The 139980-nt window shown below is 37.2% G+C and overlaps 8 protein-coding genes, 1 long non-coding RNA gene, 3 other non-coding genes and 1 pseudogene across 17 annotated transcripts; 5 read left to right on the forward strand and 8 right to left on the reverse strand.

The window, feature by feature from the left end:
• Positions 1–14117: 14117 nt before the first annotated feature.
• Positions 14118–18401, reverse strand: LOC120358113 (uncharacterized protein K02A2.6-like). The gene has a single exon (XM_039450838.1). The coding sequence runs from the start codon at positions 18399–18401 to the stop codon at positions 14118–14120; it is 4284 nt and encodes a 1427-aa protein (XP_039306772.1).
• A 2814-nt stretch (positions 18402–21215) lies between these two features.
• LOC120358025 lies at positions 21216–21717 on the reverse strand. The gene is made up of 3 exons (XR_005574994.1): positions 21655–21717; positions 21386–21554; positions 21216–21277 (listed from the first exon to the last, which is right to left on the reverse strand). It is a non-coding gene; the product is annotated as an uncharacterized LOC120358025 (long non-coding RNA).
• A 3917-nt stretch (positions 21718–25634) lies between these two features.
• On the forward strand, positions 25635–29722 carry LOC105204114 (annotated as a pseudogene).
• Positions 29723–30013: 291 nt separating this feature from the next.
• On the reverse strand, positions 30014–30376 carry LOC120358114 (glucose dehydrogenase [FAD, quinone]-like). Its single transcript, XM_039450839.1, has one exon. It carries the CDS (start codon positions 30374–30376, stop codon positions 30014–30016), a length of 363 nt encoding a protein of 120 aa, XP_039306773.1.
• A 2741-nt stretch (positions 30377–33117) lies between these two features.
• Positions 33118–36549, forward strand: LOC105203992 (mitochondrial chaperone BCS1). Of its 4 annotated transcripts, none has more exons than XM_011172964.3 (9): positions 33118–33337; positions 33692–33886; positions 34029–34287; positions 34504–34695; positions 35002–35141; positions 35215–35409; positions 35697–35930; positions 36014–36184; positions 36280–36549. In XM_011172964.3, the coding sequence occupies exons 3-9, from the start codon at positions 34157–34159 to the stop codon at positions 36492–36494; spliced, it is 1278 nt and encodes a 425-aa protein (XP_011171266.1). In that variant the 5' UTR covers positions 33118–33337; positions 33692–33886; positions 34029–34156; the 3' UTR covers positions 36495–36549. The 4 variants fall into 4 exon arrangements, with proteins under 4 accessions (XP_011171266.1, XP_011171263.1, XP_011171265.1 ...); XM_011172961.3 differs by having other exon boundaries at positions 33160–33581; XM_011172963.3 differs by having other exon boundaries at positions 33160–33385.
• On the reverse strand, positions 36544–41979 carry LOC105203993 (mediator of RNA polymerase II transcription subunit 15). The gene is made up of 7 exons (XM_011172965.3): positions 41440–41979; positions 40899–41167; positions 39919–40378; positions 39328–39840; positions 38913–39163; positions 38472–38719; positions 36544–38393 (listed from the first exon to the last, which is right to left on the reverse strand). The coding sequence occupies exons 1-7, from the start codon at positions 41551–41553 to the stop codon at positions 38092–38094; spliced, it is 2157 nt and encodes a 718-aa protein (XP_011171267.2). The 5' UTR covers positions 41554–41979; the 3' UTR covers positions 36544–38091.
• A 3875-nt stretch (positions 41980–45854) lies between these two features.
• Positions 45855–49238, forward strand: LOC105203994 (general odorant-binding protein 69a-like). 3 transcript variants are annotated; one of them, XM_026134775.2, is made up of 6 exons: positions 45855–46107; positions 46945–47035; positions 48113–48165; positions 48312–48468; positions 48909–48973; positions 49047–49238. In XM_026134775.2, the coding sequence occupies exons 1-6, from the start codon at positions 46048–46050 to the stop codon at positions 49062–49064; spliced, it is 444 nt and encodes a 147-aa protein (XP_025990560.1). In that variant the 5' UTR covers positions 45855–46047; the 3' UTR covers positions 49065–49238.
• Positions 49239–51039: 1801 nt separating this feature from the next.
• Positions 51040–52338, forward strand: LOC105203995 (pheromone-binding protein-related protein 6). The gene is made up of 6 exons (XM_011172969.3): positions 51040–51228; positions 51299–51389; positions 51589–51677; positions 51766–51868; positions 52052–52116; positions 52184–52338. Exons 1-6 carry the CDS (start codon positions 51145–51147, stop codon positions 52199–52201), a joined length of 450 nt encoding a protein of 149 aa, XP_011171271.1. The 5' UTR covers positions 51040–51144; the 3' UTR covers positions 52202–52338.
• Positions 52339–52864: 526 nt separating this feature from the next.
• Positions 52865–121556, reverse strand: LOC105203997. The gene is made up of 25 exons (XM_039450840.1): positions 121326–121556; positions 72521–72833; positions 70680–71165; positions 68181–68572; positions 66477–66965; positions 66016–66364; positions 65035–65861; positions 64524–64693; positions 63989–64227; positions 59532–59927; positions 59207–59443; positions 58545–58816; positions 58341–58440; positions 57580–57708; positions 57208–57374; positions 56978–57131; positions 56458–56860; positions 56109–56385; positions 55835–56016; positions 55133–55598; positions 54527–54719; positions 54312–54457; positions 54126–54249; positions 53669–54031; positions 52865–53575 (listed from the first exon to the last, which is right to left on the reverse strand). The coding sequence occupies exons 2-25, from the start codon at positions 72668–72670 to the stop codon at positions 52865–52867; spliced, it is 7422 nt and encodes a 2473-aa protein (XP_039306774.1). The 5' UTR covers positions 72671–72833; positions 121326–121556.
• LOC105203996 (CXXC motif containing zinc binding protein) lies at positions 59023–60544 on the forward strand. The gene is made up of 2 exons (XM_011172970.3): positions 59023–59227; positions 59317–60544. The coding sequence occupies exon 2, from the start codon at positions 59346–59348 to the stop codon at positions 59829–59831; it is 486 nt and encodes a 161-aa protein (XP_011171272.1). The 5' UTR covers positions 59023–59227; positions 59317–59345; the 3' UTR covers positions 59832–60544.
• A 12343-nt stretch (positions 121557–133899) lies between the features above and the next one.
• Positions 133900–133972, reverse strand: Trnak-cuu. The gene has a single exon. It is a non-coding gene; the product is annotated as a tRNA-Lys (tRNA).
• A 2179-nt stretch (positions 133973–136151) lies between these two features.
• Trnad-guc lies at positions 136152–136223 on the reverse strand. The gene has a single exon. It is a non-coding gene; the product is annotated as a tRNA-Asp (tRNA).
• Positions 136224–136850: 627 nt separating this feature from the next.
• Trnas-gcu lies at positions 136851–136932 on the reverse strand. Its single transcript has one exon. It is a non-coding gene; the product is annotated as a tRNA-Ser (tRNA).
• Positions 136933–139980: the final 3048 nt, after the last annotated feature.

The raw sequence follows: 139980 nt of genomic DNA on the forward strand, positions 1-139980 counted from the left end.
AAAAACGTGAAGAGATTTTTTTTTTTTTTGTTGACTATTCGGATACCTGCCTACGAAGAATTTGAGCGGGAAATTTATCCATTCGAATACTGCATTGTAGAACACGTTCCACGTTCTATTTTGAAGTTGAAATTCCGTCGTTTGTATACTTTACTTCATACCAAGATAGGAGACGGTAGAATATAATAGAAGAGGGACGCGGGAGTAGACGAAGAGGGGGAGGGGAGTAGATTGCCATCAAAAAAGGTTTTTAAAGAACCGAGGCGCACACCAAGAGAAAATAAATTCTTCGCCAGGTAAGCTTATCAGAGAAATCGGAGAAGATCGAGACGCCGGCAATGAAGTCAACCGACGATGAAGATGTCGATTAACTAAGCAAAAAAAATAAAACGGTAGATTAATCAGTTCATGAGAAGATCAAGAAAAAAGTTTGCAACATTTTTTAACTAAATGGCTCATGTTAATTTACTCGTCACAGTATAAAAACTTCAGAGTGAAAGAAAGTAATGTGAATTTAAGGAATTTGGCTGCTTTTTCAAGTTTGTTCTAAAGTTTATAATTTTTTTTTTGGATTATTTTTTTTCAATAATTTAAGGTAAATAATTAAAAAGATTTAAGATCCAACTTTGCTCGAAAGATTTATTCAGCGATTGCTATATTATTTGAATAGTTGATTGCTAGAAAATACTTGTTACATACGAATCAGCATTTCTCTTGCATATATTATATACACATAGTTGGGTAATAAATTTTTTCAACTAAATTAAGTTAGGGTTGATGATACATAAAATTAATTTAGTTACGTCAAAAGTTATATAAATAAAAAATTAACTCGGTTAAAGCTACATTATGATTAAATTAACTTAAGTTAAATTAAAAGTTAATTTTAAAAATTATTATTTATATAAAATTAGAATACCGTAATTTTTTAAAATTGCATTATTCTAAATAACAAAACAATTATATAAATTATCAAATAAATTTTTTGTTTTATTTATAATTTTAGTTTATAAGAAATAAAAAAAGAAGTATTGTTTTTTATATAGTCATGTATTCTTTTACAATTTTTACATTTTATGATTAAATTATTAAAAATATGATTTTACGTATATAATGTAAAATATAACCTTACACATGATATATTGATTAAATATAATCGTATTAAAAAAAATTTATCATTATTAAAGTAATTACTAAATTTTAATAAGAGCATTATTTCAAAATAATCGGTTAACTTAAAATTCCTCGTAAGTCATCAAGCAATATTCGTATCAATAATAAACCATCTGCACTAAACATTCGTTCTACATGTGCTGAGAATAGTACTGATGTATTATACTGTCATTTATACAGATAAAAAAATTGACGTAAAAGAAGTTAATAAGTTAATGTATAAAAATAATTAGTTAAAGTTAAAAATTAATGCATTTAAAATTAACTAAATTAAGTTGAAAGTTATTAATTTTTTAACTTTTTGTTTAACTTTTAACTTTTTAACTAATTACTACCCAAGCCTGACTATATATGTAATGATCTGGAGAAGAGTTTGAGATTTTCAGGAAACATTTTCCCTTCCTTCGTGAAACTATCTCCTTTAAAGTGAGGAAAGAAACTGGTATTTCTCAGTGGTATCGACTTCAACGATGTCAAACGTGCGATAAAAATATTCATTTTGAAGAAATTGCAGTGTACAAAAAATTACATTTTGCGAGAAAATACTAAAATCTTTAAAATCTAATCCTTTTTATTTTTGTCATAGTCTTCACAAGTCGTCAATTAAAAAAAAACCAAATAACAAAATTTATTACTTTCTCACTTTCCGCGGAAACTTGCACAAACCCTTTAATTATAAGTCTCTAAGAGACTTTTGTCTCATTACGTTTTGATCAATGTTTTCGTTATCTTTCTATTACTCATGTCAAGATAGCGCTGACGAGATGCTGTCGATAAATCGCGAAAGGACGGGTGATAAGTCGACGTCGAAAACGGAAACTCAGTGATTCTCGTCGAACGTATTTATGTATATCGGATTCCGGTATCTCGCAGCGCAGAAAAGAATTTATGGCAAGTATCTAATGGTATTTTTATTTTCCCGGGAATCTCTCGGCCGTTTTACTATGTGTATACACAGCAGTACAGCGTGCATGTGTAGATCCCTGAGGGAGAAAGCGATAAATGAAACGAGAGTGAAACTTGCACCATTGTTACCAGCTTACCTTTTTAAATACGTATAAGTTATTTGAAAATGGAGTTGGCCATCCCTCCACCTTGTCGTCCAGGTCTCTGTCAGCTGTGCACAGGAATGTTAGCTGATTATTGTGGAAAAAGGGCGCGACGAAAAGTAACTTCGTTCCAACGACAGATATATCGTTCCCATCATTGCTCTTTTATCTGGAAAAAAATTGTCTCGACGATTAAAGTCTGATTAATTAATCTTGTCACGTCCACTAAATTAATCTTGATTAATTACTATCGCCGTTCATGGGTAGTTTACATAATGCTGTAATTAACTATTTATTTGCGTTATCTTTCGTCGTCGTAGCTAACAACAAGCGACTTCTTACTTGTCTTATTCAGTTATATTTGCTCGTTTTGCTTAAAAATTTTATAAAATAATACTTAAAGATTTTATAACATAATACGCAATGGATTCTTTCTATGTTTCATTGATCCATACAAGCAGTATTTGTCGGTAAATAATCTAGATTATCTAGAATCTAGATCATCATTTATTTTTACTATATTTAAAATATTAGAATACACACACAACACACACACACACACGCGCGCGCGCGCGCGCGCGCGCACACATACATATTACTAATAAAAACATAATCTGCTTACATAACACTGTCAGACAAAATTCGATTTTTTCGTCTTTGGATTTTGGAGTGTCATTTGTTCGAGATTTTTGATCAATGAATTAAATTCCATGCTTAGAAAAAATCTATCACGTTTTTGAGAAAAATGTGATAATATGGCCAAAAATGATAATTTCAAATGTATTTAGAACGGCATTGAATTTAATTCAATTTTATCTACGCTATCTTAGAGTGCTATTTTTCATCTTTAAAATAAATTTTTTTATAAATTTTTTACAGAATGTTCAAAATTTAAAAAATGGTAATCTAAAGTCAAGATATGTATATGCAGACGAAGGTCTCTAATACTGATATACCATTTTACTTTTGGATCTTAAAACTGGTATAGTATACACTGTAATGGTAGAATTGACACGCATTTATGCTTTTGTACGAATTTTTACTACCAAGTTATGGGGATTTAAAGTTAGGCATATTATGCATATTATTAGAAGACAATTTTTGTAATACTGTTTCATATTTTGTAATTGATGTTTTTGCAAAACATAAATATCTGAGAAATTAGGTCCCGAAACTGACGTAGTAGGCATCAATCATAAAATAATAGAATTGATACATGGTTCCGTGAAGGAGTTAACTTTGCTAGAATGGTATCATGAAAACCGATTGAAGTATGTTGGTCTTAAGATTAAAAAAGTTTTGGTGGCATTTTTGATTATGATGAGTAATAGCAAAAATTATTTAGTTGCATAAGCAAATCGATGTGGACATAGATTAAAAAATCAAGCTTAAAATATACGAAAATGACAAAAACAAGTAAAAATGTGATATATTTTAAGTTATTGGTTAATGATGCTTGATGATAGACTCTGTTTCCAAGAAGAATATAGAAAAGTTATCGGACAGAGCCACAAAATAGTCTTTACAAGCAAAATTAATCACGAAAATTTGCCAAAAAAGATAAAAAAGCAGTTTTTTGTTATTTAAGGATGTTTTCACGGAAAAAAATTTTTTTTTAAATCAAGCAGGTAGTTTGCATGAAAATGCAACTATAATTAAAATACAGAGGTATCAAGTCTTATAAAAGACAAGATATTACAATTTGAAATATTTTTTTCGGCTTGTAAAATTAGAATTTTCCGTCAAAATGAAAAACAAAAATTAGTAGTTATGGATCTGAATAATATTTACCACCAGTTAAAATTTCAAATTGATTCATTAAAAACTTGCAGAGAAAAAAATTATTTACTAAAAAACATTTTTTTAAGGTTATGGATGATAGAAAGAAGTTCGATCGGGACTTGAAAATTTGGAAAACTTAGTTTTCTTTAATGACAAAAAGATGGGTCAAATTTCAGACAAAACCGCCAAGGGGGGATTTCGATTTGTTTATTCGGCTAATAGAGCCTTTATTAATTTTTCTAGCTTTCCTCCCCCCCCCCCTTCCTCCAACAGATAGCAGAACTCCACACTTGAAATTCTACTAAGTTGCCGGCTATGTTGTGTACTACTATACAAGGTCCGTGGATTGGCGTTGGAGGGGAAGGAAGGTCGTTGCATCCACTTCAACGATGTGGAACGAAAATGGCGGCGGCCATACTTTTACTGCACACTCGCTCACTCACACAACTAATAGCTGTAGTACCTTACTATCTACGTACATACACTAACACTGACTCGCTGTCTCGAAAATGGCGGCTATGCAACGACCTTCCTTCCCCTCCAACGCCAATCCACGGACCTTGCTACTATACACAGAGAAAAAAGTACATGATATATAGTAATTCAGTCATACATAGGGTTGAAAGAAATAACCGTAGATGTTTGTTGTTTTTTTAAACACGTGTTTTGTGTTAAAATTTCTATAATAAAGTCAATTTTAACACATACGTAGTTAAGAATAACTAAATACTATTTAACTCAAGAAACTGGTTCAAATTTAATCCATTAACATTATATATAAATAAAGCCAAAAATCTGGCTTTATTGAGATAGCTAATAGTTGTGTACAAAACGAGCACTTATTACTTTGCTATCAGACATTACATGGATGCTTCAACCAGAGAATTGATAAAATGTTGCATTGCTCCTAATGGATATGCTTCTTGTGAAAAATGTGCTTTTTAGGCAGAACAATTAGATCATATGCAGACGTATGTTAAACTAGATGCTCCTTTAAGAACGGATGAGAAAGTTTTAAATAAAATTGTTAAAGTAAATAATTTTTTAATGAAAAGAAGGAAAATTATCTCATTAATTTTAACATTTTCAAAAAACATTCCTTTTTTATCATAAAAAATGTTTTTTAAAATGTTAAAAAAATATTGCTTTGTTCATTGTGTCGTTGCGAAAGGAGGCGTGGCTTTGCAGTTCTCCACCATTTCTACTTCCATCACGATTCGCTCCTTTCACGTGATTCATGCTGCTATTTTTACACATCAGATACACTGTATTTATTTTATCTGCGTTATAATTAAACTTTCTAGTGTGATCTCAATTCTCTTCTGGTGATCCTTAGCCCTATCTACTGAGGCTCATTAATTTTCTAAAAATTTTATATTTATGTATTATACAGGGTGTCAGGTAACGATCGCCCGTGGTTTCGTGGATTGATAGATCAAGTAAAACTGAGCAGAAAAGTCCTGTACCATTTTTTAATATTTGCCATAGTTAACGAAAAAAAAATTAATAAAGTCTGCGAATAAGCGCGTATCACCGCGCGCAAGGACCGCCCGCCGATCGCCGAGACGTAAGCAGCCGCGGCTGTAGGCGCGGCGCTGTGCGGTGAGAAAGGAAAAGCAGCAGCTGTTTTCCCTCCTCACCGCACAGCGCCGCGCCTACAGCCGCGGCTGCCTACGTCTCGGCGACCGGCGGGCGATCCTTGCGCGCGGTGATACGCGCTTATTCGCAGACTTTATTAATTTTTATTTCGTTAACTATGGCAAATATTAAAAAGTGGTAAAGGACTTTTCTGCTCAGTTTTACTTGATTTATCAATCCACGAAACCACGGGCGATCGTTACCTGACACCCTGTATAGGGTAAAGTCGTCTATTATGGGATAGGGTCCTAATATAAAGTAGCGAGGTTTCTGCTACATTGATAAACGCATGTGATTGGTACTATCATAAACTTATTATTTTTAGGGTGAAATCTATTTAGTATAAAATTCATTATTACAACATGCGTGCAGTCGTTGAAAAAAAAATTTTTGAAATTGAATGTTGTCAAGATTTTTTGAGATGAGTCTTTAAATCTTATTTATTATAAAATAAACAAATATTTGATAATAAATTCTGCATGCAGTGATAGAGTAAAGTCGTAAATAGAAAAATACGGGATGTGATGATTTGCTTAATTACAAATATTAGATTTGCTGATCGTGAAACCGCATAGCATGAAACTTATAATATGAGATATTCAAAAATCACCATTTATTATTGCATATTCTGACTTCAAGAACTATTCAGAATCCTATAATAAAGTTTTTCATTGAGGACTGTCAAATTATGTGGCTTGAAAGTTATGGCTTTTAGCATTAGCACTGAGACTTTAACATATCTCGAAGAGAATATATTTTAAAGAAAAATGTTATACGTACAAAAGTTTTTGAGTATTAAAAGAGCTATTTGATTGGTCAACTGGATTTTAAATTTTAAGCCTAATTTGAATTGAGTAAGGTCCAAGTCGATAAAAACCATTTCCTATAAAAAAAAACCTTTGTGTCTCATATTAGGAACCCTTTTTTGAATTAGCAAAATCGGCAAATTTAATAAAAAAGTTTATATACAACAAAGTATAACTATTATCAATTGCTAACTTTTGGCGATACAACTTAAATATATTTACTATAATTTGGATATATAAATAGGAGTTAAGGCTCCTAACTCCTCAGCCGAGAACTCCACATTGACGGTAGCGACATTCCGTTGCGGAAAAAATTAGAACTAATACACGTGAAACATGACAGATTGACGATGAAATGTTATCATGCATGTCATTTTGTTATTATGTGTTTCATTGTGAAAATATGACTTGTCTCGTATTTACCAAATTTGTAAAAATGGACCGCGAGTAAAGTTTCTTTGAATTTTATACATAAAAGTACATTTTTTACTCCTTTCAATAGCTATCCGTGTGTTTTCTTGTCTGAATAGACGTCACTGTACATGATTTTTATGACTATTTACTGACTGCTAGGCGAAAAAAGGATAGTCGTGACCGATATTTAAAAGTGTTTTAAAGCCATCTGATTAGTCTGTTTTATCCAAATTGGTATTATTTAGAAATAGCACGTCGGACAAAATTACGTGTCATTTCACGCAATTTCTCGCTTCTGACGTCATGACTTCAATATGGCCGCGGCGAGTACTCAGGAGCCTTAATAGTATAAAATACATAAATTATAAGCCATTAAAAAAAGGTATCTCATAATAGGCAACATTACCCTATGTTTCAAACGTATATTATGTACAACTACGTATGACATTAATTATTTATAATTATTCATTGACTATTCTGACTAATTTTATTAACCCACATACTTTTTTTGTATGCGTCTAGCGTTGTAAACAAAATGTTTGTGGTTTTTGACCTGGAAATTCTAATTTTTAAATTTAGATGGCAATTCTAACTGGGTACAAAAATTATTATCGGAATGTAAATATCATTTAGTAATGATTTTATAACAGTTTTCTCTCACAAATCAGTCAGAGAATTCATGTGCAGATGCGAGCATGCCTGTTTTGCAAGGGCAGATCTACAAAGTAATTTCTTGCTATAGCACGCACTATAGAATGGTAATGGCTTACGTCTTGAGTAAACATTATATAATTTTTCTATGTCGTAAAAAACTGTAAATTTATTGCGAAAATTAACACCTCACCCAAGGATCAACATGGGTCATCGCGATTTTATATGGGATCTTAACCAACTCAATATGTGGTAATATTTTTCGCATTAATGTTTACAAATGTAATAAAGGTAAAACTTTGGAAAAACTATTCTTGACGACCTTGACCTTTATATATGTTATAGGCATGGATACTGAATAACTTTTTCTTATAAATTAATCGGCGGTCTCGTACAGTTTTCGAGATATACTTAGAGAAAAAAAAAACAGTTTTTCCTAATTATTTCAAAAAATATTTATTTTACAAAAATATGTGTCAAACAAAAAATGAAGCTCCTAATAAGCTCTATAAAAAAGGTTATATACTTATTTTACCTAACTTCAATACTGTAGTTGTTATAGAAGAAAAACTGTTTTAAAATAATTTTTCTTTTATTTTGAGTAGTTTTGCGTGAAATATAGATGATTGGGCAGGGGAGGGACTCCGGACGGAGCCTCTCCCCTGCACCCTTTCCTCATATTTTTTCTAACCTAACCTAACCTATTATTATTTTAGTTGTAATTTGGCCAAGAATATCTAATTGATCATGTTGCAATATTAGATTTAAAATTACAGCCCACCCTCTTCCGCACTCACCACGTCATTAGTAAACCGACTGAGACGGTCCCACGAGGTGAGTTAGGTTAAAAAAAATACGGGGGGCTGCAGGGGGAGAGGCGGAGTTCCTCCTCCACTCACGCGTTTTCTGTACGACATGTAAAAATTTGAATTTGTCAGGGTTTTTTTAAAATGATTTTTTGATTATAACTCCTAAAGTATTGGAGTTGGGTAAAATATGTATAGAACCTTATTTGTAAAGCTTATCACAAGCTTCCTTTTTTATTTGACATATTTTTTTGCAAAATGAATATTTTCTCGAATAATTAAGAAAAACTGTTTTTTCTTTCTCTAAGTATATCTCGAAAACTATATAAGACCGCCGATTAATTTATAAGGAAAAGTTGTTCAGTATTCATGCCTCTATAACATATATAAAGGTCAAGGTTGTCGAAGGTGGTGTAGTTTTTCTGAAGTTTTACCGTAATAAAAACATTTACTAAACATGTGTGTTTATTTTGCCCGCAATTTTGTGAACTTGCTTCAAGACTTACTTCAAGGTGAAGAAGAGGGTCTACAACGACAGGTATGATAGGGCTGGGAAGTAACTCGTTACTTGTACCAAAGTTACATTTAGAGTTAGTTTTTTTGGTAACTGTAACTTAACTTCGTTACTTTTTTTCATCTGTAACTATTAATTTAACATAGTTATATTTTTTGTATAACTAATAACTATATAACTTAATAGTTACTGTTGTACACTCGGGAGCAAAATTAAGGGATCACCTATTCTGACTCCGAAAAATAGGCGTAATTCAAGGGAGTGTAACTTTGTCAAAAATAACCGTAAAAAATTTTTTTTTTTAATATTTTAAAGCTTGAAATCTCTAGTTTTGAGATTGGTAAGTCATTGAACGATTACAGATTGTTTACAAAGTTACGCGAATTCAAATGGGGATGCATCAAATCTTAAAATTTTTTACAAAATTTGCAAAGCTGCACGATGCAAAATAAAAATTGCACGCAAATGCGGTCTACAGCATTCAAAAGCGTGAATCTTTACCTTTAATTTACGTTTTTGTTGAGCGTTGTACAATTTTTTTTCACTGAGTTAGGCAACACTGAAGCAAAAATGGCCTTTATTTCTTCAATGTTGAATAATTCAGTGAATAAAAATCGTACAACGCTCAACAAAAACGCAAATTAAAGGTAAAGATTCACGCTTTCAAATACTGTAAATTGCACGCATTTGCGTGCAATTTTTATTTTGCGTTGTACAGTTTTACAAAATTTTTTAAAAATTTTGATATTTGACACATAACCATTTGAATCCACGTAACTTCGTAAACAATCTGTAAATCGTTTAATGATTTTTCAATCTCAAAACTAGAGATTTCAAGCTTTAAAATGCGTTAAAAAAATTTTTTTACAATTATTTTTGACAAAATTACATTTTCTTGAATGACGCCCATTTTTTGGAATCAGAATAAGTGATCCCTTAATTTTGCTCCTGAGTGTAGTTAATTTATATATATTTCACTCATTTGTCAATATAGGCTGCACTCGGAAACATCACCCGAGTGCCATTGTGCATGTATCATTTTATTATATCTTTGTTTAACATTCAGTGAACAAGTATAAAGTGATATATGAGGTTACTCAAGTTATGTTTCCAAATGTAGTTTTAATGTGATTATTTAGTTCTAAAGGTAAGAATGAATCATAATATAGAACCATATTCATATTATATTGGCCTTTCCTTTTGCTGTTGTATTTATTTTACTTCATATATTGCCTATCATTGCGTGCTGCACCTTTTTCTATTTTTTTCAAATAAAATTGTATAATATATAAATACTAATCATTTTCTTCACTAATTTTTCTGATCATTAAAGAAAAATATTAGTTTACGTTTCGATCGATATTACTCTATCAAAATGCCTTTGGATTTAAGTTCTATATAAATTCGAATGTAGAATGCAGTTTTCACATACCTTTTATGTGTACATACATATAAGTAATTAATAAAGATGTATCACATACATCTTACACAATTAATGATATAATACGTGAGATGCTTTCCAGCAAATAATACAAATCAACACAGAAATAATTTTTATCTTTGTCCTCACTGAATTTCAAGCAAGCGTTTCTAAATTTGACACTATGTTCTAATATAAATAAAATAATTGAGTAATGTTAGAAATGTAAAAGTTTAGTATTTAAATTATCAATACTTTGAAGTATTACAAGAAAAAACAGAATAGTAACTGAACAGTAACTTCTCCTTACGTTTTGAATAACTTTAACTATAACGAATTATTTTTTAAAATTAGTAACTTGTAACTGTAACTAGTTATTTTTTACAAAGTAACTTTCCCAACCATGATATTCCATGTTATGTGTTATACTCATTTTTACATACAATACGTCTGTTTATATACGCGTTTATATACATGTTTTACTTAATGCTCGCAACCTTAGAACATATACTACTGGAAGGAACGTAGGCTTAAAAAGTTAACGCAGAGAAGATTGACAAGGATGGATATGTAATGCGCATGCTCAAGACAAATCAAACCAATGTTACTGCTGTTTTTTATCACCCCGCAGTCCTCACGCGTATCTATGCTTTCATTTGTCGGAGCATGGGCGTTATCGACTAGGCGCATTTTATATCTACTAGAACGGTGTTGTCAGCTACTTGCAACTTTCGGCCGGATTTCTTGACGCTAAGGATATTCGATTCTCTTATAAAAATCGATTCTTAAATTGATTCTGCATCGAATCATAAAAATCGATTCTGCAAAAAAATTGGAATCAAAGAAATGATCTTGCCAGAATCGATCTAAAAAATCATAAAAATTTATATATATAATTAAAACGTACATTAATATTTAATTAATTATTAACGTTTTATTAATTTTAAATTAACTATTATTAGTTCTAAGATTTTAATTTTGAAAACTTTAACCAATAAATAAAACAGGTAGTTATGTAATTAAGCATTAAGTTTTTGAAAAAATAAAAAATATTTGTTAAAAAATATAGGTTGCTTTCACATCATTTTTTATTTACATACGTTCCTTTTATGTGCTTTTATATGTTTTATTTATAATATAAAATTACACAATATTTTTATAATTACTAATCTTTAATAGACACTGAATTCAGAAATAACAGCACGGCCGCGTCCAAATTATCATACGTAACCTCAATTTTAGTTTCTATTGTAGACAACGCTTTAAGGGCAATAGGTAAAGAAAAAAAATAATTTTTAAAAATAAGAATCGATTTTTCGATTCTTAGGGTAAATAATCGATTTGCAAAAAAATCGAATACCAGAAATCCAATTAAAAAAATCGATTTTTAAACCAAAAAAATCGATCTTGTAAAGAATCGAATCGGAATCGAATATCCCTACTTGACGCACGCCTATTGCTCCCCTCCCGCCACTCGCGCCTTAGCAATGCGCCGCCGGACATTCGTAACTAAGGAGCGCATCACTTCGTCTCAGGACCGTGCGTAATACAAACATTTAAAAGATCATAGGTCATCAGATATAATCTAATTGTCTAATGTCTAATGTCTAATAATACTGCAAAAGTTACTAAAATTTTTTCTCAATTTTAATAATTGCATTTAAGTAATATTTTATTACTATGTAATAATAATTGTTATAACATTATTACGTATATTACTTATGTGTATTGTACAATTAAAAATTTGTATAATTTATTTATTATTCAAAGCTTTTAATGCGTTTTTTTAATTACATTGATTTATTTAAAAATATTATATGTATATAAAACTAATTATAATATATAATTATACTAAACTAAATAATAGGTTTCCGTATCACTCAAGAGATATTATTATTGAAACATTTTTAAAAAATAGTTTTTCTAGTAAGCTTATTTTATCATCAAAGAATAAGGAAATAATTTGCGTAGAAAAAATAAATATTTACAGAAATTAAAGCAAAGAGGAAAGAAAAGAATATTTGCAGAATTAATAAATTAATTAATTCAATTTTCTAAACTGTTCATGTGAATTTATGAGAGATAAAATATCTAATATTAAAAAAGAAGATGTTTGCATCAGCGAAGATAATGAAATATTATTTAAGCAAGAACGCTTATCTATTTTTGTATATTTAAATTTTGAAAAGGGACATTCGAAATATGTGGATCTAAACATTGAAAAATTCAAAGACAGAAATTAACTAATTTTGGTTAATTTTATGTATCTTAAATCTTTAAAAAGACTTTACTTTCGGTCGTGCTTTAAGAAACAAATTATTTTGCAAATTGCATAATACTTTCGAAAATTATACATATTTTTGTAAATTGTTTTTCAGTTGTCTTTAATCATTAGCAAATTTTTAAAACAAGTTAAATTTTTTCTTACTTAAAAATCATTAAAACGTATATTAAATTGAATTATTAAAGATTTAATTAAATGGAAATATTGAATTGTTTTTCCACATAAGTTTCTTGGTGAATGATATAATTCATAACTTTAAATCTCAAGAATTTTGAATCTTGGACCTGTACATCTCGCGGTCTTTAATGTTCGCTGCGCGATGTTTGTTTTGATGCTTTTTTGTTTCTAACAACCGATTGTTAAAAACTGCCACTCGTTAGTTTATTGTGAAATCAGAGAGATCATTCTCGTGCGTATCAGAGTGAGTGTCTCTTGTGCATTAACTTCCTTTTAATTATTTATTATATTAAACATTATGAAACGTGAAGGATGACTGGTGAACAAACGTATGAACAACAATATAATAAAATATGAGAAAATAGCTTCTTTGCGTGTATTAATAATAAAACGGTTTGTCTTTCGTGCAATTATATACCTTGTGTTGTAAAAAAATTTGTAAATTTGTAAATTTGTTGATAAACATTATAAAAGTAAACATTTCAAGGACTATTCAGAATATGTAGATCCAGATAAATTTAATATAATAGAAGCGTTAAAATTAGTATATAAAGAAAGTCGTAATGAAAATTTTAATTCAGATAATGATACTTTGTCGTCTAAAAAAGCAACTATTGCGTCATATGCCATTTCACATCTTATTGTTAAACATTCTAAGTCATTTACTGAAGGTAAATTTGTAAAAGAATGTCTTAGTGAAGCGGTTAAATCTTTCGGGAATTCATTAACTCTTTCAGAAGCTATTAATATTCCATTGAGTAAAAATACGGTAGCATCAAGAATTAATCATATCGCGTTTTCTATAGAAAAAAAATTAAAATATTTGTTGGAAACGTGCTCATATTTTTCTTTATGTTTCGATGATAGCACCGATAATTGACACGTGAGTCAATTGAGCATTTTTGCTTGAATCGTACAAAACAATTTTTCATGTGTTGAGGAGCTTTTAGATTTTGTGCCCTTGCATGATACAACAACCAATTTAGATATTTTTAAAGCCGTTGAACAAGTTCTGAAAAAATTTAACACCGATTTTTCCAAATGTTTGACTATCGTTATCGTTGGCACAAGAGCAATGACAGGTTTGAAATTAGGATTTTTTGGCTGTTGTATCTCTTACTTTGTGGGTGTGGGTGATTCACAATTAAGCAAGAGGGATATTTATAATGCAATGCCGAGTTTATTGTTACGGGATACAGACAGACTAAAAGAAAAGACTGAATACATAGATTGACTCTCTGGGAAGGCCCGGAAGGTTACCGGATAATATAGATGGGTCAGTGATCATGAAAAGAAAGGCGGCTTCTTATTGGTCGAGAGAGGTACACGGGTGTAGTGTGCGAAATGCATATGGCGGTAATTCCAAACATAACATTTCCTCCCCTCAACGGAAATTCTCCCGATTAGCGACTTGGAGAGAATCTGTTCGGAAGACGACGATCCCTTGTCGATCTCCGAGGAAGAACTGGAGGTGAGGCGTGCCCGTTTCTTATAACGCCTCTATCGGATGCTGTTGATGGGATCTGTTCTGAAACCGTTGTTGTACGAGTCGAAGTCCTTGGTTGTGGCACTGGAGACGACTGTATTTTTGCGTTCGTAGGTGCCACCGGTGTGTGTGCTTCCGAAGTATCCGGATAGAATCGTACTCGCCGGGGTTGACGGCTTTCCCAATTGTTACTCACATCGGGTGCTGGAGTAACATTGGATTGCTCTGCCGTCTTACCTTCTTCATGTCCTCGAATTTGATCTATATGGCGTTTGAATCTTCGACCGTTGTAATCAATCTCGTAATGAAGGTCTCCCAGACGAGTCGTGATAATTCCTCGGATCCATTTATCCATCCTAGGATTTCCCGAAAGGAAATATACGACTTGAGTTGGCTTCAGTGAGCGAAACGTTGGAACAAACTGTGAGTTCCACTTTTGAGTAACTTTTGTGAAGACGTCATCAGGTCGAACCAAATCCAAGCGTGTTCGTAATGTTCGACCGAGGAATAGCTGTGATGGTGATTGTTCCGTAGTTGAGTGTGGTGCGATGCGATAATGACGAAGGAATCTGTTTAGATCCTCTTGAAGTGTACTACGAGTAGTCCCCATGGCACGAAGGGCAGCTTTGACTGTCTGCACACTTCGTTCGGCTTGTCCATTGGTGGAGGGATGATAAGGCGCTGTTAACTTGTGGTATTTAACGCCACTGGTTTGTAAGAACGATTTGAATTCAGATGACGTAAACTGCGTTCCATTGTCTGAAACTACAGTGGTAGGAACACCGTGAGCTGTGAATAAGTTATCAAGAATGGCAATTGTTGCAGCCGTCGTCATCGAGTTGGTCGCCTTGACTTCAAGCCATTTGCTAAATGCGTCGGAGACAATCAAGAGCATCATTCCAGCGACGGGACCGGCGTAATCGATGTGGATACGTTCCCACGGTCCTTTGGGGTAGTCCCAGTGATGCTGACGAAACTTTGGGGGAGCATGTGCATGTTTAGCACATTCAACGCATGATTTCGCAGTACGTTCAATTTCCGGATCGATGCCAGGCCAATAAATAAATGATCGTGCCATTCCCTTCATTTTAACGATACCTAAATGTGCCGCATGTAGATCATCCAGCATTGCTTTCCGTAGCACGAGTGGTATCACGACACGATGTTCGAACACCAAACAATTAGAGGCCAGTTTATAGGCTGACTCCGGAGCTTTGTAACCTGCACGTTCGAGGTTTTGTCCTGTTTCTAGTAATTTGATAATTTTTCCGAGTGCAGGGTCCTTTCTTGTTTCTCGAGCGATTTGTTCCGCGTCGATTGGTAATTGCTTAATTTGCTTAATGATGAAGTGATCGAATTCATCTCCATCGAACTCTTCCTTCTCTCGTGGCGAAGAATCCTGTATGGCGTTAATCGTTGATGATAGTGATGCTCTGGAACAATAATCAGCGTTAGTATTCTCTTTCGTGGATTTGAAAATCACATCAAAGTCGAAATGAGCTAAATAGTCTGCATAATTAGCCATTCTGCTAATACATAGCACCGGTAGCGATTTTTCTGGATGAAGGATTTGAGTTAGTGGCTTGTGATCAGTGATCAAGGTCCAATGACGAGCGTAGAGATAATGGAAGAACTTCTGTACAGCCCAGACGATGGCAAGCGCTTCTTTGTCGATCTGTGGGTATTTCTGTTCTGTAGTAGTCATCGTACGACTGGCATAAGCTATTGGTCGCTCCCGACCATTGCTGAGACGATGTGAGAGTACCGCGCCCAAGCCTGTTTTGCTGGCATCGGTTGCCAAAAGTAGAGGTAGCGACGGGTCGTATGGCATAAGGACTTGAGGTGATATCAATGCTGTTTTGATTTCCTTAAATGCCTTTTCTGCAGCAGGCGTCCATTTGAAAGTCTCCTGACGAAGTATATCTCGCAGCGGACGGTCTCTCGTCGAAAGATCCGGGATGTATGCATTGTAGTATGTGGCTTTCCCCAGAAATAATTGGAGTTCTTCATGCGTTGACGGTTTCGGCGCATCTCGGATTGCCTCAATGTGTTTATCCGATTTGTGGATGCCCTGAGCGTCGATCTTATGTCCTAGAAATTCCACAGAGGGTGATGCGAAGACGCATTTCGTGCGATTGAGTCGTAAACCATGAGAGCGCATTCTTTCCAGCGTTTTTTCCAAGGTTATCATTAGATCGGCAAAGTTATCGGCGAAAAGTAGTACATCATCGAAAAAATTGCGTACTTTAGGAAGATCTTGGAGGACAGACTCCATCCGTCGTTGCCAGATAGCTGGAATATTTGCGGCGCCGTACACTGCGCGTGTCGGTCGAATCAAGCCATGTGTAGGTGTGTTAAGCGTAAGCGCGTGACTGAATTCCTCATCCACAGGAAGATGTGAATACGCATCTGTAATATCGAGATGACAAAAGGTTGTTGCGCCTCTCATTTGATTGAATATTGACTCAGCCCTCGGGATCGGATGTTCATCTATAATGATACGCGGATTAAGTGTTGGCTTGTAATTACCCGTGATGCGGATTTTGCCATTTTTCTTCGTTACAACGTGCGTAGTCGACGCCCATTCTGAATAATCGACTTTTTTGTAGAGTCCTGACTTGATTTTCGCATCGATTTCCCTCGCGTAAGCATCACGGAGTGCGTAAGGTATTTCACGTGCTTTGGCGAAGACTGGTGTCGCTTCTGGTTTCAAATGTATCTTGACAGGCGGGCCCGATAGCTTCCCTGCTACGTCGTCGAATACATCTTGAAATCGATTCAGGAGTTGATCTAGCTGACCTTTTTGCTCTGCGGTAAGACAGGGCGGTACCGTTGACACCGCGTGAATCCCGTCTGGCGATGAGAATAGTTTTGCGAAATCTATTTCGTGGGTGAAGTGTGAGATCCATTCTCGACCCATGAGCGTATCGAAATTACCATCCACCACGTATAAATTAAGCCTCTTGGTAGTTCGGCCAATTGTGACATTGACTGGCAGTCGTCCAATACAATTGATTTTGTGAGACGTATAACTGGCGAACTGTCTATCGGTTTTCTGCAACAAACATGTAGGCTTAATGGTATGTAACATTTTTTTACTTACGATACCGCAGGGTGCTCCAGTATCCAGCTCCATCTCTAGATTATGGCCATCGATCGAGACATTGATCATTCGTTTCCGTGCTAGGTTGGAAGTGTTGATGTCATTGACCTTGTTGAAGTATTGAATAGAATCGACGTGATCTGCTGGTACGAGTGCGTCAGAAACTTGATCGGATTTTTCTTTCTTCTTGGATCGACACACTGTAGCGATGTGTCCCTTAATACCGCAATTATGACATTCGGCATCTCGGAATTGACATTGACTCCGTGGATGGTCTCTACCACATCCTTGGCATCGCTGGTCCTGCTTCTTTTTTGAGAAATCTTTCTGCTTGTGTTGGTATTGCTGCTGTCGATTGCGTGATGATGATCTCTGGCGTCCTTGTTTGTTGCCGTACTTTTTTTTCGGTTGTGTATAACCTAGTTTATGCGTAGCTTCGGGAGCTGGTGTCATCGTAGTTTTAACCTCATTAGCGGTAAGTCGAGTTGCTTCAAGAGTGTGTGCGATATCAAATGCCGCGTCAAAAGTTGCCGGTTTCTTTGCTATAATTTCGTCGCACGTGTCACTAGATTCGAGCCCATGCAATAATTGTTCTATTAGCATTCTGTCGAGAAATTCTCCGTACTCGCAGTGAACTGCACCTTGCCGTAAACGAAGAGCAAAACTTGCTACCGTTTCGTCTTTTTGTTGGCAGATTTTCCGAAATCGGATGCTTTCCGCAAATTTATTTTTAGCGCGATCTATATGGTTCTTAAGGGTATCCCGTATTTGCTCAAATGTGAGATCTTCAGGTGATCGTGGGCTTACCAAGAATTTGAGTGCCTGGTTGAGCTCTGTTCCCATGTGAACGCGAGCGAAGTTGGCCCAATGTTCTTCGGCGATTTTACTTAATTTGAGTGCCCACTCGAACCGTTTAAAATAATCTTCGACGGTGGCCCCATCAGAGGATCGATATTCACTTATTTTAAACGATGGTGGCTTTGAGTGCGTGGAGGTTGTGGTCCCCGTTGTCGATTCCGCGGCCATTCGTGTTGCTTCTCGAATCGCTTCCGTGAAGGCGGTCGACAATGCCATCAACGCTTCGGGTGTTAACGACATTTTGCACGCTTGCTGTTTTGCTGATTGATCTCATTCCACTGCTGACACCACTGTTGTATCTCTTACTTTGTGGGTGTGGGTGATTCACAATTAAGCAAGAGGGATATTTATAATGCAATGCCGAGTTTATTGTTACGGGATACAGACAGACTAAAAGAAAAGACTGAATACATAGATTGACTCTCTGGGAAGGCCCGGAAGGTTACCGGATAATATAGATGGGTCAGTGATCATGAAAAGAAAGGCGGCTTCTTATTGGTCGAGAGAGGTACACGGGTGTAGTGTGCGAAATGCATATGGCGGTAATTCCAAACATAACATTGGCCAAATAAAACAGCAAAATTTAAATTTCCCCCTTATTCACTGTATTATTCACCAAGAAGCATTATGTGGAAAAGTAATTAAACTGTGCTCCACAATGCAAATTAATACAAAAATTATAAATATAATTAAAGGCGGTAATAATCATAGAAAATTTAAATCTTTTCTTGAAGAACATAATGCAATTTATAAGGATATACCTTTATATTGCGAAGTTCGATGGCTAAGTGCCGGGCAATATTTACAAAAATTCTTTACGAAAAGAAATTCTTACGAAAAGAAATGTATCTCTTTTTGCAAAAAATATCTGTAGCAAACGATTTTAAATCATTTTTCGAAGATGTTAACTTTCTTACTGAACTTGCTTTTATTACCGATTTAACTTTTTATTTTAATATTTTAAATTTGAACCTGCAAAAGACCAACTAAACAATTTCTCAATTAATTAGTCATATTAATTCTTTTCGCGAGAAAGAAAATTAATATTATTAAAAAATTATTTGGAAAACGATATTCTAGAGTTTTATCCATCAAGCAAAATTCTTCTAACAGAACATAGCAGCGAATATAATTTTAAAAAACATCTTTATTTAATAGAATCTTTAGTAACTCAGATTGATACGCGTTTTAGTGATTTTGAATCACTTAGAAAAGATATAATTCTTTTTGAGAATCCTTTAACAGTTAAAATTGAGGAACAAAATTTAGAATTTCAAGAAGAGCTATGCAATTTGCAAACTGATTTGTCTCTTAAAGCGCGACCAGAAAAAGGAATAAAATTTTTTAAGATTTTAAATAGATCAAATTATCCTAAACTTGTAAATTTTAGTCTTCGAATTTTTTCAATGTTTGGATTCACATATTTATGCAAGTCCTCTTTTTCAAAATTAAAATATACAAAAACGGACAAGCATTCTTACTTAAACGATATTTCATTACCTTCGCTGATGCGAACCTCGACTTCTATTATTTCCGTTGATGTTTCATCTCTCGTAAATTCATGTAAATAATTTAGAAAATCAAATGAATTAATTCTTTATTTTTGCGAATATTTTTTGTTTAATTAATATCTAAATTTTTACTTTCTTTACGCAAATTATTTTCCTATTTCTTATTAGTGGAATAGGCCTACTGGGAAAACCACTTAAAAAAAAACGCATCTATAATAGTACCTCATGGGTGATGCGGAAACCTATTATTTACTATAATTATATAATTATAATTTTATATACATATAATGATTTGAAATATAATTAAAAAGGTTTAAAGCTTTAAATTTTAAATAATAAATAAATTAAACAAATTTTTAATTTTACAGTACACATACGTAATAAGATACATAATAATAAAATAATAATAATTATTTAATTATTATATAGTAATAAAATATTACTTAAATAAAATTATTAAAATATTAAGAAAAAATTTCAATAACTTTTGCAGTATTATTAGACATTAAACAATTAGACTGTCTTATGACTTATCTTTTAATTTTTGTATTACGCACGGTCCTGAGATGAAGTGACGCGCTTCTTATTGTTAGTTACAAATGTCCAGCGGCGCGTTGCTAAGGCGCGAGTGGCGGGAGGGGAGCAATAGGCGTGCGTCAAGAAATCGGGCCGAAAGTTGCAAGTAGCTGACAGCACCATGGTGGAAGGGATAGCATGGTGTGCTCAATTTGCAGCCTTCTTTCTCTAAAATCTGCGCTCTCCGTCGTTTTTCTGCTTCTTATTCCAGAGGGCTGCCAACTGTGAAAAGTTGAAGTATTTCACTTTCTAAAGTCTGTACACCTGATATAACTGTCTTTGTCGGACGTTTTCTATTTTCACTCTATCTCTTTTCTTGCAGATAGTTACCGCTGTAAATAAATGTTATTAAATACAACACGACACAAAAGACTAATTGCGCTCATTGTAAAAAATTAATAAAAATTAAACAGTTTGTGTAAAATATAAAGATTAATAGTATTGAATAATAAAATAATATTTGAAATAACACTACAAATATAAATATCGTAATAAATTTTACTGTAATTTTAATAATAAAAAATAAAGTTCTTAAAAATTTTAAAAACAACTATTGATATACAAGAATTTTTTCCAAAACAAGAAATAAATAGAATTATTAAGTCCACAAATCATTACAGAATATTAATTTTTTGTAAATAAAAAATTATTGAAATTTGAAGATATTTTTTCATTAAAAATGAAAAGAAAAAAATAGTTAAGATAGTTAAATTGAATTAAATAATATTCATTGATTTTATGCTTGAGCCACGTGTTGGTGTTTTTGAATGAACTGACTAAGACAATCTCTACCGACAAAATGTGAAGAAATAAGTCATTATTTTTTATGCAAGTTTCATGATAAATATAATAATTTATTATACACAATTCTTATATTATACAGTTTTTAGATACACATAATTATTTATTATTTTATACATTTCAAAGTTAAAAAACTAAGAGCTAAAAATTCTATTTGATTTTTTTCGTTTTTTTCTTGTTTTTGGTGGCGTTCAACACATTGTATATGTTTCCTCCAGCCTTCGATTACTGTAATAATAAAACAAAACATCATTGTTTATTGTATATACCAAGAATTTTGTGGCAAATTAAGATAGCAAATTACTATCATCAGTAATCGTTCAATGTTGTTCTTACCTTCTAAATCGACCCTTCGGTGATTCTGCATCTATCATACATTCCTGTATATTCGATGGATCATCAGGGCTGACGAGTAACTCAGAAGACTACATGTACATTTTCGTGGATGACGGGAAGCGGAAAATTTTCGGCTATGACTTTGAAGTCCATATTACTTTCATTGTTACTAAAATAGAAAATATAAATGTTACTTTGATAATGTTATGCAAAAAAAGGAATGTATTTTTCAGTAATTAATACATCAATTATTATTTATTCATTTTTACCTATTTTCCGTTTTTGGTAACAATAATGTTGGAACTGCACTCGGCAAAAGCGACTGTCTTCGAATGTCCATAGGAGGTCGAATCTTTTTACTTCTCACAAACAAATCTTCTGTGAAGTGTGCTAAGCATATATTTGCTGAAAATTCAAATGACAGAATAATAGTTAAGTTAACTAACAATTAATAAGTTAACAATTGTCTTAGTTTACATCAAGCACTTGATGTGTGCTATGTAACTTCCTATTAAATTATTTTAATTTCGACAATACGTATAAATGTATACATGATACGTACATTTAATTATCTTGAAACATATTGTATCAGTTTAATATACTATTCTTTAAATTTATTGCAAAAGTTAAGACAATTAAATAGAAAGTTGTTGGTTAGTATATATATCAAGTAATTGGTGTTAGGTTAGGTTGCTCTATTAAGATACGAATATTTACAATATTTTCTTTTGGAACAGTATTGGAATGTTGTGTGTGTGCCTGTATGTGTAATACAAATTGCAATGGAAATAATGTCATTACAAAAAATTGGCTAATAATATTTAATAAGACTTACCATTCTTAATATTTTTGGGCATAAAACTCTCTCCGATTCTCTGAATTCAGCCTTCACGCATTACTGCATTTTCCGGAAATCGGAAAAAGCTTACTTGCGCCGGCAAGTACGTTTCGTTGCAATTTTTACACGATTTCACTACACAATGTACCATTTTCACTTTATTTTACAATAAAGTTTAAAAAATAACCTCAAAGCACGTGTTGTTATTATGGACGCTATGAAGCAAAGACACTGAAATTGGAGCAATGACGCTGGCGGCGCTGGTATGACAGAAAAAGACGCAATGCACGCACTCGTACGTGTGACAAAGATGCGACCATCTAGGTTCAGCAACTTTCCGACATTAAATATTTCATTTCTTCACAGTTGGCAGCCTTCAGGAATAAGAGACACTTTGCCGTGAAAAGGGGCGTGGTTTAGCCAAATTGAGCACACCATGTTATACTTCCACCATGTTATACTTCCACCATGGACAGCACTGACATATAGACATGGTGTGTTGTGCAAAACCACGCCCCCCTTTTTACGTCGACACAATGAGCAAAGTAATATTTTATTAACACTTTAAAAAACATTTTTTGTTATAAAAAAAAATGTTTTTAATAACGTTACGGTTACAAAAATTATAAATAATTCAATATTTTTCAGAAAAACCAACATATTAAATTTACTTTCAAAATTTGATTAAGTTTTTATATACATATTATAGCCAATAAATGACATGGACAATCGGGTGTTACCCACAGCAACATGTTTGTTTGTTACTGGCATGTTATTTGCACTTATTTCAACGTTGCTATCAGAATTTCAAATCTAAAAACAATCTAATAAAGAAAACAATATAATACATTGATAAATTAGTAAAATACAGAGTTATATAATAAGGAAAAAAAAAGAAAATTGCAAAAAAAAAATATATTTAATTTTTAATCTAAGGTAATTTAATAAATACTAGAATGCTCATGCAATTTTATGCAGTTTAATAATTGGATATTAGTTGTATCAATAAATTTACGTGTATTCTTAATGTTGAAAATAACATCATGTATTACGAATGCTACGCATCAAATTTTTCAAGTGTTATAACACATGATTGACAAAATGCACATGAATATGGTAACCAAACTAAGCTAATTAGACCGATTGCGCGTTATCAAATCTATTTTTGTATTCCTACTTTTCTATAATGTGTATTTTTCACTTTTCTTAAGAAAAATGTGCTTTGCTCTGTCAGATCTGCGTCCAAGGTATTAATGTAATAAATATTTTGATAAATTTGTCATTTGAAACAAGTATCAAATAATTGAATAAAAATATATACACTTAAATTTTTTTATTTATTATGTATTTATCTTACTTATTAATTAATCCGGTTACAAGAAAAAATACAAAATACAATACATTTTATAGTTTATAAAATATTATTTATTTAACTGAAATACATATTTTTTGTTTTACAAATAAAATTATCTTAATTTAAAGAAATCATTTTTCTGTATTAATCAATATTTTTTTACAAAATTAAAAAGTTTTAAAATAAACATACAATTTTGCAAATATACAAAACAATAATTTTTTAAATTCAAATTTAATTTTTTTTAATTGAATACTTTTTTACTGCAGTCTTAGTTTTAATTCTCAAATTTACGATTATCATCCCTACCGTAAATTTGGTATGTGAATCATATATCAATAGTATACGAATGATATATGAATCATATCTGATCGTATAAGAATTATATGCGAATCTTATACGAATCGTATGCGATCACATGCTAATCGCATGATTAGATATATGATGGTATACGAATTACATATCACCGTTGGACATTTGTTTCGGAATCACATGTGACATGTTTGACGTATGTTCCGAATCATATAAGATTGCGCATAAGGTATACATACGATTTTTATATGACTCGTATGCGACTACATGGCAATCGCATTATTAGACATAAGATCGTTATGCGATCACATACAAATTACATATCACGGGCGGAAATTATATAGAATCACGTGTTTAACATGCGGATTTATCGTATAAGAATCATACATGATTCTATACGATAGCACATCCATCATATACGATATACATCTCATACGAAATACATGCATATTTTGCCAAGCGTAACTTTAATTAAATCATTGAAGTCGTCATTGAAAAAGTCTTCTGAAACCGAGTTTTTTCTCACATAACAACAATAAATGTTAACTCAATTTATAAATTATTTTACATTTGTTTATTTATTTGCAATAATTATAATTATATACATTCTAAATAAATAATTATTTTATTTTGGCTGTTACATATTAGATAATATACATATATTTTCGATGTATTCAAAATCAGTTTATTTTTTGTAATCTATGCAGTATTTGAATCTTTTTACAGATTATTAATGATATTAATAATAAAAAATATATAATCATATATATATACTTTTAGACGAAATAAGTTTATAAATGAATAAAACTCGATTTATATCCTAATGAGCAGACAATATTTGTTAAAAGGTTTTTTAATAAAAATTTTTTTATATTTAATTTAATTATTGTATTATATTAACATATATTTTTTAAAGTAGTAGATAGATATTTTGACCGTTACTGTATCAATACAAATTGAACAAGAATGCCTTCAACGGTTGCAGCTAGATCTTCATGTTTGTATTGTTTGTGTGATTTTTATATACTTTACTCAAATCTTGTTCAATTTAGAACTGTGTTATGACTAAAAATTAATTCGGCACGCCGTTCATTGAATTTGAGTATTTTGTATATATTTTTTAGTTGCATTCTTATTTAAACAAATAACAAAAGTTATTTTAGATGCTATTTTGCATTTGTGAAAATAGTAAAAAAACTATTTTATTAACTAATAAAATTAATAATAATTTTATATATTGTATGTTAAATATAAATATTATGCTTTAATTATACATATTTCATTTTTTTGATAACGTATATTGCCCTGATTTATCAGTTATATACGCATATCAGCATAAAGTAGCACAAGTCATTATGAGGGATCAGTTCACAACGATCTTGGAAATCAAGCAACGTTCGTCGGGGTTACGATTTGGATGGGTGACCGCTCGGGAATTTCCGAAAAAAATTCTTAAGAATAGATTTTTTGCAAAAATTGTTTTTTAAAATATTATAAAAATATTATGTTGCTCATTAGGATTATGTGGTATAATATAATACATATTTATGTAGATATTTCAAAGAAATTTTGCGCTTTTTTTCGTATGCGATAGATATATGAATCGTATATTATGCACATACGATCGCATCCCAAAAACACATGTGACAATATCATATACGATTGTATATGATTTCATCACATACGACTTTCACAGTAGGAATGCACCTTGCGAAAGGGGGAAAGGTAGTAAGGTAGTGGTAAATCTTCATGATTTATATGGCCAACATAATGCTTAAAGTCTCAGTCTCTCGCTTTCTCTGCCACGTGAAGTTACTCGATCGTGCAACAGCATTTCGATACCACATGCATGTGTGGTTCTGTTTTATCTTTACGCTTTTACATCAGTGTCATGATGCAGAGTGATACTTCTATAAAGGAATACTTCTAAAAAAGGAAATGTTATTGTACTGCGATGCTTTCATAGTTGTACGTATATAGACATAAATATTGTTTATAAGATATACAAGAAACGTTCTAATTGTATTATACAGTATCACATTATTGTCAATTATCAAGGGTCATGCGTATGTACATGGCATGCTATCAAAGTTAGCGTGAAAGTAATTCTTTGTTTCATTGCTCGATAGATAAAACATTTACTTTTGTTTTATAAATCTATAATGTCTATGGGTGCGGTCCACTTAACGCTACAAATGCTTCAAAACATTTGATTGACCAATCAGAACAAAGAATTTTAGTACAGAAAATAACGGCGAATACAAATCGAGCGCGAATTATTGCGTCGTCTATTGATAGCCCGTCACATTCTTTGGCTAGTTTTTTTAAACACAATTATATCAAATAGCATTTCAGAAGCAAACAACAATAATAAAAATAGTTTTCAATTAATTAAAAAACTCAGTGAAATGCAACTCAAATAGAAATATTCTCGTTTCTCTTTGTCTTTTTATTTGCCAACAATCTCATAAACATCAGGAGCATATCTAACAGATGGGAACACATTTCTTAAAAAATGCAATATTTCCAAAGTGAATTTTCTAAATGCAGTTCGGTTTGTTCTGGAATCTACTAATTCTACCTTTTTCAAATTTGACAACACTATACAGATAGAACTTTGATATTCGCATAAGCTTTCCTGTCATTACTGACTTGGTACTGCAGAATCTGGAGACAGAGGTGCTAGAAACTTTCGATTTTCACGTATCCTTTCCACATATACCCAGATAGCAAAACGTGATAACTCAATCTAAAGCAAATCATCGCGCAGATTAAATTGCTTGTTAATTGCTATTACGTTGCCTTTTATTTAATGCGACAAAAATGTTTTAGTCAATTTAGTATCAATATGCTGAGTTTTATTGTCGAGCAAATGTAGAAAAATTATTGAAGTCAATCTGTGTTATTATATTGTGGTAAGTTGTGTTTAGAACTTGCCATTACTATATTTTAAAAATTGTTTATAGCAATCTGCGAGCAACATGACAGCAACATGTGAGCAACAATTCCCATTTATAACTTGTAATAAGTATAATGCTGATAAGTTGTTGGAAACTTACTGGTATTATATTTTAAAAACTATTGCTGGCAAGAACGTAATGGTAAGAGGATACCCCTTTCTGTTGCTTTGCTGACAACTAATATGAATATTTGTGACAAGTTGTCGACAACTTGCAATTATTTGGCTATCTGGGTAAATACTATACGTGGATGATATTGCCATGGCGATATCTTCCAATATGGTGAATTATTTTAGAATCTTTTCATTCGGCCCATTCACGATTACAGTTCACCATATTGGAAGGAATCGTCATTGACGATGAAAATTGGGAATAATAAACTTAATTTTTTAGACACTACCATCATTCTCAATGATAGTTACATAGAATTTGATTGGTATCACAAGCCGACGTTCTCAGAGCGTTAACTAAACTTTCATTCTTGGCACCTTGTTTCACAAAAGCGTGGAGTCTTTGGACCTTGTCAATTAAGCCTTTCTTTTATCTCAAAATTCCACAAGAAGAATTTAGAACTGATTATTAGCATCTTTTTGGATAATCACTATCCTCTGGGTTTTATCTTTAACATCATTTGTAAAAGACTTAGATGCCTTTTCTCGAAGAGATCTATACCACGTGTACTTGTCGATCGTCCATAAGTTATGATATGTTCTGTTTATTTTATTTGTCTTTCTGTACATGTATATTTATATTATCTTATTACCGGTTTAATTTGCAGCATCTATCAGTTTAGTGTATCTTTGACCGTCGCATACACAAGACGTGTTTACTGCTTGTGTCGACTGTGCTAATTACATTTTCATTTTTATTCAATTTACATATCTGCGACGATTTAGTAAAATAAAAAATATTACAAGCCCTTTTTTGATGCATGGATTACATATTGTGCATATTTTTGTCTACATCATTTATAAAAAGACAATTGCTGATTTTGAGATGAGTTTTTTTTCTCCAAGTGTTCACTACATCTATTCTTTATTCTATGACTCACACTATTTCCTTTCACAGTTTGAACAATGTGCATCATATTCGAGCTCAATAACTCGTTGTATTTTGTTATGAGTCTTTTGTTACGAGAAACCTCTCTATCGCAATATCGGCAGCTACGCTTATTACAACACCAATGTTATTATAAGTTATTGTTATATTGAAGATGGCTCGAAGCAAGAGCCGAAACGTCTAGATTTCAATAAATTACTTATGTGATTATACTATTGATTTGAGATTGTCTTACATTGCGCACAGTTTATCGTGCTCGACTCATATTTGTCACGTTATTTTCTGCGACATTTTCACGAGTCTCAATTCTTTAAAGAATTTTAGGTAATCGATCAATGTAAAAAATGTTTCATAACATTTGTAGTATCAAGTAGACCGTAACCTGTAACATCGATTACTACATACTGCGACAATTCGTTTAATTTCTGAATACAAAGATTCATTGAAAAAATGAAATACGTATGCTGGAGACCCTACTAAAATATTAAGTTAAATGATTTATTCACTTATTTTTAGTCGCTATTGCTTTATTTGCGCCATCTTCATAATCGATTAAATGATACTTTAGGTTCTCGGAGGCTTCAGCGTTTTAAACACAATGCTTTATATTCGCGGAAATCGACGTGATTTTGACCAATGGAAGAGTTTTGGTAATCCTGGCTGGGGATATGAAGATGTATTGCCGTATTTTAAAAAGTCTCAAGATCAAAGAAATCCATATTTGGCACGCAATATAAGATATCACGGTACAGGTACGTATATTTTCTCACATTTATCATGCGTCTTTGCATTTACATGTATTATGTATAAAAATAAATTTAAAAAATTATCTCTTTGTGTCTCTACGCGCGTATATTAAAGCAGAATAAATATTTTGTATTCTTTTCGAAAGTGGATACTTAACATCTTTCTTCTCAGGTGGATACTTGACCATACAAGATAGTCCATATCACATCGTTGGGCGTAGCCTTTTTACAAGCTGGAGAAGAAATGGGATACGATATTTGTGATGTCAACGGCCAGCAGCAAACAGGTTTTGCCTTCTTTCAGTTCACAATGAGACGGGACGCTAGATCCAGCACCGCTAAGGCATTTGTACGACCCATTCAACTTAGAAAAAATTTTCATCTCTCTTTGTGGAGCCATGTAACTCGAGTGCTGATAGATCCGGATAGTAGAAGAGTGTATGAAGTAGAATTTATTATAGATGGTCATAAGGAGGTGGTGCTTGCCAGAAAAGAAGTAATTCTCTCAGCCGGTGCCATTAATAGCCCACAATTATTAATGCTTTCCGGAATAAGACCGCGTATACACCTAGAGCAATTAGAAATTTCCGTGATTGAAGATTCACCCGGAGTTGGGCAGAATCTGCAGGATCATATAGCTGTTGGTGGACTTATTTTCCCAATCGATTACAAAGTCAGCATAGTGTGGAATCAAATAGCGAATATTAATTCGGTTTTAAGATATGCTATCACCGAGGATGGCCCGTTAACGTCTAGCATTGGCCTTGAGGCGGTTGGCTTTATCTTCACCAAGTATGCCAATTTTAGTCTTATGTAACCGCGGGCCTGAGTATCATTGGAAATACTCCAAAGACGTCTTGATGACGATTTATCATATGAGCTGCACCGCCAAGATGGGTCCGTCCGATGATCCAATGGCGGTTGTAAATCCAGAGTTGAAAGTTTACGGAGTCGACGGCTTACGGGTGATTGACGCATCTATCATGCCGACCATCACGAGTGGTAATATAAACGCGCCTGTCATTATGATCGGTGAGAAGGGCGCTGATATGATAAAGGCAAGGTGGATGCAACCATCTTATTTCAGGAGCGACAATATTACCGCCCCTGTCTCTTGACACATCAATCAATTGCGTAATTGTATAATGTAATACGCTATATAATATAAATACACAATTTTAACGTGACATACTTGTCACGTTAAATACGTTAAGATTTAAGTATATGAATATTTTAAAACAGTTATGGATTAGTGTTTTTAATTAACACAATTTTAACGTGACAAGTATGTCACGTTAAAATTGTGTATTTATATTATATAGCGTATTACATTATACAATTACGCAATTGATTGATGTGTCAAGAGGCAGGGGCGGTAATATTGTCGCTCCTGAAATAAGATGGTTGCATCCACCTTGCCTTTATCATATCAGCGCCCTTCTCACCGATCATAATGACAGGCGCGTTTATATTACCACTCGTGATGGTCGGCATGATAGATGCGTCAATCACCCGTAAGCCGTCGACTCCGTAAACTTTCAACTCTGGATTTACAACCGCCATTGGATCATCGGACGGACCCATCTTGGCGGTGCAGCTCATATGATAAATGGTCATGGTGTATTGCCTTATTGCACAATTCCAATATTCGTCCGTATAGAGACGAATGTGCTTACAATTGGATAATGGTTTGTCATAAAATTTTGAACCAAATCTTCTCATACTACTAGTAGTACTAATACTAGTAGTACTAATAGTAGTATGAGAAGATTTGGTTCAAAATTTTATGACAAACCATTATCCAATTGTAAGCATATTCGTCTCTATACGGACCAATACTGGAATTGTGCGATAAGGCAATACACCATGACGATTTATCATATGAGCTGCACCGCCAAGATGGGTCCGTCCGATGATCCAATGGCGGTTGTAAATCCAGAGTTGAAAGTTTACGGAGTCGACGGCTTACGGGTGATTGACGCATCTATCATGCCGACCATCACGAGTGGTAATATAAACGCGCCTGTCATTATGATCGGTGAGAAGGGCGCTGATGTAATAAAGGCCAGGTGGATGCAACCATCTTATTTCAAGCGCGACAATATTACCGCCCCTCTTGACACATCAATCAATTGCGTAATTGTATAATGTAATACGCTATATAATATAAATACACAATTTTAACGTGACGTACTTGTCACGTTAAAATTGTGTTAATTAAAAACACTAATCCATAACTGTTTTAAAATATTCATATACTTAAATCTTAGATACTCGCGCGAAGACTATCAAAAATATGTATAATTACAATGTAAATACTGAGTATGACATTTGCCATAATTGCGTCAGAAATCATACTGGCGATTTCGCTATGTTTCATAATGTATAATAGAGGTGTTAACTAAAATAAAAGTCCAGTAACCTATTTTTTCAAAAGACAGATTTTATTATAAATAAAATAACCTTACTAATAATCTTTTCTATTAATTTTATTTAATTTCTTGAAACTTATTCCGATTTCCAAATATTAAGTCATCAGTACTTATATTAATATATTTAATTACTTTAGTATTCACTTAAGAGATCTCTGTAAAAAAATAGAAATAATTGTGATGAGTAAAACTAAAATTTCTTATTTATATAAAACAGTTTGTTTCAATAAGCAAGCAACTAATATAAAAGTTGTCACACCTGGCACAATCATTTCAATAGAATCAAATGTGACTTAAAAGAAAAAAAAATGTTTTTTTTAATTAATTAATTTCCAACTTTTGCGATAATTGATTCGTTGAAAACAATAATTATGTTAACTTAAAATTAATGTTAGCACAGCCATAAAGAGAAAGTACGAAATTAAACAAATAAGTATTTTTTGTAGTGTTATTAATTATTTAATATATCATATTGTTGTACAGCAATCGGTTAACCAGATTTTAACAAAAAAATAGTAATTAATTTTTATGTAAATCGCATTTGATTATTGAAATGGCTCTGTTTTTAATAAACAAAAATGTCTACAAAATATAGAGAAATCCAGATTCAAATCTTGCCTAATTTTTTAAAAAAACGTTATCGCTCTCCTGTAGTTTGTTGTCCCTTTCAGAATTCCGGTACTAGATAGCACTAGCTTAGTCTATTGTAATACTCGATATTAGGGATGTTCGATCTTGTCAAAAGAATCGATTTTTTTAATCAAACTGAATCGTAACTAAAAGTATTGATCCGTCCAAAAATCGAATGCCAAAGAATCGATTTTGCAAAAATCGATCTTTCTTTATTCTTTTAATTTTATACAAAATTATGCCGTACATTTCAAGATTACATCTGTACTTATTATTTACGTATTGTTCAAACAAAATTTTTTTTATGTAGACAATACAAACAATGTAAATTATTGGATAACATAATACTAAAAAATTAAAAAAGATAAATAAATTATCAAATTGTTAATATATCTGATTTTAATATTGACAAAATAAAAATATTAAAAATTCAAAAATAAAATATAATTTACGTTATTTCTGTATATTGGTGAAAATAAAAGCAGTACGCCTTAAATAAAATATTTTATATTTCTTTTATATTTATCATTATACATACTATTTACATAATTATATACGCGTTAAGGATTGTTGTAAGATAATTGTGTCTTACAGCGTGAGTATTAGTATTTGAGTAGAAGTTCATACACGGGAAGACTAATTTCAGTGTCCGGATAATTACGAAAGGTGGAAAATTATTGTCTCTCTCATTAATTTGTATGTATAACAAAATATTTATTATTTGTTCTCGATTTTAATAATAACGTAGTTTTTCTATTTACATTATAAGCTTCTCTTACTTTCTAATTATAATTAGTATTACTATAGTAATGCATATAAAAAATTAATTTGTACTTTAATAACTTATACATACACTCATGTGCTCGTATTGATTAGCAATTATTAGATAACACTTGTAGCACTACTCGCATTCGTTATCTTATTCTTTTAATGTATTTATTAATACCAACGCTAATTTCTTTTAGCGACTTTTAATCGATTTACAGAAGAATAATCGACTATGATTGGTCAATTTCTTACAGATTCCAGCATAAGTTAGCGGTTATGACCTGCATAAACCAACCTTTATAGGCTTTCTACAATAAGCTTTTAGTCGGTATCATAAATCATAAACCATAAAAATTGATCACAGTCAAATGTGAAGAGAATATTCGATGTGATTGATCAATTCTTATAGCTTTTGACTTATGATATCGACTAAAGGGCCTCGCACATGAAATGCATAACAGAGCATAAACATAGCATAAGGTCTCTGGACCAATGAGAATGTTATGTAAATCAATATGGCGACTTTATGCTGGATGCTCATTGGTCCATCGGTCTTATGTGTTTTTATGTTATGTTATGCATTTCATGTGCGAGGCCCTTTAAACGTTTACTTTGAGTGTTTTCCAGCTACGACACAAGTCGACACTGTGTAACACAGTGTCCATTAGTGTAAGAGAGAAAATTTTAGTTGTCTCACTCACACTAATGGACACTGTTACACAGTGTCGACTTCTGTCGTAGCTGGAAAGCTCCCATAGCTACTTCCGTCCCCAATCGTTACGCCAAATGCTCCCTCCTGTGTCTTTTTACTCATTGATGATCAGACTGGATCAGACTATCATCCGGTTGCAAAGTGCGCGACACGTGCTGTGTGCATGTAGAAACCTAACCTCCGTTCGCGGTCTGTTCCGTATTTTTGAAAAATAACGTATATGAAAATACTATAGTATACGTCACATATATTATAAAGTTTCCTAGTATTTTTGTATACGTTATTTTTCAAGAATACGGCCGCCGAGCGACTATATACATATACAGGCACCTTACATCAGTTACATCACTGCTTTGCATCAAATAACCTCAAAGCCATTGGGCAGGTTGATGACACAAAACATATACTATGACAATGTGTATCCCAAGTGTGACACAAATTAAAAACAAAAAATCTGTTTCGAGCATATATTTTTAAAATTCCTTTAAAAAACAGATAATGCCAATAGTCCAGACGACATCGGACTTAAGAACAAACGACCAAAGCCATTCCGACATATCAATTGTGCGCCTTGTTTAACAGTGAAATCTGTTATTTGGCTTATAAAAGTGTTAAAAAAAGGGGAACGAAATAGTGCTATTTTGTTGTTTATGTAAAAAAAAGTATATATAATAAGATTATTTTACACAAGTAAGTTTACTGACAAATGATATGTATTGACAGTATTTTTGCCTCACTGATGCATGCTGGGGACATTCATAATCTCTGCTCACTTTTAAGTCAAACTTAAAAATTACTTTATACTAATTTACATAATTCTCTATAATTATAGGACTCAATGATGACAGTGAATAAATTCTCAATGGAGAAAGATACTTAATTACTATTACTTCATCTGTAATATATGTTAAGTTTGTATGTTACTGTTTGTATGCAAATTGTGCAACGTCAATTTGCATTATGACGCTTATTGAATACGTGCAAACTCTATCTGATAATCCTTACTTCGGCGCTGGTTTTGGTCTATTTGGCCTTGGAGCTGGAGCTGCCTTGTTAAGGAAAGGCGTTCAGGTTGGAGCTGTATTATTCAGGTACAATGCTTAATCTCATATCTATTTTGTACAAGCTTTTCCTGGTGATTATTTTTCTCAGAATTTTTATAATTTTATAACTTACAAATTTTTTTATGTGAATTGGAACACTTCATATGCCAAAAATTCTTTTCTCATAATTTTTCATATATGTTAAGCATGAAATTTCCTAAGATTTTTAAGATTTTTTAAAATAACATGTTATTTCTTTATTAGACGACATTATATGATCACTTTAGAAGTGCCATGCCGTGATAAGAGTTATCAGTGGCTGCTGCAATGGATCACACTTAAGGGTGCAGGAAAAACACAACATCTCTCTGTAGAGACTAGTTTCGAGCAGAGGGAGACTGGTCATGTAAAAACCAAATACAACTTTATTCCCAGTATAGGAACTCATTTTTTCAGGTCAGGATACTGCCAGATTTTTTAAACGTTTAATGTTTTACTATAAATTTTAAAATTATATTTAGTTTATTTACGTATTGTTTATGTTATATCAACAAATCTTTTTCATGTAGATAATACATGCAATAAAAATTATAAATTAGATAATAATACAGAAAAAATGTAATTAAGTTATATGATTGTAAATATATCTGACTTTAGCATTAAAGTAATAAAATATAATATTGAAAATACAACGTGGAATATAATTTTCATTATTTTTAATAAAATTTTAATCTTCTCAGACATTTTTCTTAATTTCTACAGATATAAGGGAAACTGGATAAAAGTAGAAAGAACTAGGGAGCAACAGACTTTAGATCTACATGCTGGCGTACCATGGGAAACTGTAGTGTTGACGGCGTTCGGCAAAAACAAAAGCATATACTTCAATATTCTCGAAGAAGGTTTGTACAAATATTTATAGAATCGCATTATATAATATTGAGAAATCAGCGGCAATACTCTTGATTCGTATAGCCAGAGAAATGGCTCTAAAGGAACACGAGGGCAAGACTATAATGTACGTTGCGATGGGAAGCGAGTGGCGGCAGTTCGGGCACGCCAGGAAGAGGAGACCGCTGAAATCAGTAGTCCTTGATACCGGTATTTCCGAGAGGATAATAAAGGATTGTAAGGAATTCATCAATAACCCATCATGGTACAACGAAAGAGGTATTGAGTCGTAAATCAAAGATTTTTACTTTCTGTTCTAGGTAATGATTAATGTGTAAAAGAAATTTTTCGTAAAAAAAATAAATTTTTAAAATTTTCTTAGAACAGAAAAGCGAAAATTTTTACCATTGAAGTTAATAATAGAAACTTTTTTTTTACAATTCCGTCCTAAGAAAAGAGTTCATGATCGCTGTCTTGATTACAAGTGCTTGATGTCGTTTGCCAGTGGATTGAGAAACCTATGCTGTACATGTATATTTCTCTAAGAATCAATATTATCTTTCTAGGAATACCGTATCGTAGAGGCTACTTGCTACACGGGCCACCAGGATGCGGCAAGTCCTCATACATTACTGCGTTAGCTGGAGAATTGGAATATGGTATCTGCGTTTTGAATTTATCCGAGAGAGGTCTGACGGACGACAGACTGAATCACCTGTTAGCGGTAGCACCGCAGCAGACCATCATTCTGCTCGAGGATATCGACGCTGCTTTCACTAGTAGGAAGGATTCTAAGGAAGGTAAATATACAATTTCTAAAGCATAAATAAGCTATCAGAGCAATGAATAAATTACTCATCAATCATTGTAACTTTGCCTTCAGTTAAAGCAGCGTATGATGGTCTAAACAGAGTAACGTTCAGCGGTTTATTAAACTGTTTGGATGGCGTTGCGTCTACAGAAGGCAGAATATTATTTATGACAACCAATTATTTGGACAGATTAGATCCCGCGCTCGTTAGACCGGGCAGAGTTGACGTCAAGGAATACATTGGTACGTATGGAAAAATGAGAAACTAGAAATGTTATTGAAGAAAATAAATAACTCAAAAATAATAAATATTATAATAAATGTTTCAATTCTCTTAGGATGGTGCAGTGCGAGTCAAGTTGAGCAAATGTTTCTGAGATTTTACAAGGAACCGAACAAAGATTCTGGTACGCTTGCAACAGAATTCGCGAAAAGCGTTGTGTCTTTTAAGAAAGATGTTAGTCCGGCGCAGATTCAGGGATACTTCATGTTTCATAAAAATAATCCGGACGCGGTTATAAATAACGTTGGGCAAATCTGGGAAATCACATGATAAGAAGTAAAACTGTAGTTGTAATTCAAAATAAAACCACATGTAATCAATGCAATCGACTAGTGTCTCTTTTATGTATAAAAAGATACATTGTTATTCTCAAAGAAGAGCCCAGCCTACAACAATGGAGAATGAGTAATTATTTTTATTTTCCTTTATAAAACAAATACAAAACGAGATGGATGTAGTTGAAAATATTTCTATTAATGTGATATATACAATACGTAACATTATATAGTTGATATAATGTTACGTATTGTAAAATACAATGGGACACATTCTCACTTGTAACGATATGAGTACGTAATACTCTCTACTATTTAATATTAATGCATGAATGAAAATTTTGAACATCAGACGAAAATTTATCTATAATATCTCACACTTTTCATGTAACTAGTGCACTACTTTGCATTTGTACCACCGGCAATTGTATGCGGACGAACTATATGAATACTGCTTTGTTTAAAACAATTTTTGGAACAAAATTTTGTGTAATACCAAATCTTTAATCGAATGCTGCATTTAAAAACATTGATTTTTTTCAAACTTTTATGATAAAATAATTATTATAACTTATGTTTGTATATAAATATTATATAGAAAAGGCAGTTTATACTCTGGATGTATTTTGGCAGCCTGTTTCTGAAACTCATTTGCACTTTTCTAATTGGAACATACCAATTTGTACTGTAGTTTTTAAAGCAGATTCATGTATGTTAATTAAATGTATAGAATATATGCTATCTAAAATCATCTATGAATATATATATAAAATTTTCACAAAAAAGGAATAGGAGTTATATCGAAAATAGATCTATCACTGGATTCATTAAGAAGCTTGGATTCTCTATTCTATATAACTATTAAAGTAGTTTATATACCGAATTATCAGATATTTGTGTTGAAATTCATTTGTTATTTAGATCTTTTTTGTCAGCTGTTAAAAATATTTACAACATAAATGCTAATTAATCTTAATTTAATAATGTTTGATCGCATTGTATAAAAATCAATTTTTAATATATGACTTCTAATTATGACTGCACATTATTTGAAGAGACGACATATAGCAAAATAAACGTGATATACGTCTTTGCTCTACTTTATACGATTCTATATGTACATACTGTAGTCTCTTCAGTAGTTGATTTAAATTGGTCTAAACGCTATATGTTACTATAAAAGTCTCTCATTAAAGTTAATAATGATAAAGTCAATAACTTTTCTTACATATAACAATAAAAATCAGTAAGAGCTTTCTTCTTTTACAAATGCACATATACAGAAGTACCTTCTAATATTGCAATTTATGTATATAATTTAAATCGTACACAATATTAAAATACTTATCTTAATCGTATTGACACGAACTCTGTTCGAATTCTCAAACGTTGTGGAGCCCTTTTCATGTAAATATAAATTTTGAGGAGTTCTGACGAATAGCCAAATTTGTCCAAATGCAATTAGGGCCACTTCGACCAACCCCGGTTAACTTTCGACGATTAATTTAATTATGATTGAATTAATCGAAGTGACTTTAAAATTTTTTCATTTTCAGTTTTACTATGCGGTTCAGCTAGTCGTTCCAATGTATTTAAAAACTCCAAATATATGGTTCGTAATTTAGTGGATCTGTTTGCTCCATGTGACTCGCGTGACTACTGCCGCCGACCATACATGATGGATAAGTAACGCCAGAATTGCCCGGGCCCGACACGGGCGGGATTATCGGTGCCAATCTGCAATCCGGTCGCTGTTGCATTATTGGGCCCATCGGTTGCATCGGTTGCGGTGCCGGTGGTGGTAAAGGTGGCTGCGGCTGCGGCAGTGCTGGAGGTGGCGCGGTAATATTATGCACCGGCTGCATTATAGTAGGGCCTGAAACATAACTTGCCACTGGAAAGTGGTTTTAAGATCAGTGTTTTTTCCCAAATAAATGTACACATATATTAAGAGATATTACTCAATACTTACTGTTTCCAGGATTATGAAACGATAATGCAGACTGTTCCGGTATTATATTTGCCGGAGGCGGAGTCGTTTTTGGCGGTGGCGGTTCGTTGCTCTTCTTCTTCCGTGCGATACGTTTTTGATTGTTGTTTGCTGTCTGATTACGCTTTTTATCGTTACTTTTCTTCTTCTTTTCGCCAGGCATTTTTGGTTTGTTAGGGCGATTGCCACTCGGTTGCCATAAATGAACTGTGTGAACTGCATTGCCTTCCCTAAAAAAAAAATTTTATTTATATATATCGCGTTAATTATACGTTTTTTATGTTACAAAAGGTATTTTACAGTTAAAGAACATTTTAATTAGTAATAGATCAAGAAATTCGTAGCTTATCTTTTTTAGAGAAAAATTTTGGAGTTTCTAAAGAACATTTAAAAAAGGAAATATATAAAAATAATTTATCTAACCCTTGTTTTTTGCCCAACTTCCAGCTATGTATCCCAGCTTTATGCAGCCTCTCTCTAATTGTATCTACACTGCACTTAAGACCTAGTGCAGGTGCTACGTATTTAGCAGCAGTGAGAGGATGCTGAGTAGCCATCGCGACGATCTGTTCGTCTTGTTCCTTGGTAGTGATTCGACGTCGACCCTTTCGTTCCTTCGTTTGCACATTGCCTTCCTTATGCCATCTTTCTAACCATCTTTTAACAGTACGTTCCTGATTAATTCAAAATCATGTCCATGTAAATCTTTTGCGTTAACTTTCTCTCGAGTTCATAATAAAACTTTCATAACTATTTACATATGATTCACAGATCTACAATATACAGTCTAATTTAATTAAAACACTTAGCGAACAAGAACACAATATTTTCGACATACCGATCTATCGATCGCCAAAGCGATGGAGAGAGTGGACAATCCGGCCTCGGACATTCCGATCATGCGATTTCTGATCTCCACGCTAGTTTCTAACGTTCCTTTCGCTTTGCCACCTTTCTTCTTTTTCCTTTGTCGTTCCGATTTCTCGCTGCCTTTCCGCAACGGCTCCGTATTCTGGTGTTCGCAGGACGACTGGCTATTCTCGTTAGAACTACAGGTATTCGAACTATCCGATCCTATGATTATACACGTCTGCTCGGGACTAGGTATACCGGACTGTAGACGCTGATGCTGAATCTGATGTTCCACCGACAGTCGCTGCTGGTCGAGATTATGATGATGAGATTGAGTATTCTGCTGATGTGACTGATCCTGTAGTCGTGTCTGTACTTGTGCCTGCACATGCTGCTGGGCCTGTTGCGTGTGATGCTGTTGCTGTTCCTGCTGTGTGTGCAACTCTTGCAGTTGCGATTGCGGTGGTGGGTGCTCGTGAGGCAGAGGATTTGGTTGCCCCTGTGAGAAACACAAATGTAATTCATGCATTGTATATGAATGTTACATTTATGCTTTAGAAACAGAAAAAAAACAAACCTGTGGATAATGATGACTGCCTTGCACTAAATCTAACGGCCAATTTTGCACCATGTTCAATCCCGGATGCTGATAGATAGGCTGCGGTTGATGCACCAGGCTCAATGCGTTACCAAACTCCGTCTGAGTCGTGGATATAGGCTGCGTAGAGGGTTGGATTTCAGTTACTTGAGGACCGGAAGATAGTGGAGGAAGATTTTGCTGAGAAAACACAAATTCTTGCTGTTGCTGCTGCTGCTGCTGTTGCTGATCAGAGTTCTGATTCTGCTTCAAACTTTCCGACGGTGCGCCGTCGTTAGTGTACACCTCTCGAGATCTTGCCTTCTTCGATGGATTCTTCTTTTTAACCATGACATTACTCTTCTCGGATTTACTTGAATCCTTGGAAGTTTTCTTCTTGCCCAACTGGGTACCAGTCGGACGCCATACCGCCTGTTGAATCGCCGCGCCATCCGCATCACTGAAAAATAAATCACATAATTAGAGATAAAGTACTAGAAATAAAATTGAACTATTCTCAGATGCTTTCATTTACGAGATTGCACTTAAATAATTTCGAATTGAAATAAATTTATATTATTACTTATATCTATATTTCCTTTTACGTAATATAAATGTGCAAGTGCTACATATTATCTACATAACAAATATGTGATGCTCCAATATATAAAATTTAATCATTAAAACTACAGAGACATTATACCAAAAAGTATTTCATTATATAAATATACTACCATTACTTTTGAAAAAGGGTGATTATAATGTAACATTGCAGCAAATTTTCACAATTTTCGTGATTCTAAATCTTATGCTATTTTATAGAACATACATATAACTATGTCAGCTCAAGTATTTCTATATATGCACTATACATTTTATAATTATAAGATAATCTGAAAAAATCAAAGATTGAGACCCACTTAACGTTACAAATGCTTTGAAGGCCCAACCGAAATTTAAATGTACTTAAAAATATTAACCCCAATGGAATCCTTTGCATGTATTTGCGCGAAGGGCTCCAGTTATGAATTCCAGCCTTGTGCAACCTCTCTCTCACAGTATCCACTGAGCAGGTAAGACCCAGTGCAGGAAGCACCGCCTTCGCCGCTGTTATAGGCGTCTGACTAGCCAGACGAACAATCGCCTCATCCTGCTCCACAGTAGTGGCTCTTTTGCGCCCGCAACGCTCCCGAGTTTCGACTGTACCCTCCTTATCAAATCTGTTCAGCCATCTCTTCACCGTACGTTGCTGAAAGCGGTCAAGACACAGTTTAGCAAATGCATTCTTACTGGGCAAGATGGCAGAAAGTACATAAATACTTTTGAATTTTATGTACTCAGCAAAGTACATAAAATTCAAAAAACTAGAATTTTAAATGTAAAAAATTGAAATTTAGAAAATTAATTTCAGAAAATTACAAATTTAATTTAATTACAGGAAAATCGAGTCACGCTTAACTAGCAATTATTTCAATTGTCAATAAAAAATGTAACATAAGACAATGATCGAAATTTATTTACTGAGCAATTGACTGCGGCGGCGATTTCCCGTAGGCCTAGACCGGCTTCGTACATTCCCACCATCCGATTCCTCAGCTCTGGAGTCGTCTCGTGGACGCCTCTCGTCTTGCCCATCCTTCCTGGTTTTCGGAGACGACGGGGATTTAAATCGCACGCGACGTGTGACGTACGCGAAAGAATCACGTGACGAGAGGCGACCACCGCTCGTCACCTTCGAATTTCTTTCTCTTTCTCTTTCTTTCCTTCTCACTCAAAATTCAGCTTCGCGGCCACTCGCGAGCATCTTGAAAGGATCCGAACCACGCGGAATCTAGGATTAACTCAACGGTGAGCGTCGTCGTTCCCGAGTCGCCGACATCGTCGGAGAGCGTCTCGGCGTCCTCGGCGGGAGCTGCCGTTTTGCCTCACCCGGACGCGGGCGCGTCGCATCGGCGATCAGCACCGCTCGGTTCGCTCGCCTACGTCGCCGACGGGATCCTCTTCCTCGCCGAAACGCGCGACTCACCGCTTCGCTCCGTTCCGCGCCGCGTCGAAGAAACGAGGGCGAGGGATCCAGCGGGAGGGACACGCGTCCGCGGTCAATACAACTGCCGCCGAGTACAGTCCGTCGAGATTCTTTTGTCCCGCGACCAAGCGCGCGCCGCTGAACGCGACGCTGACCCGACGCGGTCGGCCGCCGCGGCGTCGCGACGGCGTCGCGGGGCGTCGGGATGCGCGCGAGAGGAGCGGCCCGTAAATCCCACTTGCCGAGTTTCACTCCGCGAATCGTCGGAGATCGTCACCAGGAGATTGTTGAAGCGCGTTGTTGATCGCAATCCCGCGGACTGTACCGCGCCACCGTCGGTACAGTCCGCGGTGATCGACGCGAGCGACAGGTGCGTCGTCCCCGAAATTCCTGGGAAACTGCCCGACGTTTGGCCCGCCAGAACATAATCAGACTCGCGAATGACCCGTGGCCCTCGACGCGTCTCTCGTCGGGGTTCCTCAGTCACGTGGATCCCCACGTGGCGGCGAGGATCCACGGCGGCACGGACTCAAACGTCAATACTTGTCCCGGCCTGGATCAGTCAATACTTGTTCCGTGGACTGTACGCGGGAAAAGTACAATTCAGTGGGAACAGCCGCGTCGCGGAGCCGAGACCTTTCTCGCCTGGAATACCGAAATACATTCATTTCTACCAATGTAGATTGACTTTGATCTTCTTTCAATTAGTTGTAAGAACGACTATTAATGTTTCACCGATTCAAACTACGTACGGAAATGGCTACCATATGATCGGGAATCATTGTTTTTAGCCAACGGGAACAATCAACTCATGACCGAACAATCGTCTTGCTGATTCGAACGACGGGAATCCTGAGGATCAAACCTCCGCTGATTTGCGAAATACAACACCCGTACAGCACAAAAGCTTGCAGCAACATTACTGCAATGTTGCAATGTTGCACGTTGCAATGCAATGTCGCAGAAACATTGCAAAGATATTTTTTTTGCAATGTTACTTCAGCAATATTGCAGCATTATTTAAAAAATATTATGAAAAATATAATGACCTATTTTATTGTATTATAAATGCATGGTCATTTAATAAGAATTACTTCTATAATTTTTAACTTTTAAGAATTCTTAAATGAAATACGTTATATTATTATACATACAAATTGGCATATTAGTCTTAATATATCAGTAATACTAAAACTTCCCATAATAGATCGATGCGTTTTTTTTTAGAACAATTTTAATTACTTTGTGTATTAAGAATATTATGTCAACTTGTATATAATCCACGAGTAAGGTCTTGCGTACAATGGAGGTATAGAAATGATTATTAAATATTAGAAACAAAAAAATTAGAAATACAGATTAACGAGGAAAGATCAAGAAAAAATAGAAAAAAGTTGATTTTTATAAATTTTTTTGCAACATAAAACTTCCAATGAACTGTCCATAACTTTTCTCACATATTTCTTATAACTCGTAAATATAGAATTATAAGAAATATGTGAGAAAAATTATGGACAGTTCATTAAAAGTCTTGTGTCGCAAAGAAATTTATGAAAATCAGCTTTTTTCCGCCGATTACATGGCCTTCCCCTCTTAAATATAAAATGCACAGTGAATATATATTTTATGCCTTATTTGTATCTATTGTGCGTTTCGTTTAATATTTATTTTTAATTTTTTGTATGTCTGATATTTAATTCATACAATACATAAGTTTGCAGCAATTAACATTCCAACGTTACAACAATGTTGCTGCAATATTGCTGAAATATTGCAGTAATATTTCGCAACATTTCTGCAATATTACATTCTTGCGATGAAATATTTCTGCAATGTTACTGCAATATTTTTGTGCTGTACGGGCAGTGGCTCAAGAAATGACAGATTTATGGCTTATGTTTTTACCGGGAAATGTAGTACCCGAGAAGGAATGATAGGTCGCATCGACGTCAAACTGACGTCATTTTGACGGTCGAAAGAATTGACGTCGACATCGAGAATTGACAAATTTGACGTCGACATCGATATTAAAATGTTCAAATTTCGATGCCATTTGGATGTCAATATTAACGTGTATAAAACATTTAATAAATGATATTAACATCCTTTCGGTACTATAACTCAACAAGAAATGACCTACATCGAATCAATATATCGAAATGATTTCGACGTCAAATTGATGTCAATTTGACGTCAAAATAATTTCAACGTCAAATTATTATGTTCCCTACTTTGATGACCTTTTGGTATATTATATTCGCACATCTTTACATCTGACAAATTAGGGCCTAAGTAGAATGATGGACTTATAATAAATAAGTTTTAAGTCTTTGTCTTTAATAACAATAATAACTGCTTTCTGCCTCAAGTCTTAAACTAAAAAGAGATTCTGTTTGTAACTTTTAAGACTTAAGACACAATTAAGACAGTTACACTATGTGTTATTAAAAACAAAGACTTAAGTCTTAAAACTTATTTTAAAATTATTACTCAACCACTTTACTTAGGCCTTAATTGCCAGTTAACTTTAAGCAAAGTTTTATCAAAATCATTTTACAATTATTTCATTTCTTCCAAGGCAGATTAACTTTCATCCAAGGTTCTAAAGAATTAAAGATACCATCAGAGATGGTTCATTATGCAGCATTTGTTAAACATAAATCATATTATAACTCACAAATTATATAATTCTTTTAATTGAAATGATTTTTCAAATCTCAACTTCCGTATTAATCAGTATTAATCAGAACATTAAATGAATTGATTAAGAGGATTGTTAAAAATGTTTCGAGAAAATTTTCCTAGTCTTTTCCATCTATTCACATTTTTTTAATAATTTATACATAACATTCGTAGTTAAAGGTGTGTAATTATTTCAGATGTTTCGTAACGAGGGCAAAAAAATAATGATGAATCTCAACAAGAATAATTTAGTACATAAAACTGCGTGCGCGAAGAGATGACATCTGATAAGTCATGAGACAGAGTAGGACAGAGGAATCGTATTTGTGTCGACATCGCATAGGATAGACGAGATATTACATAGGGTCGGATCGTATAAACTGGTAACATCCGCCAATCAAATCTGTCTGTCTATGTATCTGACCTGGCCTAGAATCGAAAGCTCTTCTGTACCGAGGAGACGATAATTTATCTTCTCGTGTATGATAAAGAGTGCCGGTATTATGCGGCCATTTCGACCGTATTGTGCAGAAATTTAGTATTTATAAAAATCCAAAAGTTTACCAATACAAGAAATACCCTTAATATATTAAATGCAAAAATTAAATCAATTTATTTTTACATCTTTGTTATTTTATTTATTAAATATTATTTATTAATTATTAAATATTTGATCTTTTTTCGATAAAAAATTATTAGTAAAATAAGTATATTAATTAATGATTCCTTATATTTTTAACTATTATAATTTATATATTCGATTTTCAAAGGCGAAATAATACTTATTTACTAAACTCATAGATATAATTAGCCGACTGTGATTGTCTGCACAAAGATTTGTAATAAATAAATTATTAATTTGTTGCCGATGAAAGTTAATCATTGCAATAATAAGTACCTAAAACGTCGAGCTACAATTTCTAACATTTATATAAATTAGTATCAAATAAGAAATATAATAAAAATCATCTTGAGTCGTATGTAACCCGACAATTCTCCCCTACACGCGTAGCGTTGCATAAAATTAATAAACTTTTAATTAAATTCTGATGACAAGTGTCGTATCGAACACTATTTTGCAGCGGCGAACAAGAACAAAGGAGAGAGCAAGAGAGAACGAGAGAGGGAATAACAGCTCGCGACCTGGTCTCGAATCAGCTTACAGCGCGGCAGGGCTCGCAGCTACCACCTCTGTCTCTCCCTCGGCCTCTGGAACCAATACCTCATCTCTCGTACCGACCCCCGTTCGGCTACCCGCGCGCGCCACTCTCTCACCCGTCTCCGACGTTCAGTCGCACCCTCGCTTCGCGCACGGCGCGCACTCCGTACGCTTTCGCACCGTCTTCGCACGCGCACCGGAAACGGGATTGTCGCCGAGGTTTCGCGAAAGTGATAAGAGACAGGAAGCTCGAGACACCAGGATGAGGCTCCTCACGGTCGCCTTGGGTTTCCTCCTTCAGGCGTGGATCGTGTACTGCGGGGTACGTGCCAAAACGGGGCGGTGGCGAAGCTGTAAGATGTAAGCGAACCCGGGGGAGGAAGGGCTCGGGCGAAAAATTATACTCCCTCGAAAATCAAATAAAAATTATACATGAGGAGGATCAATAGAAAAATTTATTGCATTTTTTATTTTTATAATTTCTCCAAAATCAAAGAGAATCCGATTGTATTTTTCGAAGCTTCAACAAAACTTGATAGAAGTATGAAATAAAAATGGAGGTTGGGGATACTATTTTTCTCTTGATAACTGTCGATTTCGGGTGAACGGGGATGAACCCGCGTTCAATAACGCGTGCAGTGTTTTTTTTTTGAGAATTTTCTAAATATTTTCTGTAAATCTCCCTCTCACAATCGCGATTTGCTTGATTTTTAATCAGCGTTAAAAAATGTAAAAGAAATTAAAATTCTCCGTGTAAAGTGCAGATGTTTTAAATCAAGTAGTGATAATATCTTTTCTGCCTCTTCATAGCAAAACGTCACGACAGTCATGTGGAAATGAATAAATGATATTGAAATAATTACGAAACTAATCGGAAGGAGTATCAATGAGGGGAAATAATTGCGTTACAATATCTCTCTGTTAAATTTCTATAGATTTTTGTGAGGCTGCAGCCTCATCTACTGCGTGCTTTGGAATAATCGCTAACATTTTTATATTATGTCTTTATATATGTCATCTATTATGTTCAATAAAGTTATTATTATTATTATAAATATATCATGGTCCGCCAATACAGCTTCCGCGAGAGCAATCATCTCTCTCGCTATCTATTTCAACTACTATCTATTAGTCTCAATGACACTGATCTATTTTGCAGACGAAGAGACCCAGCTTCGTTTCCGAGCAGATGATCGCGACCGCAGCGAGTGTCGTAAACGCCTGCCAAACGCAAACGGGAGTCGCCACAGGTATATTATTCGACGGACGAGTTCGTTCACCCCTTCGATATGAATAAAATTATCGATCGCAATTTTAATTATCGCGACGACGCATAAAGTTGCAGTATACACAATATGATCAGGTCCCTTTTTGAGATGATTGTCTCGTTCGTCCACGAAACATGTTAAATGTCACAATTTTAGCAAAAAATAAACATTTTTTTAGCAAATTCGTGTTTTTTTTTTATAAATGTTATCAAATTGTGATGATAAATCTACATACACAAAAATATCAATTTTACCATCAAAATAAGCGATTGCTCAATTTATTTTTTTCTTCTAGTAAATAATGGTTTTCTTTAAGAAAGAATATTGTCTTAATAATTTTAAAATATATTCATCACAAATTTTAGAAAAACTCATATATTAAAAAAATTAGAATAATAATAAGCAAATTGAATTTTTGTTTTAATCTAATATTCTTGATTGCACTTTAATAAACTATTAGGATTCGGAATATATTTTAAATTAGTTTTTGGTGAACTTGAATTGATGTATAATAAACTTGTAACAGATTTGTAGATATATGAACTAATGAAATATTTGAAAATGCTTAATAAATTTCATTTTATAATGTTTAACTCAAGTATATATTTTTCTGTGTGTACACAGAAATTTAATTTAAATAAATATTATTCTTGCATGAGGTAAATGGTAGATACATCTTAAGGTTATCAAAAATATCTTCCTTATAAACACAATCGTTAAGCAAAAGCTAAAAATTAAAATCACTTTTCTTAACACGAGAATATTTTTATGTTGTAGTATGTTTAAAAGACGACAATGTTATTTCATTTTGGATTAAAAATTATCTGGTCGCATTAAGAATAGAGTTGATGATCGCGAAACCGACTGTCTTCTAATTAAGTCGATAGAACAATTTCCCAATCCAAATATAAGAGATCAATCTACCTCATAATTTTACCTCATTTATGCGTTCGAAGTATATCCAATTCGAGTTTCAAGAAACCTATTTGGATGAAAATTATTTGTAAAATATATTAATGGATATATTAGTTACATATAGAATACGTCTCTTTTTTTTAGCTGACATAGAAGCAGTAAGAAACGGACAGTGGCCGGAAACACGTCAATTGAAGGTGAGTACCGATGCACGAGGCACGAGGCACGAGAATTGCCAATTATGTCCAGCGAAAAAGGATCGTCACCACGCGCGGTTGACGAAATACAAAGATACGTAAGACTCACGGTGCATCAAAGGCTGATACGATTTGAATTCTTGCAGTGCTATATGTATTGCCTCTGGGAGCAATTTGGTCTGGTCGACGACAAGAGAGAGCTAAGTCTGAACGGGATGCTGACGTTCTTCCAGAGAATACCCGCTTACAGAGCCGAGGTTGAGAAAGCAATCGGCGAGTGCAAGGGGCTCGGTAACTATTTGGGTATCTACTGTCCTTTTCTTTTTCGTTCGTCCCGTCGATCGATTGCGTGTGCTCGAAACTCACAAAATGGAAGTATTTCTTTAAAAAAAAAAATTAATTATTCGCTTCGAAAGTAAGAGGCTTGAAAAATAATAACAGTGAAATTGTTGGTCCAATTGATTGATCCACGTATTAAATGGCACATTTCGATCACAATTAAGTCGGCAATTAAAAAAAAATCGAAAGGTTTCTTTTTAAAAATAACTTTGTATCTGTGATTATTATATTCACACGAATCAACAAGCCTCTTATGAAAAACTTTGAATCTAATTTATGTTTATTTATTTTTTTCATTCCGCAATATTTTATTCTAATTGTTTCATTTTATTTTCGATTACACACGATCCTTCGTGTCACGTCACGTGGAGCAACTAATAAATCAACTGTCTCTCTGTTTGCAGCAAAGGGTGATAACTGCGAGTACGCGTACGCGTTTAACAAGTGTTACGCGCAGCTATCTCCGAGGGTAAGTGATCCATATCGTTTAATAGCAATGTATTAGCCTCGTCTCACGTTACGATTGCAATGTTTTATTTCAGACTTACTATCTATTCTAACGAGCTACGGAAGGACAACAGTAAAAAGACCAAAGACAAAATGCTCAAGATACAAATTCGCCGAATGCGTTATGTTGCTCTTACGTTTAAACCACTCTCCACTTTATCATGTATGCCGTATTGTCGTAAACCGTATACGAATTTGGCGATGAAATAAAGGATTCAGCGATCTAATCGATCGTATCTTCAATTGTCCTGCTTCCTGTACCTTTGCTGCAACGCGTACAAATATTGGAAATTCGATTTTAAATTGTTTTTTTAATTAAAAGAGTGAGATTTTATGTTTTAATAAAATGTTATAATAATGAGTAGATTTCTTAAGAATTCAAATAAACTTGAATACAATTAATAATTATATATATATATATATATATATATATATATATATATATATATATATATATAATTCAAAAAAGCATTTAAGATCGAATTTCTAATATTTGAGATACTGTCAGTAATGAGACCTCTATCTCATTTTTCAGAGAAACGCAAATGATTCAAGGCTCTTTTATTCAAATTATGATGCCGGAGCTTTTTCTTCGAAGTAGATTTACGATTTATTGTATAAACTGTCTCTATATCAGATTGATTGCCTGATAAATTGATGGCGCTTTCGTTTGATAAAACCGAGTTTGATATCATAGATTGCGGCGGTACAATGTTCCAATTGCTGGTTGAGGTCACGCTTGATGGTCAAACGCGATGGAAGGAGATATCTGTAACTATAACACGCTTGAAATGTTCATTCACAAACGAGTACTTTGTGATGATCGCTGCAGAAATAGCGCTGCGGCTCGTGCAGCAAGTGGAAAAGCATTGCGATATGACGCAACGCGAGCTTTCCGATAAATATGAAGAGCAATGCAAAAATCACGATTAGATTTAGATTTTAATTTTAAACAAAAAAAAGCGACAAATTCCACGAATGATTTATGTCCATTTCTATCAACGATTAACTTTAATCTCGGTTTAATTTACTCTTTATTTTTTTCTAATTCTTAGAACTAGAAAAAGGTAAAGAATAAGGTAATCAAAGTTAATCAATATATTGATAGAAATGGGCTACAATATAGCTTTTGTTGTAAATCTTTAGCAATAAGATGATTTAATTGTGCAAGATGGGTTACGTATGATCTCATAATACAAAAGTTATATAACGCAAACACTTTATAATTAGAGTAAAAGATTTAAATTGTCGGGCGGTACGCGATATTGTAGTGTTTAATTTGGACATAGGATAATTTTCGAAATACTAAGTTTGCAAGAAAGAGGAAGAGATTATTGTGTCATTATTAATTACCTAGGAAACAGATAGTATACATCATATGATTTCTAAGTTATTAAATCTTTGTTTATGCTCCGTCATGCTCCTTGCTTCTAACCGCATGATACACAAAGTTAAATATTGCAAATCTTTTCCTAATTTCAAGTAATTTTCATTTCTCTAAAATATGTCTAGTTCAAATTTTCTTTAAATAGTTTTTGTGTGCAAGATACTAATTATATTACATACAGAAACTTAGATAAATAAACAAAAATCATTTCGAAATACTTTAAAAAAGTATTTTTAGAAACATGCGTAATTATATAGTTCATAAAATTGGCGTTTTGAATCTGATACTTAATTAATTTCTTAATTGTGATGCAATATAACGCATCTTTGCTTCAAAAGTGCTACAACTCAAAAAATCAAGTTTTCCAGAAAAAGAGGAAATCTATGTTTTATTTTATTGAAAAATTATTGATTAATCAAATAATATTGACGAAAGAATATTACTCTCAAAAAAATATTTTTTTGCCAATATTATTTGATTAGTCATTTTGTCACATTGAAAAATATTTTCTTTGTTTTCTCGGAAATTTGTTTTGTTAAGTTGTACCACTTCTAAAGCAAAGATATTTATGTAATTTGCTAAGAACAGATTTTGTCTTTACTAGCTAATTATTATCTCCCACCTCTTCTTCAGAACTTGCATAAATTCTGGCTGATTCAGCGCGACCGTGCACTTAGTAATCCTAAATGAACGAGTAAACATTTTTCGGCTAAAATTATAACGATTACGCATATGAAATACGAGTAATGGCAAGAAAAAGCCTAATTCTCGTCTGTGTCTCTGTGGTTCTCACGCAGCTCGTCGTTGTGAGTTTTAGTGCCAAAACAGATGTAAGTACGTAAATGTATAAGTTTAAATCTACAAAATCTTCATGATTGACAATTTAATAATTTTATATAGGAAATAGATTGGACTACTGTTCATGATGATCTAAGAAAACTGGGTGCTACTTTTCGAAAAAAATGTTTAGCAGAGACTGGCGTGACGATTGGTATGTTCTCAAATTATCACATTAAATTAACGGCGAAAGGACCCTTTCGATCTTATTTAATCAAAGTTATCCATTAGAAAAATAATCGAAGTACATCTAATCGTTTGATTTGGTCAAAAATAATTTGCCAAAAATTATTTTCCTATATCCTTATTTACTATTATTAAATCATCTAATGTTGACGATTTTAATGGTGCAGATAAGTTAGAAGGAGCAGAAATGGGTCAATTTCCGGATGACAGAAAATTGGCATGTTATTTCAAATGCGTGATGGAAAAAGGCGGAGTGGTAAAATCACCTAAAAGAAGTTTTTTACAAAACATAGATGTAATAACGATTAAATCGAATCGCTGAAGCTTTAACTTCTTTTGATTAGATGAAAAAGGATGGCACTATAAACTACAAAGTATTGGCCAAACTGCTTCCGCAAGCATATAAACAAATTGGAATAGACATGATGGATGAGTGTCGCGATATAGGCAAGTATCAGTTTGTTGAGATAAATTACACTGTCAAGTGTAACAATATTAAAAAAATAAAAATGCAATTATCGATACCAACCTGTTTTATCATTAATAAAACTGCATTCTAAATAATAATCTTCGCTACATTGATTAAAAAATGAATGTTTTACGTATTATATTGTCTTGTGACTTTTTCAGAGGGTAGCGACAGTTGTGAGAAAGGCATGAAATTTCATCAATGCATGTACAACGCAAATCCTGTGGTAAGTAACAATTAATATACCCGATCCTAAAGCAGCAAATTATATATCTTATTGAATTTCTTTCCAGGCGTTCTTCGTTATCTAGATATTAAACATCTGTTAAGATCCCAAAGATTATATATAAATTTGACAAAGTAAAATTCCTAATAATCATCCTAATAATAATCCTCTGTTTTTCATTTCAATGCTAATTTAAAATAAAGTAAAATCCAAAAAAATAAATGTTGAATACATTATTTACAAGTAAAAACATTTATAATAACAATATTCCATGAATACAACAACAGCAGTTTTTGTATGTACATCTTACTTCATATAACTTAACGGTTATATCACGATTTATTGGCTGCAGTTGGTGCAGTACACGTATTAGTGTATCACTTTACGTATCTGCATGCCTTACATTGTTAATTATTACATTGATAAAGTTTCTCACGATATACATACAAAACAATTCACGTACGTTATATACACCTCTGATCAAACACCTATAATTTTCCCGTTAATAGTATTATTATCCGTATATATAAATATTAATAAATCTAAATACATATCAAGTGTATCGAGACAGTCCTTTTTTTCGTTTCCGTGATATACGACTGTCGTGATAAATATTGTGAACAAACTATAGATAATCAGGCGTATAAAACAATGAATTACATCATTCGATAATTTCTCGAGATCATTATAAATGAATAAATGACTCATTGTGTAAATGACAAAGATGTTAACGTGATAACAACGCGGCCTATGTCTTTCGCGGCTTTGTCTTTCTCTTATTAATGTTCATTATTTGTTCGACTATGATATCGTCCGCTCTAGGATCGATGGGAATGGCCTGGACCGGTGCTCTGGAGCTCGGCACGGGCTTGGAGCGTCTCTCCAGTAGCGCGTTCAACCAGACCCACAGTTTCTCGCGATTCAGAAACGCCAGCGCGACTAGCATGATGAACGGTAACGCGATCACCGACGTTTGATTCATCTCACCCTGATCGACTTTCCGCTCCGCGTTGAATGCTAGCTTGACGTACTTGAACGACGAATTCGCCTCGAAATAGACAGGGACAGTGCGATATTTGTGCACAGCCTGGGACAATGAGGACTCCAATTGCACAAAGTACTTTCTGCCGTCGGCTTGCAATGGTGGGAAATGTACCAGGAAACCGGCATTGTAATTGCCGGAATTTTTATTGGTGGTCTGCTGCACATCCAACTTAGAAATGTGCACCGGCGAGTCGGGAGAGTCCTCACGACATAGCTTCACTTTGATCGTGCGATAATGTTCCGGTTGGGCGGATGTGACGTGCACCGAGACATCCGTGCGCGAGATTGGATGAAAAGCGATTAGCCGCAGGCCGTGAATGTCCTCCACCGGCTGCACCAGCTGAGAGCTTGGGCTTGTGCGCTGTATGTGAGCATTGCTCTCCACATTCGGTTTCAGACGGAAGGCATAAGTACACTGTCAAATTAATAAATCGTCGCATGACGCCAAACATTGAGATTACCCTGTATATTTTTCTTACAAAAATTATATTAATATAAATATACTCACCGTGGGCTGAAGACCACGAATCCTGAAGTTACCGTTTTCTTCAGTCGTAGCCTCCTCTTGAAGACTGGAACAATTTCCTTGACCTTGAACTTCGACCAACAAACCAACTTCCGGTTCTCCATTCAAAGACGTGACAGAACCGTAAGCGCTATAGGCGACTCTGTTACCAAATAAATTCACATTAACGGTCGCTCCCTCCATGACGTTAATCATCTTTGATGGCGGATCAAAGCGATACTCCTTCATCATTGGTCGTAGGTAATATTCGCCTGGTGATAATGAATTAAATATGAATTTTCCATCTTCGCCGGTTATACTATTCTTGCGATAACTTTGACCGCCAGACAAAGAAAGAAGCACACCCTGTAAAATAAATGCATTATTTGTACTTCCTTTCTTTAATCTTTTACAAGTGTTAATCTTCCTGTTAATCTTTTACGAATCTTTTACAAGTTACCTGCAAAGAAGAACCGTCGGCATGATCAGAAACTTGCACGATGATCTCAGCTAATTTATGAGCTAAGAATACTCCTTTATCATCAGGCCCAGTGATAACAAATCCTTCCTTCTCAGCTGTAACACTAATAGCAATAATACATAATTAACTTTGATATAATTATAATAAAAAAAATTGTCGACATACCTGTATTTGATTTTCCCATCCAAAGGTCCAATGCTGTAAGTCCCATCTTTTTGTGTAACTAATGTGTGAATTGGAATCTCTTCATCTTTCCCAATTATTCGTATAGTTACACCTTCTAGCGGTGGAGAAATTTGTCCGGCTATAATCTGAATAATATTCAACATACAAATTTAGCTACGAATTCTGTATGTTTAATACAGTAATAGTTTATCTACCTTTCCTAGATCACCAGCAAAACTTGCGATGTCGTTATGACAGTCATTCACACCGAAGACTTTCAGAGATGGTGGATTAAAGAGCAGAATATCTGATAATGGCGTGATAGTGTACATATTATCTGTTTTCGCTTTAAACTCAAATTCATACTTATACACGCCATCTTTCTTTACATGTTTCAGTGGACCAATCCTATCAAAAAATATTAATAAAGAAAGATGTATATATGCATTTAATATATCATAAAAAAATTATTTAAGACATTAATCCTGGAGTACTACTATAGATTTTTATCTAACAATAAGTGTTAATTCAAGTTTAATACAGTTTTCGTTGTTAAAATTTTAATAATTAAAAGTAACATTTAATAAGACTTCGTTTACATTAAAATAATATTAATTCAGTTATTCCAATACCTTGCAAATAAAGTAGAAAAAGTGTAAAAAAATTCTTAAAAATTAAATAAAATTCTTAATTTTGTGGGTAAAGTGTAACTTAGAACAGTGTTAATATAAGAAAGATATAAGTGATGAGTGTAGGTTAATATCATTCAAATATAATCACAAAAATATATATTAAAAAATATTTTTTCAAGTACAACTTACGTGACACTGTCGTTTGCATCTTCGATCTTTACTTTGAGATTGTTTTGCACGCTTGAGCTTATAATACTGCCTTTGTGAGTGTGTTCAGTGGAATGCAGCAATATTGGGGAGAGATTGCTCGTGTCCCAAGTGTAGGAAGAATTATCATATACATGACAACCTTTCGGAATAAAAGTGTATGCTCCAGATTTAGGCACGCAGTGTCTCATGCTGCCTTTGTTCAGAGGTAGAGTTATCAATTTCGTGTTATTAGGTTCAAAATACTCTACGACCGTGTCGTGAGACGATATGAAGGTAATAGAAAAACCAGTTTGTTTGAACGGCGGCACCTCGGCGCGTTCCGACGTTATCGAAATCCTATAACTGGGATTTTCCCAGCAAAACACGTCGTTGTCAATAAAAATCTCATAGTGGCCGGGCAGCACGTCCGTAAACTCATATTGACCATCTAAGTAATGGAAAACGACTTCACAGACAGGGACAGTAGTATCGTCTCGAATTAAACAATCATTACTGCAATAACAAATAAGTACGAAGTATTTTATATTAGTTGCTTGAAATCAAATTAATTGTCAAGCTTATTGAAGATTTATAGAATCGAAAAAATGATTTATATATTACGAAACCATATTTGTTATTGCAGTAGAAATCAGACCATTGAAAAGATTCAATTAATGTCGATCAACATTTATATTAACACACCTTTTGCTTGTACTGTCTTTATCGTGACTCCATCGAGTATTTTCAAGGTAACAGAGGCTTGACTGCAATCTGTCCCTGGCAAACAGTGTACCATTCCCGTTAACGTGGCCTTTAATTGTAGGAAGTTGACATTGGTAATTGGTTGAGACGTCACATCAATTGTTTGCTGCAGCGGATAGAATCTAGAAATGTAATAGAACCTTTATAAATCCATAATTATTTTACACATATAATTCTGTAAACCTTTGCATATATTACTTGTTTTTGCACTTACTGTAAACCTTTAGTCTTCTCTTCTGTGCTCACAATTACACTCAGTTGATATTTATCAGGCGCGAGGTACACAGAATACTCTCCTGTTTTCTCATTAGTGTCCAGCTCCTTGTAGAACGAAGCGGCCGTATTCTGAATGGATATTCGGCGGAAATGCAGCGTCCCTTTCGCCGAGAGAGTTACCTTACCCGAAACTTTATACGCTGAAGGTATCAGCACCGGAAGTTCAGGTGAGGTGGGAGATATTTTAACTGTCCTCTCGCTAAATTGTACATTCGCTGGAACAAATAATTGTACAAATAATTCCAAAAGATTCAACAAACGATTTAATTTTGCAAAAGCTCACATACCAGATTCCGCCCTGAGTGTATATTGGCCGGCTTTCATATTGTCCAGTACATATTTCCCGTTCTTATCCGTGACTGCAACTTCCTTCTGTGACAAGAATATCTTTGCTCCCGACAACGGATTTCCGTTTGCGGAGCTACGCACCAGACCGCCGACCGTAAAGCCAGTTACCTTAAAGTCTTGAGGAAGGACAACACTGCCATGACTAACTTTGAATGACAATTCCGGTGGCTGAACGTCAAATTTTGTCTGGGCACCGGCGTAATAAGGTACGAGCTTATAATCACCAGGCGACAAACTGGGGAATGTAAATCTACCAGTATTGTCCGAAGTCACGTGGCAAAGTTCCTCAAAGTTTAAATTTTTATCTACAGGAGTAGTCTCACATTTTTCGGCGATGCCATTCTGTAAAAATCATTCATATTCTGAGCATAATTTTAATAAAGAATGCTTTAGAATTTAAAAATATTAAATTAATATTTTAATATATACAGATAATAAAAATAAATAAAATAATCTTACGCCGAAAAGGATGAAAGATACGCCAGCCACTGGTTCATTTTCACTGGTGACTTTGCCGCTAACGTCATATCCTGATACTACCAAGCTGCCATCTGCGAGTTCTGTGTTTCCCTCTCGTACAATTACCTCGATTTTACTTTCTTTTATTATCCACCTAAAAAAAAACGATTGATTATTATTTCTTTTGTGATTTAAAATAAATTTAACAACTATCAGACTGTCACACTTACTTGGAATGATGCGCAACAAGGATGTATTTTCCAGGTTGAATAGGAGTAAAGTAAAATATCCCACCTTCTGCTGTTGAAGTCGATTTAATGGGAACTTGTTTATTGCTATCCATATATAAGGAAATAGTAATTCCTTTAGGACCAGAATCAGTGCCTAAACTAACCACCTGAAAATGATAATTTATATAATTAAATAGTATTTTATATGATTAATTTTCATATGCATTAAAAATTATTCATATAGATTAACTACAAAATTAAATTTATGAAACTACTATTAAATCATTGAATCATAATATTAGATTGTAATATTCTTCAGAATATATAAATATTTTCAATGTACTTATCACAGAGAAAAAATTTATTACTCACACGTCCTGTAATACCAAATCCTTTGAACGTAAAGTTAATATCTTTCCCCTGACTGCAGTCATCAGTAATACCATCTACGTTTAACATTACCTCCGTGGGTTCAAAGCTCCAGCCTCTGGGAGGATCCACCTATTATATTAAAATAGATGACACTTTTATAAAATCTTTTAGAGCATTCTACAAATTTTTAGGCAATGCCAATTAATAGATGTTAACAATTATACAAATTTTGTAAGTCAATAAAAGAATCTCATCTCCAAACCAAAGACTTTTTGCAAATAAATTTATTATGTTAACATGTAATAAACCAATATTGAGCATGTATACAACGTAACTATCCTAATTACTGCTATTTCCAATTGTAATATTAGAACAAAAAGTATAAGAGTATTAGATATTAAAAATGTTTCAATGTTAAAGAAAGATTACATAAACATAAGTAAATAGGTGACAGTAAAGAGGGAAGCAATATCAGGTACATGTGGCAGTAAACGAGGCAGTATTCAGAATATTAATTGGCAGTAATAGATTCTTATAGAATAACTTATATTCTTATTTCTTTCATTATACTAAAATAATTAATCAGTTTTCGAATTTGTTGATTTTATCAAAGTTAACTTGAACATAAAGACAAAAATAAATGTTTGTTATATAAAAAAAAACTACAAAATAGGTACATCTATGTGTTTAAAGTGACAATAATTAAGACAGTCACCTTCCTATTTAATTAGTGGCAATGATGCTGCAATTTTCCAGTTTACCTTCAATACGTATTCGCCCTTGTCATACAGAGGTAGGAAGTAGTAACCAGTGTTGGGCGCGCACTCGGTCTGATCCTTTAGGCTGCCGGTCTTCGTGTACCTGACAAGTTTATCTCATAAAATTCGAGCATTCAGTTATCACATTGCGATTATGTAGGGCCCACGCAGCTGCCAGATAACCTCTCATCCAGGTGGGATACTCACAGCCTCACGTGCACTTTCGTGAAGTCGATGTCGGCATGACTCTTCAGAAAACCGCCGCATCCCAGGATGTCCTGCGCGACGACGGAGCCGCCTGCGACGAGGGTCGCCAGGCAAGCGAGAAGAGCCAGACACCGCCGAGTCGAATACATACTCCTTGTCATCCGTTTGTTATCTCTCCGAACGTCGAACCCAGTCGAACCCCGCCGTCCAGGCGCATCCAGGTGATCCAGGCGCCGTCGGAGAAACGTCACACATTGCGCGTGCGCGTACAACTAATTCGGAGCCAAAGCCGCGTCGAGTTTCAGGGCATTTCAGAGTTTCGGATTCGTCTCGCAATAGGATGAAGCGTATGTGAGTGTGTGGACATGCGCTTGTTTCCGAGTAACGACGTTTAATTCCTGTGATTATCATTCACAATCAGTACACATTCGGCGTATTCCGGAATGATTCAAAAAATGCACTTCGAGGAGAGGGGAGACGATGATGCGTACGTTGAAAGCTAGGTCGCTCGTTGAAAACCGGTCGGTATGTTTACTTGCGGACCCACTAATCGAATAATCACCGAGGCGATCAGCCGTTCGCAAGCTGCCGCTTGCAATCGCGACACCGTCCTCCGTATGAGAATTCATCTGTAAACGCGTATGCGCCTATTCTGATTTTACCTGAGGAAGCATCTCGTACAGGTAAGGGGCACCGTCCCGAACATAAATACCCGTCGCCCTTCGCGTATACGTTATATACGCGTCATCAATTGATCGACTGTTTCCCGTAGGCAGGACGCCGGCAGTTCCGCGGTCGAAGATGGTGAAAATAGCGTTGCGGATCACGTGCAGACTCGACAACGTCGAGGAGCTGCGGCCGTCAGGACCCGAGTTCAGGTGGTGTCTCAAGTTCACTTGCTGCAATTGCGGCGAGACATCGGACAAGTGGAACTACGTCTCCCTGGACGAGTCGACACCGGTGCAACGGGGAAGCGGGGTCAATCACTTCGTGAGTAAGTGCAAGCTCTGTTCCCGCGAGAACTCCATGGCGATAATCGAGGACTCGGTCGGGTCCTTCACCGCGAACGACCAGGGACAGTTCAAGACGATCGTCGTGTTCGACTGCCGGGGCATCGAGCCCTCCGACTTCTCTGCGCGAGAGGGATGGGTGGCCAAGGCAGTGGACGGCGGCAAGGAGTTCGCCGACGTGGATCTGAGCGAGGGCGAGTGGGAGGACTACTGCGACAAGATCATGGAGCCTGTTGGGATATATGAGATCCAGCATAGGTTCGAGAGAATCAAGTGAGATCGTTGACTCGCCGGACGGTGCCGTTTTCATTGTCAGGATTTCACGACAGATCAATTTTTCCCTGCCGATTAACGAAACGAAGTCAACACACGTCTGTTATGTGTAAATATGTAAAGATATACATTACAGTCTTCAATGCCTCTTTCATTTCTTACACACAGATTGTTAATATATAAAGTTATAAGATTGTTAGATCTTCTCATTGAATTGAGAAGATGAATATCGTTCATTTTCTGGCTACGTAGAATTTGCATCTGTGAATTTACATTCTATTATACCACCTCTTTCTGCATCTGTAATCAATGAATGAGTATGTCAGAAAGAGATGCTTGAACTGAAATTTCAATGATCATATAATGGGATAATAATAATAATAATAATAATAATAATAATAATAATAATAATGCTGTTATACTGGCCTCGTGGAAAATTATCTTGCTCATGCTTGAAGTTCAAAAGAATAATTGAAGTGAATTTTTTTTCCACCTTCAAAGATAATGTCAAGAAATTAAAAAGTAAATTGAATGTGTCTAGAAATTTATATTATACTTGGAAATTTTACTGCCTAATTTTGAATCTTTTCAGTCATTTGTTACACGCGCACACTTGTTTGACACGTATTATACAACATGTATAAACGAGCACAGCTTGCAATATTTGGAGTTGACTGAAGATTTGAACTCTTCTAGAATTCTTCGCTCTCACTTTTAGACTGCTCCATTATTCTCATAATTATACGGCCGTCTATGAATAATTGACTTTACGATTTTTTTTATTTTCCTACAATGTGATAGGAATTATCAGTTTGTATAATAAACATACAGTCTTTTTGTAACATCTTTTCTTTGTACAGAAATATACCCCTTACAATGGGATACCTTCCTGAAATACCTTTGATATCCTCTCCCATCAAGGCATAGAGTAAAAGTAGTACCAATCCAACGACATAATATAATTTATTCATAATCATATAAAAAAACCATTTTATTTCATAAATGGCTTGGTACACAAAAGATGTCGTTTGCAACAATAATTCCATTTTGCCATTTTCCAAGCACGTTCGGATTTGCCGATTCATACCCTGCGTAAATAATCGAGTGATGACTAGTGTCGTTTTTTGTCGGCAAGGGCGATACTCGAAACCGTGCGGCTTACCGATTCGCGCGGATCGATCCGAGCGCAACTTGCCTCTCTTCCGTCCACCAAACGCAAACTGCACTTCTTGGAATGTCGATGCGATCGCATAAAAATCATCGAACTTATGACAACGACGCACTAATCCGTGTCTTACGATTATAAAAAATTAAAATATTTCTCGGTTAAAAAATTATGTTATATACAGTGTCTTCTTTTTTTTTCATGTATAAAACTCTCGAACAACGTCCCACTTAACGATACTCGAGCGTATCGCGCAAAGACTTTCGATTACGATTGGAGTAACTCTCGCATTCTGTCTCCACAATAAGCTACAAACAGAAAAATCACGATGTTCGAAAAGAAATTATATAGAGACAATATTTATGACAATAAATCACAAATCGCGATTCGAAAGAAACGAAGAGAGGAAGAAACAATGTATGACTTCGTTTACTTGACGATTGCCTAATGCACTAACGCTACGCTATATTTGTCTAATGCTTTCGTTTACTATGCTTCCTAATATCTAACACAAATAAATATATCGCGTGCGTATTACAATCCGCCGTTCTCGGAGAACCTTTAACGTATCTTGAATCACATGTAAATAACCGCTAAAAATTTTTAATCTAACAATCGATAACGCTATCAGTCTATTCTCACAAAAATATCACTATGACCGAACATACCGTGTCGACGATACAACCAGAGTCCAAAATTATCGAAGTTGATTGAAATTCAATAAATAAATAAATAACATAAACTTTTAAAACATCTTTAAACAAATGCACTCTTTTAAAATAGATATCAACTACTTTTGTCTTTTTAAAATTGCTTAAAAATATAACTTAAAAAAGTAAGAAACCATGTAAATTTGTTACGAATATGCTGGAATGAAATACTTGACTCTGGCTCATATTGGAAGATTTGTAATCCGCTTGACGTAACTCGAACAACTATCCTACTAGCAAATCGAGGTTTTCTAAAAACGCCATGATTTTCTAATATTACGAATATGCATCGCTGTGCGCTTTTTTTTGATCGGTTAAACGGCTCTAGTCTACTATCTAGCTAAGCTATCGTCTTTGGTATACTAATCTGGGGGATGCTTACTTTATCCAGAAACAGAGGTGATGGTTCACGGGGAAAGATCTCGCTTCCGGGGATACGAATATCGCATGTGGAAATAGGAACATTACGAGTAATATGTGTAAGCTAGTTGGTTATGGCGTCCCCATTATGTCTCGAGAAACGATTATCAGTAGTTCTCGTTCTCTGTGTGAAAAAGTTTGCAGAAGAAGAATCGAACACGAGCGAGAGGTAAAATCTAGCTTTCTCCACTGGATATGGAAAGTCCCATTTTACAATTGCCTCTCGCGTCGCGTTCAATTCACTTCGCAGTGAAGAAGGTGCACATGCCGTATCATATTCTGCGACAGAACAAGCTGGAAGGATCGAGAGATGCCGGCGAAGAAAGCCTTGTCTTCATCACTGATACTTTTTTTCCATCTCTATTATAATTTCCATTATTAATAAGCATTCACGTCGCTTTTCTGTGAGTACGGTTTGTTTGTATCTAACTTGATCTATTTAACCTTTTGGGCCTCAGTTTTTATTTTTTACGAAGTATTTATAAAAATTATAGTTATATCCATAGAGGTGATTAGACATATATCTTGCTTAAGGAGCTTATACACGTAGGTTTTATTTGTCTCGATGAGGCTCAAACGATCAACGAACACATCCCAGCGTCAATTAGAGTTATCCTTCCCCGGCCATCTCTCGATCAACACTGGGCCATATTCCTTGGGCACGTATCATTTAATGTCCTTCTAATGTCTAAATCGATTATATACGTTTTGAATCGCCTATGTGCTAGTGTATTCTGCTAAATCTGTGATTTTCTAAAAATCCAGAGATGGATATATGCTAAATATCTATGCTTTTTGATACTGTTAGATTATTCATTCGCATGATTTACTTTTGACGATTTCTTTCTACGAGTTTTTTGCTATGTTTCCTTGTTTTTTTTCTAAAGACATACACCCGTGAATAGGCCCGTTAGATGTTGATTAATCTTAATCCTAGAACGCTAACGGGGATTCTGGGCCTAGTACAATCTCAAACTAGTGCATCCTATCATTCTCCTCGTTTGCTATTGCAAATTTCGTAATAATATACTAATAATTGATATTACATTTTGCACTATATATTTGAAAAAATGTTAAATATATGATGTTAATATAGTGATAGTGATTAATAATATTAATTATTCTATCATAATTAGTATATTTTCGTAATATATCGGTTATTAATAAACTCCACGTTAGCGTTTTAAGATTAATCTAACGTAATTCGACGATCTATAAGAATTTCTCTGCCCTCATTTCGGCAAGAAATTTCGGAGCGAGCACCGCGACGATAGATCGAACGATAAGAGTCTAGCTAGTGAAAATGCTAATCTAAAGCGGCAAATGAAAGTCGACTTACTCGACGCGAAGTTGCAAACTAAAAGTGACAAAAGGAAAGTTCGTGAGAAACGTTAATTATTGTGCGAAACGAACAATAGAGCGGAACAATGCCCAGCGAGGATACGCGACACTCAATTTCGATTTTCTCTCTTTCTTTCTCTCTTTCACACAAACTCTCTCTCTCTCTCTCTCTCTCTCTCTCTCTCTCTCTCTCTCTCTCTCATCACGTAGACGGACAGAAAAATAGAGATTTGACGTGCGCGCTCGCACTCAGCCAACCCTGGTATCGTCGAGCCCGAAGAAGATCGCGTCATCGTAATTCGGTATTCGGCGCGCAGGGAGTAAACGCCGCGTTTAATCAATACTCCTCACAGCGCGCGGCGGCTCGACCAATCGCGAATTCGCCAAGGACAGGATTCGTAACTTCGATCCTGTCCGACCGGCAAGTCTCTGTCCCCCTCGCGAAGAACAGGGCGATGTCATAGACGCTTAGTCGTGATCACGTGCGGCACAATAGACCGGAAACGAGTTGGCCGGTCGGATTCAAGGCAGCTCGTTGGTCAACAGACTCGTCGGTTCCAAGCACGTTTGCTTCAAAGTGGCCGACTGATCTTCAAGGCTGCGCTTCAGGCCCTCGATCGTTTGCATCAGCATCTGCCGTCTTAACTGAGATAGCTGGTGCTGAAAGTACTGCGAGTCATGAATGTTGTTCGCGTTTGCCTCGGCGGCTAGTCGTTCCTGCCGCAACTGCGCTACCTTCTCTTTCAGGGATCTTCGCGAGTCATCTGCGTATACAAAATAATGTTAATATATGGATAATATAGCCTTATTGCAATAATTCAATTAAGCCTGCGTAATCTATTAAAATTACAATGAGACAGTCAACTCAAAAACTGAATTAAAAAAATATTATGTACAAAATATTAAATATTAGATATTTTATCGAATCACACAATCAATAATTGTTATGAGAATTATATGTGTTAAAATATAATCGTCATCAGTTGATACAATTAGTATTATTATTAAGGAAAGAAATTTTACATATGTTTTACAAAAGAAGTAGATATAAAAGAAACACCTGTATCATCGGTTGCTGTATCACCGTCAGAATTTCTCAGCATAACGTGCTCGCCCAATGTCTTTTGTATTCTACCATATGTTGCGCTTCCGGCGTATACTTTTCTTTTCACCGGCTCGCTTTGCGGGCAGTAGGAAGATCCTTCCTTGATGGGGCCCATGTCGACAGATCTGAAGATATTTTTCTGTTACAAATATTCAACGACTGCACATGCAGTATCAACATTAATTTAAGATTATAAATATTATTAAAAATATATTTAATATTATAAATCATAATAATTAATATCAAATGCAAACTTTCTGTGTAAATTCAATAATTTTATTTAATAAACTATTATTTATATTATATATTATATAAATATAAAAAAATTATGATATGATAAAAAAGAACAGCTACTTTTTTTAGAGTAATTCTTCAAGAAATAATGAGAACTTTTAATATAAAGTTACAACTTTTTTCAATTTTATATTGAATGATTTAAAAATTATTCGAAGTTTTATTAAGCAACCTGAAAGTCATCAATGGAGCCCTCCGTCTCACGTCGAACTTCTCCTCGGAATCCGACGAGCTGGACGTCACTCCCTCCTCCTTTGTCGATTCTCTCGCGACGCGAAATTCCTTTCTACCTCCGGTGAGAGAACCTTGCATCGCGTTCGCGTGAATCTTCTCCCCATGGGAAGTTTTGTTCACATTCACAGTTTCCGGTTTTATTTCGCCATTACAATTCAAAGCGATTCGAGATGATCTGTTGCCTTCCCTGTTTTCCGGATCGCCGTTACGTGCCCGATGCATCTGATGGTGCATCAGGCTCTTACTGGGCGAGCTCTGAGGTGTCGTTCTGCGCGTCATCGCCGGCGAGTCCGGACACTTAGACAGTTCGGGCTGCCGGAAAACAGGCGGAGGCTCCTTCGGAGGCGTGAAATTGGCCGGCGTATTTCTCTCCATAAATCGATGAATTGGCGAACACGGCTGAGTAAATTGCCGCTTAGGGCTAGTGTGCTCCAGATCACGGATACTGCCGCTCTGCAATTCTGGCTGGGAATTACGGCTTTTCGACAACGCCAGTTCGATGTTCAGTTCCGTGTTCTTGATAAGCTCGACACGCTTGTTCGCCAGACCGTTATGCAATTTACGTGACGGCGATGGCACACACGGCGAAGGGTTCTGGTACTTCTGCATGCTCACCAGAATGTTCTCCGCCTCTAGGATAAGCTCGCGATATTTGCGATCGGCCTCTTTGTCTGCCTCCATTAATGCGATCTCCGATGCAAACGTGGTCATGTACGTGTTGCCGGCCACATGGCGTCGCACTATGTTGCCGTTCACGTAACTCACCTTGATGAAAAGAAACAAAGTAATAATATAATAAACTTTAAACTCTTTTGCTAAAAGACAAAAATAAAATATAAAAACTAATAATAAACTGACCATTCTTTGTAAGTAAAAAGATCGAACAGAATATATAACAATGATTAGATTAGGGTCTCACTGAATTCGATCGTCTCTTCACGATGTCGTTCTCGATCTCGGAGGATCTGATAGCCGACGGATTACCGTTCAGTCTCATTGGTGAGAGATTCTTGTTCACGTCGTGCTTTCTACGTCGCAAGCACATCGGCGTGCCGCCTACGCTCCTGCTGCCCTGATTGAAGCCAGAGTTCTTCAACAGCATCCTTTCGACGAGCACCCGATTCAGGTTCGCTGTCTCGTCGTCGCATCTATCTAAGGTAGGTTTGCGCCGCTGCGATATTCTCTTCTTGCGCTTCTCACTTTGCTTATCATCCATCTTCCTGTGCCGCGAGCTCTGTCTCTTGGCGCTAGATCTCGCATTCACGTTTCTAGCAATGCAGAAGAGATAAATGGTATAATTAAAAATTATTGTTTAGCATATAAGAAATGACAAAAGATGTAAAAATAAATTTTCGATAATTCGAATAAAAAATTTCTCACCTTTGAGAGACGATCTCGTCCTTGCTTCTGCGCTTCAGAAAGGACTCGCGGAGCCTACTGCCGCGTCGACTTAGTTCGCTGGTAAAGGTGAAGTAAGTGCAGTGGCCGGTATTGGGAAAGTGGCCGGCGCCACCACATTCAAGACTGTCCAGATCGAGGAACGAGCCGTTGTCGATGTAGTCAAGCTCGTCGTTCTCGAACGGATCGTTCTCGTCGCCGCCGTCCTGGCCGGTGTCGATGTCTGACAGAGAGTCGATGTAGTCCTCGCAATCGGTCGGGTCGCTGTCCGATAGGATGTCCGTCTCTTTCTCGTATACGTAACTTTCGTCGAACTTACCCATCATCTCGTTCAGCGTAATGTCGTCCTCAGATGAACGCACGCTGCGCGTTACCGAGGATGCCGACGAGCTGCTGCTGCTGGCTCGTCGTTGCAAGGCCAAAGAGATCTTCGGTCGGAGATCCGATGAAATCCTCCAATTTTGATTAATCCTGCGCAATATACGTGATAAAAGTTTCGATTTAAATTCAATGAATTATTTTAAATATAAAAATATTAAAAATTACAATAATGAATTAAATCAATGCTCTAAGATTTAAAATCAAACTAACATTTGACAAAAGGTAAGGGAAATTAGAAGAGAGAAAATAAATTTTTCTTAAAACAGATTTAACTATGGAATGGAACAAATATATTTTTAAAACCAGAACAAAACAAAACTGTTTCTTAGATTTCTGTGAGTACTTTCTTTGAATTTAATAATTATTTGTTTAAATTAAACAAATAATTTCAACTAGTATTTTATTGACTGTTAAAAAGACTAATAACGTCATTTCATAAAATCAAATAAGTTTTTATTATACACGCAATTGCATAATTATCTACAAAAAAAAAAAAAATTAAATTTGTGTAAGTAGCGCCAATAAATTTCATTTTCATCGAGATTTTATTTTATTAGAACATAACAATAATGTACAAATATAGATAAATGCACAATCAGTATAAAACTATAAAGTACACGCGCAATTTGCAAACAAACGATAATCGTATTGAAAAAAAATTGAAATCACGCATCGATCGACGCTATCACGCGTAATCAGCTTGTAACTGCAAATTAAAAATTAAATCTAGCGTAAAAGGGCAAACACCCGTTTTAGTAATTGCGGGTCGGCGGGCAATAAAGTGCACAGAAATCGCGGATCTTTTCTGCTTCGCGGAACTTTTCTAAGAGTCGGCTTCTCCTTTAAGTGTATCGCCCTCGCTTCGGTCAATTCCAGACCGTAAGACTAGAAAAGCCGAAGAATTTGGAGAAAAGAAAAACTCTTCTTGAAAAAGGATACGCCGTTCGCCAACAACTTACGCAATTAGAAGTTTTTCCTATGAGAAATTGGATAAGTTCCGAGAGTAACGGCACAGCTACAGAAATATATCGGATACTTTAATCTTAGTTTCCACGCGTTTTGCTTCTACATTTTACTTTTCTGCAGCTCTACTTATTCGTTTTGTAATTTTCATCTGTCTGCTTTCAACCAGACATCTTCCAATCTGATCATACATCTAGCTAATCAATGTAACGATCTAATTTCAATGATTTTTTTTAGATTTTATTGATAATTGCGGTAAAATCTCTTTCAATAAAATATAATCTATCGATTGTAAATAGTTTTGGAGCGAGGGAGGGGGCGTAAAAAAAAAGTAGTACTCACGGGCTTCGACCTGCGCTGAGGCTTTCTTGACGATGCTCCCTCCTGCCATGAGGCTCCCTGCCGTTCAGGTTCAGGTTGACATCGCTGGCGCTACCGGAGGATTCCGTGAGCTTTAAGCCCGAGCTGCTGCTGCTCTCGTCCAGGGCGAGACGCGATTTCAGGCCGTTCGTGCTAGATCCGGAGGAGTTCGCTGATAGCCACGGATTTGTTCGGATACGGGAGCGTTCGCGAGGAGACTGCACCGGAGGCGAGACTAAGGGCGGGGGTATCGACGATGGTACCGGCAGATTATTCCTCGTCGAATCGGCGGAATAAGACTCCGTTCTGCGATGAGAGCTCTCCTGCTGCCTCTGCTGCTGCTGGTGTTGCCTCTGACCGTGATTTTCTGTACTCTGTCGATTTCAAACAAAAATGTAGACAAAGAGCGAAAGAAGAAACTAAGTTTTTATATTTCAAAGTAGTTTTATACTTATACAGTTTCACTGAGTTCATTAAATTTTTCTTTTTTTTTTGTCTGAAAAGAATGGTTTTGCTAAAGTATCTAAAATTTTATTTGCACTGAGACTTTTTTTAAATAAAAAAAAATATATATATATATTTACTTAAAATATATTTTAATGCGAGCATTTATTTGTTCCGTTTAAGTAAAAATATTTATTTTTAAGTAAATAGACATATTATCTTAAGTACATATATAATTTTGTATCTTTACATTTTTTACATTTAAGTAATGATTTTACAATTAAGCTAATAATATTATTAAACTCAATTAAATTTGTTAGATTAAAAAGTCTGATTATCTTAAATATAAAAATAATTTAACAGTAAATATTTTCTGGAAAGAAATAAAATATTTGATTAAAAATTATTTCTTCATTTATTTAAATAAATATTTCAATTAAGAAATTTTTAACTGCAAGTAAATATGTTATTAGGACCCACCGAGTCCATAATTTTGATTAAGTAAATTTTTTTGTTTTAAGATATTTTTTCTCTCAGTGCAGATATAGATCAGAAAATAATTTTGTTGGACTGTTAGCGCTGAAGAAAAAAATGCAAGATGTCTGCAGAGGAGAATTTTTTCTATCAAATTGTGCGTTACATAAATTAATTAATTATTCTTGACTGGAAGACATATCTGTTGGGGGACTTTTTCCTTATTGCTCCGTTAAGAAATGTGCGCGAAAATTAATTCGTTTATTCATTTCACCCGGCCCTTTAAAGTCGCGCCTTTATTATACTCGCCACGCTATCCTCTGTACTTTCACCCCTTATCGTCAACCTAAATCGCAAACTCGATCGTTTCTCTCCATTGTGCCGAAACGGAGTCGCGCGACGTGCAATCGATCACGGGCCTCAAAGAGGAAGGATTCATTTTTCACTCCTGCCACCCATTAACGCCCGATTTCCTGGCGACAATAATACATCTCTCTCTCTCTCTCTCTCTCTCTCTCTAGTCGCGCTAGTGAATCTCGAGGAAGAGACCAGAGCGAAGCAGCGTTTCCAGACTTTTTCACCTCGTGCGCACGTGCCTCGGGAGGAGCGCGACAATGTGACTAATACATATTTCTTCGCGACAAATAGCTGAACGTGCGCCGTAAGGGAAATGGGTCAGCCGCCTCTCATGCAGTTAAGCTCAGCATCCGCGGGATCCACCGAGAAAGGGATTCGCAAGACCTCTTTCCCTCCTCTTTTTCTACCGCGCTCCTTCGCGTTAATACATGCTACGACGATAAACGCTACTTTCGGAATGTGTATGTACCTCCCGCTCGGCGAAAGAGGCTGCTGGGTGTCGTTGAACTCGCGGCCGCAAAGACCCCGCGGCGAACAAGCGCGCCCCATGCAAGATGTCGCACCCAAAGGGTGTGTTTCAGCGAACGACGGTAATCTCCCCGCGCGACTCCGGACTCGAAGCGCACGTTTACTTTCGGCCCATAAACTATTTTGAAGCAAGGTTGAATGGAGTGCGACGCATTTGACGGAAGAGCTCTCCGCGCTGCACTCCTCTCTTTCTCTCTTATGAATACATCATACCGAGGCATCTCGAAACTCCGCTATAGCGGGCACTTTTGACGTTCCTCGTGCGAGATCTGAATTAGAATTTCGCCCGGGGAAAACTTTCAGCTGCGCGAGCGATAGTTCTTGATTTTCATGATTCTATGAGAATCTCCCGTTCAAAGATGCATTAATAAAAAAATCTTGGAAAATATTACAGCTGAATTTGCACGATTCAAGTTTCCTCGTTAATGGATTCTTTTACGTCGAGAGAAAAGTATTTAAGCAATTGCACATTTAACTTAATTACATAATATATTTCTCTTAAATACATAAATACTTGAAGATAGTCAAACAAGTTAAAAAATTTAACAACTTTTTTGTCGCGTGAATAATAATCATAAGTCATCAAATACTTTTCCCTACCGAAGAGAATACACATCTTTCGATGATTTTTGGACGCAAGATGTTGGACACATGTGCCTGAAATTCCAGAGCACTTACCTTTTGCGGCGTGCTCGTTCGTACTTCCGGCTGACCGTTGTCTCTGGTCATGTTCGTCGTGCTCGCGGATGGCTGACCCCTATCCTGAACTCTTCCATTTCCTGGTGAGACGTTACCGGCCGGAGGCAGATTTCCTGTATTGCCCGACGGCCTTTTCGCCCTGGTCTTGTTGTTATTGTTGTTGTTATTGTTGGCGGCGGTGGTGGTGGTAGTGGTGGTGGTGGTGGTGGTGCTGCTGCTGCCGTTGTTCTGAAAATAGTGGGTGCCGGTCCTGATGTTGATGTAATACTCGGGCGGAAAACTGGTGCCGGGCGAGGTGCCGTCGGTCGAGTAGCCGGTCGAGTACGCGCTCTCCGGCGAGGAGAGACTCACACTTCCGGCGGTGCCGCCGGAAGTGCCGGACGAAGTGGTCACTGTCGCGCCGTAGCCGCCCCCGTGCAACCGGATGCCGTCCACGTTCTTCGTTGGCGAGTCCAGCGGATGTACCTGCGAAGAAAATCAGAAGTTTCCTCTGAATCGTACTCGCGATTTGTATCCTGAAATTTTTTTATTAACCTCTATTTTGATCTGTTCTCTTTCCGAAATATGAAAAATATTTTTAACAAATAGAAATTAATAATAACATTTATTTAAAATGATATTCGCGTTTCGCAGATCGTTCGATAAACAATATTGGTCATACATTTATTAAACTAATAAATGTACTGAATAAATAATAAATAAAATGTCAAAAACACAAATAATATAATAGTAAATATTAAATACATATAATTACGTTTCAAAAAGGAATGAAAAAACTTGTTTGAAAAAATTTATTAGAAAATATTTTTAAGTTCGGATTTTTTCGCAATTTTCGAACAGCTTGCCAGGTGCGGCAGTCGCCCGATGACTGCACCCGAAGATACTGGCGGCAATCTGCAATGAATGGCGCAAGAGAATACAAGGCGAGTCGCCTGCCGGGGTGTGTCGGGAAAAGAATACTGAACCCTTTTTCTATCCGCCTCGCCTTAACGATAAGCGTCGACGTGCCCTGGCAACTCCTTCCACGGAAAACGCCGACCTAAGGGTCTGTTAGCGGAGAAACGGACGGGCGTAACGAGCAAACGCTGGCAAGCAGTAGGAAAATAGGGGAAGCACTTCGCAAACTAGTTTGTCGATAATGACGATGAATCCGACGTGAGCGTGCGCCTTTCGAGATACTTCAGAGTCGAGTACTCGCGTTGAGCGATCACGAGTGAAAGCAATTAAAGTTAGGCCCACGTAAAATCTCGCGATATAGACGGCTGTCAAAATAATAAAAAAGTTTTCCAAACTTCTGGATATCGTACTGGAAAGTTAATTTTATTTATCTCTATCGAGTGTTATATAAATGCAATTATATAATTATATATATATATATATATATATATATTTGTATTATATATTATATAAATTATATAATATACATTATATAATACATAATATAAATTGTAGAGTTTTTTAGACGTACTTGAAAAAACAGAGAATGTAATTAAGAAAAATACATTGAGAAAAAAAGTTGACTAAATTTTTCAACTAGATTAAATTCCTTCAGTTCAAATATTTATGCATTTAATTGTAAGCTAAACATATAAATACTTAAATTGAAGAAAGTTGATCAAATTAAAAAATTTAGTCAAGTTAACAATTTTTTCTCATTGTCAGTATAAGAATGCGTACAATTTAAATTATATAAATGTAATTTAATGTATAATTTAAATTAAATTACGGAATAGAAGGCATGTGAGAATCACGAAACATCAAAGATTTATTCAGGATCGTTTCGCAAAGTGATTGAGTGAAATCGTGACAGGGTTGCTCACCTGGTGCAAAGCGGGCGATCTGTTGGCGCTGTGGCTCCTGGGGGAGTTGCAGTTCGAGTCGAATCCCTTGTCGCCCTTCTTCCGGTCCTTCTTCTTCTTCGATCGCACGATGTGTGCCTCCATCCACGTGCGCAATTTCGTCCCGAACATGTTGCACACGAGTGTCGGCTAACGGAGCGGCGCCTCGTCGAAAATGCCCAAGTGGATAGAGGACTCCTTCCCACGATTATCGTCCTCCAGAACCGACTGCAATCGCGTTATTTGCGAGCACGTCCGCTGCTCGAGCGTTCCATTTCAAGGCGAAACAGGACCTCTGCAATGAGAGAGAGGAGACTCGCTCGTTCAATCTCGCTACGAATCGCGATGATTGCGGTGAAAAGGCAACGCGACGCCGAGATACGTCGGCAGACAGAGAAAATTGACACAATCACGTGGCAAATGTAAAAATCAGCAAAAGCGTTCTGGGATCTCATCAAATCTTTTTACACTAAGAGCTCTAATAAAAAATGTCACACAAACAGTTAGAAACGACGAGTTTATATGATGCTCATTAGTAGCAATATTAACCTTATTAATATCTGTGAATTTTTAGCCAAATATTAATTCAAGTTTAGTATAGTGTTTGTTATTAAAAATTTGTTAATGTAAAATGATACTTAATAAGATATTTTTACATTAAAATAGTGTCAGTTTAATTATTTTAATCCCTAAAGTAAAAAAAAATTTTTTTTTAAGCGTAAAAAAATTCCAAATTATGTGAATAAATTTTCTCTCAGAGTAATAACATTAGAAAAGTATGAGTAGCACTCTAAGTTAGTTGTGCAACAATTTAATAATCTAAAATTACATTTCCAGCTCTGATAAAGAGTTTCACTATCGAATGATACTCGGCGCATACTTCAGAACATAAAGGTAAAATGTATAAAACTCACAAAAATTATTATTAGATACAAAATCATTCATTTATTTTTTTGTAACGCACATATCGATTGCTGTTTACACATTAAAGTGTAAACGACTCGTATCATCGCAATCTATATCCGGCCAAAGTGATTACAAGCCATTTCGCGGAGCGCGATATAATTATGGTAATGTCGCAATCGATCCACCGATTCGACTTAATCATTACGCAGTAGACGATAGCAATCGCCGGTATTGGGTTTCCCCTGGGTTCTCTCGGATTACCTGCACGTAGATCACTGCACATCCTCTCGTCGCGAAACGATTATTACAGCCTCACGTTACACACGCTCCTCGTACCTCGCGCGTTTCTCCGGATCGTCAATAGCAACGTCGCGGTCGCGGTCATGCACGAAGGCTCGTGTTAACATGCTAAGTGACCCGTCGTCGCTTTTGCGCCATTTTTCTCGGTTCTAACGGCGGACGAGCGACGACGGGCCGTCAACCCGCCTCGCCATTCCCCGATCTCGCGAGACGATAAATCTGTAACAGAAGACATATGCGCGCCCCCATGTAAACTCCCGCCAACTCCCGCGTCGTGAAGCGTGGATTTATGCGATCACCAGGAAAAAAAAAAACTATCGCCATCAATTTCGTTTCAATGCCGACTTGTAAACCTATCTGCAAAAGATACGCAAAGTTCGTCGCTCATAAAGATTCGATAACGAATTCAGCAAAGCTAGGAAGAAGTGCGCTACTGGTACTTTTACTTCTTCTTTTTGTAATAATGGTTTAATGAGTGACTTGTCAAAAGTGACTCATTTCAATCCTGGTCTTGCTGCTACCGAAGAAATATAATATAAAAAATATAATATAAAATGCAGAGTTGAATTCTTTTGATCCTTTCCATCTCGGAGAGTCGATGAGATAAATTTCTTTCGCGTTCGTTGATTACCGAATCCAGTGAGACACTTGATTCTTCAACCGTTCTCATTGCGGCCAGGGGTAGTAATCAGCGGGCTAAACTTAATTAGGAACCGACCATCGGGGGTCCGAGAGTAATTTAACGGACCGGATAATTAATGCGCCACGTGTTCAAGGAGGCTGCGCTGATTTAAATCGGGATCACGTCAAAAATAAATGTTACAAAATGTATTTCGCCATTGTGATTCCAAGCGGAGCGATGTAGCCCGAAAATTTCGATTAAAGTTTCTCCCGTTTTAGAATTTAAATTTTAAAGAAGTGAGATTAAATCTCGTCGCCTACAAGAGCGAGGTGTTACTTTTGCGTTCTTATACTTTTGAGACACAGAGCCCCCTTCTCGGCCCTTGTAATATTCAATTACGCCGGACGAGTCCTCCAGCTTGCCGTTAGTTGCCGCCTCCGACAAGGAAATTTGCATAAACGCGATCGAAGGCCGCAGTTTCGGGCACGAATTTCGGAAACTCGCGGCAAAGTGATCTTTTTACGCAAATAAGCGGATAGGCGCTGTCACTGCAACTTTTAGGAAGCATCGAAAAGGTATTATAGTCGACGGAGCCGATCGAGTTTTAATCAGGGCTTTCCGTCGTCGTGCCGAAAACTCCTCGGGCGAAGAAGGAAAGCGGCGTTGAACGCACTTTTTGACGGAACCTCCCCCGCAAACTTGGGATTGTCACGCACGTCGGAAGTCTTCCGGACGTAATAACCTTACTGCGTACATAATTAGCGGCGTTAATTAAGCTTCGTGCGGCTGACGGATTTTGTGAGGCATTAAACGCGCGCTGGCGGAGTGTAGCGCACAATCACAAATCTCTGCTTCCGCCCTCCCGGCTTAAAAACGGCTTACGATAATAATTCGCAAATTCCTCTTTCGTTTATATTTCTACGCTTTTATACAGTCTCCCCAGCTAGCTTATAAATATCGTTAATATTTTAATACCGCTTTACGTCACTGGCTGGTTAATTCTCTTTTTTTTTCTTCCTCTTCCGTGTTCACTTCCCTATCTATCTAATCAATTCTGCTATTCAATTTTACGTTCCGCTGTAAAATTTACAAGCCTCTTGTTTTTACGACGCCGTATTTGTTCCCAGCAGTCACCCGAGGAAGAAACGTGATACGAAAGAACTCCCTCTTCTTGCCCTCTCTTACCGTATCGTTATCAGTTCTCGTATTTCTCTACTTCAAGTTGTACCGCGTCTTCCATCTTCTCGTGAAAATCCACAAATCGTCTTCGTTATTCCATACGCATTTTTTATTCATCCCCATCATCCACGGGGCAGACACGATTTCTCCTCCCTTGGCGAGAAACCATCTCACGTATGCCTCCCCGCGTATACATCGCGCGCTGTATGCAAAAGCTGCGCGCTATATGTGCGAGTTACAGGCGGATATATGTAAGCTTCGTCGCAATGCATATTTACTCGCGAAGCCGGGCTTCTCGATCCTCTGCCGTGGCGCTTATCAATCTTCCGACCAGAAAGGGCTTTTCGCGAAATAAATATTTCGTCGACCGCGCCCATGTCATCGTCGTCGTCGTCGTCGTCGTTGTCGTCGCGATTGAATCGTCCTCCGCTTCTTTTCTCCTTCCCTTGACTCGGCGGTTCCGTCCTACGTGAGCAGAAATCGGAAGACGTAGACGGCGGCGACGGTGACGGCGACGACGACGCACGGCGTCCTCGCATCGAACGCGACGAATTTCTCGCAGGGACGACGTCGTGACTGGAGACTGGATGAATCCAGGAAGAATCGAGCTTTGTTCGCGGAAAACCAGACCGACCAGACGATTAAAAAAAACCGGCAAGCACAAGAACGCGGCTGAAAGGGTAAAAAAAGATTTCTAGAGAGACCCTGAAAAAGATCTACGTGCCTCTCTCTTATCTGGCAGAATAAAGGGAAGAAGAGAATCAATTATTATTAAAAAAGAAATGTTAATCGTGTTCAGCTAGAAAAATCTAAAGACGATTAAATACTGCTTTGAACCAAGATTGCCACACTGAGAAAAAAAATTATTAAATTTTAATAAATATTTATTTAATACAAGAATCACTCATATAATTTAACTATTATTTTTTTAATATTTTTTAAAATAAATATTCATTTACATTTAATAAATTATGCCATTGCAAATATTCAAATAAATTCTTTTCTCAGTGTAGGTTTTCCAATTTAAATTCATAGCTTATTATAATTTAACACATAGAGCGAACTGGCCAACGAAAATCGATTGATTGATGAAGATTACGTGTAATACCGAACCTTCAGATTAATCAGCGAGATTTATTTCTCCTCGCTTAAGGTATGTTTCTTGATTAAAAGCTCTTTCCGAAACGGCGAGGAACATCTTACGTTTTCCCCTCATTTACCGTGAACGACGAGCACCGCGAACGAGCGCAGGTCGGATCTCTTAATCGCATCTGGCATCGCGACGCTCGTTAAGACGTCGCTCGCTCGCTCGCTCGCTCGCCCGCCGCGCCGCCCGCTCGCGATGATCCGATTGCGTATGCTAACGCGCAAGTTATAACGCAGTTAAATTCGCCATCCTCGCCCCTGTCTTCGTCTTCTTCGTTGTCATCGTCGAGTCTCGGGATTTCATTTCCATAATGTTTCGGCAAAATTTAAGGACATCCAGAAGGACGACCAACCTCCGGAACCTTGGGGAGGAATCCTCGTTAGTCCGGGACCGGCGTCCTCATGCTTCACATCCTCCGCTCCTCCCTGCGCCGCCGTGCCGTCATATCGACTTTGCGTGAACAAAGCGGACGCTTTGAACCACTTGCATGTATTCATGAACTTTGCACAGTTCGATAATTACTGAGTGGATGGACCCCTGTCTCTCCCTCTTTATCTGTCTCTTTCTCTTTCTGTCTTTCCTGGCATCGGCCGCTCGTTCCAGGTGCTAATTAGCTCCCTTTAAATTAAATTTTTGCTCCGCTCACGATTCCGTATTCATAAGCGCGTTCATCAAATACGTACATGAAGGCGGAGGAAGTTGCTTTTCTCTATTAGAATGAAATAGGTACGAGATTAATTTGAGAAAATCATGCCATTAACTCGATGTACTTTCCCGTATTATTTTATGTTAGTATAATATTTCATATAATAACATTCTTTCATTATACGTCTAGTATACGTCTCATTATTCTATTATTCTTCTTCATTTAACCATAGCTATAACTTCCTTCTCTTCACATCAGAGAACACTGAATAAACATTTACTTTTGCAGCAAAGGCAGTTAATGCAAATTATTTAATTTAATAATGTATTAATATATCACATTAATTTATGTATTTTGAGCTTTGCGCACTGATATCCAATGAACTAATTCAATTGCTCGATTATTCTTCACTATTCAATTATTTTATTTCAAAGAAGAAAGTGCTCCAGTAGCTAAAAGGGTTTAAACTAATATATGACACGTTTCCACGCTCCAGCGGAAAGGTCGAGACGGAATTTGAGAGGAGAAGGAGTAGTTTTCAGGGTTAACGAGGACTCCTTTGGCCAGGCAGTTGCACGGCAGTATCGCTGTATCGATGAATGATCAGAGACAAGAGCTCGTTAGTCTCGTTAGAGTTCCGGTGGTCGCAAACGGCCCGACGGGGAGGGAAAGGGGGGCTTCGAGCGAGCACACCCCCTATGCACCCTGTATAATGCCAGCCCCTATAATTTATCGTGGTCGAGCGGGGCGTGTAATAACGATGATATCGGGGGGTAACTTCTGGCTTGATTAAAGCGAGACTTATCGCCCGACTAGCGCCGAGGAGACACGCTGCTCCTCGTCGGGAATTGTGCCTCTTTCGGCGGACGAAGGTTCGCCAAGTCAGCGCGAAATTCGACGCGGGTCATCGTACAAGCGTAATCCGCTTATCCGAGTCGCGTAGCAAAGTATACCTGCTGGAAGAGTATAACTACTTCCGAAACACCCATTGAGTGCTGCGCTACGATAGGGGAGGAGGATGACCTTCGTGCCTTCGCAGCTACTACTTAAGGTGTAATCTGCCTTAAGCGGTCTTAAGGGAGGAGTTTATTGGATGTACACGTGAGCGTATCCAAATATTGAGAAGGAACTTCCTTTAGTATGGAGAAATAATTTAGAAGGGAGTGTGCCTAAGAGCGAAATGAACGCGGAACGTTACTAACGCTGCCGTTCTCAGTGCGTAAATCGAATCCCCCGGAATGCACGGAATATTAAGGAAACTTTCGGCGTAACACATCGGCCATTAATCATCGTGCCCCGTTGCGGGGTAGTCGCCTAGCATTTCCCCTCGGTGAAATGGAAATTGCCCTAATGCGTGTACAGATGATATTCCCCGGTATACACGGGTAGAATTTCAGAGTACTTGTATGGAACATAGTGATTTTCCATACCGCGAAATGTAGCTGCACGAGAGAAGGAGAGAGAGAGAGAGAGAGAGAGAGAGAGAGAGAGAGAGAGATATCTTCGTGCAGAGGGTTCGAAAAAAAATGGTAATATCCTCGTACCTTAGCGTTGAAAATACATCAAAACCGAAAGCCTGGAAACCTCTTACCAAAATTAAATTTGATTCAGTGATTTATAGCAGCTCGTTGATTTCTAAAATAACAAATCTCTAAGAAATTTCTGATCAAATTTCTTTACGCGAAAAGATCGAGCGCCAATTGATTACGTTATAACTGTCTCTGCTTTTTTTTTATAATGGAACACGTGGTGCGCACTTATGTAATTTAACTTTTATTTTCGCGCGGTTGGAGCCATCTGCAGATATCCCTTCCTTTCCTTTTCTTCTCCTACACCGTTTTTAATCTAACAAGCGTCTGGTGCATCTTGTCCACTCCCGGTTTAATTTAGCAAATGTGTGTAATAACTAGTCACTTACTTTCTTAAAAAAAAAACTACTTAAATGTTTTGAAAGTGTCAGAAAACTTTTTATACCACAGAGAAGTGAAAATGTATAAAACTAAATTTCTATAGCTTTCACGTGTAAAAAAATTCAAATAAAATACGTATCTAAAGTAATGAGTCTCTAAACAATCTTTTGTGCGACTCTAGAAACAATGAAATCAATTCTTTAAGTCTTATAATTAATATTAAAAATCTTACATGTATTTTTCATTAACTCTTCTGATTAGAAAAGGCTAAAGAGAAGTGCGTATAAGAACAACATCAAAAATAAAACTACCGATAAAACACTTTCCCCTGTCTTTCGAATTCACAACACCCTATATAACGCAATCTTCATCTTCGTGGCTACTGCCGCGCCTGCGGAAGAAAGTCTCCTTCCCTTTCCGGCTTCTTTTTTTCTTTTAATCTAACAGACGCCCGGGGAGTTTCGACGCTGGCTCATAACGGACGGTACACAATATATAACGCCGCGTTAATTACTGAGCGCAGCGGCCCGAGGGACGGGATTTTCGCGATTCGACGAAAATTCACGACCCTCAACTTGCCGGCTCTTAGAAGCGTGTAAACGACAGTAACGTCGCGTGTATGTTGAGCACGGTTAATGCGCGGCACGTGACGTCGGTCATGCGCGTGTATAATTAGCAGTGACCGTTTCATAGCTGTTAATAATCAAACGTTTTGCGTGCGGAGACGCCGTCGTAAAATTTGTATCGACTGATTTGTAACTTTCGACGGATCTCCGGGACCGAGGCGCGCCTTTGTTAAGGCGGATCAACTCGTCTCGTCACGTCGATTAATATGCATGAGGCACGTACAGGGTGTCCCAGCAATCCCCATCTTAACTTTAACGACGAATTCTTCAAACTCCAATCTGAAGTCCGTTTTTCTTTGATTAAAATATCGAAGCTGTGATTAACGCATCGAGCTTCTTGTTAATAAAATCAGGAAAAAAAATAAAAACACGTAAACTGAGAAAAAAAATACGGTTTTTTAAAATCATACATTTTGATGGAAACACTTGTTTGTTCAATTAAAAATATTTACATTTAAATAAATGCACATATTATCTCAATTGTATAATTTTGTATTTTTACATTTTTAAAAAATGATTTTACAAACAAGTTAATATTATAAAAATTGATTAAATTGTTCTCTTAGAAATTCTGATTAAAAAATCTGATTATTTTGAACATAGAAACAGTCTAACGGTAAATATTTTTTAAACTGCAAAAGAATTACTTGATTAAAAATTATTTTTTTATTTTACTTTTGTGTAAACTGAAAAAAAAATTTTTAATCAAGTAATTTTTTTCTTTACATAAATATTTCAATTAAAAAATTTTTAACTTGACTGCAAGTATAAATAAGCTATTGTTTAAGTAAATATTTGTTCTCGCAGTGTATATTAAATAAAAATTAAAAAAATGGATTTAGACTAAAGTTATGATGTAATAATACGCTAAACAAAGAAAGACTCTAAAAATACACGAGAACTATCTACTCTTATCTTAATAGATCGTTGCCCGTACAAACCAGATTTTAGCTATCTTTTAATTTCATTTTAATGTCTTGCATTTAAAATCTCATTATAAGATAAAATTCGTGCGTACACGTTTCCGGATTCGTTTCCGCTAGCATAAGGTGATTTTTCATCTGGATTGCTTCCCGTAATAAAGAGGAAATAACTTAAGCGTCGTATGATCTACGACTGGTACGCTAATCGCGTATATGCAAATGTCACCCTTATCTCGTGTACACGTACACGCCCGCTACACGTGTACGGCTTGATGTACATCGTTGCGGCGGTATTACACGCGACGTAACTCGAGATTTCTCGTCGGATCTCGATCAACGATTTCGCGCTTATTACATAGCCGCGCGCATGCGATCGTAACGGGCCCGCATGAGCGCATGAAAATTTCACTTTTCCTGGTGGCAAAAATCCACATTTTTTTGATAAAGTTCATGCCAGTGGCAAAAACTCGGTATTTTCCGGATAAAACTGGCAAAAATAATAATAAATATAATTTAATACAATTAAATATAATTAAATATAATTTAAATATAATTTAATATAATTTTTTTTATTTTAAATATAATTTGCCCGAAGATTTCGTTAATTTTATCATGCATTTACATAATTGTCCAGCGAGTTTAGCGTCAATAGAGAGAGTATTCTCCAATCTAAGTTTCATCCAAAACAAAATTCGTAATAGATTAGGAATTGACGTAACTAATAAATTAGTTTTTTCTTATAAAATGTTAAATGGCGAACGCAAAGATTGGTAAACATTGGTAAACATAAAATTTAACTATTTAATTATTTCTACTATTACTATTATTACTATTAATTACTACTATTATTTACTATTACATATAATACTATTTTGCATTTAATTACATATATTAATTTAAAAGATTTTATTGGTTTATTTTATTGGTTTATATAAAATTCATTAATATATATAAGATTATATATATAAGATTCATTATAAGATTACAGCAAAAATATTTCTTTTGCATATAAATATATTTTATTTAACAGTCACTTTTTTAGTTCTTGCCAGTTTATTCCAATTTGCCAGTTTATGGGATAAAGTCCGGGACGGTAAAATCCAGAATTTACTATGGTTTTTTCCACTTACTGGACTTTTCCTGCCAACCCTGCTTTTCCACCATGCTAACGCTAATCGATATACTTTATCGTGTCCAGTATCCGCTATCATTTATACACTATCATTTATACGACGTTTCTCGCGATTGGATTCTGCAAGTGACACCGCGGCAGACATCAGACTAGAAAATGCATCCTGCTGACCTATTATAATATTATTGGACTTTTTAAACTTTGAATACTTTAGACCTTTCATTTTCTCGAAGAGATTATTTCGATCTTAGTATTTTCGGAGACCTCCAGGTCACCAAGAGATTTATGGAGATGAGGAATGTTGAATCTTGAATATTGCTGCTCTTCGGAGTATTATAAATTCATGTAATTTTTACTAAGTTTATAAAACTTTCAAACTTTTAGAATTTCGAAGCATTCGGGTCTTGAAACTATTATGGGGCTATAATTTTTAAAAAGTAGAAACTAACTTGCGAAACCGCGTACTAAGGATCTTGTAATAAGCAAATGTAACGTTGGAGATAGTTGAAACTTTGAAATTTAAGTCCAAGCGAAGAGTACTCGGAAGATTTACACCTCACGAGAGCAAGATAAATGTAACAGACCAGTCTGTGGCGCCGTCAACGATCGAGTCGCGGCCATTCTCTCTGGAGGGAGGTATCATCGGAAAAATAGCGACTCCGATTCCACGGCCGTCTCGCATTTCCGTTTCTTCCTCCTGCGAGAACCACCTTCCCGGCGGCGAGAAGTCAGCCGACTCTTCCTGCGGGACGCACGTGCGACGGATTAAAAGCGGACGGAAATTATGGCGGTGGCAGCGCCGCTGGGAATCCCTCCCCGGACATCCCACGGGACCCCACGTCGCCGGAAATAAAGGTGCCAAGCTACTGGCTGTAGGGAGTGGTTAAATTCAGTGAGACTGCAGTGCGACGACGGGACGGAGCGCGACCCCTCGATGTTGGACAGACGACTGGCACCCCTTCTTTCGGTCCGAGGGGAAAACGGAGCGGTGACAACGTTTGCCCGCTGTAAAAGTGTTTTGCGTAGCACCATCATCGGTGAAGGTGCAAACCGATCGTGCACGAGTAGAGGATGGAAAATGCAAGTTCGAAAGATCGAATCCAAGGATATCCACGATTTTACAAATTAAAAACATAAAATATTTATACGAAGAGAAAGGTTTAGCTGAAACATCAAAAAATTTAGCTAGATGTAGACCATCAAAATGATTACGAAAGATACCCAAGTGTAATGAGTGATGATGCAAAAAATGTTGACATTCTCTAGCTCCTGTTTGAGCGGCCTACGTAATTATTTTGAGGATCCAAAATAATTATGTATTAATTATGATCCAATAAAATTATTTTCAAATCTGTATCTCCAATAGTTAAATTTTTAGATACTTCAGCAAGATTTTCTGTATGATTTTTTTAAACTTTCGACAAATATGAGAAAGTCAAACGTCCTAAATTTCATCTAATGTCTGAATGATCGTAAGATCCGGCTTTCACACTCTGAAAATCCCGGAGACCCGAAATTCACACGAGGGTTACGCGGATCTCGAGTTTGCAAATTCGAGATTGCGAGAACGTATAATTTAGGAATGAAACAGCAAAGCTACGCGAATGCACGGAATATTCATGCCAATTCAGGATCTATCTTTGCGTATCGCGGTCGCTGCATCTCGCACGCGAGCGAGGAGAACTTGCATAACTTCATCGTAAAGTGCATGCATGCATAATGATCAAATAGCTTTCTTTCTTCACTACGGATCGTTTTCGCAGCGGGCAACAACGGAGCGCGTAGTACTCTAGGCACGCGTACTTAATTACTTAATTAAATAACGCGAGAACATTTGCCTGTGCAACAGCTTACAAATACCGCCACACTATCGAACGCTATTTCCTAAAAATAAACGACTATGCATGCAGAAAAATATCACTCTCGTGCTAAGAAAAGCGATTACTGAATTTTTCTTTTTTTAAATCGCGATTATCTTTGTAAAAAATATTTTCTTGATAAGAGTCTTAAAATACATTCAATATTTATTTCACAGAGAAAAAAGTATGTGGTATTTGTGACTATAATTGCATAGTTGGTAAATTATGGTTAAGAGAACCATTTTTATAGTTATTATCACTATATTGTTAGTAAGAACAACCTTATGTATAGTTGTGCCAACTGTAAAAATATTTTACTATAAAGTATGATAATCACAACTATTAATGTAGTAAGATATCAAGATATCTTATGTATAAAAATTAAAATAACTATTTTTATATGGTTAACACAACTACAATTATAATGAACATAATTATATTCTTAACTATGCAATTATAGTCACAAATATCACATACTTTTTTTCTCTGCCTATACTAATACACAAAACCCTCACTAGATGGCTGCTATGGCGTTCTATTTCTCGTAAAAAAAAAAACACATAAATGGTATAAAAGACGGAGCATTATGAGATTTTTCGTCAATGTTGTATGATAGTAAAATAATTTTTTTTTATGAATTCCCTTAAAAATGAAATCAAGTAGAAGATGTTTTGATTTACTAATATAATTAAAATTAACCTTTTTAAACTTCCAATATTAGAACCTTATAAACATAATAGATGTAACTACACATAAAGGGTAAAATTTTGTAATTCTCTTCTCTAAGTGTAACCATACACAATAGTTGTATTAAGGCATATTATAGTTATAATGATCATAATACATTGTTCAGGCAGCTATAATTTGCATGGTTAAAAACTATAAATTTATAGTTTGCACCAAAAATCACTATAAATTATAATTAAATTATGGTAATTGCAACCATTTTCTTCTCTCTCAGTGTTGAAGTAATATTTATAATTATAAACCTTTGTATATACATAGAAAAAAAATTTATTTACATTAATATATAAGTAAATATTACTTATTTCAAAATAATTCCTAAATTTATGTATCTACAAATCTATCATGTTCATAAGTTCATCATAAGCATTAAATCTGTGCAAAATATATTCTGAATCCTAATAATTTAATATTTCATAAACAAAAATATTAATTTAAAACAAACATTTGCTTATTAATTGACTTTTCTTCGAAACAATTTTATATTCTTTGAAAAAAAATATAAATTTCTTTAAATGTGTGATAATATAAGTTTTGTTAAAATTTATGATGAGACAATTATTAAGAAAATATTTTTTTGTTAGAAATAATCGTTATTCACTAGAAGAAAAAACCGTAAATTGAGTAATCGCTGTTGATAGCAGAATTGATATTTTTCTGTGTAAAAAACATTTACGTAATGATAAGGAAATAATTCATGCTCTTTTTTTTAAAGCTAGGGATTCTTAAAACTGACTTTTGTCAACAGGGGCTCGCCAAAGTTCGAAGGAGTTGAAGGAAGTTGGAAATAATGGTGCTGACTATACGTTTGTGCGATGTGATTTAAAGTTCCTCTCGGCCGAAACACATTCTTCCGTTCTGGTTATACGCGTTCGTGAGAATCCACCCCTCAGCCCAAGGGAGCTATGCCGCCGATTCAACAGACATTCCTTGTAAGGGGAGGGGTCGTTTGGGAAGGGCCGATTGCCCCCCGGATGGTATTTTATGATTTAACGACGATTGTGGGTGCCAACTGATCCTTGCTCTCGATTAAAGTCAAGCAGAAACGAACATGCAAAAATATTACTTAAAAAATAGGATTTGTTTGAGCACAATTATTCAATATTGCTTAGCTATTTAAATAATAATTTAAACGTCTTTTCAATCGAGATCTAAATTATTAATTAATTATATACATATACATATAAATTAACAATATAAATTTTTACTTAAAACAAAATCAAATCGTGAACGTATTTACAATATGAAAAACCAAATTTTCCTTTTTTCCCGTCCACATATTATTTTTCTTTCAAATTAATTTATTTAAAAAATTTGAAAGAGTTTGTGGGATTATGGAATTTCAGGGAGAATTACAGGATCTAAAAATAAATCGTTAGAACATGGGCAATTTTCGCGATGCACGCTCGGGATTCCGAGTGCCCTCAATTTTGACACTTCATCGCGAGAACGAGAAGATCCTCTTGTTCCCGGGGGATGATTCCCCGACGATGATGACACGTCAGGCTCTCGCGGGTGCGGCATTGCGAAAAATTCGCTCCGAGGCCAGCGCAGGCGTGACTCATGCGCCCACGACGAATACGCCTTAATTAGAAACTCCGTTTAATTTTTGTCAGCCCGAGCGACGAGGGGCGAAGTGGTCTCAATTTAGATTCCGCGTCGTAAAATCCGCGATTAAATGGCGCGGGGCCCGTCAGTCCGATTATAGCCGCGGGAATAAAAGCGCGATAAATTTGGAACAAATGGCCGGTGGTAATTAGCGAAATGAACGGCGTTGCGCATTTGTTTTTCCAACGACATGTCGCGTCGGCGCGGCGCGCGCGTTGAAAGCGACACGGCGCTATTTAATTCACCCGCGTTAAACGCGATCGAGCGATGACGCGTGTGTTTATCTTTGGGGAGAAAAGGCGACGCATCGCCGGAAAGTCGTTTCACAATATCCGCGTCCGGATTATCGTTCCCATCTGCGGATTTGACATCGAATGTGTTCCTTCCATTTCCAAAGAATAATCGAAAATACGAGATGAGCGGAGAGAAATACGTACCGCGTTCGCGCGTGTAAAGCGGATTTTACGAGCTGCGAATATAAGTCGAGAGTCGTTGCGAAGTTTGCTCCAGATAACTTTTTAATGACGCCGATGTTAATCTCAAGATACGTCGACGTACAATTTCGCGAACGTTCCTGCTGCTAACTGCAGCGGGGAAACAAACTTGTTAATTAAAAACAATATTATTCGCGGAGTAATAAAGCGCGCCTCATCTATCGGGGAAGCTCCGCGAGTTCTCTCTTTTGTCGGAGCGGCTTTGAATGCTGTGAAGGAGAAGAGCGCCGGCCGCGGCGAATCCGGGCGGGGCGTCTCGGAGTACGCTTCTCGGATTAATTGCGTCTGCGAGTCCTTCGGTCGCGAAGTTACTAATGATGCTCGTTAAAAAGCATTCAGCTGGTCCCGAAGTAAGGCAAGCAAGTCCGCAGCGAGTTCGGCACTTCGACGACGACGACGTCGAGTCCGAAAACTCTTGCGAGTTTCGGGGAAGAAGGGACGGGGAGACTTTCGAGGAAACTGAGTTACCTCCCGTACTCGCGAGCTGGACGAGTTAACAAGAGCGAGTGCGAGAAGAGAGAATTTGCACGAGACACGGGAGAGTTACGAAGTCGCGTAACTGTGTTACACCGCGGGCGCGCGGGAGAAAGGAAATGAAGGAGCAGGACGGCCTTTCTCAGCGGGCGTTACAACGATTGTCTGTCCGTTGTCGTCGTGTCGTCGTCGGGCGAGAAATGCGAGATTCTCTCCCGTCACCGCGACGACGGCGACAGAACGCTCCTTTCTTTCCTGCGAACTTTCCCTTAACGCGACGACACGTTGCTTTCTCCCGACTCGCTCTGTTGTCGCTCGACTTTTCTGTGTCGACGCGATGGAAAATGTTCTCGCAATATCGACGTTCCTTGCTCAATAATCGATTTAACATTTTAAAGTAATTTTCAATATATTCATTCGATGTTACATCGTCTTACCGATCTCATTTCTGCCGTGACGCAGGGAGAACTGACTCTCTTGTAATTTCGTCCCTTTCTTCGCGATCGCTTTAACCTTTTAAAGTAATTTTCGTTCGATATTCAAGACAATTTTCTCATTCGACATAGTGTCTTCTTTTTGGCGACCTCATCTGGCGATGTATCGATCAATCAGAATTAATTTGTAAAATCACCGCAAATCTAAGGCTCTCGCTGTCGTGAAGAAATTTTTATTACGATAAGGGCGTCAGAAGGATACAATTATGGGGTGAACGATGACGTAGTCGACGGGGGATCGACCTAGATACCGAACTCGTATGACTATTTCCCCGGTTGGGCGCGATGAAAAACGGCGGGGTGGAAAATGTGCGTGCGTGCACCCGGGGGGTGCGGCTTGTAATATATCGAGACAACCTAAATCCTGTTGGATCTATAGCCGCGGATTAAACTACGGGAGAGAGAGCCATATATATATATATATATATATATATATATATATATATATATATATATATATGGGACACGCGTGGCCCCCCAAATGTGTGGGCGATGAAATAATTATCTATCAGTTACGAGACCAGTGTACATATACATTTCCTCCAATAGCGCCTGTCGCAGTGGCCGAACAAACAGCACTCGTAAAGAGCGAATGAATAGCAGAGCTTTCGCGTTACCGCGCAGATCCTGTCAAAGCGATATTCCCGATTTTGGTAGTAAATTTTACGAGTGTATCGATCACGTTCGAAAACATTCGGCTGCAGGTCGTGAAAATTACAAATGATCTTATCTCGCATTCGCGATTAATTTAGGATGTTTCGATTCATCTACAATAAAAACTACAAGCTATCAAAATTTAAAAATACTGCAAGTTTATTCTTTTTTTTTTCTAATCAATAACAAAAACTTTTCGTCGCGAATATCCGAATTTTAAATCTGACCATACGCTGTAACGAGTAAAATAACAAAAAACTTGGCTTATAATTTTTGCAGCAAAAATATTATTTTGCTGTGTGTGTGTGTGTGTGTGTGCGCGCGTGCGTGCGTGCGTGCGTGCGTGTGCGTGCGTGCGTGCGTGCGTGCGTGTGCGTGCGTGCGTGCGTGCGTGCGTGCGTGCGTGTGTGCGTGCGCGCGCGCGCGCGCGTGTGTGTGTGTGTGTGTGTGTGTGTGCGTGTGCGCGCGCGCGTGTGTGTGCATGTGTGTGCGTGCGTGCAGTTTTCAGCGAGTAAATGGATCCAAATAAATTTTTGCACGAATATTTTTTTATTGGAAATAGTTTGATTCGTATATGTAAAAATTTTTATTTAACTCGTAATGTAACTTCTCCCTCAAATTTGCAAATAAATATTACAAAACGTGATTTTACATAAGAATCAAGAGTAAAAAAAAAATTGAATAACTTTGAAATCAATAAGAGAATTGTGTTCATGTTTTACACAGATATTTAAATATAATAACAGAACAATATAAAATGGTTATTTATGGTAATGTTTCGAGCTACGTATTCTTGATTTTACAAAAGCAATTTTTTTCCACAGAGTAATTCAATCTCATCCGTTGCTATTGGCATTATATCGCGCTTTATTCGCGGGAGAGTATGTTTCTGTATGCAAGAGCTGTAAATTTTAATATAAACGACATCGATCCGAGTATTAATTCTGAAATTAGCTGCGGGGTCTTCGCTCTATCCGCTCATGGACGCGCGATCTCGTCTATTTTTTACCGCTCAATTTATCGCGAACGGGCGACAGGGTGGAATGTAAAACTGCGCTCTAGATCGGAAACGAATCCCAGGGCCGAGGCAAGGTCCTTCAGGGACCTCGGTGCCCTCTACGAAATTTACATTTTCATCATCTCGGGGATTCTGCGCTTTTATTATTCCGTCGTCGCTATGTGTCCCGACGGCATCCGACAGCGGAATCCGCGTCGTCTGCGCTTCCAACGCGATGTAATTCGAAAACAAAGAGCGCCACGATCGGCGTATCGCGGAATAATATTTACCGGGACGGAGAAATTTTTCCCCGTCGCAACGAAAACTCGGAATTTGCGTAAAAATTGCCTCCCAATCGCATCCCGCGTCAGAGAAATTCAATTTGCAATATCGTTCTTTTGTCGGGTACATAAACTGCAAATATTTTCGTGGTTTACGTAAAGTAATCGAACTTTTCCATATACATTTCCGCGTATTTAAACTAAGATATTCAATAAATCCGACGGTTGCACGTGTGCATCGCTCCATTTAATATATTTATTATCTTAACTCTGGAATACTACTGCAGATAATTTTTTTACGCAAGCACTGATTCAAGTTTAGTACATTTTCGTTATTGAAATTTTAACAGCTTTATGAAAAGCTTGAAATGGTTTTTCTGAGGTGTTTACAAATTTTGCTAGATGCAGTTTTGAAAATAATTTTGTCGAGTCATCAAAATAATTGTGTAAGATAATGAAATTAATTGCTACAATGTCAAAACATTTTGAAACCTTGCTCATCATGCTTGAACATCCTACATAATTATTTCAATGGCTCAACAAAATTATTTTCAGATCTGCACTCAGCTAAATTTTTAGATACTTCAGCAAAATCATGTTTTTTTTCCATGTCAAAATAACATTTAATAATATTTTGTTTACATTGAAATAATATTAGTTCAGTTATTCTAACACTTTGTAAGCTGCAAAGTAAAAAAAGTATTAATTAATTTTAGCAGTGTTGCGTTAGAAAAATATGTCTCGGCAAGTAGTTCTCAAAAATTAATTTCATGCTGTTTTTTAAATAGCAAAAATTGTTTAATTGCTCGTAATCATAAGGGATATATTATAATCTAAAAATCCAAGTGTCTAAGCGGAATTAAAATATAAGTCTCGATGTCACTGAAATTAGATAGAAGATGTTACGAAACACGTCAAGACAGACGATTCAAGAAAAGAAAGAAAAGTTTGGCGATGCAGATAACATTACAACACAGTCATATAAAGTTTTGCATTGAACGGAAAGAAACGCAATTGCAGGAACTCCGAGGGTGAATTCCTCCCTTTAAAGAGACTATAAACGTTCGCGGAGACATTTTCAACTCGCATCGGCAGCGAATCGGAATTCGGAATTGTCTCACGTAATTTCGTCCGCCAATTTCAACTTTCATCCCGTTCTCGTAGTCGTTTATATTTTTCATTTTGTCATGCACCGTATCGCGTCGTGTCTGCCTTCGGCGAACAACTTTTCCGCGCTCTCGTACTTCGATTCGCGCGAGAGTAACTCGCACACGCGAAAGACGCACGAGAGGCGCATGTTGAATTTCTCACGAGGCCCGGAGGCCGGGAAATTCGGTCGTAGTCTCCCGGTAGACTTTCGCACGAGATGCGTGGCTGAAAGCCAGTGGAACGATCTGCATAAGGGGTCGAGGAGGGTTCGCGCGCGCGCGAAAAAGAGAGACGGACGGCCCCCAGGGTGTGCATTTTCCTTCATTTTATGGTCTCTCAGCGAGAACAAGGTCCAAACGCGATCCCGGGAATCACATCTTGGCAGTTTGTACCGTGTGTGTGAATATTTCACGTCGGGAAACCCGACCCCGAGTAAGGGAGAGTAGAGCCGTAATAAAAACAAAGTTCCGTACTTATCTTTCAACGTTAAATATGGCCTGACTTGTAGTTCGAAATATAACGCGCTGTATTTTCACATCGAACACACGGAAAGCTCGAAATAGAACGGCGCCGTTAGCGCTAAATGTGGCGCATGATTAAGAATTAAAATCGTTGCGCACAGGTAGACATGAATCACGGCAGATGGGATCACGCGTTTATGTAGGGAAGCTGAAATATGGACTTCAGACGCGACTAAACGCGGAAAAAGATTGTTGCGGATGCGTCGAGTCGATGGAGCGATGCAGAAAGTTTCCAGCCAATGCCTTGAACCTAAACCTGAAAGGTGAGCGATAAAAAGTAACGGTAGTAGCATCGCTTGGAAAGATTGCCGAAGCGCTGCTCAGTATGGAAACGGACCGGCATGCAATGCAAAGTGACACCCTCGCGGACGGGGGTGTGCCTTGAAAAATTCATACAGCCCACCCTCCCGCGCCGCAATTGCAACGCAGAGGCGAAAAGTATTGCGCGAGAAAGTGGAGGAGCGCGCGGGCGAGGGGTAGAATTATTGTTGTCGAATAATAGAATAACCAAGTTCCCGCGGGGTACACTGAAAGCGCCTTAAATGCCGGCGAACACGATCGGCAAATAAAGGAAAGCGGCGAGCAACCGCCGCGGAAGAAAAGAAAAACTTTTTCATCGCGCTTACATAAATGGCGCTTCGTTAAAACGAAGGGAGGGTGCGAATTCTTTTTCGCGTGCCCATCCCCTTGAGCCGTTTTCAGGGTAATCCCCTCACTCCCCTCACCCCCCACGCATTTATCACCCGTTGCCTGGATATCGCGTTGCTGCCTGCCGGCGCTCGCCGAGACTCGTGACGATGCAAATTGTATCGATACATGGAACGGATATATCGAGATGTGAACGACCGGTTAATTTTAGAAAACCAAGTTTAGAGCATCAGTCGCGCGGTTCGAGTTTCCAATATTTAAGTTTCAGCAAGTGAAACCGTAATGACGAAAATGGAAAAAAAAAAGGATTTCTCCCTCTTCGTAGAGATGATCTTGATATTCGCAGGAAGGAACATAATTTTCTAATTTTACAAAACGGAGTGGACATTAATAAACCGAAGAGGTTTAAAATAGAAATTTCCAAGGGAGGCGATGGAAGATTAATATACATATAAGTAGGATCGATAAATTATCGGTCTGTTCCACCGGAACAGCGCCCTTTTCTTGAAACTCCCGAGGAGGGGGGGAGGGGGAAGGGAGGGCAAAAAAAGAGGCCGTATATAGCTGGAAAACTGGGACATCCGGTCGCAACTTGAAGATAGAAACGCGAGTGTCTCGCGTTTGAACATACGACACTTTTGCGGGCTCGGCTAAAAGCATGGTGACACTTTTAATAAACTGTGGCGAGCCAGACTTGACGATCTTTTAGATTTAGTGTTAACACTCGCATACAGAGTGAAGTCACGAAAAATCCTTTTACCACGGCCTCGTCATAGCCTCGCGTGTAATTGCACTCCACGCCGTGCCTAATTACACGCGATTGCGTGCCGCGATGAACGTAATATTGTAAAATTAGCGGCTACGCGCGAGCTTTTAGCGGGTTCGCAGGTGGTCGAGAGAGCTTTCAACTCGATACACTCGCACGGATTTCCCCGATACGCTTTGCGTTCCCGCGCGTCATTAAATTCGAATCGAGATGCGTTTATATGCAATCACCTTTCCCACTGCAGCAGAGTGAAGCGCCGGCCAATGAAGGACGATACATTACTGCCACTTCTCAAGCGATTGAATGAGGTGGAGGTGTAATGGAACGATGATAAAAGAAAAGGCGCTCGTCGCGATTGCCGGGTCTGCCGTCGATCGCATTTGACGCGTTCGCGTTTAACGCGATTTACTCCGTTTCCTTTTGCGCCGGGAAATGTCGGTACGCGTGTCCAAGGTCTCTCCGTACAAGAGGAAAGATTAGTTAGCATTGAGTTTGCCGCCAATATTGGTATTACAGTTTCTGGAATTATTTATAGAGTGATCGATGCGTCCTATTTAACCCCAGATCGCAGAGACAGTATCCAACGCGGAGTCTTTTAACTAAAGATTAAAAGGATTTTATCGGATTACTGTTGAGCAAAGCGCTAATTTTGAATATTGAGATATGTCTAGAAAAAGATCGAGTAAGAATATACCGGGAAAAGTAAAACTTTAATTTAGCTTAATTATTTTCCAAATATATCTTAAGGATGTATAGAACATTTCTCGAAACATTAAGAAAGTTATGAAAAAATTATAAATTGTTTTATATTGCATTTGAAAGTAGTAGAAAAAATATGACGGCGATTTTCTGCCCGAATAAAAAATTATTTCAATAAGAAGTAGAAAAATCTGATCTTTTTGTTTAAGTACTTTAAACATTCTAGGTAATTTATGTAAAATTTCATTGCGATACAAAGATCAATTCTGTAAAATAAATAAAATTTATTTACAAAATAATTAACTAAACAGAGATTGTCACAATAAAACTTTGTATAAATGATCTTGAATACTTAAAGTATATACTTACACAAAAAAATTTAGATTTTTCTTAATGTTAGGTAAAAAATAATTCAATTTTTAATCAATAAAATAAACTATAAAAATTTGTTATGAAATAAATACATAATCTTATTCATATAACTTTCATATGTACATATTGTATATACAATATGTTTATATGAAGTGTTCAAAATTTTATCAGGCATCCTTAAATTCTTAAATCTTATTAATTAGGATTACACATTTGATATATATGTCGCAGGCAAATAGCAATTTTAGGAAAATAGTATCTGACTAGGCAAATAGCATTTGCCAGGTTAGGTTACATTAGAATAAATTACATAATTTTTGTGTTTTTAAAGCAGGCATTTTGTGTTTTAATTCTAAGCTATTTGACCAGGCAAATGCTATTTGCCTAGTCAGATACTATTTTCCTAAAATTGCTATTTGCCTACGACATATACATTTTTATCATTATAAATTGTATGCGACTGATAAAGAAAATAACAATCAGTCAGCAGAAACAACAAATCGCAATGTCATCTGCAATAGGGACAAAGAATTCTCGCGTTCTTCTCCCTTCATTTAAAAAAGCCTCGCAATATTTGGCGTCTCTCTGGTTCTTTGAAATGAAAATTTTGCTTATGGTATTTAAATTTAATTAATGAGACCCGGGCAATCCGCGGGAATTCGAGGCGAACCCGCGTCTCTCGCAAGCGCTTTCATTATGCTCTCTTCTTCCGCGCATTTAATTGAATTCACGAGCGCGAGGCCAACGATGAAAGGACGTAAATTCATGGAGCATTCTCGCGCGGGCTTTCCTTTGAAAACGCTAACCAGGATGACCGACAAAAATGAATTTCCCAGTTGTGGTACCGAGAGAACGTGGCTTCACGAATTTTTCCCACCGTCTCGCGCTCGCCGCGGCATCGATGGACCCGTAAATCGTCCGCTATCGCGGCATTCCGAGGCCCGGTGCCGGAAACGCGGACGAACAACACGGAAATCGAGTCGCCATCGAGCCCCGGCGCGATCGTCCGCGAAGTTTTAAGCGCTTTTCGGGGTGGCCAAAGCTGCTCAAAAATTAATTTGCATTCCGCCCACCCAATAATCCCCCCCCACGCGTCCTCTTAATCCTCCCGTGCTCGATCAGTCATGCCGCTCTTTTTTTTTCCGCTTTTCCTGCTACGGTTCTCCCCTCCCCCCTCCCAGCCCACCAACTCTCTTGGGCCGAATCAATCCACCGTCGTGGGCAAAGAGCCAATCGTTTGCGGTGCAATTTCATGCGGATCGGCGCAGAGTCGGGAGAGCTACCTGTACATCGACGAGAAAAAGAAAAATTGTCTGACGGAAGAGGCGTAGGGAAAGGAAAAGAATTACACAGAGAAGAAGAGAGCCACGGCGGCGACGACGGGTAAGTGATTGCGTCTTTTTGAGGGGGAATGGCGATATACCGAGAGGCAAGAGAGACGGAGAGTCGATCGGTTTCTGGAAATACTAAAAACACGGAAATACTAAAAACATGGATTATTCCAGCCAGACGGTTTTTGCAAATATATCCCGCGATATTCCGGAGTTTTTTAGCCTCTCCAGCTTTTCAGCTTCTCGTGAAAGTATAATAATTTACTCGTCCGTGAAAATGAGAGCATCGTTCGCGATAATTGAGTGATAATAAATGCATGAGATGTCAAGTATAAAGAAGATGAATGTTAATCTAAGAGGTATGAGCCGATGAAAATTGAGATAAGATCTCATCAAAATTTTATCTACCATCTTGATCTCTCTCTCTCTCTCTCTCTCTCTTGCTCACCGCGTATTTTATTCTTCCTGAGAAATAAATCTCAAGATAAGTTTTAGTCTTACGCAAAATCCATACGAAATAATTCACGAGTTCGTACACGGGAAAAGAATCAAAGACACGTAACTTAAAAACACCGTGCACGTACACGCGCGAGAATCTTTCACAGAAAATATTTTAATCCTGGAGACGGACGCGAAACGCACACGGGGAGTGGATTTAAACGACGTTAATGAGCGCATTAATTTTTTCAACACGATGTAGCCGTAGGACAATGCGAGTTGCGTGGAACGAGGAAATAGGCATTATATTCCGCGACGATCCTTGCGCTTCCTTTTGCACGGATCGGGGGAGAAACGCGAAAATGAACGATAAAATATAAAACATCCGAAGACAATGGCCGGTGCCCGGGTGCGAGGTGCACCCTTTTTCTGAACGCGTCGCTTTCAGTAATTTCATTCAAGCCTGTCCAGGATATGGGAGCCAGGACCCTCATATATTGAAACTGTATTGTCCATTCATTCACGCCTCGCTACAACCCCCCGCGCCACAATAATGCAGCTTCGTTTGTTTGTTTTTTTTTTTTTTTTTTTTTTTTATTTATTTACCAGTACCAGCGCGAAAAGAATGACATCGCAGACATTGCCATCCGTTGCATCTGTGCTTCCACGAAGGAATTTTAATTCGGCATCCGCCCACATACGCGTTCGATTCCACATTTTTATTTTCATCCGTCTAGCCGCGAGATACAAATACCATATTTGAAATTGGGCATTGTTCATAAATGAACAAATATTCCAAGCGTTGGTAAAATATTTCAGAATACTACCTTTGAAATAAATCTGCTGTAATTAAACAAAAGAAAATTATGTTACGCAAAGTAAGAATAATGAAATAACAAGTGAGATTAGGATCGATAATGTGCATAATACACTTAAACGAAGAAAACTATTGTTTTTCGGTGAAGGCGATTTTTGGTGCTTAATAATATTTGTGTGAAATTTTGCAATTAATCGATAGACACATTGCGAGTTTATGCAAATTGCAAGCGAACACATTAATCATTTTGAAACATAGTTCTAACCTGAAATACGTAATGTGAAATACTGGAGTAAGAACCGTGTTTCAAAACAGACAAATAATTGACGTGCAATTTACATGAAACTTTGCTAAAAATTGCAAGAATTTATACGAATATTATCAGGCAGATCCACAAAATCGATAAACAACCTTTTTCGCTTAAAAATAATTAAAATCTACTGTTTTCTCGCAAGGTATAATTTTTTTTTTTAATTATATTCAATCGCCAGCTGACTCAATATTTAATCCACATTATTGTCTCTACCTTTAAAATATTATTCCATATTGTTAAGTTATCATCATTTGATATTTGATATCTATGCAGTTTTCGACGATGAATCAGCAAAGATGCGATTGATACATTAGCGGCGCCATATTGAGCGTGACGAATTGCTCGTAAGGGGCATTAATTCGCGTGAGTGCGGATTCGAGTTCTGTTGAATCTTGGATTATCCAGCCAATGTGAAATGGCCCGAGAATAAATTCAAGATAATCCCGCTGGTATCTCGTCGTTAATTTCCGTCTCGAATGTGCGGTGCGATGGCGATCGCTAGACCGATATCACGCGAAATCGAAACAAAGAAACTACGTAATCGAGTTATAATTGATATTGCAAGTTCGAAATGGATGAACATTAATCTTTCAGAATAAATCCGAATCGTTGCAATTCCACGCTGCATTAGATTGAGTAATCCGAATACTTCGTGATGTATCTCGTAACGTGATCCTTAAAATAACTCCTAAATTTAGCTCCACGTTTTTTTTCTATTATTATAGTTTTTTATTTCAATAGCCATCGTCATCCTTAAACATAAATATCTGGCGTTTTTTTTTAAATACCTAGCGTTATTTTATGTATAAATTTTATTATGCCTTATTATTACCATTATAAATTTTACCAACACTAATATGTGTACAGTACGAATTGCAACGGCTATATATTGTGTAATTGTATACTGTGGGTACAAAGGAAAGGGGAGGCAAGAGACGAATCGATCTCGGGGCAGACCGTAACGGAATTTACATCTCGCCGATATCGCGCTTATGGCCAATTTAACCAGTCGTAACCATCCGCGCCAGGTGTTCGCTGGCAGTCGATAAATATAATCCACCCACACTCGCCCACTTTCCGCCGCGATACAGCCGCGAGTTCCTTGGAGTCGAAATGAAATCAGCGCCGTCGTGCTCGGCCAAGCGCCGAAACGACTCGTCGTGAGAACGCGCGGAAACTTCCCTTCGGCTCGTATTTTCCGCGATGTGAAAAAAAAAAGTTCTCTCGGCTGTATAACGGGGGCTGTAATTTCATTAGAGGCCGTCGGCCTGGCCGGTAGCGCGCCCCGACGACAAGGTAAAATTCGAATTTCCATACCGAGCGGTGGTTACGCGCGGTAAAGCCTTTAGTGGCCAAATTGTCTCTCCTGCTCTTCCTCTCTCTTTCTCTGTCCGCTCCTATCTCTCGGTGCTTTCAGCGAATGAGCGAACACGCCGCGATACACGACGATCAATCAATTCGTACGAGTGAATCAAAGGTTGAAAGGATCGTCGGAGCGGAGGCTGCCAGCGACATATTTTTCTTTTTTTTTTTTTTATGTCAAACGTGAAAGACATGTGAACTTAGATAAATATTGAAATTCGATTAGAAAGGGATTAGAAAAAGAATTGTACAGATAAGCGAACATGAAAATCCCGTTTTATAATTAAATAATAAAATCGATGATTGCACGCTATTTGAGATGTTGACGACAAATAATTGACAATCATACTAATTCTTAAATATTTATTCTATTAAATATGTTCTTAGATGACGACACAGTGGGAAAATTTGTATTAAGTTTAATATATATCGCATGTCTCAAAAAGTTCACTAAAATTTGTGTGTTAATTGAACATAAAATGAATATGTTAGAAAGTAAAAAATAATACAAACAAATTAATATAAAAATATTTTAATACAATTCTAAAATACATTGCGAAAACATATTTCTTCATTAAGATAAATATTTATAATGTTATATATATAATATTTGTAAAATTATTAATGTAAATATTTATTGTCACAATTTACTCATTCATCTTAGAATTAACGTTTCAAAATTATTTGTATGCAATTTATTTATCCACAAATTGTGTTATTTAAAACCAAGAAAGGTTGAATATTATTTTAATACACAATACGTTAAATTAATATTCAGGTATGTTACAAATTCAACACAAAGGCTTTATAACAAGGGTTTTAACATAAATACAGATATTTTCTACTGTGTAGTCAATAATTCGTCCCCAACTTCCTCCAATTTTGTAATGAATTATTCTGCAGAAATTTTATTCGGCTACCGCAATACCGCTTCTGCGATTGCACCATTAGGGTTAATATCGACAAATGGATTTCAGCTTCAATGAACTGTCAAAACTTGCGTCGCTCACAGCAGACAATAGAGAGAGAATCGGGACTTCGATGAGTTTTCCCGAAGTCAGGACACCTCCCACATCTCCCACACCGCGTTCAACGAGCGCGATCAAGAGGAGAGCGGGAGGGAGGGAGAGGAGGCGCGTAGGGGGTTGGAAACATATGCGGCCAAGTAGCCAAAAGGGTTCGATTGAGCACCTCTGTCAGTGGCGGGGCAATGGTGGTCGTCATGGCAACCCTCGGAGCTCTCGCCCCCAGCCAACCCCCGGATCTACAGGGTGTCCAGATCGATGCAAGGAGACGCAACAATCGTCGCATCGGTTCGAGAATCGGCTTAGAACGATTTGATGGAGAGAGAGAGAGAGAGAGAGAGAGAGAGAGAGAGGGAGAGAGGAAGAGAGGGAATTCCATCGCACCGGTCGTCCTGTCGTCCTTCACGTTGGACATTACTCTCGGTCTTTTGTGCGAGAGGAACGCCTATCCTATCTTTTTTTACTTTTATCACAGGATTGCAAGCACTCATCGCGGAAGTGTCCGTCGAGTAGCTCGTGCATTATGACAAAACGGAAGGACGTGCAGTCTCTGCGAGATGGACAACGGTGATAACACCCGTACTTAAACTTGAAAAAATTTTTCAGAGTAGACAACACTAAAAACTTCCGCGATTAAACTAAACAAATGGAAAAAAAAAAAAAATACCGCTATGAATACTAAGTCATCTAGTTTCTTATTGTCCTTATTAAAATTATTATTAAACCTGATTTTTATTTTAAATTAGATGATTTTGCCGCTCGCAGCTTTTTCCTCGACACATCTGATACGAAATATCTGATATGTCGTATAAGATAGACGTCGGACGCTTAAGGGGACGTTATTCCTTTGGGGCCATAAAATAAATGATTTTTTTTCTCTCCCGCTTTCTCATTCCCCAGCCTATCGTTCTATTTCCTCTTAACGCGCAGATTTCATCTGTCAATGGCGGTCTTTCTTCTTCTGTATTCGTGCGACATTGCGCTGCATCGCGAATGCTGTCAAGCAGAAGCGTCCGCTGAGTTTATCGAACGACCGGTCCGGTGCAGACGGGCGGGGGAGGGGAGGGGTGGCGTTTATCTTTCCAGGAGGGTGCACACCCTTAAGGCCGTTCCGCGGATAACGCCGAATCTACACTCGCGTAAAACGCGATTTATTTTCCGGCAAATAGAAAGGGTTGCGCGCGTCTCGTAACGCGAAATCCTGATCGACGCGAATCTTTATTCAAGAGCCGACCCGACCGCTCTTCGACGATCGCTTTTAGAACGGGGTGACTGATTTGAAAGAGACGGGCGTCCCGAGTCGAAGAGGGTGCTGTAATCCAGTAACCGGCGGCGAAAAGACTTTTCTTAGACGCTTCCTAGACGTGAAAATTAGACTACGAATTTTTTGATCGTCCGGAACACCCAGGGGGAAAGTATTTATTCAGTAAATTCGGGATATTCGTCGGAAAGTCGCGAGCTCTTATACAGGAAGTAGCAAGCCAAATATTTATTCACAGTATTTTTTAACTACGTAAAAAAAATAAAAGTTTCTAAAATTACATTAAAATTAGAAATTCTCGTTTAACAATTGAAAGATGAATTTTCAAAGTGAAATGAATAAATGTTAAATTAAGAAATTTATATTGAAACTTCATTCAAAAAATATCTTTCAAAATTAAGTCTCTAATAAATTCAATAACTTGATAAATAAAAATATCAATGAATTATTTCTCATTTTCTTTCACAAATCTCAACAAAAATTTCAAGAGATGAAAAAACATTGAGCTTACGAATTATTTAGTTATTTTTACTGCGATCAATTTGTATTAAGGTAAGTCTATTACGACGCGACGTTCAAATAAATTTTCCAAAAACAAAAAGTAAATTGACATCAGACTTAAACCAAACTGTAGAACGAACGTCTACTACGGAAGATCGATGCCGCGGCAAGACATTGGACCTGATTAATGAGTGCTTGGAGAGCAGCTAACGATCCGTAGAGGATAAAGAGGGTTGGCTTCCTGTAGCAGATGCGATTTTCAAGTACAACGAATCGGTCGGCAATATCATCGTGACAAGATTTTTGCTGCGTTAAAATAAACGCCGCAATCGTTTAACTTAAAATAATCGCTGAAATAGAATTTTTCGAAAGTTTACACGTGTAAGTTGTTTATAATTTCGATTTAATTTTGTAATTCTTAAAAGAAATGTCAAAGCTTCGTATTATAACATATAATTCACAAAACTTCTGTTATAAAATGTACACAATTTATATTATTTATTACATTATATAAATTATAATACTTTTTATCAGTATTAATTTGTCTTGGTCTATTTTATTATTGATCTATTATTTACCCTTACTCACTTTTGTTTCTACTTGTATTTGCTTTAGCTTCAAAAAAATGTCATGTTTTCATCTATTGAACTACATTGAACTGTTACAAGAATATTGAAAGCAAAAAAAAAGAATAGTTGATAATGTAAAAATATTAGACGCAGAATATTTAATTTTTCATCGAGTAAATATTTAATCCGGCCCCCCTTCTTCATTGCCGAACATTCTCAGCAGCATCGGAATTTCTCTCGTTTCACGATGAAATATCGATGGCGGCCAACGCGTTATCACGCTGACGGAACGCAGTACTACAGAAATTCGTCCACGGATTTTCAGGCAATTATTTATCGACGTTGGTACAAAGGAAAAATGGGAAAAGCCCGAGAGCGCGGGCAAACTACCGGCCGACGTGACAAATCGCTCGATCAATTCGCGTTTGTCCCGCGACTTATAATTATCGACGCGCGGAAAAAAAGCAAAGTGAAGAGAAAAAAAAGGGCGCACGTGACGCGCCGCGTCGACGAATTAAAGCGCAGCGGAGTCGCGATTAAAATTGTTAATTCGCGACGATCGTGCGCGTGCATCATCGCAGCTGCGTCATTCGATCCCGCGTGTCTTTTTTTTTTAACCCTGTAACTTTCGAGACCTCGATGCGTCTGCCTTTTCGCACACGGCTAAATTATTACATCGAGACACGCTAACCAAAATTGGGGAGTATTTCATCGTCGCGATTAACAACTCGAGGTAATTTATTAAAGGGCAATCGTTTTGCGGAGTATCGATCTGCAAAGGTCAATATTCCGCGGGTTTCGATGAGCTCTCCGTCGCCGCACGTACGTAACGCGAAAACCGAGCTAAATTTATGCATGCGATTCCTGGTAAAGGTTCATTAAAGATTCATTGAACGGAGAAGTTACTGTCATAACCAATGCGACTACCCAAGGAGCAAGCACGTGCGACAGCCGGGTGCATCGAGTGCATCGTGTGCAAGGACACATGTGCACGTGCGCCGAGCCGCGGCGATTTACGAGTAGACGAACACGCGAGAAGAATCACCAACGGAAAGGCGTCGTAACTTTTTTAGAAGTGACGCCAGTTTGTCGCTTATAGTCGTCTCGTTCTTGCGTCTCCTCGTGTCATCTCGTCTCCTTGCGTCTTTCTATTTTTTTTTTTTTTTTTTAACTCCTTTTCCCTTTTCAAGCCCGAATTAGAAGCCTCTGCCCGGCTGTATCATCGAAAAAAAACGGACGATAAGTCCGTTTCGAGCAGTCTCCGCCCCGTAATTGAACCGAGAATGATAAAGTAAGCGAATAAGTCAATTCAACGAGATTAAATTAACACCTTTCTAATCTGCGCTAATTGCCGCAATGCGGAAGAGCTAATTACGAGATGATATTACAAGACGGAGACAAGTGGGAGCGCGGAAGTAATTAATAAACCTCTAACGAGGCTGGACGTAGCAGACGATAAGCACAGCGATGCAGAATGCCCGATAAAAATTTCTGCAACGTTGCACGCGAGAATGAGCGCAGCCAGGCACGGGCTGAGCGCAGGGGCGGATGCGCAGAAAATATTCTCTAGCCAGACACCGCAGCCAGCCGGATTAAAAAAAAAAAAAAAAAAGAAAGAAAAAAGAAAAGAAAAAAGAGGAAAACATAGTGCCATGATTGCATCGCACACTTTGCACGTCGCGCTCCTCTCTCGACGATCTTAGCCTCGCAAATCTTGTGGGGCGGGGGAGGAAGAGAGGAGACGCTTTTTGCGAGACACGTTGAATACGACGAATTTATTTCGGGTTTCTCTCCTCCCCGCGCGTGCATCCGCAGCACGCAGATGCGAGAGCGCGAGATTGCACACCTCGTCGCTCGCTTTTAACGGTTCGCTTCTCGCGTAACGTAAGAGTGATAAGACAAACGTCTCGAGATTACACCGAGACGTTTCGGTAAGTTGCTCGCGTTGCGAGAAATGTTTAACACCTTAACGCATCGCAACGCTTTATGTCCTAGAAGTTTCCTAGGTTTCCTTATACGCGTAAAATTTGAGAGACGTCGTTTTTCTTCAGATAATAATGTTTGCAAACATCTTTTCTACGTATCACCGTGATTGCTTTAGGATTCGAATCAATAATGAATACAACATTAAAGCTAGAACTTAATTTCTCTCTCAAATTAAAGCTGATCTTTTAATCCGTTTGCTCGTCTCTCTCTCTTTCTCTTTTTGGGGTGTAACGATTATACAAAATATTAATGTATTCCGCTGCAAATTTGTTTACCTTTGAAAACGAATTAATTTGACGCTGCTGGAAAATTGAAATCAAATTGCACGAAACATGTGCGCGCGCTTTGCGCAATGTCATTTGTAACACGATCCCAGTAAAGACACGCGCGTAGTTGGCTCTGGCAGACAGCCAGAATTATGCAATTTCAAAACTATACAGCATGCGGCTAGGCTAATTAATGAGGTCGCAGCGATTTCGCTTTAATTGCCAAATCTAGGCAACGATATGTCGGATTCAACAGTTTTCATATTTTACTGTAAATTTCGTTATATCTGTGACAGTTAACAATTCGAATACGTTTTATTAAATTAAATTGTTACGATGATTCAATTTCTACTGTATAGACCGAAAAGAAATAGTAATTGTGCACTATAGGGGACCCAGCTCCAATCATGTTGACCTTGACATATGTTATAGAAGCAAGAATACTGACCAACTTTTCCTTATAAATTAATTGGCGCTCTCCTACAGATTTCGAGATACACTTAGAGAAAGAAAAAAACAGTTTTTCTTAATTATTTCAGAAAATATTCATTTTACAAAAAAATGTGTTAAACAAAAACTGAAGCTTATAATAAGCTCTACAAATAAGATTGTATATATATTTTACCTAACTCCAATACTTTAGGAGTTATAATCAAAAAACCATTTTTAAAAAACTGACAAATTCAAATTTTCACATGTCGTACAGAAAACGCGTGGGCAGAGGAGGGGCTTCCCCTGCATCCCCTCCCGTATTTTTTCTAACCTAACCTACCCCGTCTCAGTCGGTCTACTAATGACGGGGTGGGTGCGAGAAGAGGAGGGCCATAATTTCAAATTTAATATCGCAACGTGGTTAATTGGATATCCTTGACCAAATTACAACTAAAATAGGATTAGATTAGGTTAGAAAAAATACGAGGAGAGGATGCGGGGGAGAGGTGAAACCCCTCCCCCGCCCAATCATCTACATTTCACACAAAACTACTCAAAATAAAAAAAAATTATTTTAAAACAGTTTTTCTACTATAACAACTACAGTATTGAAGTTAGATAAAATATCCATATAACCTTTTTTTATAGAGCTTATCACGAGCTTCATTTTTTGTTTGATACATTTTTTTGTAAAATGAATGTTTTCTGAAATAATTAAGAAAAACTATTTTTCCTTTCTCTAAGCATATCTCGATTAATTTACAGGAAAAAGTTGTTCGGTATCCTTGCTTCTATAACATATGTCAAGGTCAACATAATTGAAGCTAAGTCCCCTGTAGTGCACAATTACTGAATTTATAATCTTAAACAGACATAATATATATATTTGCTTACATGAAGAAAATTTTTCTCTTCATGCAAGCAAATTATGTCCGTTTAAGATGATGAATTTTTCCTAAAAGATTTCATATTCTTGCTTATATATAAAACAATAAATTGTTGATTTGATAATAAATTTTTTTCTGTGTACCCAAAAACTTATTACACTTGAGATTTTTGATTAATTTTTTCATGTATACGGCACATTAATTTGTGTGTTTCTTACGAAACACATTGTGGACTGCCTCTGGATCAAGTCGTTCGACAAACACACTCGGGATCGTGACATAATTATGTTCGATCCGCGTATACGGCTACGGAGATCGCGTTACCGTATTTTGGGGTGTTGGCTTTGGCATTACTTCTGTCAATATTAGCGTGCATCCCCTTTTCACGCGCCACGGGATTACGTTTCGATGAGTAAAGGAGCAGAGGCCGCTCGCAAGATGAGAGATAGTCGAAAACACTCGGGTCTTCTCCAATCGTCAACAAACGATTGTCAAATTTGCATTCGACAAAAATCTATCGAGGAAACGCGCATCTCATTGAAATAATCTTCTTATTAAAATTAATAACTATAATCGATCGGTAATATGCCAATATGCTTGGTAAGTAAGACGGACTTTATATATTCCAACTTTGAAAGAACGAATCTGAAACGGATATCTTCCGTCTGGATATCTCGTTTTCTTTCGCTTCGAAGCACGGAACTTTTCCGCTTCTTTCACAGAGCTCGCGAGTTTGGCTTACGCGGACGACAAGGTAGAAGAGGACTTTAAGTGTCTGTAATTTTCACATATACGCGGAGTACGCGTGGGAAAGATTATTACACCCGACTCGGGGAAGAGGATTTGTAAACCAACTACGAACGAACGAATCTGTCAGGCGTCGCGAAGAAGGAAGCGACGGGAAAATGGGATTAAGAATTCCTCTTTGTGTTGCTTAACAAACTTCGTCAACTCGCGTACGACGCCTCGGCGGCGTTAGCACGGGCACCAAGTTACCCCGAGTAGATTTATTCCCGCAACGGCGAAAGATCCCCCGGGGGGCGGTTCGAGACGTTCCCCCGAAGGGAATTCTCTCTTTCTCCTTTGCGAGCGCTTGAAAGCATTCCCCTTATTACGGCGCGAGTTTTCCAAAAAAGCTTCGCCGTGCGCGCGCAACGCGATGCCAGACAGTGCGCACGGCGCATTGTACATCGACGAGAGATTTAATCAAGTGTTTGTCTTTCGAGCGCACGAGCAGCGTACACTCGAAGCATCCCGGAAAGAACTCCGGCGATTAAACGTAAAAAATGGGGGTCGGGAGATATGAGGTGCGAGAGACGCCGAGTTTCGTGCGGCTCGAGCTTGTAAGAATATTTCATGCCGTTGTACATCACGCTCGGGGATAAATGAATCTCACTTTGCTACTTCCTCCCCTCACGCGTGGTAGATAACTTCGTCGGACTCGCATCCCCTACCGAAAGCCGCTCCGCTGCTCTGCTTTCTGTATGGACCTGCTGCGAGTAGATTGTAGGTAATCAACGCGACGCCGGCTACATAATTCGTACTAACTCGACTATTTAGAGGAGCGTTGTAATGGGATTAAACGCGAGTGTTTCGGCCGCAACCCTTTCCTATCTGCGAATAAACACTCGCTCTCTGTTTATCGGAGGAGCCGAATCCCCGAAATCGATGGCTCGAGTCCACAAGAAAGGATCCGCGATATGAATAAATCTTTCCAGGAATATTATTATTCTTGCTCCGTGGTCGCGAGATATCTCGAACTAGGTATACCTAGATAATGAATCGCGCGCACGTAGATGCGATTCAACAACGCGACGTAGATAAGACCGAGATAATACAAAAATTTTCTATGATTTATGAAGGATATACGAAGGAAAAAAAGCCGAATGAAGTTTCGGTTTTCACGAATCTACAAAATCTTTAATAGACTTTAACAGAGCAATACACAAATCTTCTGTAAATTCGTAAGAAATACACTGCTACACAGTAAAAAAAAATAAAATGCTAATTTAACACTTTTGCATGTCCCAGAAGGTCCGCTCTAAATTTTAAGTTAAAATAACTCTTATTTTAACTTAATAATTTAAAATAAGAGTTATTTTAACTTAAAAATTAGAGTGGGCTTTCTGAGACATTTTATTTTTTTTTATTTTTTTTACCGTGCATTTTAAACAATTGAGATTATAATCACATTTTCGGTTAAGATAGGCGCATGTTTCTCGTTACGATTATTACTTTTCTATTCGAGTAAGTGCAATCTCGGAAAATCGCCGAGAGTTGGAAAGCGGTCTACGCTGATGGAAAAGCTCACAATTTTCATAGCGTACAATGGTAGAAGAATTATCACGGAAAAGGGGCACCCTTTTGCCGTCAACCCTTATTACAGAGTTTCTTTGTAGCGCACGAGACGACCGACGAGACGAGCGCCCCCGGGGAGGACTCATTGTCGTGAGAGCCCGCGAATAATTTCGCCGGGTGATCGAGGATCTTAAGGAGGCACCGTAATCTCCATTGACCTTTCCGACGCGACAAAAGGACCGAACGTGGAGACGAGCATCGCTCGAGGGCAGACTCGGAAAAGCGAATAATCTTCTTCGTCAAGTTCGTCGGAGTAGCCTCGAACTCGTTAGCACGACCTAATGTATGCGTTATGTCTAATTTATCGGCTCGATGAGCAAAGATATAACGCGTAGCACAGCGAATCTCTTTCGAGAGACACTGTACGTCGGACACTCGCCGTCGATTCAATCGGTGTTTATTAATTTATTACACGGTTTCAATTGCCGTGCAGTTTATTCGTAGGGACGAGTTTTGCAGACGGCACAAACGAAAAATAAAAAGAACAAACAAATATCTCTACTTTTAACATTACGGATCTCTTAAAAGCTGAATTTGAAATCCCAAATTTTTTTGTAATATTAAAATCGACTAAGGCACCGAGAGATTAAATTTCGTCATCTTCAAAGTTTGAATTTTTAATGAAAATCGGTTTTAAAACGATTAAAATCCTTTCTAAGAGTGTCTGGAGATAAATTCAGATTTAGAAACGCATTTTTACCTTACAAATAAATATTTAGATTCGCCGAGTATAAATGTAGTCGCGAATTTCTGGTTGAAAAACAAATGCCACGATTCGTCTGACGGCAGTAATCGATATACGCGCCCTCGTCCACAGGTTGTCGATTTGATTCGACGATGGACGCATGAACGCGCCGCATTGCGAATGGCATGCGAACAGCGTGATCGATATTACGCGCGTTCGTCAAGAGCGTGTGTTACGGACAGCGACCGGGTGTTGCCAGAGAAACCTGACTTATTTTCGTCCGTTTAAATCCGGTCGAACGCCTCCGCGCAAGGGCCGATCCGCGACTTTCCGGCTGCACGCTGATCGTACATCATCATATGCTATCGATCTCCCCCTCCCCCTCCCCTACCGTAGTCCCGGCCGGATAAATCGAAACGTCCACCCCGATTTAAAAAGACCGACGGCTCTTCGTCCAAACAAATACTTGACTTCGGCTCTTTGTAACGAGAGCCTCTCGGTCTTTGCTCGCTTCCTCGAGCCTCGTCGTTGCATAAAGATCGCCCGGACAAAAAGCTTTTGCGGAGAAGTGGTTGAATTGAACCGTCAAGCTGTATGCCGAGGCACTTCCTATATTTTCTTTGTTTTGCGAATGTAAGTAAAAATAATATAAATTTTCATAAAAAGCAAAATGAAATTTATACGCGCGCTTAATGCAGCATTTAAAAAAATTTAGCTAGATACAAGATCAGAAAATAATTTTCTGATGGATCATCAAAATAGTTGTATAGAACACTTGTATAAAAGTATGATAATGTTGTTGCAAATAGTTTCGACATACTAGCAAGTCAAACTTCCGGTTCAATTTTTTAAATAATTCAATATAATTAGTCTCAAATCTGTATTTCTGCAAAATTATTTGTGTGTGTGTGTGTGTGTGTGTGTGTGTGTGTGTGTGTGTGTGCGTGCGTGCGTGCGTGCGTGCGTGCGTGCGTGCGTGCGTGCGTGCGTGCGTGCGTGCGTGCGTGCGTGCGTGCGTGCGTGCGTGCGTGCGTGCGTGCGTGCGTGCGTGCGTGCGTGCGTGCGTGCGTGCGTGTGTTAAATGCAGAAATATAAATTGAACGAAAAGAGAAAACGAAAAAAAGGGAGGAAGGGAGGGAGGAAAGAGAAAAAGAGAAGTTTCAAACGTTTTTTATCAAACATAGATTCAGAATTTACTGCAACTTGGCACGAATATTTATCAAATTTTTTTCGCCGAATTTCCGATTCCACGATTCGCAGGATTCTTCGGTAAATAGAACTTTATGCAACTTCTTTCATTCGCCTTGATTTGTTGCATAGGAATTTTGAATCAACTCTACGGAGCCTTTAAGACTCAATGAAGTTAACTCAAACAACCTACTTTTCATTCAATCGAATCAATCTTTCTCGTGGCAACGCGGAATGTACACGGGAAAAGCGAGAAATCGTCCATCTTAATCCGACGTTCGATCGAGAATCTATTACGGTGTTTATCGCGCCTGTCTGCTTCGTTGCCATTTAAGGCAGCATTTGTATTCGACCGTCGATGCCCAGGCTGCTGCAATATTGCGGAGTGTACTTCTTCGCTTTATATTGTCCGCCGTCATACGAGAACGGTGGCACGCCATTTAACATCTGACGCCTACGGGAGACGAAGTAAGATATTTGTCCGCGTTCGAGCGACGTCGGTTTCGGTAATAACGCACGTAGGGGAGAGTTTCGAAAAGGCGGGGGAGGGGGAGGGTACGTACGCCGATAAAGGGGCGTCGATAAGGATTTCCCCGGGAAAGTGCACCCTCTTCGACGTGGAGGCATCCGGCCGCGAGGAAATTTGAAATGCCACGTCGGGAGGGTCCCCACGAATCTGATATAATCGGCTGAAAAATGCGCTCTTGGATAGAATGGGATCGGGGAGGAAGAATTCTTTTTTACAATCCCTTAAGGGGAATCATGTTTTTCCATTTTTCAGAAAAAAACGATCGAGTTAATTTTTTTATACGACATCCTCATACACTTTTTTACGTTGAGTTTTACGGCAGATATACTATATAAGACGTCACGAAAATTAATATAATCTCGTCGTTAACAATGCAATTTTCTTTCGATTTAAAAAAGCTGTTCAGAACGATAATCATCTGAGAACATGCAAATTACGTACTTTATATCATAGCACAACGAGAGAGTAAGAAAGTTCCATCCGCAACGGCATGTAGTTGAATATTCTTTTTGCGGTCAATTTTTTGCAAACTCATTCCTTGAAATAACTCGTTGATAACATTTTACAAGAGAGTAAATGTCGTCGGCATTGAATTCGTCGCAATGAGAAAAGTTGAACGAAATTCCAAGTTTCGTAGCGCGGGGTGGATTTTTCTCTCGTTTTCTGCGACCGCGTTTGAATTTGACGATGCAGTTCCCCGGCCTATTCGAGAGCGAGGGAAGGAGTAAATGATTTAGGGAGCATCGTTCGTGACTTTCGGAGTTCATTACGCGACGGAATGGAGCATGGAACATGCGATTGCTGGATTGTTCCGCGTGAACTGATCGCGACAATGTCATTAGGATTCCTATCGACCATCCGGAGCCGAAGGCAGAACTGGGAAGTGAATTGACTTCTAGCCTCTGATAAAATGCGAACAACGAACTACATTCGAAAAATAAAACTATTTTGCTCCCATTACATTTTTTTTTAATTGTGTCATGTGGAAATAAGTGATAATAATTACGAATATGGTATTATCGAAATTATATAATCAGTTTTATAACCTAAGAATATAAAATATATTTCTAATATTAATGATTAATATGTAAACATTTTCTTAAATAGTTCAGAGAGAAAAAACTTACAAGAAATGATAAGTCAAGTAAGTTAATATCTTTTTAAAACTAAATTAAGTTAAAGTTAATACCTTATAAAATTAATTTAATAACATTACAAGTTGCATAAACGAAAAATTAGCTCAGTTAAAAGTGGGCTTAAGATAAATTAAATAAAAAATTAATTTTAAGCAGCATTATTTAAAAGAATAAATATTATATATAAAATATTTATAAAAAAATAAACTAAAATAAAATTCTATTAAATTAGATTATTCTAAATAACAAAATAATTACAATATAAATCATCAAATAAAAATATTTTTTTAATAAACCAAGTTTATATGAAATAACAAAGAATAAACTTGTTTATATAAAAATGTAATTTTTCCAATTTTTTTACATAAATTTTTAATTTAAAAAAGTTAATGTTAAAATTTGTTAAATTAAAAATTAAATTAACAGTTATTAACTGTTTCACTTTTTATCTAGTTATTATACAACTCTGCAAATGACGACAACAAATATGTTAGAAAATTTAAATAATAATTGTTGTCTTACTACCGGAAATATCCAGAGGCTACATCTAATCATTGATAAACAGTCAGAGAAAGAGCGACGTACGAGAAAGCGTCTTTGGAGGAATCTTTCGATGCAAAATATAAGGCAGCTGCAGCTAAGATTCGTTATTGGCCAGCGAGAATGATCGAACAACCGTCGTTCGCGGAATCGAATAAAGCAATTCCTTTGATTCGAGCTGGCTATCACGCAAGTGCGTGGTACAATTCCGACTGGCAGAATAGTTTATCAAAGCGTGCGAATGAACTTTCATTTGACCGACAGAATTCCGATTGAGAGATCGGAATTCGAGGTATCTCTCGTGCTTGATCCGATCATCCAACTGCCTAAAGTCAATCACAAACGTTTCGGGAACGTACACTTCGATTTACGCTTCGATGTATGATATCTCGCGAGAAAATTACGTAAACCTGTATAGCACGGAATAGCAAAAACATTGGAAAATATTGCTGCAATGTTTCAGCAGTATTGCAACAAAATAAAATGTCCTCTTGAAAAATATCGATACGTAATGTTACAGCAATGTTAATTTTATACACTGCAAAAAAAAAGTCTGGTTACAGCTACCAAATGTACAGTGGAATAGTATCAATTAAATATTTTGTTAATATAACCAAAAATAATTTTGTGTTTCTAAATGTTTAGTAAGTATCATCAAATCTGGTATAAGTTATCTAAAAATTTAGAAAAGTAAAATTATTTTTGGTCATTATTTTTGACCAAATATTTAATCGATACTATTTCACTATATTTATATTACCAGTGTTTTTTTTTTTTCAGTGTACACGTTGCTGCAATATTGCTGAAACATTGCAATGCTTTTTCTATGCAGTGCTGTACGAAAGATATTCCCATACGCGCGCCCTTCCTTCATTGTTCGCGATTGAACGAAGCCGCGCCGGGCGGGGGGCTAGAACGAACGTTAAATTACTCGGCGACAAAAACTTTCCGCGATCACGCGAGCGGTCGACGTTACATCCCGCAGACGCATACCGATTAGCGTCGCATATTATCTCCGAAGCGCGTTAAGACCCATTAATAAGAATTAAGGGCGACGGCCGCGGCCGGGCGGCAAGCGATTAAGGGTACGCGGGATCGACTCCGAAGGGACGCGCGCCATTGGGTACGCGGCTTGTTTTGTTTCGGTGCTCCTCGGCTTTCCCGAGGCAGCAACAGCAGCAGCAACAACGGCGGGCACCGGTAGCACGCTCGTGAATTTAAATGAAACATTAATCAGGATACGTCAGGGGAAATAGCAAGAGGCGCCCCTTTCCCCCTCCCCTCGCCCCTGCCGAAATTTGTAGCGTCACCCTCTCTTTCGGGGACTAATTTAAATCAGCCGCCCCGCTGCACTTCGGCATTGTTGGCGCAAAAACAATGGGACAATCCGCTTTTCGCTCGCTCGACACTCTCGTCGGTCTGATTGTTACTGCAAATACTGCCGGGGCCCGCACGACAAATTGATAAGCGACCCGCACAATGGTGACTTGTGTAGCTTCGCGCTGGAATTCTTTTTCGCGAACGCTAAATAAGAGCAATTGTCGGAATGAATGCGTCGCTCTCGTCAAACGTAGATTCATTTATGCCGTCCGACGACTCCGAGATCGGAAACAATTGTTCGGTGTTCTTTTAGAAAAAAAAAAGGGGGGGAGGGAGTGATTCTGTTACGTCGACACGACGACATTTAAATGCTTTCGAAATGAAGAGAACTCTTCATTGCTCTTCAAGCGTGACTTGTTTGAAGGACGGATAAACGCCATTTTCAGACGCTCATTCGTCGGTGGTTGAAGCTCTCGGCGCTGCAGCGCAAATAAAACCAGGTCCCGGTGACGCGGGACAAATTGCAACCGAGCGATACGTCATTTGGGAGAACGCGGTTGCGGCACGGAACACGGCTGCAACGAGACCCTAATGACGATGCAGTCGCGGGGGAGGGGAGGGGAAGGGGTGGGGAGGGGGGTGGGTGAGCACGAGATGCGAGATGAGGAGAGAAAGCGCTTTACGATGAAACCCGATGCTCGATAATAATCGCGACCGAGCGGCGCGCGGTGGATGCACTTTCCTGCCGTGCGATATCATAACAAAGCCTTACATTAGCCTTACATTACCGCACTGCGGACTCTCGTCTTTCAACGATATCAATCTGTCCGAGCCAGCGGTTATCGATCACGCTAATTGGTAATCTTCCGACGCATTCGCTCTCGATTACGGATAGTCGAACGAGACGCGATTGCTTTGCATAAAAGATTGCCGGGCTGCCGATATCAATGTCTGTCAATTTTACGATCTCAAAATGTTCTCATACAATGCTTGTTATTTACGTACATTGCGTTTGAATATTGTATGATCAACGTACAATAGCAATGGAGGAAAAGCTGAAATATAGAGATGGATATGAGAAGGATGTGATACATAAATTAGTATTTGCGCGGATACTCGATACTTTTTGTAAAATATGCATCTATATAAACTTTGTATTCGCTTTAAGGGACGAAAATTTGAACGAAACCAAAAATGGAGCAGTTGTTGGTTAAATAAAATTAATTTTTAAACAGCCGCAAAAAATACTGTCCGTCTTCCTTAATCTTTTCTAACTATCTTCACATAATATCTTTCCGTATGCATCGTTGATCTCCCATCCTGATTATAACGTCGATCGCGTTAATGGACCCGGCGAATCGCATAATCGGGCATAATTGCATAATGACCGAGGACTTATTACGATTCATTACAGTCTATCGATGTCAGAGGCTTGCGTCCCCGTAAATTATGAGTCCGTAACGCTCGAACCGATTCCCATGTGCGACACGTTCTCGCCGGGCCATTAAACCGCATAATAAGTAGTCCACGAAATGATCCTTCCTATATAAGGCGACGGACTTCAAGGCAGCTCAATCAATCGTCGGACACGTCAGAAAAAAAAGCAGTTTCCATATATTTAACATTTAAACGAAAAAAAAAGGATACCTTGGTTGTATAAAAATAGACATTTAATTTATTCCGGTATTGAATCGTATAATAGATGTACTGAGAGAAAAAATATCTTGAAACAAAAAAATTTAATTAACACAAAAGAATTATTTATTCGATGAGTCCTAATAGTTTATTTACTTGCAAGTCTAGTAAAGTTAAAAATTTCTCAATTGAAATATTTATGTAAATAAAATGTAGAAATATAATTCTTAATCGAGTAATTTTTTCTTGCAGGTTTAGAAAATATTTACTGTTGAATTATTTTTATATTCAAGATAATCTGATCTTTTAATCTAACAATAAGAGAACAATTTAATCAAGTGTAATAATATTATTAGAAAATTCCGTTTTGGAAAATCATTATGTAAATGTAAAAAAATGTAAGATGTTAAGATAATATGTCTAGTTACTTCATATTTTTATTTATATCAGAACAAACAAATGCTTGCATCAAAATATGTGGTTTTAGGGAAATGTATTTTTTTCATTCGAAAAAATTTTTCTCTCAGTGCGTGATAAATTAAACGCATTTAAATTATTATAATTAATTCACGTTTGTTAGTGCAATATTCAAATAAATTCGTTTCCATAACGCTAGCTTAAAAGTTTATATGTAATAATCGATTTACAAGACATCGTAACAAGTAAAAAGATTATCTGCTGCATTTTATTACAATTCACTACACCCTCGTCTTTCTATTATCCTGTTTGTGCTCCTTGTGATTTTTCCACTCTCTTATTATGCGCCAGTATTTCTTCTGTGTCTCTTTTTATATCATCGATGTGGTATCTCGGGAATAGAGGTGGTTTCATTACAGGAACATCGCAGGCAGCGTTTTCTACGCTTCCGGAAAAATGCTACAAAAAGTATCATCAACGTACACGGTAGAAAAGAGAGAAAGAAGGAGAAAAAAAGATCGAGACATATCGCAATCGCATCGCTGACGTTGCGCCGCAGATATTTTCTTTCCGCGGAAAACGCCGAGAGAGAATGCCGCGGATATGAGAAATAAAATCGCTACGAGGATACGGCGGAAGCGTGTGAGTGGCTACGGCGACTGTGAAGTGGGCGATTGAAGAAATTCGGATATACATGAAAAGTGTATGTGCCCGCGCGCGGACACGCGAGAGAGAGAGAGAGAGAGAGGAAACACGGGAGCGCACAGTCGCCGGATCTTGTAGGTCCTCGCAGGTTCGCGAGGAGAAATTTTCTCGCCGACGTATAATGCCGTTCACGAGCGCGACTTTCCGACCGCGTCGGAAAGTTCGCTGTGAATGACCGCTCGGGAATAGACGTAGAAAATGGAAGAAGTTTATATCCTCGTGACGAATTTTTAATTCGATCCGGCGAGAATGGAAGACGAACTTTGCAAACTTATTACGCAAGTTCGAAGTTTTAATTCGACCCGACCGGAGACACGTGTAACATTGAGAATTAAAAGTTCCATTTGCGTCCACCTGAGTAACATTCTACTGCACATTCGCGCGCTCGTGCAGCTTTTAACTTTGAGAACTTCTTGCTTGCTTGTAAGGCAAAGCTCATTGAAGCTTCGACGTTTCTCATGAACAAAAAGTCTACTTTAAATTGGTAGAGATTCGCGCGAAAAAAGCATCTTATATGAGCAGTACAATGTAATTTTCTTCTCCCTGTAAAAATTATCTCGCGCTCTTCATGGGTGAGTGGGAAGAAAAAACGTTTTGCGAGAGGGCTGAAGAGTCTGCGTGCGAACACGAGCACAGACGACGACACGCGTGTCTGACGGTCGCCGTCGCATTAAGGACAACGCCGAGGGGTGGCTTTCGTACGGGTAAATCGCGACAGCTCAGCACTATGAAGCAACGAGGAGAGAAAACAACGATAGAAAAGACAGAGGAGACGGAGAAAGTCCGAAGGGACGAAGGATGAGGTCTCGAGATCCGACATGCCTCGCACTCGTGTCTCCTCGCCTTGTAGGAATTTCAGAGGACTTTCGTGCTGGCTTCTTGCTTTCTTCTTTTTGATCCCCACTCGAAGCTACCTCCATTTTTCTCGCAGTATTCAATACAGTTACACGGCGAGTTTCTGGTTGAATTTGAAAGCCAGCCATCGGGAACTGACACGCAATCATTTTTCTTTATGCCAAGGAAATGATAAATGTACGTGGTAGCGTTTAGCGAACAGCTAAGCATTTTTAAAAATGTTTTTATTATTTTCCAAATGTTTGCAAAGCTGCTAATCGATGTTAGACGAGTAAATATGCTTCTTACAAAACAATATGTTATAGCAAGCATGGACTCTACTTTTTTTTTAATTTCTTTAAAGAAACAGTAATTTTGATAAAATAATTAATTGGACAGTCTGCAACTTAATTACACTTATGATAAATTCATCACTGCATCTCCCAGGGTTTCGCTTCCTATCCATTGTCAACCCTTGTCGCACACATCCTTCCTACGAAATGTTTCCCACGAATTTTCCGGCGCACCCTTGAAAACGCCCTTTTCCCTCTGGAAGTCTCGCTCTCGCGCCAATTGTCTGGGAAGTTCAGCCAGTATCATATTCTCCTAATAGTGCAACGAGATCCGCCTCGTCGGTGGAACGGTCTAGATAAGGAACGCAGGAGCGCTCTCGCCGGTAGCGAAAGATTTGTTTTTATCTCGCGCACCGGGAAAACGTCGAGTAAGGTTTCCATTCGGGGGAGAAAAATTACGCTGTTCCGTGCCAGATAATCGCGAGGATCGCGAAGGGATGTGTATTACTCCTGGGAGGCGGCAACCTTACCGAAAGTATGTGAGAAGGGTCAGGTGCCGTCGCATATCTTCCTTTTACGATACGAACAAGCGGTGCGACGGAAGCTAAGATGCTTTAAAGAAATGAACCCGGGTCCGAAACAAAATACTGCTTCGGGAGTAAAGGGTAAATTTTTGCGCCATTAGTCTGAGTTTCGAGAGAGTAACTTGTCTTTTCAAGATAGACGTTGCGAATTGTTTTTCGCTCGTTGAAGTCATTCAGCCTCGGAAAATCGCAGAAATACTTTTCAATCGATACTCAGTACTGAGCTTTGCATTTATTTTTATTAACGTTACTATAAAAATTCCCTAAACAATCCCTCTGTATCCCTCAAGAAAAAGTGTTTCAATAAATCGATTGATTACTATATCAATAACTGATAAATGATAAACTAATCGGTTTATTAAAGTACATTTTCCTAAGTGATATTATTTAATGTACAACAAAAAGGAAAAAAAAAACAGTATTCACGCTGCTCTCCGAAAATATCTTATTATGCTTATTAGCGCGAGAAAATTATAAATATTCCTAAATCACATCTTTCTGGTGTAACAAAGAAGATTGATGTCCCCGACAAAACAATTGGACCAGAAATTTCAACATCTGAGAAATTTCATCCGAGAGCCTTCCCTTATCAAGAGAGTTTTCAGGAGCAGACAATCATGTGCCCTTTATGGTCACTGAACGAATCGTGGCAAACCCTTCCACAAACCCTCCTTCCATCGAGAGAAGTCTCACGAACGCACTCTCCGATCTTCCGGGATAACCTTCCACCCCACCTGAGTCGAAGCTCTCGACTGCACCCGCGGGATATATTCTTCTTTCCCCGTCGGAAGATTTCCTTCGCGGGATTAAATCCAAAGAGCTTTTAATTAGACACGTAAAAGGAAAAAAAACCGGAGGAAAGGGGAAAAATAATAAAGATTTTTTTTACCGACGATAGAGCGAACGTCGAGTCTCTGCGAAAACCGGTGAATGAATGTGCACACGGAAAGAACAATTTTATTGCAGTATCTAAAAGTTTAGCTAGATACAGATCAGAAAAATAATTTTATATTGAACAATCAAAATAATTATGTGGGACGCCCAAAATAATGTTGCTGCAAATAATTTTGACATTTTAGCAACCAAGTTAAATATCCGATACGTCTTTTAAATGGTTCAACGTAATTCTTTTCAGATCTGTATTTCAGCAAAATTGCTTTTATTCCGTGTGCGACGTAAAATATTTTATTATCAGGAATTGCGCGAAATTTAGTTTATTCCAGCTGCGAAATTCTCTTCGAAATTCTCGTCGAAAATTAATTTCGCTCGCGAGACGTGACGAGGAGAAGCGGAATGATTGATGGCAGTTGTCTCGTTCACCATCATCGTTACCGCATCGCGCATATTCAGACAATACCCTTTAAAAGGGTGCGACTGTAGATGCGCACTCGACCCTTCGTCGCAGTCGCATTGCACCGGCATCGCACCTGCAGTGCGGCTGCTGTAACTCACGTGTACCTCTCGCTTTTAAAGACCGAGAGAGTGGAAATCGAAGTTAAGGGCAGTGGCGATTAGAAGAGGGTGGGCCACGCTCGCAGCCACCCCTTTTCCTCGCGCGAACGCACGATACACCAGGGCCACTCTCTCCGTCCCGCTCCGCTTCGCTCGCTCGCTTGCTCGCTCGAGAAAAATTCGCTTCGATCATCGTAGCATCGTAGCATCGAAGACACATCGGGATATCTCGCGCACTCGAGTCGGATCATTAAGTTTGAAAATTACGCCGCTCCGCCCGTGGGCGTTGTCGAATTATGACGCTTCGAAGTTTGGGAAGCTTCGCGACGTCATACACACTCGCCAGTCCGTGGGAACGGACCTTCGTTAAGGTTCGCCGTACCGCTTCTCAGGTCAGGGTCACTTGATTACGTTAACTGCAATTTGGGGCTCTTGGCGCCCGTATTAGTTTACGCGTTCCGAGTGTAATACAATATAGATAATGTATCGACAGTTGTGTTTAAACTGCACATTTAAGTAACATTTCTCCGATATCTTTCTGAAAATCATGAAAACGCTGCAAGTATCTTTAAAGAGCGTAATTATGGCTAATCACGAGAACCAACGGTGAACAAATTGTATTCTACTGACAAATAAAATTACGTAAGCATATTTAGCGTATATTTTATCTACTTTTAAAATGTGTGTGTGTGACGCATTCCACCTTTGCCCTTTCTCTCTTTTATAAATTTGTCTGCAGGCAAATTAAACAGCTAAGATATTACCAGATTTTTCAAATTTTTCCTCTTCCCTCACATGTGCGCTGAAAGCGAAGCTCCACTTGTACGCGTTTCTTCTCTTCAACTTTCTTTCTTGAAGAATTTAATTACTGTTGCATGATGTAGTTTCAAACGCGCGGCGAGCGCACAGAATACCAAAGGATTAAATAACGAAGTAGTACGGGCAATCGTGTTACGCGTACAAAATTCCCTCGAACCACCGCGAGCGTGACGAAGAAGCGACTCCAGCTTTCTAGCGGGGCTATCTGATCACCGGAAGCGCGACGTAATGGGAACGTAAGGCGTTACCGCTACGCGCGTTTCCGCTGTGAATTCGTCGCGATTTGAATCTCTTGCGTCCGTCGCGAAAGATCGGGGGACGCGTGGCGCAGCCTCTGCATCCTTCTGGCGCCTACGGATTCATTCATCGCGCGGCCCCGGCGATTATTATTATTCCCTCTCGTCGGACTCTTTTCCTCCGCGAGGTCACGAGCCACGTAATAGGCCGCGAGGAGGGGCGCCTCTTTTAGAAATTGCCGGGAGAAATTGCGAGGTGACTTTGCACACGCGCCGGAGCTCTATGCGCCTACCTGCGGGGCAGTTTAAATCCTATCGACGAGAGGAATCTCTTGGCTCGAATTACGGTCAATCGCACCGTACGAGCGAGATATATTTTTGCGGAGAAAGTGGACGAATAGTTGTTGGACGATTAGCGACGACAGCGCCGGCCGGCATGCCGATATGATGCGTAATAACGGCGAACAATAGCGAATAAATTGACTGTTTAACGGATAATATTTCGTATTAGAAACTAACAATCATAGCAAATTGAGAATCAATACTGTCGATGTATGCTAATGATATTTTGTAGTTAAAATAATAGGTGTACTGTAATGTATCAAGTGTCTCTGATGTTAATATGTAAATGGATTCGGATTATCAAATAAAAATTAGAAAAACGTTTCGATAGAAAAATGAAATAAATCGACAATATTTTTGCCCAATCTACCGAAGCATACTTACGTTACATCGAAAAACGATAATCAATACAGTATAATGAGTACGCATTATACAAAGTATGGGGGATAGTTTTACATTTCAAAATGGCAGTTGGCCTTGCAAGTCAATGCGAGTTTGACATGGGAGATTGAATTTATCATTCCGTGAATGTAATAACGACTTTGTACTTAACTTCAACGAACGGAATATTAATTCTTTCTATTGTGGTTCTTATCGCGCGCGTCGAGTTTTCTATTATAAGCTTTCTCTTTTATAGTCTTTCATAGGTAAACATTCGATTATTAATCATCTACGCATGTTATTTCATGTCTCTGTCATAATTTCCCAATAAAACATTTATAAGCCTACATTTATTTATACGATATATTCTCTATGGCTAAAAATTCGCTCGTTAAAATAAATTAAAAAATATGCTACATAATTTTATAAATTTCCCTATTGTTCCGTGCACAATGTGCGATTCGATGTCAAGGTGGTAAGGCGTAAAAAAAAATAAATAAAGAAATTCACGATGTAAAGGGACGGTGAAAAACTCATATCCTTAAGCTTCGATTTAAATCTTCCAAAGCCAACTCTCCAATTTCCGTCATATCTTTCGCGTGTACATTATACCATTCGGAGTATCCAATATTTCGAGCGAGGAAAAAAGGATCGCGGTTTCTGAGCCCTGCGGTGTAATAAAATCCGATTCGAATCCGGTCCTTCGGCATGCCAAATATTGGAACAATTTCAATCTCCGCACGTTCCAGATTACAACAGAGTACTCTCAAAACGTGGATTTACGTCGCAGAATTTGATCGCGCCGTATTCCCGTCGAATGCTCATCGAATATATCTCGCAAGCCGACCTAATCCGGCAAACGCTCGCGATTCCCCGCGTCTCGAAGACGGCCTCTCTCACCGGAGAGCTACATCCAGAGACGCATTACGCACACCCTCTGTCGTAATGCTACCCTTCCGAGCCCCGTCGTTAACCCTCTCGCGTGATATCGTACCTTTTTCTCCATCGAACGTCATCCCCCATCGGTTTCGGCGTGCTGCGCTGCTATCACCTGGCAGGTTCACAATTTTTTCAACTGTTCACAATGTAATTATGTACTCGCACTCGGATACTTATGCACTAATCTCTCTAATCGCGATCACGCTCGTGACACGAGCGAGCGAGCAGAAAAAAAAACGGAGCAAGCTACCTCCACACGCGACGGTAGCTCAACAGAGACTGAGCACTGCTGCCGGCTACCGAGAGAGGATAGTGGGAGGTCGACAGGGCCGTAGGGAAAGGGTGCCTCAACTCGATGTACACGCGATGCGCCCCGAAGGGATATCGATATCAAGGGAATGTCCTGTCCGCAAATTACCGGATTTTTACAGAACACGAGGGAGAGTTGAATACCGCTCTCTCCATCGGGTGTCACGTGCACCAAATAAGGTAAAATTCCACGGGAAGTTCGCATCTTCCTGTATAGACGACGTTTAGGAAATTTCCGGTATAGAGATAGAACAGAATATTTATCTCTTTTATTAGGATATTAACCTCCGAAAATTGCCAGATGAAGAAAAAGAAAAATATTTAACGATTACAAGAGACGTAAAAGATAGAAAAATTCAAATTGAAATATAAAGATAGGACAACAATTATAAAAATTAAAACTGTGCTTTTTTAAAGTGCATATGCTTGCATTATCCTTGAAAACGGCACGACTATTTTTTTTTTAAGAATCGAGTTTCTATAAGAAATTAACATGATTTTCTCTTATTAGTCGCTTCTTATTTCTAATCCCTTCAAAAATGTTAAGTATTTATTTCACTCCAAAAAGAATAAATTCCGAATTATTAAATAGATTATTGGAATCGATAATTCTAGGAAACGCACCTGGAAAAAAAGCATCGAATCGAGAATCATCTTCTCACATGTAAGCAAGATTATAAAATCTTCTTGAAAGAATTTAATAATCTTAAACGGGTATAAACTTGCTAACATAAAGAAAGAAAATTTTTTACGTAAGAAACAAATTTCTTCGCGTAATCAAATTCTTTCAAGATTTCGTACTCTTGCCTATGTATGAGAATGATTGTTAATTCGATAATTTTCTTTCCGCGCATGCAGCCGCATTGAATAGTTATTCATACGTCGCTCGAAACCTACACCCCTTTTATGCGACGTTCCTCGATTGCAACGATACATGCAACAAATCCTGCATCGCCCACGCAATTTCACGCGGTCACGTCATCGTCGTTTGTCCGTCCGTTCGTTCGTTCGGACGACGCGTGTGCGTAATCGCCATTAGGTCCAAAAAGAAAAAGGAAAAAGGTGCACCATAAAATCCGCACGCCCTTGTTCCTGCGCGCGATGTCACTCACTCGGTTGAAGGGATCATCCGGGGATACTCTCCCCTCGTATCACCCTTCTTCGGAGGGTAGCGTTTCTGCGCTCACTCCCGCTATGCATCCGATTAGCATACGGCCGGCCGGCTTGCGTTGGCGATGTCTCGATGAAGCAGAAAATCGAGGCTCCAAGTGACGGGGCCACAGGACGAGCTCGTTCACGTGGCTTAAAAAACATTGCGCAAAAGAGCAAATGACGACGGCACGAGAGATCTCATATTAATAAACGTCGGCCGCAAGGATTATTTTAACGACCTGTCGATTGTAGATTACAATTAAGTTAAATTTACATTTTTGATTGTACACGCATGTCATTATTTATTACACTGAGAGAAATATTTGGTGAGGTCAGCCAAAGCTTACAATTAGTCGAATAGTGATCAAATGCATTTTATAGTTGTAATTATTAAATATGTAAATGTTGACCAAACAATTTGCAGCCTTAACCAATTAATTATTTTCATATAACTAATTATCAAATGTTTCATTAAATGTGATTAAATTTTTGATACCAGTAACTACAAAATTTGTTTAATTAAATAATAATATTTAACTAAATTTGGGTTGATCTCACCAAAATACTTCTCTCAGTGTATTAACACATTTAACAACAATAAAATCTATTCTTGCCATTTTGGAGACCGATTATTCTTATATACAACTCTACGACGCTTTCAGATCGTAAAGCAATTATTAAGTAAGAATAGTGTCGCCGAAACCGTCAGATTTCTAATTCGTTAGACGCGAAGTTTATTGAGTTCTGTGTCCTCGATTTTCGATTATTGATCGATCTATATATCAGACCCGAGCGTGCACTTCCATCGCGCGAGCTACATTAATGATGAAAACGCCGTAACCCAGGAATTCCTGTGTCTACCACATTAATTAGATTCATTGTTATACTATGGCAATTCGCGTATTCATGCGTATTATTCGACCGTTCAATATGTTTACAATATAGGTTGACGTATAACTAGACGTTTTGGAAGCATTACAAAAGGGAGCACAATACTTGTTTGGATTTCGTCTTTTCCTTCTTTTTCCTTCTTTCTTTGGTTTTGTTCTGTTCAAATTTCGTGTACTATCATATTGTTTGGGTAAATAAAATCAAGAAGTTGTAAAAAATAATATAAACATTTTCACAGAAAAGAGATCTTACACTAACAGATAAGATCGCAAAATGCCAAAGAAAATGTTTTCAAATAAAATATTAGTCACATTGAGAGAAAGAATATCGTAAAACAAAAGTATTTTACTTAACGCAAAAAAATTATTTACTCGGTGAAAATGGCTTATTTATTTGCAGTTAAAAATTTCTTAATTGAAATATTTATGTAAATAAAATGAAATAATTTTTAATCAAGCATTTTTTTCTTACTGTTCTAGAAAACATTGACACTGTATTCAAGGCAATCAGATTTTTTAATCTAAAAAAATAATTAAGTTTATTATTATTAGCTTATTTATGAAATCATTATTTCAATGTACAAAATTGTAGTAATACAAAATTATATATTTCAAGTAATATGTCTATTTAAAAATAAATATTTTTACTTAAACAGAACAAACGAATGTTTGCATCAAAATATATGGTTTTAAGAAATTTTTTTTTTCCATTAAAAAAATTTCCTCACTATAAGAAAATAAAATTTCGAGCAGACCCGAGCAGAGCAGCAGAGTTAAATAAATCACTCTAATGTATTAGATCTGTAACTATTGATACTAGTGATGATTTATGAGTTACAACATATGACAATTCTAATTTCCACTACGATACATCTTCATAATTAAATGTTTGACCGCAAGGTAATAGATTAATAAGACAATAATTGACAGTTTGACATGGCAAGAGGAATCATATCGGATATGAATACGTATCTTTTGCCCCGTTCGCCTACCGGTCGTCCAGTAGAAAATAGAGATAAAACGCACCCACCTTGGCAGCTCGTGCGCGCCAGCTATGCCACTCCTGAAATTGATCGTGATTGATCGACCATTAATTTTTTATCTAATAACGAAGAGTGGCGCGACCGATAATGGACTCGGGCTAGTTAAAGCTCGCGGCGCTTATCAAAGTTTCGCTAAAGCGATTACGCTCTCACCAGAAAATTCAATGTAATGTTATCGGGTTTCGTTAAAATTCACTTATACGGAAAAATGATTAAGCCTCCATGCGCCTCTGCATCTAAATTTATCTCGCCTGAAAATTGCATTTCGCTTTGTAGCGTTGTTTGCCGCTTGAAACTAAGTTAACTGAGAAATCAAATCGCGTCGGGAAAGTTCTAACGAAATTCGACAAGTCATTTGTGTTTCTAATTATCTAAACACCGGTTGATCTGCTTTCACAATCTCGGTTAATGAGGATTCACGACGGTATAATGGCACGTAATTATTTCCCGCATGTAAAACGAATACGGAATGATTTCGACACAAAGGACACTTAATTATTTCAACGGAACTACGTCGATCAAACTCTTATTACTCCACTTTGTGCTTATCAATGCGTGCGTAACGGCGAGTAACAATGGCGTTACGTGAGCGGGCTTCTATCCTTAATGTTCGAGCAGTTCGAATTTATTTCGCCACACGCGCTATTATTCAGCGCGCTTTCTCTGACGGCCTGCACTTGTCCGTATAAAATCCTACTTTTCAGCATAAAAAAAGAGAATTCCACCGCCATCAAACAGCTTTTACGAGAGTCGTAAAGTTACGGGTAGCGCCGGAGGGCTGGTACGTACGTATAGCTACCTAGTCGAACTCGCGTTTGTGTCTGGAAAGGAGATACGGCTAGTCGAAATAAAAAGAAAATCCAATAACGCACAAATTCTAACGAAAAGTCGCGCACTCGCAAGGCACATTATTTTTGAGGACGATTCCTCGTTTTATGCGGAGGGATAAACGTTGAGAAGGGAGACACCCGCGGTCGTCACGGAAATTCTATATCCTAGATCTTAGGCCTTTTTATTGTGATACGATACTTTTATGGAAAAACGTATCGTATATCTCTTTTCTATCCGAGACGGAGAAGTAGCTGTGCGGTATTTCCAGAGTTAAAACGCGCACTCGTGGATCGGCAGTCATAAATCAAACCGGCCGCGGATTCGAGGCCTGCTCGCAGCACACACACGCGAGTTTGACCGGGCAAACGAGAATGTATCCGTGGACGTCGTAAAATTGATATTTATCCTGGCTGGCATCCAGCGCGGAAGCTGCGCCAGCTTTTCCGCGGATAATGCGGCGCGCGGCGTGATTATGTCGTGCCGGAAGCCGCAGACGGCGAGCCGTTTCTTTTTCTTTTTTTTTTTATTCGCCCGGTCCTTTTTTCGCTCGCGCCACTTTTCAGCCGAGGATTAGAAAGACGCGCAGCAGACGAGGTCGACAGGAAAATTAACTCGTCGCTCGTCGAAAGTCAGAAATATCTTGAATGAAGATACTCGCGATCGATCGATTACTTTTGCCGCTTGACATACGGAGTATAATGTCGCGTAGAAAATAAGCGCGATAACAGGGTAAAATGCACGGAAAGCCCTCGAGCTATATATGTTGAGCCAGGATTTTTCCACTTTAGCATTCTACGATAGCATATAGCTTTTCTCAGCCGTCGACCAACAAATAGGTTTTGATCACTGCAACTTGCGTGGAAAGTCCGATTTATTTTAAGGATGTTTTGGCTATGCAATACGAGCTAAAAGTTATCAGAATTTATCAAATTTAATAACTGATGAAATCGTCGCTATATTTTGTTGCAGTAGTAAATAAATAATTTTTGAACGAGCAAGTGGATTTACATGAATTTTTGCACGAATATTTATCAGAGTTTTGTTAGTATATTTAAAAATTCGGATTTAATTGGTAATGTTATTTGTCCATTAAATTTGCAAATAAATATCGCCAAACGTGATTTTACGTAAGAATCAGGAGTGAACAAAAAATTATATAACTTTTAAACCAACAAGAGAATTGTGCTCAAATTTCACACAGATACTCGAACATAACACCAAAATATTCTATGAAAGTTTTATATTTTTTGGTAATGTCTTGAAATAGACCCGTACATCCTTAAAGATCATAACAGTTTAGATAAAAATTTAATAAAATTGTAGCGACATATTAAATAAAAAACATCACATTTCGAAAATAATTGAAAAGGTGATTGTTAAAAAATCTGGAAGCGTCAAATTGGATGTCGACACAATTTCTGGTTCCCAGCAACGCGGCGTCCTGTCGCCGCTGTCATTAAAAAGCGCGGAGTGTTATCGCGATTTATGCGAGTGACTTTTCCTCACGGAGAGTCACGTTCGCCCTCGGCTATATTCCGGGATTATCGGATGTCATCGGGAGTCGATAACGCCGCGTAAGCTTTACTTCCACGTAAAGTGCACGCGGAGTAATCCCGACGTGCCGCCGGACACACTATCGGCCGACTTCACGATTTCTCCCGCGATAAACGGAATAATGTGACCTAGGCGGATTTTCCCCGGGCGGAAAATTCCTGGAGAACGACAGACACACGCGGACGCATTGCATCGTGTACGAGATGTCGATAACCGCGAGCCGGCGATTTCACCGAAGCTGACAGCGTAACAGCTCGAACGACCCGAACAAACCTAATTCCCCGATTCGCGAACGGTCCGTCGATCTTCGTCCGCGAAATTTCACTTTACGATGTAAATTTACTCGCCATCGAAAACATATGACAGGGCGTGTTAAATATTAAATGAGAACGATTAACGTAAACTGTACTCGCACATGTGCATATTATTACGTTAAAGAATAAATATAATATTTTATGTTATTCAGGTATACATTGTTAAGATTACGACTCTTTAATTGGTGTTGATATCAAATGAAAAAGTACAAGATTATCGCGCATGAAAAAAGATCTGAAACATTTTTTTTTAATGTATGTCTTTCCATTGATTACGTAAATATGATAATTATGAAATAAAATATAAGTATCGTTAAATGTAAATTTAAATTTAATTTTGTGCAAGAATGCATTGCATTACTTTACGAAAAAGATTGATAAAGCGCATGTCTCGTAAAATATATCGACGACGCTTTCTCGCGATTTATCCTTAAATTCGATAAACGTGCGACTGTGAAAGATGCAGAAACCGGAAATAGCTGGTATCACTTAAGGCACTACGCCGACAGGCACACCCACGACGCGCGATTCCGAGGTGAAACAAAGAAGAAGAAAAAAAAGATTGATTGTTCACAGGATGCGCGTTCACTTCGCGCGAAGAAATTTTAATGACGTCGTAATTCAACGGATTCCGTTAGTGCCGCCCGAAATTCTCGGTTTCATATAGCCGATTCTCAGAAAAAAATTATTCACTGCAGGAAATTCTTCGAATTTCGAAGACGAAGTCGCATATCTCAGTTTCTTTATGAATAAAACAAAGACATTTATTTCTCAATATAAAAACGTAACTGAATTTTTTTACATTATGTGTCTTTAATATACATTTTCATTTTATATACATTCATAAAACTGCTAAAACGCATTACTAATTTTAATTATATGTCATAAAATTGTTTTTTAAATAATTATATTTTTAAACAATTTAACCAAGAAACTTGCGCACTAACTTTTCAGATTACTCAATATTTAAATATTATTTTGTTATCGTACTAGTTAAATATGTACAACAGTTATAAAGCAGTTCGAACGACGAGCAGCTTTCTGAATATTTTACCGAGGAACTACCGGCGGAGTGATAAAATATTAAAATCGACTTCCGATGTTTAGAACGAGGGAGGCTAGGGGAGAAGGGGAGCTGTGTAACTGGAGCAGGATTTCCGCAGAGAGAGAACAATCAGTATGATGGCAGAAAGACCAATTTTTTTTTTGTTTACAGTGCATAGGTAATTTTTTTTTTAATTAAGAAGTAGAGAATAAAAGCTAAGCTTCCGCCGTCGAGCTTTATTCATGTCAAATATATGTAATGCACTTTTTAATATTCCTATTCTCCATTTTATTTTTAAATTAGATTTTACTTCTACCTCTTCTGAAATTTACTGCACTATCGCACACGAAACGTACATATGTACGAATGTGTACTATATAATGTGTAAATGGAAGTGTCTGCAATGTGTTGAGTTCCGGTCTGTGGGTTTGCGAAATCAGTCGAATCAGTCATCCCTGTGGAAACACGCGTTACCTAACGTGAAAGCCATCCGGTTAAAATACCATCGAAGATGCAATTTTGTAATATGCAAACTTAAGCTTTCCGATATTGCGTGATTTAATTATGATAATTAAATAAGCATAATCATTCGCCGTTTTAAATGTTCGTAAACGAAAAGAACGATTTTGTTTAAGTATTTAAGTATTTAAATAACTGGATACAGATCTGAAAGTAATTTTATTGGACCATCAAAATAATTGTAACAGATGTGATTCAAACATAATGAGTGATAAGCAAGGCTGCAAAAAAATTTCAACAATCTAAAAATTCAGTTCAAGAGTCCAGCATAATTATTTTGATGACCTAGTAAAATTATTTTTCAGATCTGTGTTCAACTAAATTTTTAAACCGTTCTTTTTGTGTAAAATACTTGAGAAGAATTATTATAACAAATTGCTACATCTCCGCTCCAGTAGAGCGAGCTTAAAAAAAAGAGAGACGTATCGCTGGGAGGGACGCATCGGATGCACTTCGACGATGCACCGATCCGTCAACGAGAGGAGCTGCAACACGGCGACGCAATAATCGCCGGTGGTCGCTCTTGGATGAGAGAGTCGCGACGCGACGACGGCGACGGCGAATTTCACGGTTAATCGAGCCGCTTTCCTTCCACAGCTCGCCGGGCCGCCGGTCTCTCCTCTCGATTTCGGGCGCACGTGTGAACGCGCGTACGACGCGCGCTGCTTGGAACAATGTATGATTCATTTCACGGCTCGTTAGCGAAAACCGCCGCGCGCGGATCTCGCGCGCGCGTCCTCGTTCGGTCGCGCTTCGCCGAGCGTGCCGGGAGGGAGAGCGCAAAAAAAATGCCATCCTTTCGAAAAAGCTTTCCGAGAGAGCTTCCCACGAGCGTGCATGCGCGTCGTCGCAAAGCAGTTACACCTCAGCAGCATGATCGCGCGTAAGACCCGTTTTACACACCCTACTAACCGGCTCGAGGTTCGAGGTTTCGGCCGAGTAACCTGACTCGGTGGACTCGAACGTGTCAATACGTGCTCGACCACTCACCCGAGTACACACGCGTGTACATATGCGCGTTATCCGAAAGTCGTCTCAGCTGCCGCTAGTGTGTGTAAACTGGACATTACGAGATGCCAAACACGCACTTTCTCCCCCCTTGCAACCCCAGAAATCCCTCTGCTGCGCCCTCGGAACTTTCTAGCGCCGTGTCACGCACAGTATACCTGATGCTTTTTTCATTCATTGTAACGGTTCCTTTTAACTGATTACGTAGCAGTGCTCCAAGATATTCTTAAGAGAATTGGAAAAAAAAAGTGAAATACCCTTTTTTGTACAACTTATCAACGCGTACATCCTGATAAAAAAAAAATTGGTTGAGAAATTAAAATATTTAGTCCTATACGTTTGATTAAACATTGAGTAACTGAGTAATAGTGAAATTTTCATATTTTTGGTAATGCGCTTTGAGATATGACCCATAAATCCTTAACAGTCGCTGGCGCGTAAAATGGAACAGCGCTAACGTTATTTTATTCAAGTGTTGAAGTATCATCCACTCGTTAGAATAGCCGGATACCCGAAAAGATTAACGAACTTTCTGAAGCTGAAGTGCGCATCGATCAATCGCAGTGAAGTTCCGCAAACAGAGGCGTGGCAGCGGCAATTACCGGCTTCGTTTACCGCGACTCGTCGCTGAAGTACGCGCCCGCCGAGCGTGGGATGTTCTGTTGAACGACAACGTCAAACGCGTAGCAACGCGAGGGTGCGACGTGTCTTTGGGTGCGCCCGCACCCCCGCATATTCACATCCCGTCGGGATCTTTTGCGGCGTGCCGCCCCTCGTTCGAGCACAACGACCCTCGAATGCAACTCCGACTGTTCTCTCTTTTTTCTCTCTTTCTAGTTTTTATTATTTTTTTTTTTAAACCAACGCAGCTAGTCACGCGTGTGTCCCCTTTCTGCAGTAAATAGCCGCGCGTGAAGGGTGCGGTGGAAGGTGCAGGGCGCGTTTAAATGAGCGCCAGCAATTTGCTATGAAACTCGCATGGCACGGTGCATCGCACCGCGGCGCGGCGCGGCAGCCTCCCGCATTTTCGCGCGCGAATTCGCGGCACGTCGCTCACGATTATTCAATTAATCAGCCCCGCCGGGCACAGACACTTCCGATTTAACAAATGTCGCGTAGCATAAATTGTATATTGTGATACGTGTCATCGCACTATTATATCAAATTGTTCTGCATTGTGCTCTTATTGAGATGGATAATAAATAAATAAAATCCGCTATATTCTCATTATTCAGCCATTATTTCATCTATTCAATAAATACTTCTCAATACGCTGAAACGTTGTGACGAACAATTAGTCTACAGTTAGCGAATTAAAATATATATAGAATGATTCAAATTCTTCTCTTCGCGGCTTTACGTGGCGGTAATTTTCGATAATCGGGTGTCGCGACGGTGAAATTTACGTTCTCGTTATGCGATGCGAGAATCGCCAAGAGCATAAATCTCGTTTGATTAACGACGGGCGCTTAACGATCGACGCTGACGAGCCCTGCAAAGGCTGCGACACCCGGAAGGTCGCGCGGTATATGAGAAGCGACGAGATGACGCGCGATTCATCGAAATCCGCGGATTTACGGCGCGCCTTTTATGTCAAACGAGCCGCAAATCCTCGCGATGAAACTATAACGCATGAGACACGCGGAGCATGTGCCACCCCTCCTTATACACGAGAATATTCTGTGCCATAAATAAATTCCATAATGAAATTGGAATGTTGCATGTTCTTCGTAAGATAAAACGATTTTTTTTTTATAAGAAGTGATAAGAAGCGAGCTAAATTATAGAAAAAAAAATTGGTTCGCTATTTCTTTTTTTATAATTAACTTTTTAATTTACTAATTTTTTATTTCTATTTTTTTCTTTAACTAACTCTTTAATGTTTTTTTATAATAACTAATTAAAATTAAATAAAATAGTTAATAATTTGAAATAATTGACAACAGCTTTCAATTCACATTCATTAAATTTTGTTAATAAATTGTTAATTCAGAAAAAGTTCCAAATCTATTTTACTGTACATATTAATTTTAGTAATTGATCCTTCTTGATATTATAATCCAGCCAGATAAAAATCTTCGATAAATTATTGAACGTCACTCATAAAGAATTTCATCGTTTGTACAATTTCATAATAAATTTCAACGAAAGTTTTACTTGGACTTAGTTGATTTATCTACTTCATCTTCATTTTTCACGTCAAAATTTAGTATTTTATTCACGCACGAAAGAATCCCGATGGTCCTATCAGTCACTACTACTACTTTTCTTTCTGCTATCGTTGTAGCGACGAGGATAGCAACAAAATGTCCCGACAATTCGCGGGACACACTCGACGTGTTTCTCGACAAGATCCATTGTCATGGAACGACTCGCTTTACCGCAGAAAGACGCGGTCTTGTAGCCAGAAGGAAAAGCAATCGTCGCTCTATATCTTTCCAGCCTCCCTTCCTCTCCCTTCCTCTTCCTTTGTCATATTCCCCGACTGGTCGAACCAGATACGCTGGTCAACGAACGAAATCGTTTTCGCCGTCGATCAGCTACCGTACCAATCGTTCTCGGTGAAACTTCGTTCGAAAAGCTGCCTTTAGGATCAGTGCCCGAATTCAATTCTTGTCGCGGACGTAAATGGATGTCTGTGACTTATTTCATCTAAATAAAAGCCCGTCAGCAGGAGAAAAAAGAGAGAGAGAGAGAGAAATGGTGCATCGAGATTTCGCAAAGTGCTAGTCTGTTAAAAATGTTATGAAATTCAATGTATTTTTAAGTTAAACATTAAATTTAATGTATTTACAACTGAAAAGTATGGCATAAAATTTAGTACACTTTGGACAATATTAAATACTTTGAATGTACCTGCTCTTGACATTTGCTTCTATTGCATTACATTAAATCCTGCTATCTATTTTTAACGGTATTAAATGCAATAGAAATTATATTTAGCTAAATGAAATGCTTGTCGAGAGCTATTTACTTAAACATTTATGCGATAAAGTGCATCGTACAAATTTACAATGTAAATTCTAATTTTCATCAATATACAATGACGTGTTTTCATCGATTTTCTATTAGTGCGACATACATACTAACGTTCCTACATCTGGAGCTTCGACTGATATATCCACAACTTCAATTTACCATTCCTTATCAAACAACGTCCATCTAGAACTGGCGTGAGAAACGTGAATAGACAATCGCGCGAAATCCTATCTAGTCGCGTCGTAGATAAAAGAATCGATTCCACTCGGTAAGAGATAAAGGAGCGCCGTAGACCGCTAACGACGGCATCCACCATCCTATTGTTACGCAATGCGAGACGTAAAATTGTTTGGATAACAGTGTTTGCGATCCAACAACTTCCTCGAACTTCGGTTCGTTTGCTTTCCCGATTTCACTGCGAAACAGCTGCGTTCGACTCTCGATGTACCTCTCGATTTACGTGCGTGCGTGCGTGCCTGCGTGCGTGCCTGCGTGCGTGCGTGCACGCGCGCGCGTGTGTGTGTGTGTGTGTGTGTCTACTTTGTTTGGCAAACAAAACTCGAAAGTGGAGCTCGTACAACAAATATTTTTCTCGATACGCGCATAATATGTACTGCTCAAGCGCCACTTATCTCATTTGCTAATTGATGAATTAATTCTTTTCGACAGGCTTTATCGACGCAATCATCCGTGATACGTCTCTGTTAATCCACCGAGCGCCGAATTGAGAAGCAAAAAAGCGAAAACTTGATGCAATATTTATGACATGATAACAATTATTTTCGTTGTATCATTTAATTGTTAAATAATAATGTAATTTGTTTAGTCACGAATCTATTTGAATCTGAAAAGATACAATATAAAAAATAAAACATGTCATATAAAAAAATATGGTTAAAAATTATTTCTGTTAAACAATAAATACGAATTTTTATAACGTTTTTTCACGTGTAAAATAATGTTCTTTAGAAAAAAAAAAAGAAATCGCCCAACGTGGGGCTCGAACCCACGACCCTGAGATTAAGAGTCTCATGCTCTACCGACTGAGCTAGCCGGGCTGTTGCAGGGATGTAAAGTTTTAGTCAACATAGGTTGAATAGATGCATTCTAAATATAATTAAGAAAATTGAGAAAATTTGCAATATGTGCATATCCATATAATTACGTAATTTCCACAAATTTAATGAATTCTGTCATTCGCGCTTAACGAGTTTTCATTATCAAACATTTTATATTCGGTGCTAATTAAGTATCTTAATTTTCAAGCGGAGTGTGCACATTTACACTCATTCCTGTTATATTATAAATGCAAATAAAATTATTATTGATTAATTCAGTTACCCATGCAATAAGCAGTACTATAAAGTAGCTTTTTAATGGCATACAGTTCTTGATTATTTAAATATACCTAATGATGAAAAACTGCGCGTTTTATTAAAAAAAAAAAAAAAATGCTGTAAAACAGCACGAAACATCGGAGAATAGAATATAACTGGATAAAAGCAGTCTTATCGTGCACAGTAAATTTTCCCTTATCGCAGGATATATAAACACGACGCGCGCATAAAAAGAAAGCCTAATAAGGCTATAAGCGTGAGCCATAAGCGAGACTACCGCCAGACACTTCCCCTAATAATTAATGTCACAAGTGTCGCGAAATTACTGATCGTAATACCGCCGGGTATACGGTGCTCCCCGAGAAAAAAAGTAACAAAAGATTTTACAGCTGATATTTTTCTCCACATTATATACAAATTTATATTTAATATTTCATTCTATTATTACCCTACAAGCACGTAATATTATTTAATATTATTTAATATTAAATAATATTTCTGAAATATTAATAAAAAATTTTTATACGTCCACTCCTGATAATATTATATGAAAAAATAAATAATATTATTTACTTCAATATTTTATATCGGGAATATTATACCTTTTAAATGTAATAACTATAAAGTTTATGCATAATAAAATAAGTCATATTAATTTATATAGCATTTTCATAATATTCCACAGATATTGAAGTAATATACCACGATTATGCAAAAAGGGACACATACCGTTAACATAATATTCTCATAATATTAAAAAATATTGAATAATATTTTCAGAATATTAGTTTAATATTATTTTAATTTTTAATAATAGTCGTATATTTTGTGCTTATAGGGTATGTCTTGACAGTTAAAATAAAAGTTAAATATTAAATGTGCAACGTAAGGGAAAGAGATAAGAAGGGAGAATCAAATAATCGAAGTATTTTACATAATGATATTGTAAACTAAATAAATTTATTGCTTTTGCCAATACACTTTTCTAAAAATTACTTTAGAGATTCTTTGAACGTATCGAGTATTGATTGTAACATCAGATGTAAATTTAATACTATATTGTTTATATCTGTAAAATATTTTTTTTATTGCCAGTCTATCATTTCAAAACTATTGCTAAATATTATTCTAAGGGAAAGGGAATGAGGAGCGTCAAATCTTCAGCAGAATGAATTCTGTAGAAGCGTCTCAAGACACCCTATGCACTTGTACTTGAATTGTACGAGCGAATACGTAAATCGCGTCTAACGCGCAAATTGCTACCTGACGCTTTTAAGCACTCCAGCCGCGTTTAAACCGCCGCCGGTGCTTTCCATCGGAAATGGGTGAATTTACATTAAGTCGCCAAGGATGTGCGACAACGGTAAATCCACGGAGCGACAGTAAGCAATGCCAGTGGCGTATTCCGTGCGGAATAATCGATCCGCGTGCAACGCCATAACTCCCTTTCCCGTCGTCTTTTTTGGCGTGTCCCGTCTTTTAGAGCCCCTTTCGCCGTATCTTACGGAGCTTTCTAGCCTAGAGTTACCGCGCCGTCGTGGGATAAACACCGGTTCGTGCAACCGCGTCACGAGGTAAACCGCTCTAAGCCATGGTGGCGTCCTCGCATTATCGATTATTACGGAGCACCGGGCGCCGGTTACGCGAATTCGGGCTTGGTTTGTTGAAGCCGAGACGCATGCGTGAAGAGATGCCTGCCTTTCGTAATAAAATTAATGTTAACTGCGTTTATTTTCTCACAGAGTATTTGTCAATTTTAATAATAAGCTCTTCGATAAATTTGGAAATAAAGTTGAAAAAAAAATGTTAGCAATAATCCTCATTCGTTATAACTTTACTGTCTGAAAAAAAAAAAAAAATGTTGAGCCAAATGAGAGAGAAAATTACAAAAATAAGAAATCTCCCCGACGGGGAATCGAACCCCGGTCTCCCGCGTGACAGGCGGGGATACTAACCACTATACTATCGAGGATTTCTTGAGGCAGGCTTTCCTAGCATACGTCTAATGCGGGCGTTCGATAATATCGTAGAAATCATAATGTATATAATTTTTTGAAACAAATTAAACTTAGAGATCCGTATAAATAAAAGATTCGCCGGAATAAATAATCGTATAATTATGATATATTTATATTGCAAATGTGAATATTTAATGTATTGAAACAGAATAGTATCCAAAACGTGCAAATCATCAGAAATCACGATTAATTTTAATAAATTATTTATTTTAATATTCAAAATATAGTGGTATATAATACATAATTTGAGTCTAAATTCTATAGATTATAACAATAATTATTATTTTATATAAATTATTATCATAATTTTTTTCTAACGCATCCACTGTAACAAATATCTACATTGTACAGTGTACAATTAAAATGTCACATATTATTACTATTTTATGTCAAAATATGCACATTTTTTAAATATGTTCTATAAATATATGCTTCATATATTTGTTGGAAATATTTCGAATATTAAGATAAAAAATATAATTTATCAGTAAAAGTGCAAAAGAGAAATATCTAACAAGAAAAATTATTTGTTCATAATTATGTTATGTGAAAAGTTTTGTAATGTTGTAAAAAAAAAAAAACGACGAGGATGGGATTCGAACCCACGCGTGCAGAGCACATTGGATTAGCAGTCCAACGCCTTAACCACTCGGCCACCTCGTCGACTCGTGAATTTTTGCCTCAATGTACGGACTATAATGCGTCTGAAATCTACCCATTATTTCAATATTTTTTAAGTATTATATTGATAATCAATTTTTTCTTAAATATCATTTTTAGCTTCACTACAATATATTTTCATTGGATTAAAAATAATAACTTGCTAATGGCAAACATTATTTATTATATTGAAATATATTTATATTTATAAACGATTATGGTTTTATTACTCAAAATAATTTATAAAAATGTAATTATCTTCATTTCCTTCGTCACATAAAGAAATAGCGATATATTGATTTCTATCATATTTATTACAAAGTTCATTGTATTAGTTTTTATCGAGTGTTATCAACTTCTCCCGCAATTACTCTAATTGAATTATTAGAACGCATTATGCCACGTGGAATTACATAGTTAACTCGTTATAACGCATACATTATAACGTCGACTGAACGTCGACAACCCTTAATCATACTTAATATCAACGCGTACTTCATCGCCATGTGGATTACAGGCATTTATCTAAAGTCCGATTGGCAAAGTAACGATAAATGCTTCTATGGCTCTTTGTTGACGCGCGTGTCGATAAATTGAAAGGAACGATTGTGTAACGTAGCCCGGGTAATAAGTCACTTAACTGTGATTACCATCCTTAGCCACCGAAACATATTATGAAAGTTTCAGCCAATTTGATGGCCAAGAGAACAGAGTCCCGATTATTATACTTATATGCGTGCCGAAATAAAATTACCGCCTCCGCAGCGATAAATTCGCAATTACTGCGAACCCTAAATGTAATGGCAGATCCTCCTTTAATGACGAGATCCTATAAAAAAAATTTATGATCTCCAAGTTACTTTTTCATGTGCGATGTACGTTACGTATAATGAACGAGAAAATGTTCGCTTGTTAGACTTCGATGCTTCCATTTTATTGAAATTTTTTTTCTTCGTTCACGCTTACTCCTATGCAAGTAAAATGTTTTATGTAAAAATATTGTTAAAAAAAAATGTCATAAAGAATGTAAAATATTCCTCCATGCTTTCAAATTTTCTAATGTGTCTGTAGTTTTTAAATAAATATCATTAAGTAAGACTAAGATTTTAGAAATAAAAATATACAGTATAATTATGTAATATATTGAATTGCACGATCCGCGCATGCAATTATCGGTTGCCGAGATTCGACGAGGAATTCCGCGATTGGGCGCGAATGAAGACGCAATTGAACGCACGTGCGTGAGGATGAAAACAGAGACTATCGTTTCAAGTCAATTAATGCTGGTTTAATCGTCTTGTCTGTGGAATTGACGAGGGTCGCGGTTTAGCGCCATAATCGTATCAATGTCAGTGCATTCAGCGCCGGATTAAATTACAATTACCTCGAGTTGATAAACCAATTATATCGCTCGTCATTGTTGCTCGCGGCACGAACAAACTCGCGACTCTCAATCGAAAACGATCACTCAAATCTCAACTTTGTGTCTGCATTTTTACTTTACTTTTTTTATGCTTAAAATCATAAATATCGCAACTTCAAGAGGATGTAATTTATATAGTATGTGTACAGTTTTGCGCTGATGAGAAATGTATGACACTGAATCATCGTACTGAAGCTACAAAACAGCTCTTTTGCGAAGGAACAAATTTATTTCGTCGACGGTGGATTCGTGCATCGCGTCGGAAATATTTGAAGCAAATCGTTGGACTGCGTCTGATGATCGATACTTGATGCGATACTTGAAACTGCGTAATATACAGCTTGTAAGAACTAACGAGCATCTTGAGAAAATAAATATCGTACTTAAGTTGAAGACAAGACAGCCTTGAAGCTAATGCAATTACGTTCGGCATTTGTATTTTTAATTATGTCATCCACTTTAATGATCAATCGATTTTTATTTTCAATTTATTCAAAGAACTTTATGCGACTTAATTTCTACAATATTTTTATCTTTTTATTTTATGAATGTAGATTAGACTACAAATATATTTCATTCCCAAACACTTAAAATTTTTAATGTCGTGATTTTATGATGACTGATCTCAAATAATATATATGTTCAATGAACAATATATTAATCTTTGTTTACCTTAAGTGCTTTCCTTTTAGTACGGGAGAAGCAACGAGGCACGAGCTTCTTACGATATTTTCGCGGATTTAAAAGTGTATCGTAAATACCGTAAGGCGATGCACGTTGCTCTTCCTTATTTGGGATTGCGGAATTCGATTCGATACTCCGAAATTCCGTGGCGCTCGCAGGCATTCGTCGGTAGAATTCCGCGGCATCGACATGGCGTCGTCGCGATTAATCGAAGCCGCGAAACGACAGATGGGACAGGCATTACCCGCGGGACACCCGGCCGGATGAAAGCAGGTGCGTTTCTATAATTCTATGCCACGGCGTGCACGCGACATCATGAATAATGCATCCGTGCATTATCGCGACGCGCGAGAAGATGCAAGAGCGGCGAAGTGCCACTTAACGAAGTTCAATGGAAACGCGTCTAAATAATTACATACGCGCGTGTCATAAAGGGGAGGGGGGAGGGAAGGGAGCAGGGTCGGGCCTACCGTGAAACGATTGGAACAGCCACTTTGGACTGGAATTTTATGCAAGCTTTCTCGGTGATCGCTTATCTTCTTTACCCCAAATTGTCGCTGCGCCAATCAAACTGGAGCAGAAAGATTACAGAAAAAAACCTTTACGGTCGAGCAACATATATTTATTTTGACATCATTCCCTTGATTTAAATAAATATTATGTAGCTCGCATAAAATAATTTATTTTTACACTTGGGAAATTTTTTTTTTTTAATCTCAAGAAAATGACGTTAAAATTAATATATTTACTCGACATGCAAATTTTTTTTCAGTGTAACATCTCTTTTTCATTTCAGTTAAAATATTTTATAACACATGTTCAATTTTTTTAATCAATTCTCGAGATAAATTTTTAAGACTCTAATTAATCAAAATTTATTACACATTAACGCTGTAAATATTTATTTGATTTCTCTACAAAACGAAACTTTGTTTGCAGTAAAA

Source organism: Solenopsis invicta, chromosome 6 (assembly GCF_016802725.1).
Source record: "Solenopsis invicta isolate M01_SB chromosome 6, UNIL_Sinv_3.0, whole genome shotgun sequence".
Classification (NCBI taxonomy): Eukaryota; Metazoa; Arthropoda; class Insecta; order Hymenoptera; family Formicidae; genus Solenopsis; species Solenopsis invicta.

Excerpts from the sequence above, each read along its gene's own strand:
- LOC120358113 (XM_039450838.1), bottom strand. The coding sequence starts at position 18,401 with ATGTCGTTAACACCCGAAGCGTTGATGGCATTGTCGACCGCCTTCACG.
- LOC120358114 (XM_039450839.1), bottom strand. The coding sequence starts at position 30,376 with ATGAGAAGATTTGGTTCAAAATTTTATGACAAACCATTATCCAATTGT.
- LOC105203992 (XM_011172964.3), top strand. The coding sequence starts at position 34,157 with ATGACGCTTATTGAATACGTGCAAACTCTATCTGATAATCCTTACTTC. Across the intron at positions 35,142-35,214 it reads CTTCAATATTCTCGAAGAAG|CCAGAGAAATGGCTCTAAAG; the intron begins GTTTGTACAAAT and ends TGATTCGTATAG. Across the intron at positions 36,185-36,279 it reads TGACGTCAAGGAATACATTG|GATGGTGCAGTGCGAGTCAA; the intron begins GTACGTATGGAA and ends CAATTCTCTTAG.
- LOC105203993 (XM_011172965.3), bottom strand. The coding sequence starts at position 41,553 with ATGGGCAAGACGAGAGGCGTCCACGAGACGACTCCAGAGCTGAGGAAT. Across the intron at positions 39,841-39,918 it reads GCAGTCATCATTATCCACAG|GGGCAACCAAATCCTCTGCC; the intron begins GTTTGTTTTTTT and ends TGTTTCTCACAG. Across the intron at positions 38,394-38,471 it reads GTTTCATAATCCTGGAAACA|TGGCAAGTTATGTTTCAGGC; the intron begins GTAAGTATTGAG and ends ACCACTTTCCAG.
- LOC105203994 (XM_026134775.2), top strand. The coding sequence starts at position 46,048 with ATGAGGCTCCTCACGGTCGCCTTGGGTTTCCTCCTTCAGGCGTGGATC. Across the intron at positions 47,036-48,112 it reads GCAAACGGGAGTCGCCACAG|CTGACATAGAAGCAGTAAGA; the intron begins GTATATTATTCG and ends TCTTTTTTTTAG. Across the intron at positions 48,166-48,311 it reads CGGAAACACGTCAATTGAAG|TGCTATATGTATTGCCTCTG; the intron begins GTGAGTACCGAT and ends GAATTCTTGCAG.
- LOC105203995 (XM_011172969.3), top strand. The coding sequence starts at position 51,145 with ATGGCAAGAAAAAGCCTAATTCTCGTCTGTGTCTCTGTGGTTCTCACG. Across the intron at positions 51,390-51,588 it reads AGAGACTGGCGTGACGATTG|ATAAGTTAGAAGGAGCAGAA; the intron begins GTATGTTCTCAA and ends TTAATGGTGCAG. Across the intron at positions 51,869-52,051 it reads GGATGAGTGTCGCGATATAG|AGGGTAGCGACAGTTGTGAG; the intron begins GCAAGTATCAGT and ends TGACTTTTTCAG.
- LOC105203996 (XM_011172970.3), top strand. The coding sequence starts at position 59,346 with ATGGTGAAAATAGCGTTGCGGATCACGTGCAGACTCGACAACGTCGAG.
- LOC105203997 (XM_039450840.1), bottom strand. The coding sequence starts at position 72,670 with ATGTTCGGGACGAAATTGCGCACGTGGATGGAGGCACACATCGTGCGA. Across the intron at positions 56,861-56,977 it reads TATCTTTCATCCTTTTCGGC|AATGGCATCGCCGAAAAATG; the intron begins GTAAGATTATTT and ends TGATTTTTACAG. Across the intron at positions 54,720-55,132 it reads GATGCAAACGACAGTGTCAC|GATTGGTCCACTGAAACATG; the intron begins GTAAGTTGTACT and ends ATTTTTTGATAG.